At 36.5% G+C, this 144,179-nt stretch overlaps 3 protein-coding genes and 1 long non-coding RNA gene across 5 annotated transcripts in view; 3 read left to right on the top strand and 1 right to left on the bottom strand.

Moving 5' to 3' along the window:
- Positions 1–3,166, top strand: part of LOC121429930 — a 13,363-nt gene extending 10,197 nt beyond the window's left edge. Inside the window, exons 3-4 of the long non-coding RNA XR_005971981.1 lie at positions 1,362–1,518; positions 3,128–3,166. This is a non-coding gene — a long non-coding RNA (uncharacterized LOC121429930). The remainder of the gene's footprint in view (positions 1–1,361; positions 1,519–3,127) is intronic.
- A 27,444-nt stretch (positions 3,167–30,610) lies between these two features.
- LOC121430261 lies at positions 30,611–32,134 on the bottom strand. Its single transcript, XM_041627537.1, has one exon. The coding sequence runs from the start codon at positions 32,132–32,134 to the stop codon at positions 30,611–30,613; it is 1,524 nt and encodes a 507-aa protein (XP_041483471.1).
- A 283-nt stretch (positions 32,135–32,417) lies between these two features.
- LOC121430263 lies at positions 32,418–34,658 on the top strand. The gene has a single exon (XM_041627540.1). The coding sequence runs from the start codon at positions 32,418–32,420 to the stop codon at positions 34,656–34,658; it is 2,241 nt and encodes a 746-aa protein (XP_041483474.1).
- A 10,084-nt stretch (positions 34,659–44,742) lies between these two features.
- LOC121429770 (mucin-5AC-like) lies at positions 44,743–87,473 on the top strand. Of its 2 annotated transcripts, none has more exons than XM_041626986.1 (7): positions 44,743–45,135; positions 58,887–59,007; positions 64,984–65,123; positions 78,783–78,935; positions 80,199–80,356; positions 83,029–83,185; positions 85,021–87,473. In XM_041626986.1, the coding sequence occupies exons 2-7, from the start codon at positions 58,953–58,955 to the stop codon at positions 86,302–86,304; spliced, it is 1,947 nt and encodes a 648-aa protein (XP_041482920.1). In that variant the 5' UTR covers positions 44,743–45,135; positions 58,887–58,952; the 3' UTR covers positions 86,305–87,473. The 2 variants fall into 2 exon arrangements, with proteins under 2 accessions (XP_041482920.1, XP_041482921.1); XM_041626987.1 differs by lacking the exon at positions 44,743–45,135 and adding an exon at positions 57,661–57,833.
- The last annotated feature ends 56,706 nt before the right edge of the window (positions 87,474–144,179 follow it).

A 144,179-nucleotide genomic window follows, 5' to 3' on the forward strand; every position in this document is an offset into this window, starting at 1 on the left:
ATATTTTCTTTAAATCTTCGGAATTATGATAATGGGTAATGCAACTGGGCATACCATTCACCATTAACACTAATGGCATTCATTAGGCAAACACCACTAAGCCACTATGGCTTTACAATTATCCAACATGATTATATAGGCACATACTACTAAGACACCATATTGGGTATATGGTATACCATTGATACCAATCATACCATTATAGAGGCACATACTACTGAGACACCATTGGGTATATGGTATACCATGCAGTCATACCATTAGAGGCACATACTACTCAGACACCATTTGACACCACTGAGACACCATTGGGTAATGGTATACCATTCACCATACTAATCATACCATTATACATGTTATAGAGGCACATACTACTGAGACACCATTGAATACCACTGAGACACAATTTGGTATATGGTATACCATTCATCATACCAGTCATACCATTATAGAGACACATACTACTGAGACACCATTGAATACCACTGAGACACCATTGTATACCACTGAGACACCATTGGTGTATGGTATACCATTCATTATACCAGTCATACCATTAGAGGCATATACTACTGAGACACTATTGAATACCACTGATACTCCATTGTATACCAGTGAGACACCATTGGTGTACGGTATACCATTGATCATACCAATCATACCATTACAGGCACATACTACTGAGACACCATTGAATACCACTGAGACACCATTGTATACCACTGAGACACCATTGGTGTATGGTAGACCATTCATTATACCAGTCATACCATTAGAGGCATATACTACTGAGACACTATTGAATACCACTGAGACACCATTGTATACCACTGAGACACCATTGGTGTATGGTATACCATTGATCATACCAATCATACCATTACAGGCACATACTACTGAGGCACCATTGAATACCACTGAGACACCATTGTATACCACTGAGACACCATTGGTGTATGGTATACCATTGATCATACCAGTCATACCATTACAAGCACATACCACTGAGACACCATTGAATACCACTGAGACACCATTGGGTAATTCGTCATACCAATCATATCATTAGTCACATACCGCTGAGACACCATTGGGTATATGGTATACCATTTACCATTAAATAAACTACCAATTACCATTAAGAACTTACCATTGAAACACCACTTAAATACCATTCGCGTACCATTTACCATTCAGATCACCATTCAACTACCATTCGGCACCATTCAAATACCATTGGCGATTTTTATAAGGGTAGCATGACTTTAATTACAATGTACCGGTAATGTATGAAAACATGGTATTGCTGGTAATTGTATTATGTGTTATACAGCTTATATAAATACTTATTTCATTTTCAGATTGATCAAGACTTTGATTTAACAATTGATGCAGCTCCTGGTGCCCTTTTCACAATGTGGCCAAAGTTGTCCAGGCAGACTTTGGAATTTGCGGAGAAGATTAATCCAGGGTATAGAAAGATCCTAGGGGCTGGAGTGGACCAGAAAATGACGCAGAGTAAGTTTTAGTCTTATAGTTATACTCAATTCAAACTTACAGTAGCAGTGCGAAGACTTTTACAAAGCTGCATCAATTAGCATTTAAACTGCAAAAGAGGATATTTCCTCTCCAGGTGTGTAAGAATAACAATGCTTACAATTTAAAGTGAAATCAGTGTTCTTATGTACACCGAATCCTGTCCAACATAATTAGTATAGTTAATGGACCTCATCGAAACAAGCAAGTGATGTTCTACAGTAACATACACCAATTCAGAGTAATGATTTCTGAAGAGGAAGTAACACAGACCCTTTTTTTTTTACTATCGTGTTGCACAAGCCATTAAAGAGAGATAATTGACTCTCAACATAATACCAGCTGAACACTGCGCACAGCATTATCAGCATTATTCACCATTATTGCATTATTGTGTAGGGGGGGGGGCACTCAGTATATAATGCATAGTGGGTATGTGCAGCGGAGGGGACCCCCATTTTTACACTCAAATTTCCGTTCCAAGGCATAGCATTTTTAGCCTATTAAGAAAAAGAACAAAGAAAGCCACTCCAAGGCATATTATTTTCTTCTCGTGAAAAAGGAATCCGCTCCAAAGCTTCGCATATTTTCTGTTATGCCGTTCCGATCGATCTGCTACAATGAGTCGTAATTTTGAAAAAGCAGCCGCTGCAATGAACGCTGTCTGACCATTGCCTCTGTGCTAGCGCACCCGCCGCCCATGCTGCCGGTCTAGCTGCATGCACGTATGCCCGTTCCATAGGGATGCATGAAGGCACTCACATGCAGGCGACTCGTTCCAAGGACCCCCGATTTCACAAACATTTGTAGTTCTGAAGCCCGTTCCGAGGACCCTCCTTTTTACAATTAGCCCACTCCAAGGCCCTTGTTTTTTGTCTCGCCCGCGGCACACCCCCACCAATTTTTGGGTCGAGTGCCCCCCCCCCCCCCCCCCGGATTGTGTAGCAGTAATGCATTGCAGGAATTTCAAATGGGAACACTGACAAAACTTGAATAACTTTGTACTCAAGGCTTTTAATCAAACTTGGAGAGAAGCATGGTTATATGCAAATTTATTTCAATTTTACCAAACATGAGGGTCACCTCATGGGTCAGGCTGATGATGAGCATGGGTCAAAGTTAAGCCTATTAGGGCAAGTTTTGTATTACAGCTCATAACGTTTGATCCATGTACAGTGTATGCCCATTTTTTTACCAAACTTGGATGGTAGATTGTTACCAATCTAAGAGAGATGATGTTCTTCAGAGATTTGAAGGTCACCTCCAGTTCCAAGGTCACAGGCAGGGGTCAACAAGCCTTTTGAATATAAAATGATTTTGTTGTATATTAATGGGTGATACACATTTTGGCTGAAATCACCATGGTGAATCCCTTTATTACCTTCAATCCTTATAATATCTCAATTATATACTTGTACCCATTCCACTTGTAAGATTGAATCTCACTTGCAGGCAAACACATTTAGTTTGAAAATGCTGATATCTCCTCACCTTCATCTTTCTTTCCTATTTTCTTTGCTCCCATTCTTATTTTGTTTTCCCTTCCTTCACCGGTCACTTCTTTGCTCAAACCGTATTTTCATTTATACAGGTCAACAATGAAGAAAATTTGGCTTTCAGTACTTCCATGGATTTTGATCGGCAGAACAAAAGGGGAATGAGGCAAATTAAATGTGCCGTACTTCAAAGTCTTGAATCTTTCATCAATCTCCAATTAGTAAGTATTGATTATCATCTTACTTTTTCAAAGTTTTTATTTATTTATATATTTATTTATTTTTTGGCCAATTTAGGTTAAAGCTCTGATTTTCCTGAACAATATTAGAACGTTACTGTTGGCAATCTTTGAGAGCACTTAGGTTTGACTGTAGCGCATGCTCACTTGACCAAGGCAAGTGAAAATATCAAAGTGCTTAAGTTGCTTACCCAAAAAGGTAAAAAAAAAAAAAATTTAATGTGGGCAAGTAAAATTTTGACCCCAACATTGAAATCTGTTCAGGGCAGCTATCTGACTGTATTTGTTCTATCTAATAATCCTGATACTAAATTAAGTATCTCAATTCTGTAGCGCAAATCATAACAACGGAATAAGTTCACACAATGACTTAGTCAATACCTATTCTGCATGTATGTCATGGTTGTTGGATGTCTATGCAAAACTGCACATCTTGCGAAGACTTGAAATCTCCTTAAATGCAGTTCTCTAAACTCAGAAAAATACCTCCTATGGTTTTACCTCAATAATGTAATGAGATCAACGCTGATTCATGTTATTTATTTTGTGGGGGGAGCAATAGAAGTCCTTCTTAAAGGGATGGTCCGGGCTGAAAATATTTATAGAGTAGAATTCACTGAGCAAACTGCCAAAAATTTCATCAAATTGGATAACAAAGTTATTGAATTTTAAAGTTTAGCAATATTTTGTGAAAATAGTCGTCATGAATATTCATTAAGTGGGCTAATGACGTCACATCTCCACTTGTTCTTTTGTATTTTATTGTATGAAAATAGGTTTATTCAATTTTTTTCCTCCAAGAACTAGAAAAATTGGATTGACATTTCATTTAGTGCATTAGATATTGATTGCTGCAACTTATTTCATTATAAAGGAGACATACATTGTATTATTCACACAAGTATGAAATAATGAAAAAATATGGTTTTATGTAATAACATAAGAAAACAGAAAGTGGAGATGTGACATCATCAGCCCACCTAATGAATATTCATGACGACTGTTTTCACAAAATATTGCTAAACTTCAATAACTTTATTATTTGTTATCCGATTTTGATGAAATTTTCGGCATTTTGTTCAGTGAATTCTATTTTATGTATTTAAGACATGAATATTTTCAGCTTTTGACCATCCCTTTGAAGATATTGGCTAACAATACCACAATTAAAGAATCTGAGCCGCATGATTTCCCATGCTGAATATCGTAAGTTGACGAGATTCACTTGCCCATTTCATTTCATTATACATGATGGCCCAAAAAGAATAGAACAATTTAGATCTTTAATTTCAGTGATATAGCCAAAGTGTCATTGTATTGGATATTTCCTTTTTTTTGGTAGAATGATGTAATTGTCATGTTTTGTGAACCTTTGTCATGATTTTCGAAATATCATGTATTTCCCACTCCTGTATTACCAACCCTGCTCTTAGTATGTAAGGTATAATACAGATTATCCAACTAGATGTCTGTGTGATTGGTCTTCTACCCCCTTCGATTCTTTGTTTTGCACTTTATTTAGGAAGGAGCATGAAGAAAAAGAAGATGAACAGGAATTGACAATGGCGCGTTCCATACCTGGGAGTGATTGCACAGTGGCACCCTTGGACCTAATTTCACCCTGACATCAAGTTGGTTTTAAGGAGAACCATGAGAGAAATTAATAAATTAAAGTTTGCCGAATATCAAAGAATAACAGAGTTATGAGGCTTCAAAGTTTTAAATTTGTGACATGACATGCGAGCAGCTCCCAATATGTCAATCATGTAATATAAATTCCATAAATTGCCATTTTTTAATGGTTTTCATGATAATTAAATGGGTTTTTATCAGAAGCTTGTATGAAATGTTTCTGATAACATTGAATCCACAGGTAAAATCATTTTCCAATTTCCCTAGAAAAGGCACTTGTATAGAATTGATATCACATAAAATATGGGGAGCTGCTCGCATGTGAAGTCACAAATTTAAAACTTCATAACTCTTATTCTTGGTGGATTTTCACCAACTAACATGCAATGTCAGGATGAACCTTGCCTTTAAACCTTATATTGGCAGCCTTTCATTGACATTTACATACAGTATTTTAGGTTTTGTGAGCAAGTATATGAAAAAGGTGCTAATTAACACCTACTTCCCCTTAACCCTAAACAGGCCGGGGGGGGGGGGGGGGGTTAAAACAACCTTCCCCCAACATTATCTGCGATCATTCCTCCGCGGGAGATTTGTTGACCCTGCCACTCTCAGAGTTTATACTAAGTCTCGCGCATCTTTTGAGACCAAATTTACGATGCCCAGGTACTTTGTCCCGAAATTATGCAACATTTCGTAAGTTCATGTCTGACCAAAAATTGTTCCAAAACGTGATTTCGTCCACAAAGTCAATGCAAATTGAGTTTTCTCATCTTATTCATAAAGCTATGATTTTTACTTTAAACAGCAGAAGTCAATTGATTTTAGCATAATTATATGCTTCAAACAGGCTGTGCTATAATATAAATCTGGTGAAATAAGGTTGAAAAACAAAGAAATTCCTAAAACAATAAAATACATAAGAAATTGTTTTCCAAACTGAAGTTTTTTTCAATTGTGATTGTTAAGAATGCTACAAAGAATATTTTTACCAATAAATTAGCATTCTGGGAGCTTTATGGTATGAAGTGAATTAGAGCAAAAAAATATGATTTACCCATAAATTAATTCATATAAAATAATATCATTATTTGGAAAATTTTACCATACAGCCTTGTAGATTACATCGCACACTACCAGCGTGCAAATTGCTCGCGTGATCGGCAGGGGGGGGGGGCACTTCCATTCACGAGTGGATACCATGCGCGACCATGGGGTCTCGAAAAGCACCCTAAACACGTAATTTCCATATTCGGAACATGCACCCCTTAACAAGTATTGGCGTGTGAAACCCTACCCTTAACAACTATTGGAAACAAAACGATACTCTTGGCAAATATTCCCTGAAATGAACCCCTAAACAAGTACAGGAATGTTTTATTGTTACGGGTCCTTCGGTTGTCTGCTTTATCTTATTTGGTTTGGTACGACCCCATCTTCTACTCTACACGCAAATCGGACTCTAAACACGAATTGCTAGGGCAAAAAGGACATCCTTTATGAAACATTTTTATTTTGTTTTATCGTCCCCGCAAATTTGACCCTAAACACGTGATTTTCCTAGCGAAATAGATACCCTTTTTTCATAATATTTGTGCTTTTTACACCATTATCACGTTCTGTACGCAACGTGCCATGTCGTTAAAAAGACATCCTTTTTACCTGTTTTTTAGGTCGCGCATGGTATCCACTCGTCAATGTAAGTGGCTCCCGGGGCACCCCCCCCCACAGAGCAGCCAAAAAAGCCTGGTCTAGTTGGGGTTAAGAGGAGTGCTCATTTGTTATTCTATTGATCACATGTAAATATTTTTAGGTCAAATGGCATTTTTTATGACGGTTGGCTAATTTAAAGAGTTGTTTGAATAATTTCACCTTTTGGTGCAGAAGAACAGTTCTTGTTATCTTTGTTGTAAGAACTTTAAGTCCAGTACACATCATCTTTCCAGATTTCATGCAAATACAAGAAAGAATCTTCTAAGGCATGTCTGAAACATTTAGATGACAATCTTTATTCCAACTTGTTGTGCCAGGATAAATTTGACTCATTTCGATACTTTCTCAATGCTAATTATAATGTTACATCGTTGAATTTATTTAAAGGTCAAGTCCACCTCAGAAAAATGTTGATTTGAATCAATAAAGAAAAATCAGACAAGCACAATGCTGAAAATTTCATCAAAATCAGATGTAAAATAGGAAAATTATGACACTTCAAAGTTTCGCTTATTTTCAACAAAATAGTTATATGAACGAGCCAGTAAAATCCAAATGAGAGAGTCGATGATGTCACTCACTATTTCTTTTGTTTTTATTGTTTGAATTATACAATATGTCAATTTTTACGAATTTGGCAATTAGGACCTCCTTGCCTGAAGCACAAAATGTTAAAATAATGGAATTCCACGTGTTCAGGGAGGAATGAAACTTCATTTCACATGACAATGATGAGAAAATGAAATATTTCATATAATAAAATACAAAAGAAATAGTGAGTGAGTGATGTCATCAACTCATTTGGATGCAACTAGCTCGTTCATATAACTATTTTGTTGAAACTTTAAAATGCCATAACTTTCTTATTCATCAGATTTTGTTGAAATTTTCAGTGTTATGCTTTTTGAATTTTTCTCTTTTTATTCAAATCAAGTTTTTGTTGGGGTGGACTTGTCCTTTAAATATTCAGCAACTGAACATTTGCTCAATGCATTAAAACCGAAGGATCTTTTGTACCATAATTGGATACCACCCTCTAATTTTTCATCCATTGCACACTTATTTCACTTTGGCCTGCAGTAATGCTGAGCTTGGGTCTGTAATAGGACATATATTTCATATTTGCTTTGCTCACATAGTATTCAGTGGCTACACCCTAAATAGACTGGGCTATTTCGACGCTTAAGAAGACGGGGAGGGGGGGGGCTAATTCAGCCCCCCCCCTACGATCTCCGCCGTGGATGGCGCGATCGAGACGAAAATTGGCACACGTGTTACCCATGGCATTATCACAAAACTATAACATCAAATTCTGCAAAAAATTGCATGTCTAATAAAATAATGCCCCTGAATTGCTAATTTTTGTTTCACATACTCTAGATAGGCATCTGATCAAATTTATTTTTAAAAAATTTCAACATCACATTTATTTTCTTATGTGTTCTATTGTTTTCTAAATTTCTTTTGTTTTTCTTTGTTTATCTACTTTTTTTCAATGGAAATTGTCGGAGACTTTTGACCATAAAAAAGATAAAATTAATAGGTTTTAAGCAGTAAAAGGAAAAATATTGATACATTTATGAATTTTGGCTAAAAACACTATTTGCATTGGATTTGTACACAAATTCACGTTTTTGATTAATTTTGGGTCTGCATGCACTTACGAAATGTTGCGTAATTTCGGAACGGCGTACCCGGGGTCACAATTTTGGTCTCAAGAGTTGCGCCAGACTTGAAAGTAAAAAGTTAGTGAGCGACATGGTCAAAAAATTTTGAGGGGAGCTGAATCGGTCCCCCCCCCTCGACATTTTTTTCGTAATAAAGCTGCCGTGTAAAGTTTTTTGACCGCATCGCTCACCGACTCTTTACATTCAAGTCTCGCGCAACTTTTGAGACCAAATTTCCGACCCCCGGATACGCGGTTCCGAAATAACGCATTTCGTAAGTGCTTGCAGACCCAAAATTTAACAAAAATGTGAATTTGTGTACAAATCCAATGCAAATAGAGTTTTTAGGCAAATGTATCATTATTTTTCCTTTTACTGATTGAAATTTATTAATTCCATCTTATTTATGGTCCAAATAAGTCCCCGACAATTTCCATTGAAAAACAATAAAAAATTGAGAAATACATAAGAAATTTAGAAAACAATAAAATACATAAAAAAAATTAAATGTGATTTTGAATTTTTTTTTGTACATTTGATCAGATTCATATAAAGTGTCTGTGTACCCCAAATTTGCATTTTAGGGGCATTATTTAGTTAGTTAAAGCAAAATTTTGATTCTACGCATAAATTAGCATAATTAATTAGCAATGAGCTTGTTCGCAGAAAATGATCTTGTAGTTTTGTAGATTATGCGACGGGTAACACTCGTACCAAGTTTTGTTGCGATCGAGATCATAAGAGGGGCTGTATCAGACTATCAGCCCCCCCCCCCTCCCAGTCTTAGGCATCGAAATAGGTTGAAATAGATGTAATATTTATGAGTCTTGTTATTTGCAATGTTTCATGAAATTGTAATGACATTTTTGTCTAAAGTTATCATGCCAATATTCAATGTAATTTTCATTAATTTATGTATCAAATAGCTATTTGAAATATGAAAAAATTTGAATTCTTCACTGTTGCAAGTTAGTTTATCAGAGTACTTCTTAGATATAATGCCTGGATTGAGATTTTCTGCATACTTAAGATCACTACAAGGATCCCCATCTTTTTAGGATAATGTTAATCTTTCGCATTTGTGAAAGCACACAGGTGTCTGATTTTCTTGTAAAAAAAGCGGGGGGGGGGGGGGGAATAAAATAAATTACTGTTACTGAAACAAGTAATAAGAAAATTTCTGCTTTTTAAAAATATATATTGATAACAAGAGGGCAGCAAATACGTCAATGATAAGTTATGGACATTTCTTCATATTTTGTACACATTTCAAAATTTTCTACCTTTCCCTGTGCAGGATTGAATCTACTCGTCCGTGTTCCGATATAGTATGTCAGAGTCTTCCACAGTGTTACATAGTGTTTTAAGTGATACCTTGTAAAAAAAAGTTTTGGGAGTATTGCCTCCTATGTATGTAATGTAAAACATGCATACTTTACTGTGCAGGTGTGAAATGCAAGAATAAATATCTTGAATGAAACTGAAAGCATAAAAGTTTCTCCTTTGCCTTCTTCTTTGCCTCCTTCTTTTATACAACCATTTTTGAACAGTTTTTTTTTATACAACCATAGTTTATACAGTTGCACAAAATTTAATCAGTATTGCATAAAAATCTTTCTACAACCCGCTGTATAAAACCAAGTTTTAAACATAATTTGTATAAAAAATTTATACAACCTGCTGTTTAAATTTTGAACAACCGAGGGTTGTATAATTTTCAAACAACAGTTGTAAGGTTCATATAGTAAACAGCGGTTGTATAAAATTTTATACAGGTTGTATCCTCAAACGACGCACGCAATTTTGTTTTTTCTGGATAACTGCGCCATCTCGAGTCCACAACTACTCATGCTTGGCCAGTTTCCTGACCCATAATGCTAGTGTAGTCTAGTAATTTAGACCAATTTAAATGATGGTCATGTTAATTAACTACTCAATACATTTTTAACACAATTATCATGTTACCAAATAGCAAAAACAATTACTTTCTTCTCAAAACATTTTAGTTTCTCTGTACAAATACCATTATAGGTCAATTTATTCTTTGTAGTATTGGTAGATATCTGAAAATGTATATTCTAAGACTATGGATTTATGACACACAGTCAATGATAGACCACATATTCATTCATTCATTCATTTATTTCCATTTTCAACAATTACAGTTTCTTCTGTACATGTTGACATATATAAATAACAAAACATATTTCAAATATTCCTGTACAAAAAAATATATTCAAGATTATTACAAATCAGGTTGGAAATGGAGGAGGCTGCTAAAAAGCGGAGCTTTTAGAGTGCAGCCTCCTAATAAATATTCTTGCAGTTGTTTAGCATATAAAAAAAATAATTAACAACTTGAGCATGACCAGTTGAATTAAAAGGAAAAATGGGAAATAAAAATAGAAAAGGAAATAAGAAAAAGAGAGATTAAAGGTCTCCAGAATCCAGCCCCAGCACTCACAGACGGACCTCGCCGATCAACAGGGAAACGAAAGAGATGTAAAAGTGTACGTGACATGATAAACATGTTTGATTAAAAAAATACAAGAGTTTGAGTGATGAAGTGTTAAATTCAATGGTTACCTTGAAGAAATTTTTTGAACTTATATTTGAAAGAATTAAGGCTTGGAGATTCTTTGATGTTACTATTAATAGTTCCCCAGAGTCTAGGGCCTTCAAAAGTAAAAATTGATTTTGCAAGGATGGTCCGGGGTGCGTATTTTTTTTTTACACCACTGCTCCGCCAAAATTCCCGGAAATACGACAGAAACGACTCGCGGGCAAGTCTAATCTGTGCGCTCTTGAGAGCAAAGCTGGGCGTGACATGTGAACCCGGTGTGAATGAATTATCCAAAACCACCTGAAATCATCCCGATACCACATTATTTTCTTAGGGTTATTGTTGATATTACGGAAAAGGGTTCTAAAAATGATTTTAGTTTGTAACTGAGCTGATTTTGTATTGAAAATGAAGATGTAAAAGATATTGTCTATTTAAAGTCTAGTGGCGAATTGAATTTGCTGAAAGAAAGTGTGCATGCATGAGGGCACTTTATAGTATTTTTCCTACAGTATATAGGCCTCACTAGCGTCCCTACGGGGGGGGGGAGGGGGCAGGGGGGCAATCTGCCCCCCCCCCCTGACGAATCACAACCCATGCATCCGTATCCGTGCCCCCCCCCCCCCTGATGAGCTTAAAGCCCTTTTTTGGCTTATCTTTTTTTTCTGGTACGAAATTCTATATTTGTGGTTGAAGACCTTTTTATTTTTTTATTTTTGCTTGTCAAATTTTAGGGCGGACGAATTTGCCCCCCCCCCCGTGAAAAATCCTAGGTACGCAACTGATATAGGCCTTCTAGTATTGACTTGTTCTAAGGTTTTCCCAACCTTAAATACTTTTCAGAATCACGTACAGAGTATACATTTGCAGCAATTTGTACGTAGTGCACCTGTTGGACAAAGTTCAGTAGTAACTGTGATCTGAGAAAGATGAAAAGAGCCCGAAAAGAGAAGAGAAACTATAGGGGTGGGGGTGTGAAGGAAAAAGGGTGAGAGCTAGGAGATACAAGGAGATTGATTTGGAAAAAACATATTGTGAAAAAAAAATCAAAACGGAAATGGGCCTTAAGCAAGAGGGGTGGGAGAATAAAGAAGAGTCTACCCAAGCAGAAAAATCAGATGAACAAAAACGTTCATTAAATAATTTATGAAATTTTATGAAAATATGGGGAAATCACATGACAAATTGCCGATTTCATGAAGTCATGGATGCACCACTAACCATTCATTTTGTTTACAAATGTATTAATACTGCAAAAAATCATTATTTGACCAATCACATGATTTTTTTTTCAGAACTCGAATCAAGCCTTACATAAATTGTTATGTAGGCCTTCTTAAGATATAATGAACTCAAAATATTGAGCTTGACTATATATTTTTATACCTTTAATCACTCAATTATTATAAATATTGAATCATAAAATCATATTTTCAAGGTTGTTAAATAGAACTATAAAGTTTGTAATAATGGAAACATGAAAAGCAAATATCCTGGAAAAAGTTTTGAGGAAATCAAACTTCGGAAAAAAATTAAATAATGAACTATGGTTAGTCGTGCACCTATGATGTCAGCAAGTTGGTAATCGCCTAGTGATATTCATTTCATTAAAAATTCATAACATTCTTATTAGTTGTCCGATTTCCCTCCGACTTTTTAGCCTCTTCTGTCAATCTGATTTTTCTTGTCCGATTGAAAAAAAAAGGTTATTTTGGCGTAGGTCTCTTTCCTTTAAAAAAAATTGAGAAAGAAAGAATTAATATAGAGGTAGAGAGAAGATCTTATCTGCCAAACAATAATAATAATGATAATGATCATAATATGAATAATATAAAATCATATTTCTAGAGCGCATATCACTGCAGAAGCAGTCTATATGTGCTTTGTAATTAACTAGAGAAAAGCAAAGGTATCAAGGTGTACTTATCAATAAATACAGACCAAATTCATCGACAAAATGATTGTGCCTAATTCAATGACAACAAAATAAAGGTTTTTTGTATTGGGCAAAAAGCAAGAGGGCAATGCAGAGACCACTGTCGCCCAAATACAGAACGGAGAATGCTGGAGAGAGAGAGGGTGAGTGCTGAAGATCAGAGAGGTGAAAATTTTAGTCGACGAAGAAAAGAAATCTAGTCTATCTGCAGCTAAGAACCCTCGCTAGTTCTTTGTTTCATGCATCTGAATGTCTGGAGGTGCCATAACTGCGATTAGGTCCCTACAAACTAAACGCTTTTAAAAAGCTATATATATCTATATTGAAATCATAAGGTTTGTTTTGTATGACTATTGAACGAAATCAAGATGTGCACGACGAAACGTGTGTGGTCAACGTGTTAGACTCTAGCGCGAGCCGTTTCTGTGGGGTTTTTCAATATTTTGGCGGAGCAGTGGTGTAAAAAAAATACGCGTCCGGGGCGTAGTGGTAAATGAAATTCATCGGATTGACGTGTGGGATATTTGTGAAGGGTTTTGTTTTTGTTAAATGAAGAATTAAATATGGGTGGTAACATATTATTGTTTAACTGATACATGAAATGACCTAAATTATATTGGTACAGTGCTTTTATTTTTAGATGTTATTGTTTAAAAACAACTCATCTGTATGAGATCTCCAGGACAAGTTGAAAATAACACGCAATGCCTTCTTTTGTAAAAGCAATATTCTATCTAGGTAGGTTGAGTGTTTGTTTCCCCAAACGATTGCTCCATAATTTAGATATGGTAAAATTAATGTTGAATAAAGCATTTTTAGGGAGGAAGTTAATGGAAGAAAAAACTTAACTTTGTTGATAACACCAATATTGCGTGAAATTGTACGACATATAGAGTCAATATGCGATTTCCAAGATAATTTGTTGTCTATTATGAGGCCTAAAAAATTTGTTCACTCCCCCTTATAGATTAAAAAATAATCAGGGGAGGTGGGAATTGATAATTACATCCGGAGTCTGGTAATGATGAGACTACGTACTTGCCAACAAGCGCAGATTAGTTAATTAAGGACAGTAATATTCGACCAATAGCGACGTAACAATTTCTTTGTCTAACTTCCCCTTTAGCTTTTGAGAGCGCTGATTGGTCGCCAAGTGATAATGTCTGGAGATACCGATGTCACGTGGTTTTGTTTTCTTCGCACAGCTGATCGACAAACAATAACAAGAAAAGCTCGCGTGTCGCATGTGCGTATCGCATGCATGCCACTCGTGTGGTTAGTTCTTTCTTTGTCGTTTGCGAAATAACGGGACCTAATCCGGACCAAATTACTCGCCTGCACTCGGTTTTCCGATTTTCACACAAAAAGAACAGTTTAGGACAGCGCTTGTAAGGTTGATTGTATTGTTGTTGGTCTTTTTGTGGAGACTCTTTCCGTGATTACTCTTCAAAATCCAGTCAAAATCAAGTGCGAAGTGTTGCCTTCACGATCGAGGGACAATTTCCAACCAGCCCTTGATCTTTTCTAGGCCAGCTGACGCGGCTGCATTGCAAGGCAGGCAAGACCAAACGATCGTGAGTCATCTCCACTACTCAGTTTACGTACATGAACAGGAACCAAAAATAACCACTCTTGTCAGGAAAGAGACAGAGAAACATTTTCATATTATCTATTCTGAACTTGGTCGGGCATAATATTAGACAGCTGGCAGCCGTCTGTTTCGAGGAGTTTTTTAACATTTTTTTTTTATTTCTCGTGAGTGAAGCCAACGAAGTTCAGCTGAACAACCAACAAAACAGAGACCGAAGCTTTTGGTCTAGCATAATATGTGAGTATGAGTAGTTGATATTTCTCTTTGTTCATTCATGATTAAATAATCTTATATTCATGATATTTGATGTCTCTGTGGGCCTAACTTCGAATTCTTCATCTGATTCTGAATGCCTGGACTCCTTCAGCAGAGCTGAAGTACAGTATTCAATAAGGATGAAAAGTGCTCTATAAAAATTCTGTTAGAATCTAAGATATTACTCATTACTTAAATATGACTAGGCCTACACATTATACAGTGCGTATCAAAAAAAAGTTTACACTTTGAAAAAGCCCTGGGAATTAAAAAATATACAACATGTGGGTAATTTTTTCACATATAATCTTGGGTTTGGGTCTCATCTATCCAATGAGAGTAAAAGTTTTGACAGAATGTTACACTTGAGTGAGCACTGTCCATTTTTGTAAAGCTCGCAGAAATCTGTTTGCGCAGAATTGCTTGTTTTCACACTGTGTCAAGGGGAAAGGGCGAAATCAAACTTGCCCTGTGAAACATTTCTCATACATTTCCCATTGCACTTTTTGTCAATTGTAATAAATGGATACATTCAAGCATTTTGTGACAATTTTGCCACCCAAAGTGAAATTTCAATACTTAGTAAGCACAACCTTTACCATTTTTGTGCCAGCTGGATAAGTGAGCACATAACTAAGTCTGAACAAAAGTTTATATCAGACATCTCCAGCATTTTTTCACTAAGTTTTTATCATTTAAAGTGGGTTTACATTTCATTTGTCATTTAATAATTCTTCACACTTTTTCCAAGCTTGACAATGATTAACAAAATGAAAATCAAGACTGAGCCATTTCATGTAAATCACAGCTCAGTGTAAATCAAATATCGTCGATGGCCTCTGTGTGTGGGGGAGTGGGGTGGGGCGCAATGCACTCTTCGAAGTCTTTTGGGCAAGGAAACAAGTTAAAAAGGTAAAAGATATCTTCAAATCAATTTTACTAGCTAAATTCAACATGTTCTTCATGATTAAGGTCTACTTTTATTCGCATAACTATTTCAAAGTTCTGCGCAAATCATTTTTCACTTACTTTTCAAAAGTAAGTGTTACCCACTCAAGCGGAAATATTTTTCGACAGTTATATCGTCATTTGCTTAAATGGATCTGTACCAAAGTTAAAATGTGGAAAAATCTTCAGGATATTACAAATGTATAATTTTACAGGACTTTTTCTAAGTGTAAACTTTTTTTGATACGCACTGTATACTCCTTTTCCATGCCTCGGTGCATGACTAAGATGATGATTGTGATGACGACGATGCTGATGATGATGATGCTGCTGCTGATGCTGATGACGATGAGTATGACGATGACTTTGATGATGATGATGAATGTGATGAGTTCCAATTATGTTTTCTGACCCTTAATACTGATGTGAAAAAAATCCACATGTGAACTTGTTAAAGAGAAATTTCAGTAGTTGCAGTAAACACTGATTTCATGAGAAAGTCTGTAAAACAAGGCTTAATTGTCAGTATATCATCGAGGATCTAGATCTGGTACAGTTACATTAACTGAACTTTGTGAAATCTTGAAATCTACGCTGAAAAATGTTCACACCGAAGATCCCCAACACAGATAAGCGCACGTGGGACAATGTATAATTATTGCTTAGAGCGTCGGGCCCGACGCCCTACCCGAATCCTGTGCTTATTTGCTGATTTCTCAGCAATTACACAATTTCTTCCAGAATCCTTTGGCACATGCGTTTTATTAATACAAACAGACACTTTGGTGGTCATTTCATTGGATTCTGTACGAACTCATTTTGATATCGTTACCAAAACTAGCATTTAACTTTAAGCATTTTGTAGAAACATTTTGTCCTCTCCAGATAATTACATTGATTTTATGTTACAATTTCCAAATTCACACATTCATATTAGCAATTTCCATCTTATATTTTTTTTCTCATTGAAATGATTTTAAGGAAATTCCTTAATCCTTCAGGAATTTATTCGGTTGAACGTTTCTGCGAGTTTGACGTTTGGTTGCTGGTAGCGACGCCATTCTGAGACACCATATCCTGTCTTTGTTTTCTGTTGTATAGGCTAGGAAACTAACCATTTCCTTAATCACAAAATGGGTATTCAGGATTTTCCCTCTCATTGTCCCCACAATTGATTCCGACTAATACTCGATATGGATTAAGATTCCCAATTAAAGGTATTGTTTGACTTTGTGAGCAGCCGATTTAAAAAATTATCAAACCAAGATGAAACATGTGTACAAGTGCATGTATTAGAACTAATAAACCCTGAAAACAACCATTATTGAGAATGAAAAGCTAAAACTACAAGGCAAACCCTGATTTTGTAAATTATAGACACCTAAATAGTACACATAAGTGTATGGGATGAAATTAAGATGGTGTTTCCGGTCACTTTATATTTCAATTTTTGAAGCACTAAATAATCATTTTCTGGGCTTCATTTTTGTAACATATCACAGACACAGGTGACAAGTGTGACCTTCTAGCTCAGATTTTTTAAAAGTCAAACCAATGTTAACCAATCACCTTAAGACAGCTCACACATAGGACAGAGAGAGAGAGGGAGATAGAGAATCGGGGGGGGTGGGGAAAGAGGGCAACATATGTGACTCGGCATACCGAAATGAGAGACAAGTCGGAATTTTTCAAATCCAACTTTTTTAGAGATTATTATTCCCCGTTTCTTTACCTTTAATTTGATATATCACTCGACCCTTAGGAGTAAATATTAGTGGAGATATTAGCTTTAGAATGGAGGAAGAATTGGGCTCTTGAAAATAAAAATCAAGAGAAAAACGCCTTCGAAGTTTGACTTCCGTTTTGACCCTGCTCCATGAAAAAATATATTTTGCCACCGCCGAGCTAACCGAAAGGCCCTAGTAACCGCGTGCCAAAAAGGCGAAACGATTAACCAATGAGGAGGCTGCATTGAGAACAATAGTCAACTTGTTAGTCACGCGCGACTGCAAGACGAAACAACGTTCCACGTCAATCAATTATCGTCTACGTACACATCATTGGTTAAACCGGGGTTTTATAATAATCTTCGTGAAAGAAAAAAAGAATGCCATGATCTCCCTTATAAATGAAATAAAAGGCGGGGTTAAAAAGTTGGACCTAAAACCATGGAGGAGGGATTGTGCCATCGGCTTGTTTGAATGTCGATGGCGTTTACTCTTACCCGGACTCGTGACATGTAGTCTATCAAGCGTGTCATTATGACCTGAACTTTAACCGCGTGTTCTAAAAAAAATATCCCTTGTAAAATGGTAAGATGGGCCTTCAAAATAATTCGTACCTCACCTTTACTTATGTGCTCATGTTTTATTAATATTTAAGTTAGATTGAGACAGTGTGAGTAAAAACGCGAATAATTTGTTCAATAAATGGGTTCAATATCAGTTGTCGAAGTTCTGAAATTTATTTCTTTCTCTATCGTTCATTCAAACATGATAAAAAATTGAAGGCAAAAATAGTTGGAAATAATAAAGCCCACAAAGCTTTCATGATGAACTTTTTTTCTTTTGTTAATGATATACTGCAGATCAATTAACCCACATTCGCGAACATACAACACTTTTATGTATTTTAAACCCTTTATTTTGAAATTAGAGTTTTCTCATCGAAACATCCCGATCACTTGCAAATAATAAAGAGAATCTTCAACATGTCCATGTTATGTTTTATGAAATTAATCCTCGCCAACAAACCGTGTTATATAAACACTTTGCGTTTACGCATGACCTTTTTCGCGAGACAAGCTAGCTATACACTCTAAATCAGGTAGGCCTATCAATCTATCGCTATAACGCCCCCGCCTAGTACCAACTACCATTATTACAAAAAATAGCCCTTTAGAAGTTGAATCCCGTTTGTTAACTTTCAGAAGCCCCCTTTTCAATTTCAGAATACCTATTGAAAGCGATGCTTTTGATCTTTCTTTTGAGGCTCATTGAACCGATCGATCGAGCGGACGGTCGGCGGACGCCGCCAGCTGTACTTGAGTTTAAATGAATAGCCAATCAACAATGGCGTTACGTTGCTAGGGGCGGAGCTTAGTATGAAGCGAAATTCGATGAAATCGAGCGTGCCGAGTATCAAAAAATTTCGAACTGACCGAAAAAAAAACACTCGCAGAAAAACTGTTTTTTTATCACTTTCCCGTCATCAAATTCACTCATTTTTTTCACACAGTAATTATGAAACATGGAAGAATCTAAAAATGAAAAAAAAAAAATCTTCAAAATTTTGACTTTTTTTATTAGTTTGTCGAATTTCTAGGAATTTTCATTTGCGACTTGTCTCTCATTTCGGTATGCCGAGTCACATATGGCCATTTCACACCTTATTGAAATTTCTTCATCCTTTTGTCGTTGCTTCTTAAACTAAAGGAGATTTCAAACCTGTGATCAGGCAGCTCTTTAAAGGTAAATGCTAGTTTTGGTAACGATATCAAAATGAGTTCGTACAGAATCCAATGAAATGACCACTAAAGTGTCTGTTTGTATAAATAAAACGCATGTGCCAAAGGATTCTGGAAGAAATTGTGTAATTGCTGAGAAATCAGCAAATAAGAACGGGATTCGGGTAGGGCGTCGGGCCCGACGCCCTGAGCAATAATTATACATTGTCCCACGTGCGCTTATCTGTGTTGGGGATTTTCGGTGTGAACATTTTTCAGCGTAGATTTCAAGATTTCACAAAGTCCAGTAAATGTAACTGTACCAGATCTAGATCCTCGATGATATGCTGGCAATTAGGCCTTGTTCACAGACTTTCTGATGAAATCAGAGTTAACTGCAACTACTGGAATTTCTCTTTAAATGTATTTAAAATGTAATACTCTTCAACACCTCAAAGAGAGATAATATTTTTAAAGTAGTATACTAAATGATATTTATTTCAAAAAAGTGCTTTCAAAAGAACAGATGGGAGTAGAGTCGATGTAAATGCAGAGTTGGTTTAATTTATTAATTCTCATATTGAAGTCGAGGGATAGATCACAAGAGAAAGACGAGGAAAGACAGGAATAAGCAGCACCAGGAATTTTTTAAGGGGGGTGGGGTGAGTCAAGGGCAAAAGAAAATATTGGAGACAAGGATGGAAGTTCTGCAGTTGTTTTTCATCATAATTATTTTAAAATTTGCGTTGCTTATTCACATTTTCAATGTAGATATCGGAAATAAAAATCATTCATATTTTGGTCTCTTTCTTAAAATGTAAATGCATTCTTTGTGAGTTAAAAATCAGTGTGTACGTTAGGCATTTAAGAGAAAATGAGGAAAGACACAGCCGTATTTTGAATCGAACTCATGATAAAAGCCTGATATGGGCCTGAAAATGGAAAACATGAACGAACCGGTAAACTCCATCTGTAGAATCAGGATCAAACCATTTGTCTTTGTGTAGTTATAATGCTGAATAGACATTTACTTGAACCCCATATGTTTTTTTTTTGCAATGAGTAATCAATACACATCAATAAATTCTGTACCAGTCAAAACAAAAGGTGATTAGCACAATGGGACCTTGTGCAGGAAACGTTTTGTCAGCAAAATAATTAAGGACACAATTGCAACAGAACACTGCACACATAGTACATGTAATATGCATGTGGAGGTGATAGGGGAGGGTATGCATAAGCAGCGCGCAACGCTGGCACTGGTCCGACATGACCAGTAAAAATATATCTGATATTTTTTCCTATTTTGTAAATAATGAAAATGACTCTGATATCTTAAAAAAATGGCTGTCCAAAATTGAGAAATGGCTTTCGTGAATTATGTTGTGAGTACTTTTTTTTTTGGGGGGGGGCAATATAAGCAATAAAAGACAGCAAAATGAACTCAAGATTTAAACAAAAATTTTGGGGGGGCCATTAAATAGGTTTGGACCAGTAAAGAAATGGAAAACTGGGTATCTACTGGTCCAACATAAACAGGTTGGACCAGTAGAAAAAAAGGGTTTGTGTGGAGCCCTGGCATAGGGCTAATGGAATTGTCTGTTGAGTTCATTCCAAATGAATATAAACTAGCCCCCGCCCCACCACCATACTCTACATAAATTTGTTATTTTAGCCTATGTGTTGTGGACTTGTGACTATGAGTAACAATAGGGTGCTGGTTCAAATCCGAAGCTCAGGGGATCAACCAAAAGTTCTGAACCTTTGCCTGGTCAGTGTTGGCTTTCTGTCTACTTATACTACAAATAAAAAATGTCTTTCTTAGCCTGAATCCTCCCTTTTTGCTGGGCAGAGAAGGTGAATCAGGGCCCCGTCTTACAAAGAGTTATGATTGATCAAATCAATTATAACTCTATGGTGATCCATCAGTGTCATAATTTTTTCTACAGGGAGTTCGCGCAATCTCCTTAGAACGAAGAGAATCACACTGAATCTTCAAGAGAACGATAAATGTATGAATCGATGCACGTCCTATCTAGAAAATATTTGCATTTTTAGATGTTGGCCATCCATAGATGTGATTGAAAGGATCGATTTTAACTCTTTGTGAGACGGGCCCAGATTTGCCTTATGGGAAAACTTGCAAGCTGGAGTTATGTGTAAATGTGGCAATGGGCAATTTTGATGAAGCCAAAGTAATATTGAATTGTGAAATAATCTCTTTCATTACTTTGGAGTGCCAGGGGTGTATTTAGCTGAAAGACTATTAGCAGGACGTGTTTTTACCTGGAAACCTTGTGTACATAAAATATGTAAATAAATAGATCAAATCCACAAATCGGCTCCCAGCTGATGGAATTGAACAATCGAGTAGTCGATATACCAGCATAAAAGTGAAGGATCTTCACAGTTTCCTCTACTCTTACTTTCTCAATAATATACTTTATACCTGTATGTAGATGACATTGAGCCCCTGTTTTTTCTACCATGAACTTTCCTTCAGGATTGTTGTAACTTGATCACTCACTCTGTATGGCAAACTTGATTGCATGGTTGTTAAGAAATTCATCTTGAGGACTCTTCCACCTCATAAAGACCAATCGATTATGCAGATTATACGTTCTACAAGGTAGTAGAGGCAAAGCCGATTTGACCATGTTGTCAGTATATTTACCGGTACTGGACACGTTTCCTTTAAACCATCCCCTACAGAATTTAAGCGTGCCGCTTGCTTGTAACTAGCATGGCGCTCGCTTAATAAGGGAGTGCATGCTAGCGAACAGTCCCTGCTCGCTAAAAGATCGCTTAACTATTACTCTGCACGCATATTACACGCTTATCAAGCTAGCCGCATGCTAGTTACTAGCATGCTGCAAGCTTGCGCAAGCTAGTCGCACGCTTGCCGCAAGCTTGAAAATTTCTGTAGGGGATGGACCTAGGTTCATGGTTAAACCAGTTTAGGAAACCAGGATTCAAGATCGCTTTGCTACTGTCTTCGTCACCATCTCCTGAACCGGTTTTCAGAACTGCTTCATGTAAAGTGGTCTTGTTGCTACGGGACCACTCTCAGTGGGGTCCCATGTTTTTCATGCAAAATTTGAAACCGCAGCGTAGGAATTATACACAGTGTGTAGGAGTAGTGTGCCAGACATGTCCGAAGATCGCTTACCAAAAAACGAATGGTGTTCTCACCTACATTTAAACTAGTTAAACGATGCAAAGCATCCTTTAAAACTATATATATATATATATATATATGTAGTGTGACAGAAATGGATGAAGAGAACACTTGTCACACAATATTTAAGTAAAAAGAGGCAAAGCTGTAGTACGTGTATAACTTCATAACTTCACACACATATATATATTATGTTTGCAGGGGGGTTCATTAGTAGTACACCATTTTCTTTAACAGGGAGAGCTTCAATTTTCTCTGTCTTTTACTTTACTTAATAAAACACAAACACTTTCTGATATCTAAGATAATAAAGAATATGTCAGTACAGTTTCCCGAAGCAGCTCTCATTTTTTTCCTGACACCCCACCCCCCAGAATTATCACAATTTTATCGGGGGGGGGGGGGGGGGTCAATATATGGTCAATATAAATTTCTATAATAAGCCCTATCATTAGTATCATAAGCATCATTGTCTTGATTGTAGTATCATCTATATTCAAATTCAAAGACCACATTGATGTTATCACATTATGTATACAGTGCGTAAACAAAACTTTTCCATCAGATCCATTACCAGGCTCTTCAAGTCCATGTAGAGACAGTTCATGTTGTCATGCAGTTATTATTTTTAATTCATGAGTCAGAGGAGTTAGGTTTTATATTTGCAGACAGTTGATGTTGGTTTTTGTGGTTTGTTATGTCATAACAAATATTTAATTGGATGTCATTTCATATGAAGTTAGTATTAGATAACAAATTCTAATTTGATATTCAAAGCCTTTTATGTTAGTTATTATTATTCAGTCAGTGCAGAATATTGTTTCTGTTCGGTGTTAATTTTGTTAATGAATTCTATGTTGGATTTAATGAACCTGAACTTTCATGTTCATGGATGAAATAAATGAAATACTCATTGTTCTTATATTTTTCTGTGTATCCCTTTTTTTTATTCATCCTTCAAATTGAATTTTCTTAATATTTTGTTAATTTATGTGCCGGGGACAACTCAGATGAAAGAGTACATGAAAATGTGTGTTATTTTGAAATCAAATAACTTCTATTTGTTTTCATTTTCTGTTTGATTTCTGTATATTGTCTGGACAATATTTCATTCATTTGTAGTTGCTGTTTTTTTACTCATTGAATTATTTTGATGTTTGGCGATGAAAACCGATTAACCCACTACACCTTAGATAAACTGAGACTTGGGTCAACAGAAAATATCCTGAAATAAGTTTGTGTTCAGCGAGTTAATGAACTTTAATTTATTGCAAAATGAATGATTGCAGCTAAATTTTTCATGTTAATAGTGTTTTTTTTTCTAAGAGAGGCAAAGAAAAAAAAAGAAAAGCAAAAATAACTTGATGGAAAGAAGAATTGGGTCAAAAAGAGGAGAGGGAGATAAAGAGTTTGAGAGGGGGGAGGGTGTAGAATGTTCAGAAAAACCATATGAGCGTGTTACCTTCATTCTGTTTCTGCAAAGAAAAAATATATCAAGAATACTTGTTGAAATCTGATTCCTTTTCTCTAAAACACAGCCCATTTTTGCTTTGTTTCTGATTTTGTTATGGGAGATAATTAATGTTTTATATCATAGGACAAAGGGGACATTTGCCTACATTTATGCTGGTATTGTGTTTGACAGAGAAAAACAAACAGTGCACTCACAAACACCTCAATATAAACACGAGAATAATGATCCGATGATCTAGTTCACAAACAAAATGTTGATGTATATCTATATGCGCTCTGCTCTTTGTTGTGGTTGGACAAAGAAATCGTGGAAAACCATTGGAAATTATGGAAAATTTAGGAGAGGGAGATACTCCCAGCATGCTTTGGAATTCACAATGTCTCCTTTAGAAATATTTTCTTTGTCCAAGTTGGTGGATTCTCGCTGAGAAATGGATGGCAGGTTTCCAAAAATGGGACTCTCCAGCCAGCCTCAGTTTGAAGTTGAACAATGCATTGTAGAGATGATATATCTTGCTGCCCCCCCCCCATCCTGAACACTCTCATCCTAGGCCTACTCCTCGTTTTATCCTCTCACTCATATTCTCTCTCTCTCTCTCTCTCTCTCTTTCCCTCTTTCTTTGCCAACATTCTTTCTGTTGCCATTTTTCTGTCCCTTTGTTGTTGTTTTTACTGACCACTGCCTGTCTGTATCTGTCTCCCTCTATTCCTCCTTTCTTTAACAATACTTTTTTTATCATTTTATTGCTAGCATAGTTATGATCATGTCTTTTATCGTTAAGATTGTATAGATTACTCGTGTACACTCATATCTTTCTATTTATTTTTTGTTGTTTGCTTTTAAATATAACAGTTCTAATTAGCTTCTTTTCTGGACCCCAAGGGAAGACCAGCAGTGTCGTGCCTGTCACAGCTGAATATGGGTTATCCAGCCGATTCCATTTTGTTGTTTCTCTCACTCTTATATATGTATGTATTTGTCTTTTTTAATGTATTCTGGATCGGAAAAATAAATACTATACTATTCTCTCTTCCTCCTTTCTCTCTTTCTTCTCTTCCCTTTTTCTACATCGCATACACCTGTACACTCCCAGTTTCTCTTTCTCTTCCTCTTTACCACTTTCTTTTGGTTTATCTTTCTCTCTTTCACCCATCTTTATCCTATTTTTTTTTTGTGAATATGACTAGGCTTTTCCTCTTCATGCTACCTCCATCTTCACAGTCTGTTACAGTCACACTGACCCCAAACCGACCGATTGTCCATAATTGGTAATAATGTGGGGGTGTTGTGGTCTAATGGGCATGACTCTCGTCTTTCAATCTGAGGGACATGGGTTCACTACCCAGCCATGGCGTATTTTCTTTCAGCGAGAAATTTACCAATATTGTGCTGCACTCAACCCAGGTGAGGTAAATCGTCGCACGCACCACGAACCGTCCTCTCTGCGCACTTCGATACGAAAATTAGTTTAGCAGAAAACGCATTTAAAGAAAAGCTTTTTTAAAACCAGCAATAAGTGCACCTACAAGAAAAGCAAATTATTTGCCGGAGTCTTCGTTCGAAAATTGGTTCTAAAGTTTCATCCCGTATCTTTATATTTTCTTGAAGTGGATTATTTACGCCAAAGTGGAGAATGTAACAGAGAGGACGGTTCGTGGTAAAATCGCGAGGCGCGATAGCGCACTGTATCTATTCCTCGAGGACGGTTCGTGGTGCGTGCGACGAAATGTATACCAGCAGGAATTATTCCTCAAGAAGCACCGAGCAAGGTGGATACGTGGGCTATACAAATCCTTTATTATTCATTTATTTATTGTCACAAAATATTAGCATTAAGGGTGAGGGCAAGGGTGGATGAAAATTTCTTAAGAAACGCAAATAACTTTAAATACAATTTTTCCTTGACACTTTTGAAAGAAAGAATATCCCCATCCATTGAAGAATGTTTTTAGTTGGAATACATGTAGTAGCCCTAGTATAACCTGCAAATACCAACAAAGGACCATAAAGAGTATATTTTGTATAAAAACGACATTGCACTGTACAGAACTCTTTGTTGGAAGGCAAGGATGAAGCCTGGTATTTCTTTGTGCCTGAGGAGTGTTATTGGTTTGTTTACAAGTCAATATGCTGTACATTTGTTGTAACTCTGTCTGTACACATTGTAAGAGGCCGGAGAAAGGAATAACGATTGCCAAGAATCGTAACCATAGCACTGATATTTGGCATTGTCTCTCTTTTAGTCTCTTATACGACTTTCCAGATACATTATACATGTGACATTGATATGGGTTTATAAAATATGCATTGCATATATTGTTAGTATATGACATTGTTGATGTGTTTTGAATGTAGATGATTCATGACTGTATTGTTCAAAAGTTATTTGCTTTTTTTGTGGGGGGGGGGCTTATGTGTTCATCATAGTACAAAATGATAAAATAAAATATTTTTTTGGTGAAAGTACACCAAAGTTATTTTGGTATCACGCATGACATGTCCGGTTGGATATAAATTCCACCCCCCTCCCCCGGGCATTTAGTTCACTTGAAACAGTAACAAAACAGTTGATATTGAGCATGATTTGACTTGATTTAGCAAGAATAGACATGTTCCATTCAGATATTTTGTGGAACCATTATCCACCATTGCTGTTGCAGTTGAGGTAAAGTAGGAATACAATGGAAAAAGTATTGTAAACAAAGCCATTATGATGATTGTTCATGAGCTTTTGGTTGATGAGTTGATTTGAATGGAAGTGTTTATTTATTTATTCATTGCAAACGCATCATTTTGGTAATTGATATTATGAAATGGATATACATACAGTATAAATAGCACAGTCAACATCAAGTTCATAAAATAGAAAATGTATTACAATGGATGTCCTTGTTTATTTATTCTTTGCAACCAGTTTGATTGTTCATAATATAGCATAGATATGCCTACTGTATTATCAAAATAGAAAAATCCATTTCAATTCAATTTCACTTCAATTTATTTTTCATTCTTCAACATAATACAAATAAGTACAAGATAAATTACATGTAATTTAATTTGAATAAAATCATGAACAGAATTCAACATTGAATAAATGATATACATATTCAGTAAGTGATTCCAATATAAATTAACATGCATGTCAAATTTAAATCAATATAGTCGATTTAATGTAATATAATTGTATATCATGAGAAGAATGGAGGGGTCCACTGAAATCCAGAGAAGACAGAAAATCCATTTGGCATAAATACAAAATATATATGAACTATACATTATAGAGGAAATAAGATTTTTGATAGATCTAAATTTATCAAAAACATGAGTCAGCAAAAATGTATATCTGCACCCTTGTATTAAAAAATCTAGTGCAGAATGACTGCAGAAGTTTTGTTTGGTTATATTTTTCTTTTCTTTCGTTCTGTTTGGGGGGAGGTATTTATTCATTCATTTGAACAGACTCCTTTAAATCAGAGGCACTCCCAAATATGGAGCGTTCATACAGATAAAAAGAAAAAAATACATGTACAATCAATAAAAACAAGAAATTAAAACAGCTTAAAAAAACTAAATATCAACCGCTTTACACCAAATTTAACACTGTTCAGACAGGGCTCGGACAGAGAAGGGGGTACATGTATGTATTTGCAGTTATGTCATCATGCAGTGGATGATACAATAGAACCTGTTCCCAGTTATATGCAAATTTATAAGCTCTTGGGGATATAAAAGCACTAATCCCTCCCTAATCCCTTTCCAGCAGACTACCAAGGAAGCCATTTATGTATTATCCATTGTCTGTGGCTTCTTTAATAGAGCAGACATCTGTTCATTGGGAGTACAATTTGCATAATCACTCAGTAATCTATTCATGGATTTTAGCTTTGATACAAAAGGAAATACTCGAAGCTGCTTGTTGTATTTAAAGCTCTGGACAAGTCCACCCCAACAAAAACTTGATTTGAATAAAAAGAGAAAAATTCAACAAGCATAACACTGAAAATTTCATCAAAATCGGATGTAAAATAAGAAAGTTATGGCATTTTAAATTTTCGCTTATTTTCAACAAAATAGTTATATGAACGAGCCAGTTACATCCAAATGAGGGAACTGATGACATCACTCACTCACTATTTCTTTTGTATTTTATTATATGAAATATGAAATATTTTTATTTTCTCGTCATTGTCATGTGAAATGAAGTTTCATTCCTCCCTGAACACGTGGAATTCCATTATTTTAACATTTTGTGCTTCAGGCAAGGAGGTCCTAGTCGTCAAATTCGTAAAAATTGAAATATTGTATAATTCAAACAATAAAAAACAAAAGAAATAGTGAGTGAGTGACATCATCGACTCTCTCATTTGGATGTAACTGGCTCGTTCATATAACTATTTTGTTGAAAATAAGCAAAACTTTGAAATGTCATAACTTTCTTATTTTACATCCGATTTTGATGAAATTTTCAGCATTGTGCTTGTCTGATTTTTCTATTGATTCAAATCAACATTTTTCTGAGATGGACTTGACCTTTAAGAACAATGATGATAGCATAGACTACATACTCTAGAATTTACATACCAATTTACACACCTTTTCTATTTTCATTTTTCCCTATTTTTTAATTTAACTGGTGAATGCCCAAGTTGTCATTTTGATTTTTTTTTTATATAGGCCAAGCTATGTATGTACAAGAATATTTGTTATTAGGAGGCTGCACTCTACAAACCCTGCTTTTTAGCAGCCTCCTCCATTTACAACATGTTCATGTAATAATCTTGTGTATGATTTTTGTATGTGGATATTTGAAATATGTTTTCTTAGTCAAAATTTACAAAACATATTGTAATAGGAGATGGAAATAAACAAAATAAAATGAAACAAATTTTGGGTCCCCAAATCAATCACTTTGTTTTGCAATCAATTGCATATTTGGAATTGAATGCTTATCTTTTTTTTAAGAAAGATTTTAAACTGGCTTCTAAATTGATTTATTAATCTGTAGAATTGCAACAGAAATGTGGAATTGATTGTGTTGTCTTTATGATTTGAATGGGAAAATAGGTATGCTGGCAGGCATATAATTACAGCCTTGTCATTTCCAACATCATTAATCGTTGTAATGCTCCTATTGATTTTTCTGTGAAATTTTCTATGAAAAAGGATGGACAGAAATCATTGAGATAACCTTGAATAGAGACTATTAATAACCTATGAGTCAGTCTAGAATATACCCTGGGGTAGGCTGGCTTTAGGTTGGGCAGTTTGAAAAAAAAAATGTAAGAAGTGAATTTAAAACAAATTTGTACAAGGGAAAGTCCATCCCACAAAAAATTTGATTTGAATGAAAAGGGGAAACAGCAAGTATAACACTGGAAATTCATCAGAATCAGACGTATAATAAAAAAAGTTATGACATTTCAAAACACAGTGATAAGAAAATGTGGGAATTTATGTCACCCACTCACTATTTATTTTGTATATCATTGTACAAATTTTTACAATATTCAATTTTTGAAGATTTGTCAGGAAGAATCTTTATGGAATCCCAATAGGTTGCAACAATATGGTAATTCCACATTGTATATCAAACTATCTTAGTTTAACATTAAGTTAATTGTATATCAAACTATCTTAGTTTAACATTAAGTTAATTGTATATCAAACTATCTTAGTTTAACATTAAGTTAATTGTATATCAAACTATCTTAGTTTAACATTAAATTAATTGTATATCAAACTATCTTAGTTTAACATTAAGTTAATTGTATATCAAACTATCTTAGTTTAACATTAAGTTAATTGTATATCAAACTATCTTAGTTTAACATTAAGTTAATTGTATATCAAACTATCTTAGTTTAACATTAAGTTAATTGTATATCAAACCATCTTAGTTTAACATTAAGTTAATTGTATGTCAAACTATCTTAGTTTAACATTAAGTTAATTGTATATCAAACTATCTTAGTTTAACATTAAATTAATTGTATATCAAACTATCTTAGTTTAACATTAAGTTAATTGTATATCAAACTATCTTAGTTTAACATTAAATTAATTGTATATCAAACTATCTTAGTTTAACATTAAGTTAATTGTATATCAAACTATCTTAGTTTAACATTAAGTTAATTGTATATCAAACTATCTTAGTTTAACATTAAGTTAATTGTATATCAAACTATCTTAGTTTAACATTAAGTTACATGTAGTTGTATATCAAAATATCTTAGTTTAACATTAAGTTAATTGTATATCAAACTATCTTAGTTTAACATTAAGTTAATTGTATATCAAACTATCTTAGTTTAACATTAAGTTAATTGTATACCAAACTATCTTAGTTTAACATTAAGTTAATTGTATATCAAACTATCTTAGTTTAACATTAAGTTAATTGTATATCAAACTATCTTAGTTTAACATTAAGTTAATTGTATATCAAACTATCTTAGTTTAACATTAAGTTAATTGTATATCAAACTATCTTAGTTTAACATTAAGTTAATTGTATATCAAACTATCTTAGTTTAACATTAAGTTAATTGTATATCAAACTATCTTAGTTTAACATTAAATTAATTGTATATCAAACTATCTTAGTTTAACATTAAGTTAATTGTATATCAAACTATCTTAGTTTAACATTAAGTTAATTGTATATCAAACTATCTTAGTTTAACATTAAGTTAATTGTATATCAAACTATCTTAGTTTAACATTAAGTTAATTGTATATCAAACTATCTTAGTTTAACATTAAGTTAATTGTATATCAAACTATCTTAGTTTAACATTAAGTTAATTGTATATCAAACTATCTTAATAGTACGGAAGATGTTGATCATCGTGGTAGCTGAATCTGAGTAAGGAAATAAATAATCTGTTGTCTCACGATGCGGCAAACTGAAATTGCGACGTTTCGACTGCTCCTGCTAGTCTTCGTCAGGCAATGAAGTGGACACTCGCTGCGCGCGCCTTTTATACCGTAGGCTACGGGCCGTCGGTGCCGGAACCGCCGTGGTGTGATTGGTCGGCGCAACCGACCAATCAGAAGCCGCGGACGGTGCGATCGCCGTGGGGCTTGCGGACGTCGGGGAAAACCCGTCGGCTGCAGTCGGCGTAGAAAGCGGGCAATTTGCGGACGTCGAGGAGTGAACCGCGGTAGCTGTGCAAAAACTAATGGGGTTGGATGCGGACGTCGGAGGGCGGTCAACCGGTGAACTACGGGCGGTCGTAGGGGGCGCATGTCGGCGAATGGTCGGAAGCCATTCTTCAGGGATGTCAATGCCGTTATCCCTGTTCACATTATTGGGATGAAGACGAATTTGGATAGCCTCTTTAACACGCCGTGTGTACCAGTGCTTATCCCGCGCTATACAGCTAACCTCGTCCCAATTGGGAGGGTGATCTGCATTCCAAGCATGCTCTGCAACTGCCGAACTATCTATGCGTCGGTGCTTGACATCTCTGCGATGTTCTAGCATTCGCTCGTTAACGGGTCTGCCCGTTTCCCCGATGTAAACCTTGTCACAAGCCCCACATGGTATCTTGTAAACAACGCCATCGAGTCTGCCGGGCAGCGCGGGGTCTTTGGGGCGCACTAACTGTTTACGGATAGTAGTGTCGGACTTGAAAACCGCGCGTATGCTGTACTTCTCTAAGTGCCGGCGTAGTTGGCGGGAAATAGAATCGACAAACGGAAGTACGACGGTAGACTTGCAGCGCACAATGTCTTCTTCAGCGACGTTCTTTCTCTTAGTTACACGGTTGAGAAAGGAGCGCGGGTAACCATTGGAAACGAGTGCAGAAGCAATGCGTTGCTTCTCAGCGGCGGTGCATTGTGGTTTCGATACAATGCGTGATGCTCGGTCATAAAGGCATTTGACTACCCCGCGTTTGACGGACTGGGGGTGATGCGAATCGTACGCTAAATATTGATCTGTATGCGTAGGCTTTCTGTACACTGTAGTGGTGAGGCGGCCCTCATCATCCCGGTGTACAAGAGTGTCAAGGAAGGCAATGCGGTTATTGTCTTCTCTCTCCATAGTGAAACGGATAGACGGTTGCTGCGCGTTCACGTAATTCAATAGGCAATCGGTTGTAGACCTGTCGGTAACAATGAAAGTATCATCAACATAGCGCTTCCAAATTCTCGGACTGAATTCGGGTGGGCAAGCGTGAAGCGCATCCTCCTCAAAGGATTCCATGTAAAGGTTAGCAATAACAGCAGAAACAGGGCTACCCATGGCCGCGCCTTCTTGCTGTTCATAGAAGCGTCCATCGTACATGAAATACGTGGACTTCAACACGAAACGAAGAAGTTCAGTGACCTGGGTAGGAGAAAGATCGGTACGGTCGGGTAAGCTAGCGTCGGCCTCCAGGCGCTGGAGGGCGACATCACATGCTGCTTCAACGGGTACATTGGTAAACAAAGATACCACGTCGAAAGAGACCATGACTTCATGCTCAAGTACGGTCTGATTGCGCAAGAAATCCACAAAAGAAGCGGAGTTACGGACGGCATGTTGATTATTACCAACAAGCGGCGCGAGTATGTCGGCTAGTAATTTAGAAGTGTTGTAAGCGAAAGAGCTTATGCATGAAACAATCGGGCGTAACGGAACATCGGGTTTGTGAATTTTCGGTAAGCCATAAATCCTAGGAGGCTGTTTTTGCGTGGGTCTAAGTACCCTGTAGGTCGCATCGTCGATATCACCATTCTTGTGTAAATCGCGGAGAATGGTTTCCGACACTAGAGTAGTCAACTTGTCCTCGCGTGTGTTGACTGCTGACGAGACCGCGCTGCTTAGCAAAGGGCTCAACTTTGCTATAGCTCCCAAGCGCATACCGGCTGTTGAGATTATCGCTAAGATCGAATCATCCGTCCGTTGCCGTGATGCCGAAACCATCGGCTCAGTTCGCAGAGAGGTCAACGCGATCCTCGCCTCCGCCAAACCACCGAAATCCAATGTTACACCCGGCATGCACAAAGCCTTGAAAGCGCTCAAGGAAGATAGCACCATTATGATTCTGCCAGCCGACAAAGGCCGCGCTAGCGTGGTAATGGATACCAGTACTTACCGTGATAAGATTTCCGAACTTATTAGCTCGGGTCCTTACCGCGCCTTACGAAAGGATCCTACCGATTGTCTTGCTCGCAAGCTTGCAACCATTCTCCGCGATTTACACAAGAATGGTGATATCGACGATGCGACCTACAGGGTACTTAGACCCACGCAAAAACAGCCTCCTAGGATTTATGGCTTACCGAAAATTCACAAACCCGATGTTCCGTTACGCCCGATTGTTTCATGCATAAGCTCTTTCGCTTACAACACTTCTAAATTACTAGCCGACATACTCGCGCCGCTTGTTGGTAATAATCAACATGCCGTCCGTAACTCCGCTTCTTTTGTGGATTTCTTGCGCAATCAGACCGTACTTGAGCATGAAGTCATGGTCTCTTTCGACGTGGTATCTTTGTTTACCAATGTACCCGTTGAAGCAGCATGTGATGTCGCCCTCCAGCGCCTGGAGGCCGACGCTAGCTTACCCGACCGTACCGATCTTTCTCCTACCCAGGTCACTGAACTTCTTCGTTTCGTGTTGAAGTCCACGTATTTCATGTACGATGGACGCTTCTATGAACAGCAAGAAGGCGCGGCCATGGGTAGCCCTGTTTCTGCTGTTATTGCTAACCTTTACATGGAATCCTTTGAGGAGGATGCGCTTCACGCTTGCCCACCCGAATTCAGTCCGAGAATTTGGAAGCGCTATGTTGATGATACTTTCATTGTTACCGACAGGTCTACAACCGATTGCCTATTGAATTACGTGAACGCGCAGCAACCGTCTATCCGTTTCACTATGGAGAGAGAAGACAATAACCGCATTGCCTTCCTTGACACTCTTGTACACCGGGATGATGAGGGCCGCCTCACCACTACAGTGTACAGAAAGCCTACGCATACAGATCAATATTTAGCGTACGATTCGCATCACCCCCAGTCCGTCAAACGCGGGGTAGTCAAATGCCTTTATGACCGAGCATCACGCATTGTATCGAAACCACAATGCACCGCCGCTGAGAAGCAACGCATTGCTTCTGCACTCGTTTCCAATGGTTACCCGCGCTCCTTTCTCAACCGTGTAACTAAGAGAAAGAACGTCGCTGAAGAAGACATTGTGCGCTGCAAGTCTACCGTCGTACTTCCGTTTGTCGATTCTATTTCCCGCCAACTACGCCGGCACTTAGAGAAGTACAGCATACGCGCGGTTTTCAAGTCCGACACTACTATCCGTAAACAGTTAGTGCGCCCCAAAGACCCCGCGCTGCCCGGCAGACTCGATGGCGTTGTTTACAAGATACCATGTGGGGCTTGTGACAAGGTTTACATCGGGGAAACGGGCAGACCCGTTAACGAGCGAATGCTAGAACATCGCAGAGATGTCAAGCACCGACGCATAGATAGTTCGGCAGTTGCAGAGCATGCTTGGAATGCAGATCACCCTCCCAATTGGGACGAGGTTAGCTGTATAGCGCGGGATAAGCACTGGTACACACGGCGTGTTAAAGAGGCTATCCAAATTCGTCTTCATCCCAATAATGTGAACAGGGATAACGGCATTGACATCCCTGAAGAATGGCTTCCGACCATTCGCCGACATGCGCCCCCTACGACCGCCCGTAGTTCACCGGTTGACCGCCCTCCGACGTCCGCATCCAACCCCATTAGTTTTTGCACAGCTACCGCGGTTCACTCCTCGACGTCCGCAAATTGCCCGCTTTCTACGCCGACTGCAGCCGACGGGTTTTCCCCGACGTCCGCAAGCCCCACGGCGATCGCACCGTCCGCGGCTTCTGATTGGTCGGTTGCGCCGACCAATCACACCACGGCGGTTCCGGCACCGACGGCCCGTAGCCTACGGTATAAAAGGCGCGCGCAGCGAGTGTCCACTTCATTGCCTGACGAAGACTAGCAGGAGCAGTCGAAACGTCGCAATTTCAGTTTGCCGCATCGTGAGACAACAGATTATTTATTTCCTTACTCAAACTATCTTAGTTTAACATTAAGTTAATTGTATATCAAACTATCTTAGTTTAACATTAAGTTAATTGTATATCAAACTATCTTAGTTTAACATTAAGTTAGGGATGAATATACCATATTTTATGTTTCAATCTAGTCTTTGCCTGCAAATTAGAGTTAGAGAATAAACAATACTTGACTTATGCTTGTAGAGACCTTGAATATTGGAGTCTAGCAAATAGACTACTCTTTGTTGTTTTGATCATATCATTGTAGACTTTTGAGCAGGCAGACATAAAGCTTGATTATTCACATAAGACAAAACTAGTTCATCTATTTGACCTCAGATCAGATCATAATTGGGTCATTCCAATCTTGACCTGAATGACCATAGCAATTAAGTCTTATTGTCTAGTAAATGTATGATACTAATATGTTTAAGTTGGTAGGATATTCTTGTGCAGCCAGTATTATCACAAACAATCTGTTTTTAAGACAATTATGAAAATAATAATTGATCTAATATTTTTGAGTCAGCATGAAAGCCTAAATTTGGCACTAACATTTATTAATAAATTAGATATGGAATTTCTTTGTACACTGTACATTGCTGTACTGTACAATATTGTTTGTATTTGCAAACAATTATCATGCTTGCTTCATCTATTAGTTTTATTGTTCATAGTATTTCAGGGCCCTCTTTAATGGAAAGATAATAATAATTGTTACAATTTATTTTTTTGTAAATTTTTTGCCATGGAAAGTTTCATTGTATAATTGCATCTTTTATTTTACAGTGGACAGAAATTTGCAAAATAAATATCCAAAGAATCAGTATTCTGTTTTAACCGCATAGGATGTTTATTGACAAAATACTTATTTCAGCAATCATGAATAAAGGTATTTTCTGCATTTTCACAATGCAAACTCAGTTTTAGCAAGACAAACAAACAAACAAGAAGCAAAAAATATTGATGGCTGACAAACCGACAAAGCTAAACACACAGCCTACCTGCAATTTGTTTAATGAATCATAAACAAAATTGATAATGTCATGTTTTTGAGCTTTGGTCAAAGTTTGCGTGCATAATTAACAGTATTTGTAATAACATATATATCTTACGTTAAACCAAACAACAGAAATAACTGATATGATGCCAGATGAATGAAGAATTCATAAATAATAAAATGAATGATACAGTATGTAATTGAATACAAACATATATGAAGAGGCTATTTGCCTTTGGTATGTATGTTTGGTTAAAGTACAGTTTTCTATTGTTATAATATTGTATTTTCATTTCTCACAGGGCAACCATTTATTTCTCTGAAGATGTCGCAGAGTTGTAGACCAAAGTCGTGTGACTTGGACTTATGTCGCTATTTTGCTGACTTGCAACTTGATTTGTTATAATGCCCAAATGACTTGGGAGTTTTGACTTATGTACTTGCAACAAACGACCTAGAACTCAATTTGGACTTGCAAGAAGATGACTTGCATACAGCTCAGAGAATATTGGGTAAGGGTTAAGTTTTTAATTAGTATTGAAGTTCTGGTTTATGCTCAGTAGGATCAGTTGTTGCAGAAGCAACAGGGTCCTGGGAATGATTTCTTGGCTGGGATACTGAAGTAAATTTGACGTTTTTCACTACAAAATGATGATCTTTTGGTCAGGCAAAAAAAAAAAGGATTTCAACACAAATTGTTCGTCATTTTCCATACATTTCTCCAATTTGACACACCTACCAGAATTCCAGGGGGTGCTGCGTATAAAAAAAATACATGCAGCACCCCTTTGGAAAAGTTTGGGGGTGCTTCAGCACACCCACCTCCCCTGCTGCCGCAGGGGGGGCACTCGACCAAAAAAGTGGTGGGGGTGTGCCGCAGGCGAGACAAAAAACAGGGGCCTTGGAGCGGGCTTATTGTAAAAAGGAGGGTCCTCGGAACGGGCTTCGGAACGACAAATGTTTGTGAAAACGGGGGTCCTTGGAACGGATCGCCAGCGTGTGAGCGCGTATGCATCCCTACGGAACGGTCATGCGTGCATGATGCAGCTAGCGCGGCCTCCGCCGGGGAGCTCTGCGGCCGCTTTTCACCAAAATTGCAGCTCATTCAACGCGATCGGAGCGGCGTAACAGAAAAATATGCGAAGCTTTGGAGCGGAATTCTCTCTTCTTTTTTCTCGATAAGAAGAAAATGCTATGCCTTGGAGCGGCTTTCTTTGTTCTTTTTCTCAACAAGGCAACAATGCTATGCCTTGGAACGGAAATTTGAGTGTAAAAATGGGGGTCCCCTCCGCGGCACATACCCACTATGCATTATATACAGAGTGCCCCCCCCCCGCCTGCTGCCCAGGGCCATGAGAAGCAATTGTCATGAAACCATATTTGAAAGTCATTTCAAGGTAAATTTCTACATGTACATGTATACATATTTGCCTGCATTCATGTCCAATGGAATGATCATGAATCTTTCGATTGCCCCGGCAATGACCTCTCCATTTTAAACTTGTATCACCCTGGGTGATTGAAGTTTCAACTCTCCCATTAGGGTGACCAAACAACTCCACAATCTCTTCCTCAGATAGGATATAAGATCAAAAGATTGATCTCTGATTAAGGATCACATTTCTTCATGTTCTGGGCTATGTAGCACAAAACTTAGCAATTGATTATAAACCAACTATTCACCATTGATTGCATGAAGTCCTACAATGTACAATTGCTTGTAAAATCAAGCATATGATCAATAGCTAAGCTTTGTGATAATGGCCCTAGTGCCATTTCTGTTATTGAAGTTTAGTTCACATGACAGTTAAAGGTAAAAGACAGTTGTTGCAGCAAACGATTATTTTATAAGAAAGTCTTTCATATCAAGGTTAATTGTCAAAATATTATCTTACGTAGTTACATTGTACATCAAGATCTGGTACATTAATATAAACTTATCTTTGTAAAATCATACTATTTTAGCTCAAAATCGATAATTATGATGATTACTAACATAGAAAAGCATATGTGGGTATTAATATTGCTTTGGAAAATATATATTTGATGGAAGTCTGTGCTTAATTTGTCAATTTCTCAGCAATTACACATTTTCTTCCAGAGCTATGTATTTCGCACATATTTTGTATACAAACACTTTGAGGTAATTTCATTGGATTCTGTTCGAACTCATTTTGAGATCATTACCACAACTGGTATTTATCTTTAATATTTTTAACCTCAAGGTTATCATGCAATTTATGCTACAGGCCATGCATTGGCTCCTGTTGGAAATAATGGACCCAAAGAAATGCTATTAAAGAAAAGCCAAGTTTAATTGATATTCACAGTAAATCTTCCAATATTCTTTAAAAAATAGAGCTCTCCATAACATGTATAAAATTAAGTATTCTCTATTTCATAAAACAATATTAAAAAAAATCAACAAAAGATAGTGAGTGAATATGACATCATCAGTTCTCTCATTTTTCATATCACTGGAGTTGTTTATTGCGAAAATAAGCAAAACTGAAATTTAGTAAATTGCTGATCTTGATGAAATTTTTTCTTTTCTGCGTACATGCTCATACACCAGATATGTTTGATATGCCAACAATATGAATTTCCATTTGTTCATCTGCAAAGCAGACAATAAAATGAATCTGATTCTTGAGCTGAATATGAAGTTTCATCTTAGCAGTTTGAAGATTTTTTTCAATAAAACATATATATTTCTTTTGAAAATGGTGTTTTGGATTTTTAATATCACTGAATAGCAACACTTCACCATGTTTTTTTTGTTATATTCTCCAATATTCAATTTAAACCATATTATGTACTTATTATAAATGTTTGTGGTTTCTGTTAATCATGCATTGTGTTTTGAATTTGCTTATCATTTTAGGTGTATGTTATGTCTGTTTTTAGTTGGTTTTCTTCATGTTTGTTCTTATCTTTGAGCTGGATTATGGAAATAAATGAAATGGATTGAAATAAAATAACTTTATTTTTAGCTCAAATGGGATTAAATTTTGAATGAGGTCACACAGCCACCCCTTCTGGTTTTGTTGGTTCGAGGAAGATGACCATCAACCGTTAAAAGAGGGGAAAGGCGGAGTCTACTTGAATTACCTTCTCACCAAATGTAATTAATGAAGCCATGGAGATATAAGGCTAGTCTTCATTGGTGCAGACCTGACTTCTTGATTGATATGGGACAGCCCCTAATTTGGGGGGAAAGGAAAGATAAATTTTCACCACTTATCGAGAAAGTTTTCTCTTGTGTCTTGGGATGATAAACATTTCTAGCAAAGATACATTTTCGAAAGAATGAGAATCAGGATTTCTGTGGTTTCATAATTGAAAACAATTATGTATTAATTTCTACTTCCAAGTCTGTCTTCTAAGGAAAAATGACAAAAACATAAATGGAGAAAAAACAAAACTGGAGAAAGACAGGTATACCAAAAAATAAATATAAAATACAAGATACCAGTTCAGTTTATGAATATGTAACGGGGGCGAGGAAGAGAGGAGTAGTATGATTGAGGGCAGTATTTTTAAAAATCTCCCATAGGGGCACTTTCCGTTCTGTTGATGAAAAGCAGAGGGGGAGATGACAAGTAGATGCCCCACCCCTCCTGTGTGTACCACGAACTACGCTGGAATTAATAATTTTGTGACTAGTGATGGACATGAGCCAGTGGGAGGTTCATTGATGGAGTGGTACCACTCCCTGCATGTTTGTCTATCCAATTATTTATGCCAGTGTGGTTCAGCATTCTTAGTAATAATCGTTATTAAAGGTTAGAATTAGACACAAATCTGTATTTTATTTGATCTTTAGCATAGAGGGGTAAAAAAAATCATGTGAATAATATATAAAATTTTGAAGATTTTTTGCATGAATTGATTTCATTTTGGATTGAGATATTATCAACAAGATATTTCAAGACTGATTTTGTTGAAAGTAATGTGATTCCTGTTAATATTTATAAACTTGAAAAGCTTAAATAAGTTACTTTTTTTCTGATTGAGAGTGAAATTTTGTTTAGCAAACTACAAATTCTCATTTCCTAAATAATGAAGTATGACCAATTCATGAAAATGAGACTTTTTAAGACTGATTGGATCTTAGTGTATGGGATATGTTGTACCAGATAGGCCACTCAGTTATTCCTAAAAAATACTGAAAATTATATCATGATTTAAAATAATCATACATGAAATAATTAGACATATTTGTATTTATGACTTGATTCACTTGAGTATTATATGATTATGTCAACAGCATAAACATAAATCAGTAACTTTTAAACAATAAAACAATACAACTTCAATATACATGTAACACCATGTCACAACTGGATGAAACTCCTGCCATGTTTTACAGTGATGTTTTAGTGTACTTCTCTGTTTCTACTGAATAAGTTATTTTATTTTTGGAAAAATCATCAAGAAGGGCTACATCTTCATATTTTTGTCTAAAACACATTGCTTTAAAAAAAAGAATTGGAATATTTATGAAATTACTTACTATAAATAATCAGTTACTAAAAAGAAATAAGAATGATTCCTCCCTTGGACCTGTGTTCCTATATACCCACATCAATACATTAAAACTACCTTTGGTGATGGATATATTACAGGTTAAATTGACTTTTTAACTTTTCCAAACATCTGTTTGATTAACAAACTTAAAATAGTATAATATTTCCTTCAAAATACTGTCTAGACTTCAAAAAACCCACTGGGTTGTTTTGATGTACATCATTAGGTGGTTTCAGACCGCCTCGAAGTTCGTCAGTTCCAGGTATTCTCTGATCGGGAAATTTACCCCGATCAGAAAATACCAGGTATTTTGGTAATGTGAAAGCAAACTACGCGTAGTTTCCCTGAAAGAAAATACCCGCTAAATAATAGGTACTTGGCGAAATTACGAGAACTTTCGCGGGGATTTTTCCAAGGTCGCAGGTATTTTGGCAATGTGAAAGCAAATTACGGGAACCTTTAGGCCAGCGTGCCGTTGGGCGCGGCGGCGTGGGTGGCTGCTTGGCTAGTGATTTTGAATCTCGCGCCTTGCCTGCTTATACTGCACATGCTCGTAACTTCGGGAACTTATCCCGAAGGATGTGTTTCGGGGCGGTGTGAATGCAGGAATAATTAACGGGTATTTTTTAGCCTTAAAAAGTTCTCGTAATTTAACGGGGATTCTTGTGATCGAGGCGGTTTGAAACCACCTATTGGTACTTCTGGCAGGAAGTTTATATTAAAATCTAGAAAAGACGTTCATATATCACATATGAATTCACCTGGTGCATTTTAACCTGTTTCAAAGAGAAGGAAGTCAAAATGAGCTTAGCTCTGGACTGAGAAAGTTGTTGAGGATGTTTTTGAAGTCAATTAATTAGTGGCAAACATATCTCAGGTTCAAATCTTTCAGGTGCAACTTGGTTTCTCTCCCTCTTTTTCAGGTATTATACCCTGCTAGAAATAAACACAGTGTGTCCATACATAAGATGTGATTAAATGTAAGAGTGTTGCTGCCTTTGGAGACAAATCCACAGTGTGTACATCTCTGCAGTGTGATTATTCACAGTGTCCACTTTGTGGACTTTGTGAAGATGCAATTCACACTGTTAGAAATCGTCGAATTCATCAGTGTGAACATGATTACACACTGTTGACACTTCTACAGTGTGATTATTATTTATTCACAGTGTGTTTACTGAGTGGATTGTTAAAATGCAATCCACAATGTAAGCATGGCAAAATAACAAGTTTGAATATAATGCCACATCATCTGCTGTGTGGTTATTCACAGTGTGTTCACTTAACGTAGTGGACTGTGTTTAGGTGATTCACACTGTTAAAATGCTTAAATTGAAATGTGTAAAGAAAATTTCATACTGTGGTCATGTCTGCAGTGTGATCATTTACAGTTCACTTCATAGTGGAGTACATGTATGTGGTGATTTTACATTGTGTTTCACACTGTGAACATGCTGTAAGACACACTGAACACACATTGGATACAATGTGAACACACTGTTGGATACAATGTGAACACATTATTAAACACAATGTGAATACGCTGTTGGATACAATGTGGACACACTGTGAGCACTATATTCAACACATTGTGAACACACTTGTGTTCAATGTAAACACATTATTCAACACAGTATGAACACACTGTTGGATACAATATGAACACACTGTGAATACACTGTTGGATACAATGTGAACACACTATGAACACATTCAACTCACTATGAACACACTTGGATACAATGTGAACACACCATTAGACACACTGTGAACACACTGCAAACACTGAACACTGTTGGACCCATGGTTGGACACACTGAACACACTGTGAATACAATGAACACACTGTGGGATGTTGTTCTCTCCAGCAGGGAATACACGTACATGTACCCCACCCTGGAATGACATGAAAGGAATTAGTAAAGAAACTGGACTCCTCAGGAATGTTTCATCAACATTTTCATCCGACAAGTTGTCAGATCTGACACCTTTCTCTGATGTTGATTGGCTGAGAGGTACTGTTACTATGGTAACTGTCGGATAAAATGGAACTTGTCGGATAAAACGTTCGACAAGTCCTTTCATGAAACGCCCCCCTGGAAAGTGGGAGAATACTGACTTTATCATCCATGAATCTTATTCATATGACATTTCCATTAATCTTAACATTAAGTTATTATTTCAAGTATTTGTTAAAAGTAATCATTCATATATGAACAGCATTATTCACTTTACAATCTCTCTCCATCTTTTGATTTATCACGATGACAGTCAATACATGTAAATCAAAGTTAATATCAAAGCTTATGAATGACATGTAGATGAAGTCAGAGATTACAGAGACTCAGTAGCCAGGGAAGTGTTTCATAAAACATCTTGTCTCAGCAAATTTCATTTAAACATTTTCTCTAAGCCAATCAGGTGCAAGGATTTCAGTAGCTTGTAACAAATATTCAGTGAAAAGCAATGACTATTTGTTGTATGAAATGCTCCCCCTGATCTGCTTGTCATTACCCTTTCAAGAGGATTGAAAAAGATTTAGATTCCTCATTGATGTCTTTAAATGCTTTCACCATTAACTTGATGACATTTCAGGGTATATCATAGAGTCATTAATCATCATTACTCATCTTGTTTGACACTTTGATATATGTATTTGTGTGGTGTAGACAGTTGAACGTGTTGGCACGTTTAAAACAGGATATCAACTGTCTAAATGTCTGTTTTATATAGCACATGAAAGATATTAATTTTAGACCACATTTTGAAAAAAAAATCTTGGGGGGGGGGGTTAAATTGTATCTCTGCTAAGCGTTTAATGAATTTCTAAATTTTCTATTCGATTCTTAATTCTCTATTCATGACCACTTTACAAAGCAGAAATGCGAGTTGGCTCTTTATAAGCCCATTATTTATCATTATTGTAGTAGGTTTTCAATTTTTGGAAATAGTATTGCATATATTCATGCATTAAAAAAGAAGCAAAAACTTGATTTAAAAAAATCATATATGTTAATGTAGAAACAGACACACTAGCTATTCTTAAATAGTAAAATCATGTATCACTCTTGCACAGTGCCTTACTTCATTCCCTTGCATGTAAAGGCAGTTATCCAGTTGCAAATCCATGAGGGACTCGTATCTCAGGGTTTGCACCCCCAATTATTATTTTCTTAGGGGGTAAATTCTTATACTATTCTATAAAAATGCTTTTAAAATGTGAATTCTACTTTACAAAGTATTGGTCTAGTAACCAATCAATCAAGAACATAACATTACCAGAACATGCATGTGGATCAATAGGTGTATGAATTCTGTCAATCTTAGTCAAAATTTAGCAGATCACCATTCCTAGAGGGCCGTTGAGATTTATGGGGAATAAGTACCAAAATTTTTGTTTTATGCCAACAAAACTGTCTAGTTTGGCTTTGAATCAATTTCCTCTGTCAAATCCAATAACCACATAAATTAGAACTATGGACTATAGGTACACTTTCATATAGACAAGCATTACCAGTTGCTGATATGCTGTCAGACTTTTCAATATGCAACATTTTGTCATCAACTCTTCTATACATTGCAATGTAAATTTTCAATGCATGCACTCAAGAAAGATGTAATGCATGGATTGCAATTGTGCATGCTAGTGAGAAAGTGAATAGGTAGGCCTACTGTTGTATTGTAAAAGTGAGATAGGATTTTAAAAAAGAAAGATTTATTTCAAATGTCTATACAGTATAGAATGAAAGAATTTTCAAAACATATATTTATCTTTCTATTAGCCCTTGGATAACTTTGCTTTGTAATGGAGGTGAGGCAAATTTTGCATACATGACAGGCGTAGATTATTCACCCCCTTTTTTTCAAATGAAACCTTGTTGCTTGCACCTACACAATATTCTTCGACAGGTAATGATATATTCCCTAAGAACATTTTTGTGTGTTTTTATTGATTTTTTGTGTCATAGGGCATGTTTATGCTTCCGATTTCCAGGCAAGAATCAGCGTTTCGATACATGATTAGTCCATGTTGCGTCCATGCATGCTTACTTTCATTTAAATGACGTTTCAGAACTCCGATCGTAAACTCACAAAAAAGTATATTTTAAAATGTTGTTTGACCAGAATAAGGGTTTCTGGTGAAGTATAAACCTTAGTAACTTTAGTCAATTTAAGTTCACAAGTTCATTTCAAGATGTCATGAATTTCTCTGCCTTTACATGAAGAAAAAACATTAATATTGCTCTTAACAAATCTTACACTAAACATCGATGTGTAATTCAGATCACATGACCTCTCTGTCAAGTGTATGAAATTCTCTTCATTCAGGAAGCTAAACGCAATTGGAAGTTACGCACCTGCCCCCACTGCCCATTCTGTCAGCGTAACGAGCCCCGAGACAAAGTCCCGTCCAGCTTCCTACGACAACGGAAGCAGTGAACTTATCTCTTTTTAACCTTTTTAACTCAGCTCACATAGAGAAGGAATCGAGGGAGAGTTAGACAGTGTGTGTGCGATTAGTCCCAAATGCAAAACAGGATTTAGGAGGGAGGCTAGTGATATAAACATCACTCCTAAAATGACTTCTAATTAGTACGTTCATGTTGGAGGCATATTCACTGATAGAGTGGAATATTGGATTATGGGACGTGATGATGGAGAGAGAAAACATGACTTTGTTTTGCGATTGAGTCACTTTGCTTGACCAAAAGTTTTATTGGAAGGATAGCTGGTGAAGAGCGATCACAAGACTTCATTTACTTTGGAGTTTGTCTCTGGTTGGCAATTGACTCTTTTCTTCTGTTATTTTGCTTCCATTGCAGCATTTGCTGATTGTGAAAGAAGATTCAACTTATATTGGAGAAGTACTGTAGACCTCTATACTTTTGGTGAGTTATTGTGTCAGGTTTTGTAATGTGATTTATATATTTGATAGAATGTCATCATTCAATCTTAAATTTGTTAAAATACTAAATCTGTTAAGCTGATGATTTACTTGATCGTGTAAATTTGTTTCTTAACACCCCCCCCACCAACCCAACAGTGCTATGAGAGGCATAATTTGCATTATTTACTTTAAAATTTCTGAAAAAAGTTACAGGTCTATCCCCGTCACTAAAATACAATCCTTATTTAATTGTTTCATCTATGTTGCAGATAAATCATGTATATTTATTTTTCTGCAAATGAATATAGATATTTTTCATTTTTAAATGATACTGCATGTATGATCATTTCTGAAGATTACAGGTGGTTTTATTTATGAAATTTAATGTGCTTTGTATGTTTTTTCAGCGTTCACATTATTTGCTTTGATATTTATGAAAAAATGTTTCAACAGCTGATCGGGTGATGTTCAGTGAGGTGATTTATTTTGTATTGTGAATTTATATTTCAAATGCTAGGTATATTTTCAGCATAAGTAATAATCTGAAATTTAAATGCAGAATATCTGAATTCTCTTATTCATTAGTTATATACAAAACTTCTACATAATCATTCATTTTGCAAATCTGATCAATTTTACCTTCATTGGAATTTTATAGATCAAAAAGATTCTCTGATGATTTAGACCAGTTGTTGGAGCATCAATCAAACTCCCAAGTCAAAAAGTGTGAAATATTGATATGCATGTAATCTTTTTAGATTCTCTCCCTGAATCCTATGCAATCTTTGTTGTCATAACAGTACTCACTTCTTCCTTATCAGCTTCATTCATATCACCCTTTTGATCCAGTCGGAATCCCTTCTTCTAATCCCAGGGAAGGATTTAAGATTAAATCATGTTCATGCGTTCCCTCCCATTTTCTGATTCATAATTTGTTCCTAAACTCTGGCCTGAGGTGTCAGTAAGGAAAGAAACTGCAAATAGGTGATATGCAACTGTCAAATTGATGTGTTGCATAAAAATGAAAGGCTTAAAGTAAGAAAAGTGATTAGGCTTGCTTAAACCAAGTCACCTTGATTTTACCTTTTGACAACCGAATTCCGGGATTTCCATAGTTTTGTATGGGTTTGCATTAAAATAAAAGGCTCAAATTAAGAAAAGGTAGCTTTAACCAAGTCAGAACTTACAAAGTTCTAACTTGTGAGTCACCTTGATTTTACCTTTTTGATGACTGAAATCTGTGATTTCCATAGTTTTGTATGTGTTTGCATTAAAATAAAAGGCTGAAAGTAAGAAAAGTGGTTAGGCTTGCTTAAACCAAGTCAGAGCTTATGAAGTTCATGAAGTTCTAACTTATGAGTCAATTTGATTTTACCTGTTGACAACTAAATTGTGTGATTTCCATAGTTATGTATGGGTTTGCATTAAAATAAAAGGCTCAAATTAAGAAAAGGTATGCTTTAACCAAGTCAGAACTTATGAAGTTTTAACTTCTAAGTCACCTTGATTTTACCTTGTGACAACCGAATTCTTTGATTTCCATAGTTATGTGGGGAGTTTTGTATGGCTTGCATTAAAATAAATGGCTCAAAGTACCGTAAGAAAAGTGGTAAGGATTGCTTTAAACCAAGTTACCTTGATTTTACCTTTTGATAACCGAACTATGTTATTTCCATAGTTTTGTATGGGTTTGCCTTGTAATAAAAGGCTCAAAGTAAGAAAAGTGGTTAGGCATGCTTAAACCAAGTCAGAACTGATGAATTTTTAACTTCTAAGTCACTTTGATTTTACCTTTTGACAAATGAACTCTGTGATTTCCGTAGTTTTGTACATGTATGGGGACCATTCAGCTCCAGTTGTGAGTTTCTCAAAGGCATATTATTCACTCTGATTGATTCAATTGCTCTTTAATTGCTTTGAATGAAGAACTAACACCCTTGGTTGATAAGTCGTCTGACATAACATTGATTGCATGACAGAGACCGGATTAGAATACAAGGAAACCGGAATCCGGTAAAGCCAAGGTTTTTTTAGTTATCTGGTTCTATGAGGAAACATTGGTATGGTTATTCACAGGTCGCCGGGTCAAGCCGGCAAGTCAACAGTTGTCATTTCCCACACGTCTGCATGACTTCAATATAATATGGAGGATTTTTTTCCTATTCTTTTTATCAGATAGATAATATTTTCAGTTTTCTATTCTTACTGAATTCAAAGGTGCAGCATTCTGTCTCCTTGACAAAAAAGTAAGTTTAATTTCATAGACACGGATATAGGAGGTCTGAGCTGGATCAAACCACACAAACCTTTTTTACCTGTTAAAAAAATTGCAGGGGGAAATGGTCCCCATTTATGAAAAAACTTCTGTTTGCAAATATCCATAAGCTGTATAAATTTTTCACCCCCATACTTTTGTATGATAACTTTATTATGGGTAGAATGGTCTCAGAGAGAAGACACTTAGTAAGCCTAATGATTTCTGACTTTCAATGGCCATTGACCCTCTAAATTCAGTATATCCCCTTGCTTTTAGAAATTCAAACAGGCGTTAAAAGTCCAGTCTTCTACTTATGCCGCGTTTTGCCAATGACCCCTTTGCAGAAAGTAGGTTCCCTATAAAAACTGCTGCGTTATAACTGACACCAGTTGGTGTCCTTAGACGAACGCACCCCAAGCGGTGTCAGACTTACACCCTAGATATTGAACATAACACCAAGAGCGTAAAACTAGGGTGTTGTAATGTGGGTGTTGAACTAACACCAAAATCACACCAATCAACAAGAGTTTTTTGATTGTTTAAGCCAATATGTATGCGGGGGGGGGGGTCTTTCTATGATTTCTATCTTTGAATTCAATCTTATTTCTTGATAAATGTTACAATTTGTTATTGACCCAAATTATTTCTTGATGTTATAAAGAATATGAATTCTATGAACTGTGAATTCTAGTTAAAATGAATTCTAAACAATATGAATTCTATAGGATCAAATGATTTACAAAGGTTGAACATGTTGAACATCAGCAAAGGCTAGTTAAAAACGTCCAGATAAAAACATTACCTCTAACCCGCATGGCTGTAGACACCATGGAATTAGTTATTCAGATAAGTGACAAATTAGAGATCTTGCCTGGAAATGAGTTAAAAAGTGCAAGAGAGTCTCATGTTTTTGTTTACTTTTCTTACCTTCCCAATTATCAAAAGTTCGGTCACCTTAATTGACTCTTCCTGATAGTTCATTGACCTCTTGGTGGTTGAAGGAAAGACCCTTTTTGCCTGAGTAGGTCAGGGAAGGGGGATGGGTTTGTTTCATGAATGTTTCAGCATTGATTTTCACCAACAGATGTTATAAGCTATGAGAGATCCTTGCCTCTGATTGGCTGATAGCAGATTAGTCTATGAAAATCTCTGACAAAACTTGTCGTGAAACACTCCCCAAGGAGTGCATACTTGTATACTGATTTTACATCAACAACACAGAATTTTATGCTTGTTAAAGGGAAAGTTCATGTTCGTGTGTGTATTTGAGTTATGTCAGACGTATATCAATCAGATATGATTATTTACGTCTGGGACCGACCTTTAACGTCACCATCCGAAAGACATGACTAGGGCTCGAACTCATCTGGGATAAGCTGGCTTGAATTAAAGCCTAAAAATGAAAAAAAAATATTGGTGAAGATATTATTTATTCATTCATTCACTCATTCACTCACTCATTCATTCATTCCTTTTTTTTGGGGGGGGTGACATTACAGATGAGTGACTTGTCCATATATGCCTTGTGATTTAAATGCCAAAATGCATTTTTTTCTAAAATTTTAAAGTGAATTTATTGAGGGGTTATGTCATTGGACACATCATTTTAAACCCCTATTTATAAAGTCCCTTTAAAAGAAAAAATATTTTATTTACCATGTGCCCTTATTAAGCAATTTGAATTTATTAAAATTGTATTGTATGATATATTGAAAGCTGCTTGCATAATGGTGTCACAATTTAAAAAAACACAACCCTCTTATTCTTTGATGGATTTTCATCAAACCTTCAATGTTTTTCTCTAATTTTTCTGCTTGTATAAAAACAAACAAATTTATTGTCAGGGTGAACTTCCACTTTAATTCACAGGAGTTTGTGATTTCCATCCTCTCAGCTGTTTTTATTCTTCATGTAATTAGCCTGAGCATCATTCATGATTTATAACCCCGGGTTCAGGACACTGTCCAGCCTCAGAGTTTAGTCACAGGTTTGATGTTTTTCCAAAATGGTTGCGTTTTTTGTTTTTCTCAAAACTGTCTCTCTCTGTGTTTCATGATTGAAAATCCACCCCAGAAAAATGTTGATTTCAATAAATAGAGAAAAATCAAACTAGCATAACACTGAAAATTTCATCAAAATCGGATGTAAGAAAGTTATGGCATTATAAAGTTTTGCTTATTTTTCACAAAACAATGATATGCACAACTAAGTGACGTGCAAATGAGTCAGCCGATGATGCCTATCACTCCCTTTTTCTTTTGTTTTTTATTGTTTGAATCGAACAATATTTAATTTTTTACTCATTTGACAATATGGGCCAACTTGGCTGAACCATATAATATTAAGCAATGCTAATTCCACGTGTTCAGGGAGGAATTATTTGTTGTTTTACTTGACAATGATGAGAAAATTAGAATTTCATATTTCATACAATAAAATACAAAAGAAATAGTGAGTGGATGACGTGAAATAAAGCGAAACTTTAAAATGTCATAACTTTCTTATTTTACATCAGATTTTATGAAATTTTCAGAGGTAAGCTTGTTGGATCTTTCTCTTTTTATTCAAATAAACTTTTTGTTGGTGTGTACTTGTCCTTTAATAGCTCCATGATGATACACTATTGAATAATGTGATATCAATCTTCTCAATGCTTTCATTGATATTTGTGTTTTCCTTCCAGCCAGATCAGGAACATGAATCAAAAGTATTCAATACTTATTTTTGAATTTGTTTATTTAGATCTAACCATCTCTCCATCAATCCATCCATCCACCCACCCACCCATCCATCCATCCATCAATCCACTCACCCACCCACCCACATATCCATCCATCCATCCATCCATGATCCACCCACCCATCCATCCATCCATTCATCATCCGTCCATCCCCCCACCCTTCCGTCCATCCATCCACTCACCAATCCATCCGTCCATCCATCCACCCATCCATCCACACATCCATCCATCCATCCATCCATCCATCCATGATCCACCCACCCATCCATCCATTCATCATCCGTCCATCCCCCCACCCTTCCGTCCATCCATCCACTCACCAATCCATCCGTCCATCCATCCACCCATCCATCCACACATCCATCCACCCACCCATCCATCCATCCATGATCCACCCACCCATCCATTCATCATCCATCCATCCCCCACCCTTCCGTCCATCCATCCACTCACCCATCCATCCACCCATCCGTCCATCCACCCATCCATCCATCCATCCACCAATTCATCCGTCCACCCATCCATCCATCCATCCATGATCCACCCACCCATCCATCCATTCATCATCCGTCAATCCCCCCACCCTTCCGTCCATCCATCCACTCACCCACCCATCCATCCACCCACCCTTCCACCCACCCATCCATCCACCCATCCATCCATCCACACTCACCACCCACCCATCCATCCTTCCATTCATCCTGCCAGCCACCCACCCATCCATTCTTCCATCCATCCTTCCATCCACCCACCCACACTTCCATCCGTCCATCCATCCATCCTTCCATCCATCCACCCATCCACTCTTCCATCCATCCACCCATCCATCCGTCCGTCCATTTGTCCGTCTGTCTGTCCGTCCATCCATCCATCCACCCTTCCATCCATCTGGTGTGTAGACCTGAAATAACAGGAAATTTCATATAATTTGTGAATAGCTAATCTCATTTTTGTTTGAATAGAATAAATCTCAAGAGACACATGTAGAGTAGCATATAAGACCCATAGTTGCAATAGCAAAGGCAGTTTTGAGGAATATTTCCTTTTTATGTCTCATGCAAGACAGTCCAATAATTTCAGGAAAAGATCACACAATTTGAGTCAAACTCCAATCGACATCAAATAAGCGCACTCATGTAGACATTTGCTGTAGTAGATCCAGGATTTTGAAATAGAGGGGGCGCAAAGGGCAGTTATGAAAATTTATACAGGAGGTGTATGCCAGGGGTGTATTTAACAATTTTCTTGGATTTTATGTATGTTCAATGGGTAATTCTCTGGTTATATAGAAGGGGGAGCAAGCATCCTTCCCCCCAGATCTGCCACTGATTTGGAGATCAGATCCTTCCACTCTTGCCCTTTTAGAAAAAAAGATACTTGTCTATTCAGCTTTGAGCCTACTAATACCCTTTTCATAAACCTATCCTCCAATTAGCCGCCTAAGAGTAATGCGGATAATTCAATAAAATTTGCGTTCACAAACTCCAAAATAAGCCGCATTATTTTTACGAGCGCCGTCCTGAAAAAGGCGGATAATCGTCATGACAACTGGACACGCCCCTCCGATGCAGTTGTGTTGGAAATGGGTGACCTTGTGACCGCACCATGGCAATTATCCGCATTGTTTGGAAATGCGTTCATAAACTTAAAATCTTGTCCCGATGCTGATATTATGCGGATAATAGCAGCATCAAAATAATGCGGATAACTCTGGTCCTCCTCCAATTTTACAACCAAATTATGCTGCTATTAGCCGCATAATTGGGCTTATGAAAGGGGTATAAAAGTCACTTTTTGGAGCATTTGCTGTCACCCGTCAGCTGTTGATATCATTTTACAGACAATAATCTTGTCCTTGTAATGATTCTTTGGGAGAGGTTTATGAGATGATCTCTTCACTGGGATGAGTTCCCACAAGACCTGAGATTTCCTAGCCCAGTTTAGATGACAGAGCTCGTTGTTACAGTAAGCATAACCATGCATGTATCAGATTACTATCTCTTGTTCTTTGGAACAAGCTTGTATGAAACAAGGGTGAATCCAGACTTGACCTGTTTCTACTTTCATGGACGAAGTAGGATCATCTGCCCATTGCATTTAGGCTTAAAGGTCAAGTCCACCTCAGAACAACATAGATTTTAATCAGTAGAGAAAATTAGAGAAGCATTATGCTGAAAATTTCATCAAAAACGGATGTAAAATAAGAAAGTTATGACATCTTTAATTTTCACTTAAAGGGGAAGTTCACCCTGACAAAAAGTTTATTGTAAAAATAGCAGAAAAAATAATAAAAAATATTGCCGAAGGTTTGAGAAAAATTCATCAAATAATTAAAAAGTTATTAGAATTTCAATTATTTGATTTGTGACGTCATATGCGAGCAGCATTCCTACATAGCGAATGGTAAAAAAATCAATGAAATGTCATTTTCTCAGAGAATTGAAAATGGTTTTCACTGTAACTTTTGTATATCAATAGACAAATCATTTCACACCCGATCATGAAAAGAAAACAAAATTAAGTCATCAGGAACCATACAAAATATGAAATTCATACATTTTATATTATATAACACATGGGGCAGCTGCTCGTTATGACGTCACAAATCCAAAATTTTGAACTCTAATAACTTTCTTACTCTTTAACGGATTTGTGAATTCAGGCCATTATGTCTAAGATTTAGCATTAGGGATAGGGTTGGATTATAGCAAAGTATAGGGTTAAAGTTAAGTCATTCAATTAGTGTGTGGAATTTGTAGAAGAGTAATTGTTTTTATTCATGAGTCCACTCTTCAAACAGAGGACTCATGAATAAAATTGCGTATCTTACCATGGTAAGAGGCGTCAATTTGGCGCACTGTGACAAAAGCGTGCATCAGCATTGGACATTTTTTATACACGCACCCGATACGCGCTAAATTAAGGAACTGCATAAACCATGGATTCAACCGTGGGTTTTAAAAACCACCTTTGTGAATTCGAGCCGATAAATCTTGGGGCTATTGAAGCAGAAGGAAATCCTGTGTCACAGAATTAAATCTACAAATGTTCACTATCATTTGTTACAGTTGGCTTTAAGTAAAAATCAGCGGAACATTGTGATAAAACTATATTAATTATAAAGGGCGTACTCATACAGTAATTATTATTGCATACAGTTGTAATAATAAACAAAGGTGTCTTTTAGGATCAGTGTATGGAGGTGTTTTAAGGTCATTGACTCATCTGTTTTGGATAAAGAAGAAAAATTAGCTCTTGTGTCTTGGTAGGAAACAGACTAGGAGTGGTCTCAGAGCTGTAGAATCGGTTACTTCCTAACCGCCTCCTTCCTCCCATCTATTGTACTTGAATTAAGTTTTATTGTATTCAAGCATTGGCTCTTCCTCCCTTGTGACTCCATAGGACCCTGTTTCATAAAACCTGTCATAACAATTAATTCCAATGCAGTTAAAAGCTACTGAAATCTTCAGATTGATTTGCTGATAGTGAACTTGCTGTAGAATTTGTGGATTTCTGATAATAATAAATTATTTTCATGAAATGAGACACCTTCTCATCGCCCCCCCTCCCAGGGGGAGGGGCACTTCCATTGATGAGTGGATACCATGTGTGACCCCCCAAAACATGTAAAAATGACATCTTTTTCAAGATAGGGCACGTTACGTATGTAAAGTAATAAGGGTGTCAAAAACACTAAAAATAGTGTGTATATTTCACTATCCACTATATTTTACTGTCCAATTTGCGAGGGTATAGAACAGACAAATACTACATGTGTAGGGTACGATTTGAGCGAGACGGTGTGTTGGGGGTGGTGCTTAACCCAATGAAAGTAAAGGTAAAGCCGACGTCTGTGATATAACAATTAAGATATCGTTGTACTTGTTTAGGGGGTCAATTCATGTTTTCAATACTTGTTAAGGGTAGGGTTTAACATGCCAATGCTTGTTTAGGGAAGCATTTTCAGAACATGGAAAATACTTGTTTAGGGTGCTTTTCAAAACCCCATGGTCACGCATGGTATCCAGTATCCACTTGTCAATGGAAGTGGCCCCCGGGCGCCTCTCTTCCTCCGATTCCCTCACTTGTTTTTTCTTTATTTCCCTCTCTCTCTCTTTCTCTCCCCCTCTCTCCCCTCCCTATTCTCTCATTTTCTCTATTCTCTTTTCATTTCCTCTCTGTTCCTTGTTATCTCCATCTCTCTATCTTGCCATGATCTTACCATTGTACATGTAGGATGCTTATTTTGTCATTTTCCTATTTTGTTTATTTCCTTTGGCTTGTGTTTTCTTCAGCTAGTTTACATTTCTATTCTGTCTAGACTTGAATTCATTTGCATTACTTTTCAGTACTGCCCTTGCAGTCTGAACTTAGGTTATTTGAGTTTAATGATATTCATTGTCATTCATTCATTCTACTCTGAATGCCTTTCCTCTTATTCTCTTTTGTCATCTTCATTCCTTCTCTATTCTCTATTCATGTGTTCCACTCATTCCATCCCTCACCTGACTCCTTAGTTTCTACTTCCATTATTACATAATCACCAGACATCTTTGTCATCTTCATCTCATTCCTTATTGGTTTATCTTATGAATTGGGTTCTTGCATTTTAGTTCGATCCTTCCATTTTTTTTTTCATTTTGATTGGTTGACTCTACCTAATTTAAATATTTATGTAAATTATACAATGATTTGAGTTTAGCTGAGGCAATTAAACAGTGCACCACCAGGCTCCCTCGTTTCCAGTTCCCTTTATTTGCTTCTCAGTTCCACTTATTTCCCATTTGGTTTGATGTTTGAGTTTGCTGATTTAGACCGTCATTTATTTTCTACTCTAGACATAATTTTTTCAACCCTACACCATCTCTCTCTGGTGACACGACTTTTGCTCCTGCGACAATTGCTCCGGGCTTCATTTCATCAAAGATGTAGGTTTAGGGTTGCAAGTGTTTTATGTTTAGGGTAGTAGGGTATAGTGTTAAACCCAACATAGAAGCTGATCATTTGATTAGTGTGTAGAATTTAGAGTGTAGAATTTAGTGTGTAGAATGTAGAGCGGAGCAGTTGTCACCGAGCAAACATAGAAGCTGATCATTTCATTAGTGTAATACGGGGTTCTTATAATTTCACATTTCCAGTGCTCTTAATACAGAACTTACTGGCCAACCCCCAGTTTTTGTCTCACCTGCGAAGCAGAGTGAGACTATAGGCGCCGCTTTTCCGACGGCGACGGCGGCGGCGGCAGCGGCGTCAACATCAAATCTTAACCTGAGGTTAAGTTTTTGAAATGACGTCATAACTTAGAAAGTATATGGACCTAGTTAATAAAACTTGGCCATAAGGTTATTCAAGTATTACTGAACATCCTATTAGAGTTTCATGTCACATGACCAAGGTCAAAGGTCATTTAGGGTCAATGAACTTAGACCATGTTGGAGGGATCAACATCGAAATCTTAACCTGAGGTAAAGTTTTTGAAATGTCATCATAACTTAGAAAATATATGGACCTAGTTCATGAAACTTGGACATAAGGTTAATCAAGTATAGCTGAACATCCTGCATGAGTTTCACATCACATGTCCAAGGTCAAAGGTCATTTAGGGTCAATGAACTTTGGCCGAATTGCGGATTTCTGTTGAATTCCCATCATAACTTTGAAAGTTTATGGATCTGATTCATGAAACTTGGACATAATAGTAATCAAGCATCACTGAACATTTTGTGCAAGTTTCAGGTCTCATGATTAAGGTCAAAGGTCATTTAGGGTCAATGAACTTTGGCCGAATTGGGGTATCTGTTGAATTACCATCATAACTTTGAAAGTTTATTGGTCTAGTTCATTAAACTTGGATATTATAGTAATCAAGTATCTCTGAACATCCTGTGCGCATTTCAGGTCACATGACCAAGGTCAAAGGTCAATGAACTTTGGCCGAACTGGGTGTATCTGTTGAATTACCATCATAACTTTGAAAGTTTATGGATCTGATTCATGAAACTTGTACATAAGAGTAATCAAGTATCACTGAACATCCTGTGCGAGTTTCAGGTCACATGATCAAGGTCACAGGTCATGTAAGGTCAATGAATTTTGGCCATGTTGGGGTTTTTTGTTGAATAACCATCATATCTCCGTAAGTTTATTGGTCTAGTTCATAAAAAGTGGACATAAGAGTAACCATGTATCACTGAACATCTTGTGCGAGTTAGAGTAGTATTCAAAGTCAGCACTGCTGCTATATTGAACCGCGTGGTGCAGGTGAGACGGCCAGAGGCATTCCACTTGTTAATGAGTTAACACCTCATGGCATTCTTGAAAACATTCCATGCAAATTATTCAAGGCAAATCAATATTCATATAAATGTAAATCAATGGAACAAAGTATAACTGAATATTCAAATATACAAACAAAGGATATATTGACTATTCAAACTATATGCAAATTATCCTAAAAGCTTGAGTGCATCAACTTAACATTATAACCAATCAGGAGAGAGGTGGAAGGAGAGGGAGAGTGAGAGAGAGAGAGGAGTGTACAGCAGTTAGTGTATAAGAGAGTGCTGTACATAAAGAATAGAAAGTTAGGATGAAAAGGGTGAATATAAATGAGGGGTGTTCTATTAGAAAAAGGGGACGATTCATGAATAAGAGTGGAAAAAAATAAAAGTACAAAATCAATCCCTACATTATGTTTAGGGTAGGGTACAGTGTTAAACCCAACATAGAAGCTGATCATTTGATTAGTGTGTAGAATTTAGAGCGGAGCAGTTGTCGCCGGAGCAAATGCTACGGAACCCTCTCTCTCCCTCTCTGTTAACGATATTTTCATCAGTGTGATAAAGAATGCCCTTAGAGCAATAGAACATAGTTCATGTGCAGTATGTGTGTTTCATTTTAGCAACATCATATCTCTAAATTTGGCCAAGGTTAAGTTACACATAAGATGATGTTTCCACTGGTTAAAAATATCTGAATATGAGCCAAGAAAGAGATCTTTTAGTCTACAAGTTCAGACATGTGAGGACTAAAATCATATAAATAGGTATTTATAAGTTATTTTATCATAGCCTTTTCCTTTTTCAGCTTGAACTTTGAGCCAGTGGGAACACAACTCATCCCTTGAATATAGTCTGCAGGCACAGACTAAAATTTTAAATTTTGAACAAAATTAAACTATGCCTAAGGTGTAGACTATGACTCCTTACCCTGTGTGTTATAACAGGAAGAGAGAGGCAGAGGCAGCCACAGAATGTCTAGTCTCTCACTTCAGACTCTGTATTATGCTCATTGGGCAAACAAAAGGTCTGTGCGTGCAGACTACTACCCCTTGGGTATGTGGTGGAAGTGAATTAGTTATTTCCTTTATATTGCTCTAACACTGACAGCTCATAAACAAAAACAAAGAATTTTAAAGGGAGAGGGCTTAAAGTGGTCCATTAATTGATAGAGGTGGAAATGGTCCTCTTCCTATCACCTCCACCTATAGGCTTATAGACCATTGTAATAGACTACCTGTCATCTGGATCTTCATGCATACACTATGCCGTTCTGGGTTAAAACAGGCCAAGATGTGTTGGCCAGTACTTTAAAACAAGGATGTTCTTGTGGGGATATAAACGTACAGAAATATTTGATTTTTGAGTGAAGCGCATGAATATTTTTCCTGGACCATTTGCTGATTTTGCGAGATTAATAGCAGGTATTTATGGTTGATTATTGTAAAATACGTGTAGAGTCACTGTCAAACTATGGCATATTAGCAATGTTGTGTATGCAGATGTGCTCTATGTGTTTTCTATACTTGAATCCCATGTTAAGGGGGTGTTGCAAGAAGATATTTGCGATCAATTGCAAATTTCAAAAGCACATTTAGGAGTAATGGATCAATTTTAACTAAAGCAAATAAATATTTGATGCAAGAAGCAGGCCATCAATCAATCACAAATTTGCAATGAAATGCACAAATTTTAATTGATTTTTGGACCTAAAATTTACTTGCGATCAATTGCAAGTTTCTTGCAACGCCCCATAACTATTCCATTCTTAGTATTAAGAATTACAACACAAAGCATCAAACGTCAAAACATTCAAATTCTTAATATGAATAAATCATTTGTGTTTTTAGCAAAAGTAATTCCAAAATGGCCTGTCACTGTTATCATCTTCAGTGTCATCATTATCATCTATAATATTACTTTTTATAATGTTAAGGAGAATCTCTCTTTAAATTCAAAATTTTTATGAAGTCTTTCTATGGCTATTCATAAATTCATTTTTTGTCCAAGAATGATAGAAAATTGATTGTGCATTTGATATGATTTCTGTATGGTATCTTGCTAAATTTATTGAGATATTGTTAGATCATAACCAAGCTAGATTCACTGAGATGAAGAAGATCCTTCATCCAAACTGGCAAGAAATAATTCGAGGATTAAATTGACTCAGCATTGTGTCCAAAGATATTTGCTATACTGTACTATCACACCACTAAGTTACATATGTGGTCATGCTTATATCTATCTGAGCTGAGCAATATATCTATCTGAGCAATGAACTTGAATAGCGTGTATCTATAGGCTTGGCGATTCACCATGCAGCTACTTGTTGCAGCCATGGCCTGCACGATCTCACCCCTGTGCCAAAACTGTCAACACGTATGACTATACCGCCCTCGTGAGTGTGCTGTTATTCAGTTAGCCACCCGTCAGTCTTCATTACGATCCTGTTCTCTTTCTCTCTCTTCTCGCTGTAGATGCCGCCAGCTCTTCGAGCAGGTCCGTGAGCCTGAAGCGATTCTCTGGTGATCACCACCACCGCCATGGCCGGTGACAGCAAGACTTCACCTGCACAGAAGCACAGTATCCTTCAGAAAGGTAAGCCAACTGATTTTGTTTCCTAATGAGTGATGTCCATAGAGTAGAATGGCCAAATGTTCCCAAGATACACCTCGCAAAACAGTCGTAAACAAGCAAACTCAAATCATATTGTGAGGTTGAAAATGATATGTTTAAAGGTAGAAAATCATATGAAGTTCTAAATCAGCATACTCAATCATCATCAAACCAAAATGGGAATTAAGTGAAACTAAAGTAGAGATGCAAGAAGACTGGTACTGCACTGCTTTAATCTCTGGGCTACTTTGCCTCAGTAAACTTGGGATCACATTTTAATATACATCAATATTCAAATCAAGTATAGTCAACCAATCAAAATATTAAAATAAATGGAAGGATCAAACTAATATGCAAGAACCCAATTCATAAGATAAACCAATAAGGAATGAGATGAAGATGACAAAGATGTCTGGTGATTATGTAATAATGGAAGTAGAAACTAAGGAGTCAGGTGAGGGATTTGACTTGAAAGAGTTTATGGAAGTGTAGAGAAACCATAAATGTGGCAAAGATTTTCAAAAATGGCTGTTGTAGCGTACTATAGTGCAGGAAAGTCTGCCACTCCTATCCCTGATTGAGTCCAAGTAGAAGTACTGCCACCATGTCAATACTCTGGTTGGAACTGTTTTGTGGTAATCTCAACCCTAGTACATGTGTGCATATGTACAGCTTTGATTTGATTTGATTTGATTTATTGATATCCGTTTTACAAGAAGTATATAGTAATTATGAAAAACATAACATCACAAGGTCAAATACTACAAGACATAATATATATATATATATAAAACATAATCATAGATTTAAGGAACACAATTCAACGATAAAGTTATCTCAGATGACATTTGTATTTAAAAGTAAAACGGGGGTCTTGCCGAAAAAAACAAAGCTTGTACAAGAGGCAAGCCCCTAACTTCGTTACATTACAAAATTACAACAAAGAAATATTGGGTCGTAATTGTATAAAGAAATTTTGTTAATATAAAAAATAAATACAAACAAAAAAACGTAACTGATGGATCGTGTGAGAAAATATTATGTTTTACAATTTTAAAAGAGAGAGTGAGTGAAGGGAGAAGACAGGAGGGACAGAAGAGTGCAGTGTACACTAAGTCAAAAGAAAGAAGGCTGGCAGCAGGAGCAGGTACTTCGGCTAATTGCAATTTTGATAAGAAAAAATAAAGAAAAACAAATAATATACATGTCTATGTGTATGATATTAGCGCATCATCACGTCACATATACACAGAAGTCAAGTGTAATTAAAATAATCATTCAGCTTGACCTGTTTGCAACGTTCTTAGTACACTGCACTAGTACATTCACTGACATCCCTGCATTATAATAGTTGTACATACACATGAGTGATTTGAAATACAATGACCAAGGGAGTGTTCACACTGTGTACTTGCCTGGCATAACACCATATCATTACAGATAACATTTCAGATAACATCACTATTTTTAACATTAATTGATAAAGCAGAAAAATATGAAATTAATAATCAATGAATGTAGTTGCTTTAGCTGCAATCCGTCTGGATCATAATCCAGAGACGCCAAGTTAAAAAATATGTTATGCATGAGATATTCATGACTCGCCGTCTCTGCGTGCGCGGCTAGTACTTACACTTGTAGGTTTCGAACAGGCGCGCGCACGTTGGGCTACATCATGATATCAATCCATACTATGAAACCAAGCGATGCACGCATGCGATTCATCGTATCATGTTCTAGCTGTGCATTGACTGCACTCTCGATTCGTCTCGTGTGCCGGGGTAGACGCGACGGCGTGTGAAGGCGGTCGGCCAGTGCGTATCATCTAGCGAATAGTGCTACTTTTTCTCTTTTTTTTCTGTCGGGTCCCGATGCGTGAGAAAAATGGGTGCCATGAGTGAGATTGTGAGACGGACCCTGGATGCGTGAGTCTCACACACAATGCGTGAGACGTGGTAGCTCTGCATAATCTCATATGACTTGGCTGAAATAAACCACATAAAATATTCACTCAGGCTATTCTTTCGATATGTTTAGCAAACTACCCAGTTCATTTCAGGTAAATCACAAAAAAAATCTAGCTTGGCCACACTCAACAGTCTGCGACTATGATCAGCTAATTGACAAGACACCTGTAACATATGGATACCATTAAAGTACCTTGACTTTAGGGGGAGATTCAAATTTAGAGAGTGCACCTGCGGGCAATTTTGTTCTAATCACAAAATTAGAGAAAAATTAAGGTGATAATAGAGTAATCTCTATCGGATGGATGAGTATATAGGGGTGATAGATATGAGACAGGTTATGAGGTGTATCCCAGCAATAGCTTTTGTCATATATAGTCGTGTATCATATATCATATTCATCATTGTACTAGTTGGTACTCTCTCATTCTTTTGTACATGAGTTTAAACATGTTATAATGTCGAAGTTTGTTAAAGATGAAAAAAAAATCCTTTTTTTTCATTTCATTTATTTGACCATTTAAAATCAACATAGTACATGAACATCATAAAATAAGTATCATAGAAATCAACCATTGACAAACAAGATAACAATTTTAAAATGGCCAGGACCCAAAATCTGTTTTATGAACTGGGCCCTACATAAAAATACATGTAAAATATTAAAAAATAGTCTGTACACATACACACACACACCCACCCACGCATACACTCACGTACATACCCATCCTAATACATGTACATCCACACGTTAATCCATTCACAGCAAACACATAGCTCGAGATCATAGAGAAAATAAAAGAGGAAAGAGAGTGACACAATCAAGTAAAAAAAAAAATTTAGAAGATGAAATGAATAAGTATCCTATTCAGCCAACTTTTGATATGTATTTGATGTAGAATTGTACAGGTGTCAACTATTGTTTTTCTAAACACGTTTTGATGTTTACAAAATAATTTACAATTTACATTATAGTTAAAATAGGGGAAAAACTTTGATAAGGTGTATTGTAGGATAAAATATATATCATGGGCCCATTTGATTATAAAGATATTTTCTATGTTTTACCAAAACCTTGGGATACCTTTAATACATTGTACAAATATACTTGCATTGTTTAATGAATTTTTCATTTGACTACTATTTGGAAATTAAGAGTAAATTTGATGATTTCTTAGATTGTAATTTTAAACATCCTATATATATTTAGCATTTTAATAATTGTTAGCTGTAGTTAAATTAAGGGCTTTTTTATGTGATGAATTTGACAAGCAAATAAATGGGGTGCGCATATAACAAAGGCATTCTGTGTGGTTCTCTATTATATTTTCAAATTTTACGGGGGTTTGCCTGCACCTTCCACCCCCCCCCCCCCCCCCGATATGTGCCAGATGATTTAGCATTTCAGTTATTAGAGTGTTTATATCTTTTAAGATATAATTGGCATATTCAATAATACAATGTACTGTATTATTGGAGGATTTCAGTCTTGTTTCAATCTTCCATTGAAAAATATTTTCAAAATCTTCGGAGGACTTAAAATTCCCAAGTCATCCAAAGAGAGATGAAAAATGTAGAAACTAAATTGGATACTCCATGTATTCATCTTGTCAAAACGTTCACCTTTCCTCTCCTGGGATACAGTCCTTGATATGGAGGGCGTGTTATCAAACAGTGACTTTCAGTGAAAACTGTTATAAGCTACTAAAATCCTTGAATCCGATTGGCTGAGAGCAGTGAGAATCACTGATTATTTGTTTCGTGAAATACTCTCCAGGTGTTATGTTTCATTTATCAGAAAACAGCATCACAAAAATGAAAAAAAAAAGAAATATTGCTCTTGGCAGAAATTGTCACGATTTCATTTCATTAATGACCAACCATCCGTCCCTCCAAGATTGCAAATGTGTTTGGGCTGATATCCATTTCCCAGGGATGTTTTGGAGCCGCCGGTGATATCCAAACGTATTTTACTCCCAGTTTAAAGGGATAGAGTGTTTGCAAACTTTGGATACAGAAAATGACTGAGTGCAAGTGTATTCAACTCTAAATAAAAACAACCATTCTGAAAACCAGCGTTAAGAAAATGATTGTAATATTCTTCCTTCTTCGATGTAGCGCATTAGAATTTCATATGATTAATATTATGATATGTTATTATCATTAGGAAACATGTATGACTCTTAGCAACATATTGAAACTTTCTTCGAAAAGAATTTAAACATTTAAAGGTGTCTGTAAATTACTTTATATCAGAATAAAAACAACCATTCTGAACAACAGTGTTAAGAAAATTATTGTAATATTCTTCTTTCTTAGCGATGTAGCGCATTAGAATTTTATATGATTAATATTATGATCTATTATTATCATTAAGAAACTTGTACAACTCTTAGCAACATATTCTAACTTTCATAGAAAAGGATTAAAAGGATTTATTAAAAGGTGTCTGTAAATTACTTTTTATCAGATGTGAAGAAGTTGCCAATTGAAAAGATAATTTTATTGATAGGATGCCAAGGAGTATTAGTCATTAGTTAAAGAAGGAAGGAGGAAATTTTTTGGTACATGTTTTTACATGATTTTAGGTGGTATAGGGAATACCCCTATAAAGAATGACCAAAGTTACACATAATTTTCAATACATATTAAGAGTTTTCTTGATGTATGGACCTACCCATATGTAATACTGGACAAACCTCAAATTATAAAACTTTAAAACTTAATATAACTTGTAAATATTAAGTACTGCCTACATGCAATTTTAAGTTATACTTTTGTTTACTTACAAAGAAATTATGCTCGCAACTCTATACTTTAAATATAAATGTACACTCAGATGTATTTAAAAGATCAGTAAATGATATAAAAATATTACTCCTTCACAAAATATTACATTGTAACTGTATTGCATATATTTTTTTTTCAAAAGCATCAACCCCTGTAGGTGTAGCATCAATAAATATGCTTAATATTTACAGCGATTGTATTTTTTGTAAATGGATTGCTATAGACCTATATTTACAATTGATCATATATTTTTATGATACAAGTCCCTGATGGGTGTTTCATAAAGCTGTTCACACTCTAAATTCCATCAATTTATTTTAAATCTTAAGGATTAAGTTTTAAATCTCAAAAGATGTAAATTCAAATCTGTTAGATTTATATTTAAATCAACAAGGTTTAAATCTAAATATGATATTCAGCTGGTCACTATCCACAGCTGATCTGGATTTATTTTAAATCCTTGGAATTTTTGAGTGCATACAGTAACTTCCAAATAAGCCAGTTCGTAGTTCCTTTCTGCGCATGATCAAAAGATTCTACGCATGATCAGAAGAAGGTCATTTGTACTAAAGTGACATGGTGCTTTAAAATCTAATGAGATAAGCACCAACTTTGATGTCTTGATTATTCATATATTCTTTTGAATTGTCGTTTTCATTTACATCCACAAGAAACAACAATGCTTCCACTAACGACTGGTATTTCACAGTTTGTCAAGTACATTGTGCAACATGCTAAGATATGCATTCAAAGTAGGAATGCAACAAATACCTTCATTAAGTGTTCATTGATGTGCTATTCTAGTCACCTGGTGTCCTGGTCTATTCAATTTCTTCATCCTGCTATGTAAGGCAAGCTTATGTAATATCTTGCTTTGAAATCTGCCTATCATGATGAAAGAAATGAAAGGTCATTTGAACAAAATTGCCCATGAAGTAACTACGAACTGGTCTATTATGTTAGGCTAGACCGGTGACCATTTCTTGTGCTACGTGATATACTGTATCTTTATACAGTATCTTTATACAGCATCTTTACTAAGCACCTGAAAATGTTTTTCAGTCATGTATATAAAGTCATGCATGAAATTACAAACAGCTTTATGAAACACCATCCTAGAAGTTGAGAGAGTTATCTTAATTACCTTAATTGCTAAATTATCTTAATTTTAACTCCTTTGATTTAATATTTTTTGTTGCAGTTTCCAGAAGAAAGTTGGTGCTTGCTGTTCTGGTTCTGTTAGGAGAGGTTGTTATATGTATCTCACAGATTGTTTTAGGAGTATGGGTTCATATAACCATAGAGAATATAGGCGCAGGCGCCTTTTGGGCCCCAGTTCTGGTGAGTAACAGACTTTATTTCATTTTCCAAGGAATATACTTACTTTCTAAGTTTACTTACAGTAGAATGACACAATAGATACATAGGTACTAGCATGTTCTATATTTGTTTTGTAAAGCACTTTTAATGTGTTAATATTTTCATTTGTTAATCCATTCATTACCCAAGGGCAACCTGAAAGCTTGGCCTGACATAGCAGACTGGATACCATAAGCGGAAGCGCTGTGGTGTAGCGGTTCTGACTCTCGCCTTGTAATCAGAGGGTCGTGTGTTCGATTCCCACTATGGTCGAGCGTCCTTTGGCAAGGCGTCAATCCACAATTTGCCACTCTCAACCCAGGTTAAATGGGTATCTGGTAGGATGCAAAAGCCTATGTCTAGTATGTCTAGCAATTGAGTCTTGGAACTCTTGTTGGAACGCTCCCCAAGGAGGTCCTACATGGCAAACACAATCAATCAATACTCTGTAGCAATACCCCAGTACTCTCCCACTATCGGAACCTTGTCACATTTGGTACTATGATAAACTGGTCGTTTGACCTCTTTTTGGTATCTGTCAGCAGTCAAATGTCCATGCAATAGTTTCCCATCCAGATCCCTTGTTTCATGAAACTTTTTTTTAGTTCACCAAATACTTCATTTCAATTTCAAACCTCTCAGCCAACTTGAACAGACTTTAACATCTTTTAACATTCAACTGATTTTGTTATTCATTTGAACCCCTTTGTTTCTTAATTTTTGTTATTAGGAACAAAGGCTATGCTTGTACAACAAATTTGCTCCGAACCAATCAAATTAAAGTATTTCAGTAGCTTTTAACAGCTTGTAACCTACTACTGGTAATGCTATCAGTTTTATTCACAATAGCGCTTCAACAAAATGGTTTCAGCAATTCAAGTGGCAGGAATAATTGAATACAAGTCCTGAGTGACCCTAATCCACGATAGTTCGTTCTGAGTAAATCAAGAAGATTGATCACATTTTGGTCTGTTTTTTCAATAATTCTAGGCACTTTAAGTTGGAATTTCACAATACACATACAAACTGGATGGGTTCATGTATACGATTTCCCACATTTAATTCCATTTAGCCAAGAGATGGACTTGGGTTGTTCATATAACCAGTTGTTTAACTTGCCTAACCCATATAGGTAGAAAGAAACAGTTTTATGAAACCAGGTACATAGTCCAATGAAAGGTCATGAAAAGAAAAGACATCACTGATAGGTGCGCTTCCTTCCTTTACACAGGTGTACTTACTGTCCCTACTTCCATAGCAAAGCACACACCGGATGCCTTTGTCAAAACAGTCCTACTTTTTATGACATATGTATACATTTAAATTAAAGGTACTACTGTATACCCCCATAAATTAAAAAATTCCAGGGCCCCGTCGAACAAAGAGTTACGATTGATCCAATCAGTCGTAACTCTATGGAAATCCATTAGTGTCATCATTTTTTCTACTGGAGATTTGTTAATTGTCCCTTGTAAACAAAGGAGATCACACCAAATTGTCAAGAAATCAATGAATTTATGATATACATTCTTATCTAGACTTTTAAAAAAAGTAAACATGCATTTTAAATGTTGACTTTGCTGGCTTTCCATAGTTGTGATTGATTGGATCGATCGCAGCTCTTTCTAATAAGGGGCCCTGGTGTGTCTATGAGATGTGGTACTTTTAAAGCCCATCTTAAAATTTGAAAGTTGATGAAGGGCCAATAATGTAAAGTACACTGCAGTATCATTTAACATTTTTATCATGAATAAGTGCATTGGTCATTGATTGTTTATTTAGCTGTTCAAATTCAACTTTGCTATTATCAAGCCCCCTCTATTTGGAATGTCTTAAAGTTTTAAAAGAGACCTTTGAGCACTTATCTTATAAATTCAGAAATTGGATATTAGAACACTAAGGACAGAGATTATATCATGACATTTTGAGCTTGTTTCATGCTTGAGAATGGTATTTATATAAAAAAGAGAAAATATAGTCAAATATTTGATTTTGATTGTCACCCAATCAAATTCAAGTTTCATTCAAAATCACAAGAAACCTCCAGTAATCTTAAGTTCTATTTATCTTGCATCTATCTTTTACGTTTTTTTACTCTTGATTGACTGTATACTATTCTATTGGACCAATCACAGTGATGTCTGCAGACTAGGAAACATAAATCTGAATAAAATAATAAAATAACTTTCCTTGCTATATATCTTCAGCTCTGTCTCTCATTTTCTTGACAAGTATCTTGTTTTCTCCTGTGTTCCTTATACCGTGTTTACACAGTGACACGGCTCGGGGGTTCGACACGCGAGCCGTGCTCAACACGGCAATTTTATGCTGTGTAAACGCGATCAGTGTGATCCGCGAGCCGTGTCGAACACGGCTTTTTCGATCCGCCAAAATCGTAGGTTTCAACCTGCGAGCCGAGTCAGACTCGGCAATTTTTTCGTGTGTAAACAGAAAGCCGTGTCGAACTCTCTTGACCTAGGTCACTGCGCGCGCTTTCACTTTTGGCATTGTTGTTGTTCGCACGGACAAGATTCGATTCCGGCGGTGAATTTCCCGCCTTTAATTTGCGATGTCATAATTCTTCTTCCGTTCGAGATCCGCGAGCCGTGTTGAACTCGCCTTTTTATATGTACGTATAAACGCGATCTCTGATCCCTTCTTCGCAGTGTTCAACCCGGCTCGCGGATTCAACACGCGAGCCGAGTCAATGTGTAAACACGGTATTAGAATCATTGTTTACTCTCTTGTAGTATACATCATCCTGTATATCAGCCATGATTGATGGCCTCTGTAATGTAATACCATTTGATCTGGTTCTTGTCCTTAACTTGGGGGATCTTCTTACAAGAAGGGATAACCCTAGACTTGTCACAAATCACGTTTCTTTCTGCTAGTCATACTTACGTCATATAGGGCAATTCACTCCTGTAGCATGATTCTCCTTCCACTAACTACTTTCACACTCTGAAAAATTCTGAACTGCATTGAATTAATTTCTCTCTTACTCTAACATTTAATTCTATCTAGCATACTTCTTTAATTGATATGTTATTCTGATTTTTATTTACAACAGTGCTCCCTTAAATGAATTTGTGAAATATATGTTTATTTCATTATTCATGATATTTCATGATTGTATTATATTCGAGCAGATAGGTTTCATATACTCTTAAATACTGTTTTTTTTTAATTGTATTAGTTCACAAAATATATTTCATTTAGAGAAACACAGATGTTCACTTGAATATCAATGCTCTGCCTGGTGTAGGAGAACCTGTCCTATCATATCTCATGTGAAAAGACCTATCCTATCATGTCTCGTGTGAAAAGACCTATCCTATCATGTCTTGTGTGAAAGGACCTACCCTATCATGTCTCGTGTGAAAAGACCTATCCTATCATGTCTTGTGTGAAAGGACCTATCCTATCATGTCTGGTATGAAAAGACCTATCATGCCTCGTGTGAAAGGACCTATCCTATCATGACTCGTATGAAAAGACCTATCACGGCTTGTGTGAAAAGACCTATCTTACCATATCTCGTGTGAAAGGACCTATCCTATCATGTCTCATGTGAAAGGACCTATCATGTCTTGTGTGAAAAGACCTATCTTATCACGTCTCTATTGTGATGATAGATCAGTTTATCATACAGGCAATGAAGTCCTGTCATTGCCAGTCTCGGCTCTAAAATCAAGAAGTACGATGAGGCGAGCGTTTCATGAGTCATAATTATATTACATTAGATGGTTGAGAATGGAATATTTCTGGTATTCCATGAAATAAGGCCATCCAATTAATAATTATTATCTATCCCACCCCTGGCCCAGACCAGTGGACTTGGTGTGGAACCCAGGGGGGGGCACTTATATTGACGAGTGGATACCACGCGCGACCAAAAAAATATGTAAAAAGGATGTCTTTTTCAAGATGGGGCACGTTACATATGTAAGGGTGTCAAAAGCACTAAAATAATGAGAAAAGGGTATCTATTTCGCTAGGATAGACTAAAATGTTTTATAAAGGATGTACTTTCTGCCCCAACAGTCAACATTGTGTTTTTAGAGTCAGATTTGTGGGGGATGGGGCCATACTAAACCCAATGATGTAGGTGAACATAAAATCTGTGCCGTATAAACAAGTAAAATATCGTTTTACTTGTTTAGGGGTTCAATTCAGGGAATACTTGCCAAGGGTATTGTTTCATTTCCTATACTTGTTAAGGGTAGGGTTTCACACGGTTCTCCACCTTTCATGAATTGAAATAAATGATGTCCGATCCGCATCCATGAATTCATGAAAACCGGTATAGCTGTCATCATTTCATCTGTTTAATGTAAGAAGGGCAGTAACTCCTCCACCTCAAAGCTCAATCACAGTCCCTTTTGGCACTGAACACACCAATGTGGTTTCAGTGACGTCTTTTAATTGGCATAGATATCTTATTGGATGGTTCATGGTGAATCACTTAATCCCAAATCTGTGGATAAGGAGGGCTTAGATGGGATTAAGGATGCACTTTAAATCACTAAACTGCTACAGATCTGATCTAGAGGGGAAGCAGGATGTCACAAGCATGCTGTTGTGTCTGACATTTAAAAAAAATGTATTCTTTAGGGTTAATATTGTCACTTTGCCCTCACCCACTTTGCTTACTTGCCATTTGGTCTAGTCCCACATGATCTAATCTTCATCTACAATAAATTTGCATTCTACGCGCACATTCACATTGCTGAGATTTAAAATTAATCCAGGTGGACTGGAGACTGAGTTAGGGACCAACTGAATTCAGGAATTAGTTTTAATATTAAAGATTCATTTTCAAATCTCAAAGGATGTAAATTCACATCCCTCTAGACTTAAGAATATTTTTTTAGGATTAAAATGAAATCCAGAATCTGATTCTGATTGGTCCTTAACTACAGTTAACCTGAATATATCCCTGCAATTTTGAGCGTAACCATTTGGACTCATTGCCATTTACCACTTACACCAGTTTGCATTATAATCTTCAGTTAGTCAATACACATTTCTTTTAGTTTTCTCTTATTCTAACACCACATGGCCTACATATATATGATTAGATGTAATCTTGATGAACTGAGTGTTTTGATGAGTATATACTAAGTGGAAATGTGATGGCATTACAGTAAAAGACAGTTTGACTAAGTTGGGCTTACACAAAAATGGAAAGTAGACCAAATTGGTTTTTATAGTCTATGTGCTATAAGACTGTGAAAAGAAGACCAACTTCCTACAGTTAAAGTGAATATAAACACTTAGTATTATGTATTTCCTTTATATATATATTTTTTATGAAAAATCAAGCATGCTAAAATAGGAAGGTGCATATAAAATATATATAGCTTTAATTATAAAATTATGTCATAAAATTTGTTTTAAAAATATTACATTAATTTTTTACCATTAAAATCAAATTCATATTTTTTCAAACTCAGGAAAGATCCTTTCTTTTATGCTTTTAAAAGATTTATACCCATTCTCCTGCGGTTGAGATTCTAAACTTAGAATCAAAACTGAAGTAAAAAGAAAGGGGGGCAAATTCAAAATGTTTGACGGTTGACATATATCTTAAAACTAGTTTCAGATCATAGGGCCTATTCATCTAAAAGAAAAAATTGGTTACACTTCACCATGTTTTATTATTTTATAAATTCTGAAGGAAAGGAAATATGTAAAGGATATTAATAAAGCATGTTTACATGTTTTCTAAAGACTGGACTGTACTATTAAGAGTTGAGATTGCCGACTGCAAGTCTGTCCTGTGCGTTGGAAATCTTGAGATCTTAGTTTGGTAAACTTATCACTTTTCCTGCCATATTTCCTGGGCCGAAATTTTATCTGAGGGCGTGTTAGATTTTCTATTGAAAAGTCACCTTCGGAGGTAGCTATCTGACTGCATTCTCTACTTTTAGTTTTTGAAAGGCAAACGTCATTGTACATTCACCTTGTAGCAAGAATTTATTAAGAATTTTAGGCCCTTAATCTCAAAAGATACCATGGTACAAAACCATGGACTATGCATATTTATTCATTAAAGGGCTTCAGCGTAAGCGCACTTTGCTGTGCATTTAATTGGATTTAAGTTTGTGTACGCGATGAAGAAAGTGTAAGTGTAAAAATCTGCATAGTCCGTGGTTTTGTACCATGGTACAATTGAAACCTCTTTTGAGTACACGGGCCACTATCGCAGGATTTCACTTCTTTTACCAGTTACAGCAGGGCATAACCATGTAATTTTACTTTGTCAAAATTAAAGTGGTTTATTAAAGCAGAAACATTTTTGTCTCGCCTGCGAAGCAAAGTGAGACTATAGGCGCCGCTTTTTCCGACGGCGGCGGCGTCAACATCAAATCTTAACCTGAGGTTAAGTTTTTGAAATGATGTCATAACTTAGAAAGTATATGGACCTAGTTAATAAAACTTGGCCATAAGGTTAATCAAGTATTACTGAACGTCCTATTAGAGTTTCATGTCACATGACCAAGGTCAAAGGTCATTTAGGGTCAATGAACTTAGACCATGTTGGAGGAATCAACATCGAAATCTTAACCTGAGGTTAAGTTTTGAAATGTCATCATAACTTAGAAAATATATGGACCTAGTTCATAAAACTTGGACATAAGGTTAATCAAGTATCACTGAACATCCTGCATGAGTTTCACGTCACATGACCAAGGTCAAAGGTCATTTAGGGTCAATGAACTTTGGCCGAATTGGGGATATCTGTTGAATTCCCATCTTAACTTTGAAGGTTTATGGATCTGATAAATGAAACTTGGACATAATAGTAATCAAGCATCACTGGAAATTTTGTGCAAGTTTCAGGTCTCATGATTAAGGTCAAAGGTCATTTAGGGTCAATGAACTTTGGCCGAATCGGGGGTATCTGTTGAATTACCATCATAACTTTGAAAGTTTATTGGTCTAGTTCATTATACTTGGACATTAGAGTAATCAAGTATCACTGAACATCCTGTGCGCGTTTCAGGTCACATGACAAAGGTCAAAGGTCAATGAACTTTGGCCAAATTGGGTGTATCTGTTGAATTACCATCATAACTTTAAAAGTTTATGGATCTGATTCATGAAACTTGTACATAAGAGTAATCAAGTATCACTGAACATCCTGTTCGAGTTTCAGGTCACATGATCAAGGTCAAAGGTCATGTAAGGTCAATGAACTTTGGCCATGTTGGGGTTTTTTGTTGAATAACCATCATATCTCTGTAAGTTTATTGGTCTAGTTCATAAAAAGTGGACATAAGGGTAACCATGTATCACTGAACATCTTGTGCGAGTTAGAGTAGTATTCAAAGTCAAGCACTGCTGCTATATTGAACCGTGTGATGCAGGTGAGACGGCCAGAGGCATTCCACTTGTTAGATAAAACAACCAAGATAATGATTTTCTTTGGAGGTTTTTATAGGTTGAATTTAATTATTAAGTCTCTTAGAAAAGTAACTAAACAAGAAAAGTAATTAAACAAATCTCAGGTGTTTCATTTTCTCTGCCAATTTACAGCATAACTGAAATTTTTATATTTGTAGAAAATCAAACTTTTGGTTAAAACAATTTTTTTTTTTATAAAAAACAAAGATGAAAATTAACTTCTATGTTATAACTTTTTAATGGTTGAAGATAATGCTTCACAGTAAAGTAGATAAAATGTTAGCATGAAGTACTCCTGACATACTGTCATTTGAATCCTGCCACAAGCTTTTGTTTGGTTACACTTCGTAATTCCGAAGGTTCTTTATTCCGAAGGTTCGTAATTCCAAAACACGTAAATTGCCTATACCTCGATGTTCATTAATCCAAAAACGTAAAAGGGTTCGCTAATCCGAACATTTGTGGTGTTATTCCATAGGTTCGATAATCCGAAAACGAAATAAGGTTCGATGTTCCGAAGGTTCGTTAGTCCGAAAACGAAATAAGGTTAGTTAATCATTTAGTTTTCGGACTAACGAACCTTTGGAATTACGAACCTCATTTCTTTTTTGGATTAACGAACCATCGGAATTACAAACCTCACTTCGTTTTCGGACTAACGAACCTTCGGAATTACGAACCTTCCGAAATACAAACCTTCGGAATAACTAACCTTCGGAATAACGAAGTTTCGGAATTATGAATGTATGCGCTTTTGTTTACCATTATATTCTTTATGATAAAGAATATAAAAAACTAGAAATTTGTGTAATGGAAATGAAAATCACATTTACTTGTAGATCAATGACCACATGTATACATGTAGTTTGACATTATCTTCACCTACTTCATTTCAGCCTAACCTGACTCACTTTTATCATATCTTGCAGATTCCAAATAAATCTTGGCACAAGTTTTTGTTCCTTATCTAATTTGTTGAAATGCTTATAGGTATTCATTTACTTACTTACTGAGGACTTTAATTATTCCTGAACGTATGTCAAATACAATGTATGCCACTGCCAGGTGCGCAGTCTGTCAATTTGTAAACAGCTTTTAAATACACTTTTAGCAATTGTTCATTTGTGCAAAATCTGCAATTATCAATAATATGGACATCAATATAGATTGGTTGCAGAGTGTAAAATGGAATAAATCATTGAAAGCAAAATTCTTTATAGATTGGAGATAAGGTTTCTCTTATCCTGTCTGTGTCACGTTAGGTATCCTTCAAGGGGAAGAGAGTATCGGGTTGCCTAGCAACAGGCCAGAAAAAGATTTTATTCCGCTTTGAATACAATTTATGCTAACCAAGTTATTTGGACTTCTGGCGGTTGGTACAATGTTGATTGAAGCTCTATTGTTGAGGGGACTGTTATTTTAAAAAATGTTCTGTGTTCCATAAAATCGACAAGCAATTAAAGTCAAGATTGCTTAGTTTGTACAACTTTCTTTTATTAATATTTTCCTTCCTTTTCTGTGTTTGATTTCTCAAGAATTTAAAGAGGGTTTAATTGATATTATAATTTATTCATAAAAATTTATTAAGTGTTTCTAATTAAAACAAACAATATTTTGGTATCATATCAATTTATTTTGATTTGATTTGATTTATTGTTTTCTTCAGCATTCGTAACAAATGCATAAAACAATTTTTATTACATAAACAAGCATGATATATTGGTTACTTTGTTTTAGGGGTAGAGAAAACACAATGGACTAAATAAAATATCATTCTAAAAGGTCAAGTCTACCTCAGAAAAATGTTGATTTGAATCAATACAGAAAAATCAGACAAGCACAATGCTGAAAATTTCATCAAAATCGGATGTAAAATAAGAAAGTTATGACATTTCAAAGTTTCGCTAATTTTCAAGAAAATAGTTATATGAACGAGCCAGTTACATCCAAATGAGAGAATCGATGATGTCACTCACTCACTATTTCTTTTGTTTTTTATTGTTTGAATTATACAATATTTCAATTTTTACGAATTTGACGATTAGGACCTCCTTGCCTGAAGCACAAAATGTTATAATAATGGAATTCCACATGTTCAGGGAGGAATGAAACTTCATTTCACATGACAATGACGAGAATATAAAAATATTTCATATTTCATATAATAAAATACAAAAGAAATAGTGAGTGAGTGATGTCATCAACTCTCTCATTTGGATGTAACTGGCTCGTTCATATAACTATTTTGTTGAAAATAAGCGAAATTTTAAAATGCCATAACTTTCTTATTTTACATCCGATTTTGATGAAATTTTCAGTGTTATGCTTGTTGAATTTTTCTCTTTTTATTCAAATCAAGTTTTTGTTGGGGTGGACTTGTCCTTTAAATATGATCTACTTCCAAATGATCTTCACATTTACAATTTGCTGGAGAATGATTGTCATAAGCAGATTGCTTGAACAAATGAAAACTCAGATTAAAACTCATTGAATTATTTCATAAAGCAAAATAGTGATATTTTCAAATACTAGTATACCATCAGCTGGGTGAATTGTGTGTAACTTATACCTTGGTCACATTTGTTCTTCGGCGGCCGTATGGCGAGTCAGAAACTAACATTTCTAACATTTTTGTCCCAGCTATTATAGGTGGTTTGAATAAAAATGAACAAAAAGACTTTTTTTTGACTGGCTATACAGCCACTGTTGAGCAAATGTGACCCAGGTTTTTTCTGTGGTAGCCGGCACCTTTGAATGTTTTTTAACTGATACATGGCAATCTGCAAAATAAGGCTGTTTATCATCATCATAAAAATATATTTTCTGAAAGTTTTAGTTAAGATGTCTGTGAGAGTAGCCTTCTCATATCACCAGTGAAGAGATTGAACATTCATATTTCTCATACTGAGAGAATTTCAAAGCAAAACAACCTCAATTAGATTATCAATTTGATAACTAGGTCAGATCAGAGTAGATATATATATTAGCGTAAAGTAGGATAGAAGTCATCAGACAAGGTCATATTAATGCTGGAATTAGGACTCTACAACTAATGTCATAGGATTATACGATGCTCATAATGATTAAGTTATAAGATAATGCAAATCTGTATTGATGTTTATGAGGTCATTATTACTTGTTAGTTTTAATTTCTTTTTTGTAGTCTTTTCAAATTAGACTCAATATGGCAAATCCACCATTTTTTTAAACAATATTTAGTGGTCAATTGCTTTATAAATTGATTATTGTCTCAAACAATATTTTTTTACTTTAATACAAAAACAAAGACAAGAATTGCACCAAGTAATTAATGAAAAACACAATGTTCTTTTCTGGGTGTCGGGTGATACATTTCTGAAACTGAAAAGAACACTGTGATTCGTGAAAATAAAATTACAAAACAAAATGTAGCCTTTGGATGACTTAATAAGGTTTAGTTATTCATGAAAAACTCATGAATATTTAATGAAGTGCATGAGTGCAAGGTTGTTAATTGTGATTTTGAGTATTTATTCTCACTCACCGTAAGACAAACAAATAAAAATAGGTGGCAGATTAAAGAACTAATTGTTACGTAAAGTTTTCAAATATTAGTCCATTAGGTCCAGATCTTCACCACAGGTTTTTTGTATATTCTTTGACTATAGTTTTATATCAATTCAAGAAATAAATACTGATTCTTTTTAAAATCTATTGTGAGTCATTGTGAATAGGGGAAGTTCGAACAAAATGATCTTGTTTTCAAGTATTAAATAATATTTGCACTACTTGTACTTGCAAAGTGACAACTTTCTTTAAACTATTCTCAGCCATTAGAAAACACATTTTTTAAAGGTAACATTAAAACCAATCACTTTAACTCATACTCAAACTTTTACCAACAAACTTCAAGCACTATTGGAAATGATTTGAACGACCATCAAGATCATTAACTTGTCAGTAACAAGATAAGAATAAACAAGCTTCCTCGTTCCTCTACGCATGGGATTTACCCCAAAGTTGCGGTTCCCGGAATTTGGAAAATTGGCTTCCATGGATGTGCCAGTGATGTATTTTAGTTGGCGAGGATCCGACCCCGCTAGGCCAGAATGTATTTTAGAACATTATACTCACCCCTCCAGGATGTATTTGTCTGATTAGTTGCCATGGCAACAAGCATGATACTTCATCCTTCCCCGCAGTAGATTTGTCTTCTGCCCAGTATTAAGAGACCCGCTTGGCCAAATCAGGATTTCTTGTTGTCAATGTTTCTCTTGCCAAATATGGATTTTGTGTTCTTGGTCATGTGTGTTTGATTATGATCTAACATTCAAAGGATGGTTAAGTTTGGAATTTAAAGGATTACTTAAAAATAGCATGACAGAGCAGGAATGCTTGTTTTTATTAAAAAAGAGAGGATTATTAAAAGCAGAAAGACCTTGATCTCACTCTCCTTTCTGCCTTTCCCCCTTTCTTTTCTCTCTGTCTGACACCGTTCTCATTACGCTTTCTAAAACTAGTTTACTGGAAACCACTTTTGAAGATCGCTTTGCTAGCGTTCCCACTTGATCTCACGAAAGTGGTTTTCAAAATCACTTCATGTAAAGCAATGTTGTTGCTATGGAAATGTTCTCAGTGATGTGACACAAAATTCGAAACCGCAGCGTTGGCATTCTACACCTGCAAAAACGGTTGTGTCTTCACTCTAAAACCAGTTTAACAAGGCAAAGCGACCTTGAAAACTACATCGGGAGGTGGTTTTCTGAACTGGTTTGGAAGATCACTTCACCTGTTCTTACTACACTTTAAACTAGTATCCAGTAAACTAGTTTTAGGAAGGTAGTGAGAACGGTGTCTCTGATACACTCAATCATGGGGGGGGTAAAGATTGTAAAGTTTAAAGTACTTTTATTTAGATCCATGATTTTCTATGATGTCACATGAGAGTTTAAAAAGTAACATCAAAACGCTGTTTGTAATAATAAGAAGACAAAATTTTGCTTTGCTTTGAAATTATTCTTTGATTAAACTGCTCCATATTTCAAGTCATTTTTTTTCTGGCAGTACTGAAGGTTTTCATATTCAACTGTATATTTTAGTACCGGTATGATTTTCGACTAGTACTTTTAACCCAATTGTGTATTTGAATGAATATATTTGATTGTTCATTAATTTATTTGATTGGTCTGTCTGTTTTACTGTGATCCCCTTCTATCCATATATGATTTTTTCAACCCCCCAGCATTTATTTACTCTCCTCTTTTTTTCTGTCAATAAACTTAATCAATATTTAATTATTCAAATTGTATTTCTGTACATTGTATGATTTTCACTTTTTATCGCCAAATACACTTTAAAAATGATCTGTTGGTACAACCTACACTGAGAAATGATCAGTATCAACAAGAATTCTGGTAGATTAACTAATGAATTGCTAACTTCCGACCATGTTTATCAGTCAGGTTTTGCTTATTTTGAATTCCTTGATTTTATTTAGAAAAATAGCTTAAAAAACGGATTTACTGAAGCTTTTCGACATGCACTCAAAAAATCGCACAAATGACTAAAACGCTAGAGCAAAACATTATATAACTGAACCCAACTAGACAATGGATGCTAAATGGCAAGCTGTGATTGGCTGTCAAGCAAACAAGTTAGGCTTGGTACCAGCTGGACATTGAAGCGAAGCAATTAAAACAACGCAAGGGTTCTTACGAACTCCTGGGGCCCGTTGCATAAAACTTTGTACCTGAGAAAACTCGGGTTGTTTTTACCGGAGTTTTTGCTGTGTGTTAAAGTCAATGGCAGAAATCAGACTAACCCTAGTTTTCAATCTTTACCAGAGTTTTCTCAGGTAAAAAGTTTTATGCAACAGGCCCCTGGTGGCACAGATTTGGGTCTGTAAGTTGGATATACGCTGCCTCGAGCAGGTGCAAATGAGTGACACTCCTTGCTCGACTGACTTCAGACCACGATTTTATTTCATTCTTCACAAAAACAGAAGTGGACAAAAAATATGAAGTTTTACCCCTCATTCAGCATAAATTGTTTTGATTTTCTCTTATTTTAAGTTATTATCTTTAATGCTATAATTTTATACAACCATGTATTCATATGTTAATCTTTTTCTTTACTTGTATGTATTGACTTGTATATGTGTTTTAATGAAGAATGAAATAAATTATTTTTCACCAATCTTTTGTTAAGATTGTAGATGATAATAACCATTAATATTTCATTTCACCCCAGCTTCTTATAGGAGCCCTAGTCTCATTGGAGGGTATGCTGTTCCCATTTGGTCGTCAGAAGATGCTGGCGATGGGTATAATGCTGCAGATCTTGGGTATCTTCATGGCACTCATAGGCGCTTTCTTGGAGAGTGTTGTAGCATCATTAATACATGTAAGTCCTATTCTTCTTCCAAATATGATATCATCACTCATGAAAATTGAAACATAATAGGATTTTTATTTTTTATACCTCACTCTCTATAAATGCAAAGGATCCAATCTGATCTCTAATTGTGGGTGCGTCGTGGTCTGGTGGTTCTGACTCTTGCCTTTCATACAGAGGGTCGTGGGTTCCAATCCCAGCCATGGCGTGTTTTCCTTCAGCAAGAAATTTATCCACACTTTGCTGCACTCGATCCAGGTGAGGTGAATGGGTGCCTGGCAGGATTGTTTCCTTGAATGGTAGGTCGAGCTATAGCCAGGGTAACAATAGCAGTGCTTTGTATCCTCAGGCAAAAAGCGCTATATAAATCCAGCTATTATTATTAATCACTCTCCCCTCAGAGTGAGATGAGGGACCAGTCCAGATGGAATGAGATTTCAAAATTTCAAGAGTGAATTTTTACCTTTTTTTGAGTGAAAGTGTAAAAAAGATGCACATTTCACTCGAAGAGAGTTTTCGGACTTGGGTCCCGTAACACAAAGGTTAGCGATTGATCATACGCTTGATTTTCACGATTGATTGTACATTGTAGTCAATGAAATCAATCGTAGAAAAATGTTCTATGATCATTGCTAAGCTTTGTGTTACGGGCCTCAGATCAGCTCCTTTGCATTGAGAGAGTAATTTTTTTTTGTGGGGGAGGGGGAAATCAAGATGTTTATGTGTTCATCACTTCAAAATTGTGAATAAAAATATGTTCTTGAAGTATCATGATAACGCTTAAATTTACCAACCGGGCCAGTAACACAAAGCTTAGCAATGATCGTAGAAGATTTTTCTATGATTGATTCCATTGACTACAATGTACAATCAATCTTGAAAATCAAGCGTACGATCAATCACTAACCTCTGTGTTACGAGACCCTGATATGCTATCAGTAATATACTAGTAGTACATGTAGATCTACAATTGACAGGAAGTCCTGTCTTTATACAACAAAGTTATACCATTAAATTATTACCCTCAAATATTGTTTTCATCCCATGATCGTCAGAATCATAAATTCCCTCTTTCTTTCTTTCTTTCTTTCGTTCTTTCTTTCGTTCTTTCTTCCGTTCGTTCGTTCTTTCTTTCGTTCTTTCTTTCTTTCTTTCGTTCTTTCTTTCGTTCTTTCTTTCTTTTTTTCTTTCCAATTAAACATTTTTCTTTTAATGTTCAGCAATTTTAAATGTTATTTTATGATATATCTCTTCTATCTGTCTTTGCCTCAGCACGTTGATTTTAGTCAGTGTTCCTATTCAAGTTCGGGTTTAGCAAACTGTACTGCAGAGCTTTCATGTGAGGCCGTCCAACTTAGCTTTCCAAAGAGCTGTTACTGCTGCTATCTTACTAAAGAGAGGTTTAGCCCATGCTATTTCAGAGCTGTAAGGTAAGGGAAACAATTTTAGTATGAAATGAAATTTTTAAAAATTATAATTCTGAAGGAATTTGAGGAATATGTGACCTGTGAGATAAGAGAAATGAATGAAAGTACATTTATTTCCAACGATAAAAGCATTAATATATTTTGAAGGACTTGAACAAAACAACGGGGTAGCAACTCAGAAAGCACAGCTTGTGATGAGTGTACCATGACATAAGTAAATAATACATGAAAAATAATTAAGGGGAAAACAAATTGAAATGGAAATATATATATCAATTGAAATAAATCATATATCAGTAAATAAATCATCAAACCAATCATCCAACAACTAAAACTATGAAGACGGACAGTCAACCTGTCCCAAACGTCGAGTCTCTCTACTACTCATTATCTCTACTCGCCCACTCAAGCCAGCATATCCTCATCAGCTCTACTACTCAAGCTGTTTTCACTCAACATTCCTTCTGGTTTACAGTCCTTTTCAGGACTGCTTTCAAGAAAGAATACTCTACTCTCAAATCTCCACTTTCTCGCCTTTCCATATCTTCTCCTATCCACTGTTTCTATAACACTCCACATGGTGTACCGTAAACCACATCAGCAATTACAACTGTAAAGTAAATCATAACATTAAGGCACCAGATGTAAGTTTTGTCTTAAATAATGTCAATATGATGTGAAATTTACAAAAAGAATTAATGAAGGAAATTGAGGAATGTGAGACCAGCCGTCAAAGAACACCATAAGAAATTCTTTGTACATAGCCAAAATAATAATTTGGTCTTCAAAAGGTAAAAAAAGAAAAAGAATTATCTGAAAGAGTTATTCCTCATCTGTTCTTCTTCATACTGTCAAAATTTGAAGTTATAAAATCATATAGATAATGAGATACAAGATTTCATTTGACACCATTTTTCTGGACTGTTTGGAAGTTTGCACATCTCATGCATGCATGAGTAAATCCCCAAACCCTTTTTTCTCCCTATTTCCTTAAGTTTTCACTTAATTGCTTCTAGATTCTATCAAGTACTCGAGTGGGTTATTGGTAATCAGTTTTGACAGTATCATTCTCAAGCTAAGGGTGTGGTTTTTGAAGCTCAATAAAAACCCCTCTATTAATTTGTTTGACTTATTGTAGATTTTATGGTGGCAGTTCACATTAAAAAATATCAAATATTTGATAAAATATTTGATATTGATTTTAAAAGAATCACATATAACACTTTGAATAAACTGTTCAGTAATACTATGATTGATATATTTAACATAATGAGTTCATTATTGAAGCAGTAATATTCTAATGATTTGTAAACTTAAATTTCATGCCATATTGTAAAACCGAGAGAAGTTTCAAAAGAGGAGCAATATAAACTTTCATTGAACAAACAAGCTTTGATATGAAAGTTTTAATTCCTTATGATCCCATTGTATTGATTATTCACTTTCTTGTATGACATTGAACTTATTTATAGTAACTTTTGCCTCATGAAACTAGCTCTGAAAATCCCTGTGATTAAATGATTTTTGCATTATATGTGTCTTACTTCTCCGTTTCAATTCATTTCTTTTTTCTCCACTGTCTGAAATTTCGTTTGATTTTTACAAGGGTAACCGAGGCTCTGATTGAACAGATTAAATTAAAAAGAATAAATTATAAAACAAAAACATAAGAAAATTATCTGAATTGGATGAGGAATAATAAAGTTATAAAGTTTGGGATTATTTTTGTGAAATAATGTAGTCTTATACCAGTGTCACACCGTTGTGTTGGCTCAGTTGGTAGAGCGTCTGTCTCACATCCGGGAGGTCGGGGGTTCAGATCCCGGACACGTCAGACTAAATGACGTTAAAAGATGGGAGTTGCTGCTACCCTGTTTGGCATTCAATAATTAAAGGGATAGAGCCTCGTCAATCTGGCGCTGCACAGTAGCTGCCGGGCCCACGATCAATTGGGCAAAACAAATTTTCAGAGTATTTTCGGTGTCTATTTCGAACAACAAAATATGGATTTAAGTTTAGTTTTTTTTAAGTCTTCATGAATTAGCAATGAAGAAGCCAATGGTGTGATCACTCAATCTATTAATTTCTTTATTCAGTATATGAAATTATGTTAATTTTAAACTTTATACTTCAAGAAAGTAAAGTGGGATTGATTTCTGATATAATGTATAAGATAATCTTTGCTAAAAACCTCTTTTCTTGTATAAAATATGAAATCTCTTATTTCAATATAAGAAAAAGGAAAGTAGGGATATGATCTCATTAGCCCACCTGTAGCCCTGTCTTACAAAGAGATACGATTGATCCAGTCAGTCGTAACTCTGGAAATCTATCAGTGTCATAATTTTTTCTACAGGAAATTTGCAAAATGTCCTTTGTAAACAAAGGAAAACACACCAATTTGTCAAGAAATCAATGACTTTATGGATATACATTCATATCTAGAAAAACTTTTGAACAAACATGCATTTCATATGTTGACTTTGCTGGCTTTCCATAGTTGCGATTGATCAGATCAATTGCAAATCTTTGTAAGAGAAGCCCCTGGTATGATAGGAAGATTCACATATTGGCATGGTGATTAGTTCCTTAATAATTACATGTATTGGCTTTAACATCGTTAATTGATTACTTCATTGATCATCTGTTAATAACTTTTTTTGTCTTTCTTACAGTCTGTTTGAGGCTCCTAGTATGTATGCTGGTGTAGACTCCTGTAGCCAGGTGCCCGGTGAATATCTCACCCTTCTTTGGACCTCTATCTGTTTCTGTGCTGTCTGTTGTTTCTTTGGGATCATTGCTGCAATTACTACATACTCCTACAGAAAAGCAGTGAGTACTCCTACATAATATATGGTGGCAGCGGTGGGATGTACCAATGTACCAATGCAATTTGTGTGTTACATAGCATAATACAAGTGTTCGTAAGATACGCCCTTCTGGTGGACTCCGTGACTTGCTCCAGCGACAATTGCTCTGATGGAAAATATGCACGTTCAGCCAAACATAAAACGTAACCCCCCAAACAAAATAGACCCTAATTCTAATTTTTACATTACTCTGAACCAAAAACTCTTATTACAATCCTGACTCTAACCCCATGCCCTCTGGGATATCGATACCGGAGCAAATGTCGCAGGAGCATATGTTGTGTCACCTTTTTGTGACGTTATTCCTTAGAGATTGGTCGGCAACGCGAGTGGGGTCAAATGAAAGCTGGCTGCTCCTCTACTTCAACGTCTCACCCAGGTTTGTGAGCGTGAGTGATAATTGATGGCCAAACTACCCTTTATCACACACATGACTGACCTTTGACCAATCCTATAGCAAGATTCTTAGTACGTGCATTATAATACTGAATAGTGATTCTTACATTGGTCCTGACTTTTCGTATTTACTTCGGGGACACTCTCTACAACGCACCAAATCCTTTGAAAATGCAAGTCAAATCACAATGGAGAGCTGAGAGGCTTTTGTCAAAAGTTGGTAACCCGGGACAGAATCAGAATCTCTTGACGTGGGACAATAACGACCTACTTAGGCCATCATAAAGTGCTTAGAGACGTTGTTCCGATGTATTAAGCGCTATATGAATGCGGAATATTATTATTACTTGCAATTGTTTGTACAGTGCAAATCTTCTGATGATCTGCTGTACCGGTCCACCATCTTTTAACAAAAGCCTCTCAACTCTCCATTGTGATTTTAATTGCATTTTCCAAGGAATCGGTGTGTTGTAGAGAGTGTTTCCGTAGTAAATGCGAAAACTCTCTATTTGTTCTACGACAGCAGTGGGATGTATCTATTTCATCCATGACTTGCTCATTACTGCCATATTGTGGTAGAGTTGGGTTAGTGTATGCTCCTGAAAATGACAGAAGACTGGCCCATATTCTTAAGTCAGGTTTTACTTAGACCATGGTCTCACTCTGTGCTAAAATTATTGGAAGCCAAAAGTGTCAATTTTTTTTATTAAGTTGTATGTTTCTTTTTGTTTACACTGGTCTTTCCTGATTCATCCATGGTGAAGATAATCATCTATTTATACTTCCTAGACAATAATGAATGATTTGAGAGCCAAATGAGCTGAAATGTGATATCTCTATCATTAGGGATTTATGTAACAATATTATTGGCTATCCATACTAAAACCACAACTTTAAACCTTAGTTTAGGTTAAACCCGACTTCAGAATATGGGCCTGTATGAATAAAACTGGGAGTGTTTCATGAAGACTTTTGTCAGTGCTTTACACTGAGAGATGTTATAAGCTACTAAAAATCCTTGCTTCTGATTGGCTGACAACAAGTTAGTCAGTGAAAACTGACAAAACTCCTTGATAATCGTCTGAACTTTGATAAAAGAATGAGAAGGCTGATTAGTTTCTTATGAAGTGTTTATTTTTATATTGAAATTACACCAAAAATGACAGTAAATCATTATAATGATTTATCATTATTTCTGTAAATTCTATATGAATCATTCATAAATTATTATCTAATGTAGTTCCTATCCACTGATGGATTGATAATAACTCTTTAATGATTGTGTTTTTTGCAACTCCTCTCTCTTAAGAATTTGATAGAATTCGCATATTCGGCGTGATGGAATTAAAACCTTGCATTTTCGTTTAAATGCCAATTTTCATCATCTCTTTTTTCTTGCAGATCAAAACACCAAGTATAGCAATATCAACAACACTCACATCTCCTATGTTACCCCAACAAGCTCGTCAAGAAGGCTTCGTCAAATCATCCTCTTCTTCTTCATCTTCAAGTCCAGGTGGCTCACGGAGCCTTGATACACCTGTACCTGCACCAAGGAACTCCCTTGTACGTTCCTCAAGTAATACAGTAGTTGGTGCTACCCCTGCAGCCACACCTGCAGCAACACAAGTGAAATCCTCAACCCTTCCAAAAAGAAAAAAGAGACGTGCCCCAGGTATACCAACCTCACAGAGCTCAGGAGCTTCTGAAGCTTCCCCCTCAAGCTCAGCTGTAGTTGTTGTGAGACCAAAAAGGAACAGTGCCGCATTGTTTACACAGTCAACAGAAAATAGGGTGTCAAGTCATGGTCAAAGACCTACTTCTGCAGAGCGTCCTAGGTCAGTCGATGGTAGGCAGATCATGCGGGTTTCCCGTTCCACAGAGAATATACTGCGGGAAACCCGTCCTGAAAGACCAAGATCTGCAACTGGTGGTTCCAGACCGGCGGACAGCCCACAGAGAAGGCCGGATTCACAGAGATCCTCGAGAACACCAACCGGAAGTCCATTAAGGACACCATCGTCTTCAGGAACACCAAATACAAGTACATCAAGGACACAGGAATCTTCGAGAACCCCAACTGCAAGTCCATCAAGGACACCTGCAAATGTTCCAGAAAATCAAGAGGAGTGTCAGGTGTCATCTGTTGATGAGGTTGCTTCTTCCACTCCATCAGCAACTACAAGTTCCTCAAATGATAGTGCTGGCGCTTCAGCAAGTCCTTCAACAAGTGCTTCTACTGACAATAACACAACACCAAAGAATGAGACTACATCAAAGACTCCTGTTAAGAAGAAGAAATCGCACAAGAAATGCCCCGCACCTCTGACTCCACCACAGTTACAACAGCTGCAACAAGAACAACTTCAACAGCATCAGCAGCAACAGCAACAAGTACTTGCCGAACAGCAGCCGGCTCCTGCGATGTTCTTGCCAAGAAATGAGCCAATCCCCAACTCACCGCCTCCCCCTTTTGTACCTGACCGTCCCCCCTCTCCACCTCCTTTTACCCCCTCTGCCTCGATCCATTACCCCCACCACACCCCTCACCACCCCCATCAACCTGTTACAAACATTCATCTCACATTGCACACCACACCAATGGGAGCCAACGTGCAGATGCCGGTGACTAGTCAAAGTGGGTATCTCTATCACAACCAACCGACAGCGCCTTTATATTTATGAATGAAACCAAGTGCACTTGTGGTTGATCAAAGTGCCTGATGAACATTGCCTTTGATTGGTACGTCACGACTGGAAGATTTTGAAGACTATTTATAATGTATTTATAGGAGCTTTACACCTTACCCACTTACATGATATTTTAAGTTTATGATCAATTGGAGAATGGACATACAGGGATACCTTTGCCTTTTACGAAGAGAATTGTTTATCAGGGTAACATTTCTCAAATCTTGAAGAATCACTGTTGATTGATCTCTCTGAACATGAATTCTATCTGTGTTTGGACAAAAAGAATCTGCATGGATCAAAGATTTTCTGCCATTGTTTCACGGCACATGCTCAATACTATCACTGCCAGTATTGCCTCGTAATTTTGAACTAGATCTCCATATTGAATTAATGAAATGGATTGGCTTGTATATCAAGAAATCAATGTCATATCTTTTTTTTACAATATCTGTACTTAATAAACCTTGTTTAGGGTTATCAATTATTTTTTTGGAGGTCAAGCTAGCTTGTTAATCTTCACCATTTTGGGGGGTTATGAGTAATTAAGTGTGTTCCCTCTGGCAAGGCATAACAAGCCAAGAGATGTTGGACAAAAATCTATCTGTAAGCCATTGGCAATTTTGATGGTAATTTTCAAGTTAAAACAAAACAATTTTCACTTGTCTATTGCAAGATCTTTGACTGATTTTATTTTATCTCTCAACAGCTTTGTGTTACAGGCGCCTGATTGTATTTGATTAGTTCTATCTTTCTTTCATATTCTTGAAGTTGATGAGTGTCCCGTAACACAAAGGTTATTGATTAATCATACACTCGATTCATGATTGATTGTACATTATAGTCAATGCAATCAATGGTAGAAAAAATGTTCCACGAACATTGCTAAGCTTTGTGTCACAGGTCCCTGATTGTATTTGATTAGTTCTATCTTTCTTTCATATTCTTGAAGTTAATGAGGGATGTTGCTTATGGTCTACGCCCACTTTCGGTTTGGTCTCCTCCCATTAGGTCTAATCCTAGTTCGTCCACAACTGCGTTGTCTATGAACCACATAACCATTTACCAGAAATATTGATCTGATCAATTGCAACTATGGAAAGCCAGCAACATTAACATCTAACACGCATGTTTGTTCAAAATATTTTCTAGAAATGACGTATATTCATACATTCACTGTTTTGTTGACAAATCAGTATGCTTCTCTTTGTTTTCAATGGACATTGAGCGAATTTCCTAAAGAAGAAATTATGACACTGATGGATTTCCATATATATATATGAGATTGATTGGATCAATTCGTAACTCTTTGTAAGATGGGGCCAAGGTCTATTACCCAGTGAGCTATATCCATTTTGCTTAATATCGACTTGGTCTAGCACCTCCGGGCAGCGTCATACCAAAAAGATGTTCAAAGATGGGAGTTGCTGCTACCCTGTTTGGCGTTCAACAATTAAAGGGATAGAGCCTCTTTGATCTGGAGCTGCACAGCCACTGCCAGGCCCACGATCAATTGGGCAAAGCAAATTTTCAGAGTATTTCATTTCATGTCTACTTCAAACAATAAAATATGGATTTAGTCGATAGGATTTTAGATGAACTGTTGGAATAAAATTACATTTTAAACACAAAGTGCAGAATAATTAGCAGATGGAGTGGAAATTAAACTTGAATTAGACTAAGCTGGTGTTGGACCAAACGACAAGTGATGGTAGAATGAATGGCCGAATTCACGAAGGTGGTTTGAAAACAGTTGATCCCATGGTTTATGCTAATTTTACAGTGTACTTAAAAAAAATGACCGATACTATTGCTGTGGTCATCCATGCTATTTGTTCAAAAGAGTGGACTCATAAATGAAATAGTTTACTCAACCATTGCGACAGGCGTCATTTTGGCATACTGTAACAAAAGCGCGCAGCAGCATTGGTAATTTTTCTTTTTTATGATATGCGGTATTTAAGCATAATATATACAGTATATCTGCATAAATTGTGGGATCAAGCAATGGTTTTCGAAACCACCTTTGTGAATTTAGGCCTATTGATTTATCCCATGTGGTATATGACTGGGTGAGAAAGATATACCTTGAGATTGACATGACCTCTTATTTCAAAAGTAATATTTTTCCATCAATAACTTATTGTTTAATTAATTGTTAATTAAGTCTTTTGTAGTCTAAGGATGTATTTATGGATGAGGATCTTTTTTTCTAAATTTGATTTGATGCAAGGTAGATTGAATACTTTGGTAGGCATGTATACATGTAGGTTGGCAGGAAGAAAAGAGGAAGTTAGAAAAAGGAAATGATTTGTGGAAAAGTGTAGATGCCTTGTTTAATTTGCATTTCACAATTATGTAGAGATTTGGTGCCTCTTGTCTGCAACTTGGTAAACCAGTGCTTCGTGAAACCATTGGTGAATGTACCCGTTTCGGATTGGTTGAGATTCAAGTTAATTTGATCGCACATATTTATGCATTGGGAACAGCATACAAAACACACGAGGGCGACGGGCAAGTTGCCCCTGAGATTCCACAAAATGAATGGTTTGGGGCAACCGTCTATTCTAGTTACCCCAAGATCTGACACATGCAATATTCAAGATATTTAGAAATCAATGTTCTACATACAGCAGAATAATGATATTGGCATTTACCACTTAATTGCTTGTTGCAATAGAAAGTATCCCTAGATGAGAATGATTCCTACCATGTTGGGAATGTGATTAGTAATGTCTGGATTGTCTGAGGTCCAATCTTAACATTATTGTGAAAGCCAACAAGGAGAGCATTTCATGAAATTGATGAGCTGCTGAATCCTTGCATCTGATTGGCTAGAGCTAATTTGTGAGTAAAAAAATCACTGACAAAACCCTCACTCTGCGTGTTTCTACAGAGAATCGTTAAAAACGGTTCTTTAAATCGATAATCTGTATCACCGTTAAACCAACCTGTTTCCACCGAGCGAATAATCCAATTAACTCACATTCCGTGTCGCAAATAAACGGATCTCCCAGAGGTGGTTATGAGAAACCGTATTTTGCACAATGCGTTTTATCAATAAACCGCATTGCGTCTGTTACTACAGGAAAGTTTTCCGGAATTCTAGATACTTGTGTGTGTAATAACATTTAACAATTCTCTGTAGAAACACGCTGAATGAAATGCTCCTTATGATTTTGATTAAGCCAGTTTATTGATGAAATCGTGCTGATGACCAACTTATCCCTTTGGGTCAAAATGCATTTAAGAGAAGAAATTGTACAAGAACAGTTTATGCAATGAGGTAAAAACAGCTGAAATAAATGTATTTGAAGGATTGAAAAGGAAAAGTGCAATGAAGCAAGGTGATTGATTTGAATTTGAGATGTGGAAGTTTATTGTAAGACTTTGAATGTGATATTTTATGTGTGTGCTTTACTGCCTTTGGAAGATGGAAATTGATTTGCAATATTACTGATGATCGTTGATAACATTACAAAAGTTGAAGATGCTTTAAGTATATATTTTGATTATGTAAGGTAATGTAACTCATGGAGAAAGAAAGCTGCAATATTTCTTGTCATTTTGATATTAATTTCTATACAGGTATATGCAAATTGATTGGCTGAGCGTAAATCAAAATATTTTCAGATATTTTGTGAGGTTGTGAATTTTAATTGGTTCCCCGACATTTCCACTGTGTTTGAAAGAGGACAACTATATCGTATATGGTTTTACATTATTGTATGAATTGTAAACGTAATAATAATAATAGCAGGGCCCACTGGGCAAACAGTTTCAATTCAATTCTTTTATTTCAGAATTCAGAGTTTCGGAATTGAAGTGGCTAACCTGGGTAAATATGCCATTATTATTATTGATATTATTATTAACATGCACATTCCTATGATCCTAAAAATTCTGCTTTACAATATTTCTTTAATTCGTTTGATTTCTTTTAAGTTTCCATTTCTACTTGGTTAGTTTCATTTTTTTCTTTCCATCCTTGTTTTATTCCACTTCATATTTCTGTTATTCACCGAGAACGTTTCCTTGTTCCATCTCTCTCTTCCCCTCTCTCTTCCTCTCTCTTCCCCTCCCTTTTATCTTCTCTGTCACTGTCCTTTACTCTTTCGATCCTTCTCTCACCCCCTCTCCCTTTCTCTGTTTTTCTCTCTCACATCGCTCCTCTTGTTCTTTATTGCCCTGTTTTATTGTGAACCCCCTTACCGTTGACTTTTGCTAAACATTTTCTGCTAAATTATGTGGGTAACGACGACTACCTTCTCCAATCTTTTTATCGCTTGTAGACATTATTGTTAGTTGTACATCTACCAGATTGCTTTATAGATGTCTACTTGAAATATACAGCCCAGTAGTACAAATTCCAGTTCTGGTAACAATCTCAAAATGACTTTTTACAGAATCTAAGATAAGGACCACCGAAGTGTCTGTTTGTATGAATAAAAAATATGTGCCAAAGGATTCTGGAAGAAATTTTGTAATTGCTGAGAAATAAGCAAAATAAGCGCGGATTCGGTAACTTCCGTCTGGTCTTTATTCCAGCAATAATAATACACTGTCCCACGAGTGCCTATCTGTGTTGGCGATCTTCAGTGTGATCGTATTTCAGCTTAGATTTTATGATTTCACAAAGTTCAGTTTATGTAACTGTACCAGATCTGGATTTACGATGATATAGTCATACTTAAAGCCTGTGTATAGCTTTGGTAAAGGGTCAATAATGTGATTGATAATCGAATATCATCTAATATGACAGTCTTACTGAAGCGTAGAGACCGTTAGATATTTTTCCAACTGCACTTCTCAGTGAAAATTTCAAATATTCAAATCTTGGATATATAGCGCCCTCTCTCGGCGATGCTTGTTTTAAATTTAAAAAATGGGCATTCAAGCACTTATAAATTTAGTGATTAGATATCCAAAAGTTACAAAGAACATATCTTGAAAGTTTCAGCCCATTCCATGATTTGGAATAGGATTTAATTGAAAGACAAAAACACACAGATATTTTAATTTGATCGGGTGACCCTATCAAGTTAAATTTCCATGTAAAATCGCGAAATTTATCCTAACACATTTTAATTTCATATCCTCCACATCATAACTGTTATAGGGCATATCCATTCATATTAGCTAGCAATGAATTGGAATAGTGATAGGTGCATTTTGGTGGATTTACCAAAACTATACACAAGCTTTAACCTTGGTTTTACAGACTTTCTCACAAAATTGATGTTTTACCGCAACTACTATCATTTAGCTTTAACTTTAAATGAAATTCAGAGTAATAATATTGAACTGATATTGAAAATAATTACTGTCCTAAATGTGTATCATAACTAATCAAATGTTCAATTTTGATTAAAAACTGATATGGTAACTCTACTGATGATAATGTCAATTAAAAAGTACTGAACAACAACCACATAATACGATATGAAATACAGACTTTTTTTTGACCAATGTTATGAATATGTTCAGCCTACCTTATACGATATCACGCTTTAATATGCAAATATTTTGTTATAGATATTTGTGATTTTTCATGTGTATATATTTTGCCTTGTACCCATAGTCTTTTCCCAGACTCAATAAGTTAATTGTTATTAAATGTTTTGTATCAGGTTTTCATATGGTGTTAGCTTTTTTATATATATGTTTTTTTTTATACCTACACTGTTTTGTATTATATCACCTTATTTATAATCAGATCATGTCATGTATAATGTGAATATGTAGTTGTCATTTTTATACATATTTCATGATAATTTTGTACATTTCTCTTAATATAATCATATGCAGTGGCAGGATCTCTTTTTGCACTTATATCGAATTGAAAAAAAACAGAAGAGATCAGACAGATTTTTTTCTACCTAAATGCATATATCTCCAAGCATTTTCTTCTGCCATACACGCAATTGGATATAATGTTTATACTTAAATTATTTTAAAGGGATGGTCTGGGCTGAAGGTATTTATAGTTCAATAAATAGGGTAGAATTCACTGAGCAAAATGCACAAAATTTCATCAAAATTAGATTACAAATAATAAAGTTATTGAAGTTTAAAGTTAAGCAATATTTTGTGAAAACAGTCGTCATAATATTCATTAGTTTTGCTGATGATGTCACATCCCCACTTTCCGTTTTCTTATGTTATTACATAAAATCATAGTTTTTTTTTATTATTTCATACTTGTGTGAATAATATGTCTCCTTATAATGAAATAAGTTGCAGCAATAAATACATGTATCTAATGCACTAAATCAGTTGTCAATCCAAATATTCTAATTCTTGGAGGAAAAAATTGAATAAACCTAATTTCATATAATAAAATACAAAAGAACAAGTGGGGATGTGACATCACCCCACCTAATGAATATTCATGACGACTGTTTTCACAAAATATCGCTAAACTTTCAGCTTCAATAACTTAATTATTTAATATCCGATTTTGATGAAATTTTCTGCATTTTGCTCAGTGAATTCTACTCTATGTATGAAGCTATAAATACTTTCAGCCCAGACCATCCCTTTAAATTCAATGAAACTTGATAATTGACTAACCTTTGAAAGTAATCTGTGTGACTTCATTTACCCTTTCTTGTCATTTTGTCCTGTAGAATGAACAATCACATTATCAGTTATACATCTAATAACAAGCTGTATTGCAGTTCAGAGTGGCACAGTAGATGCACTGCAAAAACTCCGGTGTTGATTTAACACCAGCCGGAATCTGTATATGTCCACACCAGAGAAGTGTTCAACACCAATCAGTATTAAAACAGCATCGGTTTGATTCCAAACTGGTGTTGTTTCAATACTTCTCTGGTGTGGACATATATAGATTCTGGGCTGGTGTTAAATCAACACCAGAGTTCTTGCAGTGTGGGAGAAGGCAGGGGAGGGGGGACCACACCCCACTGATACTTAAATGTTAAAAAAATTGAGATAAAAAGGAAAACAGATGGCACTGAAATGATATGCTGGATCATGTAAATACCATCTATGATCATCATCATCATCGACATGAGTTTGGTATATACTGGAACAAGAAACAAAACAGAAAAATACTATGAAAGAATGGAAAAGCTAGTACATACATAAGTACAAAAAGCAGGATACAATTATAATAATTAGAAACAAAGTTGGACATTGGATCAGTTACTTATTAAACATCATAATAACCTTTTTCATGAAGAAAAGAGTCATCTGTCTCCATTTAGACTATTGAAATACCCTGTAGCCACTCCTGCCTGGATTGTAATGCAAAATTTTATCCTAAATTTATTTCCTTGTAACATTTCAATGTTCGAATCTACCTGTTTTGCTAATGTTAATTTGAGATCATTTCTCCTCCAGATCTTGCCATAAAATCCAATGCAATAATCATGAAATAGACAATTAACAATAACTTACTCAATGTACATCAATCATAGATTTTAATTGCACTAATTACCACACCTAAACATCTCTTTTTGAAATAGACACTGAGGCTTTATTAAATTTAGTTTTACTTTATCTTTTAATGTTTTGTCTTGTTTCAATGAGCCATGAAATGTAGTATCATACTTTTTCAGTGTAATATATGTGCAGTATGATGTATGTCATTGTTATTGTGTTTATCTTTGTTGATGAAATGTCAACGTCAACTACTGTGTATTATTATCAAGTCCTTGTTTCATGTCCTATACAAAACGTAACCTTTCATTTTATGCATTTTATAAGTAATTCTTTCCAGAAACTTGTTATTTAACAAATCTATCCTGTGTCTGTAACAATGTTTCAATCAATTTCACTTCTTGATAATGAAGTTTCATGTTGTACAATTATCATTACATTAAACAATGTATAATTCTTTTTATGTCTATGACACATGTTTATAATAGCCAATTCAATTTGATGTTGCTGGTAAACAAGAAAATTTGAAGAAAATAAAATGTGATGGTTGAAACGAAAATTGACAGCAGATATGAAATCAATAAAAGTATTGACAAGTTACACTTTTGAGTCACTTCATTCTGTATCATGTGTTAGTAGTATGTTATGATTATATGATATATCCATGTCTTGTCATTCCTTCTCTCTGCTTTTTTTTCTGTCTAGTACGCAATATATTCTGAGCGAAGACCTCTTTGTGTGACTAGCTTTACATTTGGTCAGTAATTGTGTTTACATCAATCTGACTTTGACCTTTTTTTTGTTCCTTCTCTTTTTTCTTTCCTGTATATATTTATATATACGCATATATGAATAAGTCGACAATATAGTTTGTTTTCATTCCTAACAGGGATCCACACTTTACAAGCTTTGCTTTTAGTGACCCCCCCCCCCCCCATTTCCATTTGTGCTCAATTTCATACTTTTTTTTACAAAGTAAGAATGCTCGCCTGTAAAATTGTCTTTGTATTACGTTTTAAATGGAAATGGAATAAAGATTTGAATTAAATATATTGATTGTGCATAGCTGAAGGGAGGAAGCAGTGCGGAAGAATTAATCGCATACATTCGTAATTCCGAAGCTTCGTTATTCTGTAGGTTTGGATATTCCGAAGGTTCGTTATTCCGAAGGTTCGTTTTTCCGAAGGTTCGTAATTCTGAAGGTTCGTTAGTCCGAAAACGAAATGAGGTTTGTAATTCCGTAGGTTCGTTAGTCCGAAAACGAAATGAAGGTTCGTTATTCCGAAGGTTCGTAATTGTGAAGGTTCGTTAGTCCGAAAACGAAAAAAGGTTTGTAATTCCGAAAGGTTCGTTAGTCCGAAAATCAAGTGAGGTTCTTAATTCCAAAGGTTTGTTAATCCAGAAACAAAATGAGGTTCGTTCGTCCGAAAACAAAATGATTAACAAACCTTATTTCGTTTTCGGACTAACGAACCTTCGGGACAACGAACCTTATTTAGTTTTCGGATTATCAAATCTTCGGAATAACGAACCTTCTGAATAACGCACCAAATGTTCGGATTAACGAACCCTTTTACGTTTTCGAATTAACGAACATCGAGGTATAGGCAATTTACGTGTTTCGGAATTACGAACCTTCGGAATTACAAAGTGTAACCGAATTAATATTGCTTGCGTGTTGCATATTTCCACCAAAAAAAATATTGAGGTGTGCTCCCGATGTCATTTCATACAGAGTTATTGCAATGGAAATAGGGCACAGCAACCATTCACAACCATTGTTTCCATGGTAATTAAAAAAAAAAGATTTTGGAACAGGACCTGCATCTACCAAATTAAAATGACTCCCCCGCAATAAATAAATAAATGCTTTCATCACCTTGGAATATAGATTTTCTTGATAGTATAAGTTATTTTTAACATTTCCCCGAAAAAAAATACTGAAAAGTAAAACTATATAATCAGGGGCAGTGCCAGTATACTTTGATAGGGGAGGGGGTCTAAAAATTACATGATTTTATTATAGGCTGATGCAGCAAAAGCTTTTTTATACTCTTCTGCGATTCTAGGACATCTACCCCCTGGACATCTACCCCCCGGACATCCACCCCCTGGACATCTACCCCCCGGACATCCACCCCCTTAAGACAAGTACCCCCTAGGACAAGTACCCTCTAGGACATCTACCCCCTCATCTTTAAATTGATTTTGAATTGATAAGATATATATTTTTGCTCGTCTGTGAGCGATCATAACGAACGAGCAATTTGACAAAAAAATGACAGGGGGTAGATGTCCAGGGGGTGGATGTCTGGGGGGTAGATGTCCGGGGGGAAGATGTCCGGGGGGTAGATGTAGGGGGGTGGATGTCCGGAGGGTAGATGTCCGGGGGGTGGATGTCCGGAGGGTAGATGTCCGGGGGTGGGATGTCCGGGGGTGGATGTCCGGGGGTAGATGTCCGGGGGTGGATGTCCGGGGGGTAGATGTCCGGGGGGTGGATGTCCGGGGGGTAGATGTCCGGGGGTAGATATCCGGGGGGTAGATGTCCAGGGGTAGATGTCCGGGGGTAGATGTCCTAGAGGGTACTTGTCCTAGGGGGTACTTGTCCAAAGGGGGTGGATGTCCGGGGGGTGGAAGTCGGGGGGTGGATGTCCAGGAGGTAGATGTCCGGATACGCTCTTCTGCATGTATTTATTTTCTTCAATTTTCTTCCCTCTTTTTCTTTTACTACTTAAAATCTAAGGGGAATTGGAGGGGGGGGGGTGAAATTATAGGTTAGACAATATACCTAATAACACTACTGGAGTGCAGTATTAATCTCCAAAACAATAAAACTTTGTGAAATGAAAAGTGAATTCAAGAAAGAAAAAGGATGGAAGTGAAGGAGAGAGAGAGGGAGGGGGTGTCTTATTAGTCTCGTGAAAATATCTTCCAATCTTAATTGATTTGATTTTTTTAATTCTAACTTTCAAGACAGACTGGCAACTCTTTGAGAGTGTAGAAATGCCTTAAAGGACGTCGACAAAAATAATGCACACATCAAGTAAAAATATTTTTTGATATAAGATTGTCACATTTGGGGGGACTAACCCCTCCTTAATTTACGCCGCGGGGAAAACGTGGATAACTATTTTTATTCCCACTCCCATAGAGGCGAAAGCTGGATCCACCTCTGCACCAACTGACTATTTAACTGTTTTTTCTCTCACGTTCTTTTTAATAAAATCTACTTCTCTCCCCCCCTCTCAACCAATCGTTCTCTTTTTCTTTGTCCCTTTCTTCCTTCCTCTGCTTTTCCTTTTCTCTCCAGTCATATCCTCCTTTTATGCTATTCCCCGTTCAACCTTGTTATCTTTTCGAATTAAGTCACCACTCCATTTTCCTTTTATTTTTTCTCCTTTGCTTTGACTTTTCTTTTTATACTTCAGCCTATAAATTGCACGAAATATTGATGAAACATTTAACACTTATCACGCCTAGCAATGAAAGCACATGCTTTCATTCGTACTATTTCATAATTTTCTAACAGCAATAACATAAAGATGTGAGAAGAAAACGTATATAATTTCTAGATAGTTTTATTTGCAAGATAGTGATTGAATATTTTGGAAGTTCACTATTTCGAGTTCAGTTCGGAAGCGACCCCGGCCATTATTTCATTAAGAAAGGTAGTTGCAAGGTTGAAAGGTAGATCACTGTTGTCGTCATCGAAGAGTTCACCATCAAAGTCTGTCAGATCACTAACAGTTGTGAACGTGTCGACATCGTATTCATCATCGCTAGCGATGCTTGACACATCCGTAAGGCTGTCATTATCCATTTCATCCATAAACCTAAGCAGACTAGATGTAGAATCCGATAGGAACGATTCGCTATCACCTTCAATCGGCACACCAGATTGATGAGAGTCGTCGACGTTGTCGTCTTCGATTTCGACTCGCTTTAAGGTGTTCACCGGATAGTACAAGGTACTTTGTAAGCCGTCTTCCAAACTCCATTGGGATGTTGTGTCGCTGTAATCATCACTGATATTTGTTGAGTGGAACTGTGGTTCAATAGATAAGATTATCTAATATTAAAATCAACAGAAACGGCCCTGCAACGTAAATTAAGTGATTCAAAATTCGGCGAGAGATCTTAAAGGAGACAAATTTTAGAGCCAGAATAAGCCATACCTTTAAAGAAAAGGAAGTTTTTAAACTTTTTCAGAGTCTGGTTGTCATGCATTACAGAGAATAGAATCCAAATGTTTTTTTTTTCTCCTGCACTGCATGGCTTACCATTTTGAGGGCCTCTGTTGTGAGAGCATTCTTTCGAAAGACATCGCTGTCATCCTCGATAACTGTAATCAAAGATAGATTATAATTGATCAATCCTTGAATAAGAAATTATTGTAAAGCACAAATATTAAAATTGAAGTAGTTTATCAGTAGTACCAGAAAAATTACGTTTCTTTTACTAAATATGAATTGAATCGAATAGTTTAGAAATTAGCTTTAAATTGAGTTGACACTATTTTTTTCATGTCATGTGTGTGAGGTGGGACTTTGATGAAGAATATCGCCCATACCTTGGAGGAAACAGCACAATTTTGTCAAATTCTTTCCCATGCTCTTTCGAAGTCGGGAGAAATATCTTCGCACACGTGAAGATGGTCGAGCCATTCTCTTTGAGAGATCTAAAGACAGGAGCAAAGCAAACGTCTTGATCGCAATGAGAATTCATAAAGAATGAATTGTTTAAGTTGCGTTGCTAATGTCAACAGAAACTTGCAACTTTCTTTGTTACGTATGATTTTTAATAAGCGATGTTAGTATCTCGCTCCTGATTGGTCCAAAGTTTATGTTGTTGCGCAGTCTTGTTGTAAGGATATTGCTCCGTAAGTCAGTGCGCACAGAGATTTTCAAAAGGTTTTGTGATTGGATGACTGGCAGGTCTCTGTGACCTCACAATGTTTTACTTTCATTGGGATTGTGAATAGACTGGCGCCACTTTGAGAATGTAAAAGCGCAAAAATGTTGATAAGACAAAAAAATTGCTATTGGATTATCGCATTACTTGATAAGTAAAATGCGTTTCCTCTTCATGAATTCCCATAAACCCAAACCGCAATTGAAACGTCCCCTTTTTATGTCAGAGTATCAAATATTTTCAGCTGGCGCTTTTGACTCAGGTTCGTAATTCTGAAGGTGCGTTAGTCCGAAAACGAAATGAGGTTCGTAATTCTGAAAGGTTCGTTAGTCCGAAAACGAAGTGAGGTTCGTTAGTCCGAAAACGAAATGAGGTTCGTAATTCTGAAAGGTTTGTTAGTCCGAAAAAGAAGTGAGGTTCGTAATTCCGAAGGTTCGTTAGTCCGAAAACGAAATGATTAACGAACCTTATTTCGTTTTCGGACTAACGAACCTTCGGGACAACGAACCTAATTTCGTTTTCGGATTAACGAACCTTCGGAACATCGAACCTTATTGCGTTTCCGGATTATCGAACCTTCGGAATAACGAACCTTCTGAATAACGCCACAAATGTTCGGATTAACGAACCCTTTTACGTTTTCGAATTAATGAACATCGAGTGTAGGTAATTTACGCGTTTCGGAAGTACGAACCTTCGGAAGAAAGAACCTTCGGAATTACTACCTGCATCTACCAAATTAAAATGCCTCCCCCCAAAAAAAAATATTAAAAAAAATGCTTTCATCACCTTGGAATATAGATTTTCTTTATTGTATAAGTTATATTTAACATTTCCCCGAAAAAAAAATACGTAAAACTATATAATCAGGGGCAGTGCCAGTATACTTTGAAAGGGGAGGGGGTCTAAAAATTACGTGATTTTATTATAGGCTGATGCAGCACAAGCTTTTTTATACTCTTCTGCATGTATTTATTTTCTTCAATTTTCTTCCCTCTTTTTCTTTTACTACTTAAAATCTCAGGGGAATTGGAGGGGAGGTGAAATTATAGGTTAGACAATATACCTAATAACACTACTAAAGTGCAGTATTAATTTCCAAAACAATAAAACTTTGTAAAATGAAAAGTGATTTCAAGAAAGAAAAAGGATGGAAGTGAAGGAGAGACAGAGGGAGGGGGTGTCTTATTAGTCTCGTGAAAATATCTTCGAATCTTAACTGATTTGATTTTTTTATTTCTAACTTTCAAGACAGACTGGCAACTCTTTGAGAGAGTAGAAATACCTTAAAGGACGTCGACAAAAATAATGCACACATTAAGAAAAGATATTTTTATATAAGATTGTTACATTTGGAGGGACTAACCCTTCCTTAAATTACGCCGCGGGGAAAACGTGGAAAATTATTTTTTCCCACTCCCATAGAGGCGAAAGCTGGATCCACCTCTGCACCAACTGAATATTTATCTGTTTTTTTTCTCTCACATTCTTTTTAATAAAATCTACTTCTCTCCCTCCCCCTCTCAACCATTCGTTCTCTTTTTCTTTATCATTTTCTTCCTTCCTCTGCATTTCCTTTTCTTTTCTCTCAAGTCATATCCTCATTTTATGCTATTCCCCGTTCACCCTTTTTATCTTTTCGAATTAAGTCGCCACTCCCTTATCCTTGTATTTTCCCTCCTTTACTTTTACTTTTCTTTTTATACCTCAGCCTATAAATTTCACGAAATATTGATGAAACACTTATCACGCCTAGCAATGAAAGCACATGCTTTCATTCGTACTATTTCATAATTTTCTAACAGCAATAACATAAAGATGTGAGAAGAAAACGTATATAATTTCTAGATAGTTTTATTTGCAAGATAGTGATTTAATATTTTGGAAGTTCACTATTTCGAGTTCAGTTCGGAAGCGACCCCGGCCAGTATTTCATTAAGAAAGGTAGTTGCAAGGTTGAAAGGTAGTTCACTGTTGTCGTCATCGAAGAGTTCACCATCAAAGTCTGTCAGATCACTAACAGTTGTGAACGTGTCGACATCGTATTCATCATCGCTAGCGATGCTTGACACATCCGTAAGGCTGTCATTATCCATTTCATCCATAAACCTTAGCAGACTAGATGTAGAATCCGATAGGAACGATTCGCTATCACCTTCAATCGACACACCAGATTGATGAGAGTCGTCGACGTTGTCGTCTTCGATTTCGACTCGCTTTAAGGTGTTCACCGGATAGTACAAGGTACTTTGTAAGCCGTCTTCCAAACTCCATTCGGATGTTGTGTCGCTGTAATCATCACTGATATTTGTAGAGTGGAACTGTGGTTCAATAGATAAGATAAGATTATCTAATATTAAAATCAACAGAAACGGCCCTGCAAAGTAAATTAAGTAATTCAAAATTCGGCGAGAGATCTTAAAGGAGAAAAATTTTCAGAGCCAGAATAGGCCATACATTTAAAGAAAAGGAAGTTTTTAAAACTTTGTCAGAGTCTGGTTGTCATGCATTACAGAGAATAGAATCCAAATGTTTTTTTTCTCCTGCACTGCATGGCTTACCATTTTGAGGGCCTCTGTTGTTAGAGCATTCTTTCGAAAGCCATCGCTGTCATCCTCGGTAACTGTAATCAAAGATAGATTATAATTGATCAATCTTGAATAAGAAATTATTGTAAAGCACAAATATTAAAATTGAAGTAGTTTATCAGTAGTACCAGAAAAATTACGTTTCTTTACTAAATATGAATTGAATCGAATAGTTTGGAAATTAGCTTTCAATTGAGTTGACACTATTTTTTCATGTCATGTGTGTGAGGTGGGACTTTGATGAAGAATATCGCCCATACCTTGGAGGAAACAGCACAATTTTGTCAAATTCTTTCCCATGCTCTTTCGAAGTCGGGAGAAATATCTTCGCACACGTGAAGATGGTCGAGCCATTCTCTTTGAGAGATCTAAAGACAGGAGCAAAGCAAAAGTCTTGATCGCAATGAGAATTCATAAAGAATGACTTGTTTAAGTTGCGTTGCTAATGTCAACAGAAACTTGCAACTTTCTTTGTTACGTATGATTTTTAATAAGCGATGTTAGTATCTCGCTCCTGATTGGTCCAAAGTTTATGTTGTTGCGCAGTCTTGTTGTATGGATATTGTTACGTAAGTCAGTGCGCACAGAGATTTTCAAAAGGTTTTGTGATTGGATGACTGGCAGGTCTCTGTGACCTCACAATGTTTTACTTTCATTGGGATTGTGAATAGACTGGCGCCACTTTGAGAATGTAAAAGCGCAAAAATGTTGATAAGACAAAAAAATTGCTATTGGATTATCGCATTACTTGATAAGTAAAATGCGTTTCCTCTTCATGAATTCCCATAAACCCAAACCGCAATTGAAACGTCCCCTTTTTATTTCAGAGTATCAAATATTTTCAGCTGGCGCTTTTGACTCAGGTTCGTAATTCTGAAGGTGCGTTAGTCCGAAAACGAAATGAGGTTCGTAATTCTGAAAGGTTCGTTAGTCCGAAAACGAAGTGAGGTTCGTTAGTCCGAAAACGAAATGAGGTTCGTAATTCTGAAAGGTTTGTTAGTCCGAAAAAGAAGTGAGGTTCGTAATTCCGAAGGTTCGTTAGTCCGAAAACGAAATGATTAACGAACCTTATTTCGTTTTCGGACTAACGAACCTTCGGGACAACGAACCTAATTTCGTTTTCGGATTAACGAACCTTCGGAACATCGAACCTTATTGCGTTTCCGGATTATCGAACCTTCGGAATAACGAACCTTCTGAATAACGCCACAAATGTTCGGATTAACGAACCCTTTTACGTTTTCGAATTAATGAACATCGAGTGTAGGTAATTTACGCGTTTCGGAAGTACGAACCTTCGGAATAAAGAACTTCGGAATTACTACTGCATCTACCAAATTAAAATGCCTCCCCCTAAAAAAAATATTTTAAAAAAATGCTTTCATCACCTTGGAATATAGATTTTCTTTATTGTATAAGTTATATTTAACATTTCCCCGAAAAAAAATACTGAAAAGTAAAACTATATAATCAGGGGCAGTGCCAGTATACTTTGAAAGGGGAGGGGGTCTAGAAATTACGTGATTTTATTATAGGCTGATGCAGCACAAGCTTTTTTGTACTCTTCTGCATGTATTTATTTTCTTCAATTTTCTTCCCTCTTTTTCTTTTACTACTTAAAATCTCAGGGGAATTGGAGGGGGAGGTGAAATTATAGGTTAGACAATATACCTAATAACACTACTGAAGTGCAGTATTAATCTCCAAAACAATAAAACTTTGTAAAATGAAAAGTGATTTCAAGAAAGAAAAAGGATGGAAGTGAAGGAGAGACAGAGGGAGGGGTGTCTTATTAGTCTCGTGAAAATATCTTCGAATCTTAACTGATTTGATTTTTTTATTTCTAACTTTCAAGACAGACTGGCAACTCTTTGAGAGTGTAGAAATGCCTTAAAGGACGTCGACAAAAATAATGCACACATTAAGAAAAGATATTTTTATATAAGATTGTTACATTTGGAGGGACTAACCCTTCCTTAAATTACGCCGCGGGGAAAACGTGGATAATTATTTTTTTCCCACTCCCATAGAGGCGAAAGCTGGATCCACGTCTGCACCAACTGACTATTTATCTGTTTTTTTTCTCTCACATTCTTTTTAATAAAATCTACTTCTCTCCCTCCCCCTCTCAACCATTCGTTCTCTTTTTCTTTATCATTTTCTTCCTTCCTCTGCATTTCCTTTTCTTTTCTCTCAAGTCATATCCTCATTTTATGCTATTCCCCGTTCACCCTTTTTATCTTTTCGAATTAAGTCGCCACTCCTTATCCTTGTATTTTCCCTCCTTTACTTTTACTTTTCTTTTTATACCTCAGCCTATAAATTTCACGAAATATTGATGAAACACTTATCACGCCTAGCAATGAAAGCACATGCTTTCATTCATACTATTTCATAATTTTCTAACAGCAATAACATAAAGATGTGAGAAGAAAACGTATATAATTTCTAGATAGTTTTATTTGCAAGATAGTGATTTAATATTTTGGAAGTTCACTATTTCGAGTTCAGTTCGGAAGCGACCCCGGCCAGTATTTCATTAAGAAAGGTAGTTGCAAGGTTGAAAGGTAGTTCACTGTTGTCGTCATCGAAGAGTTCACCATCAAAGTCTGTCAGATCACTAACAGTTGTGAACGTGTCGACATCGTATTCATCATCGCTAGCGATGCTTGACACATCCGTAAGGCTGTCATTATCCATTTCATCCATAAACCTTAGCAGACTAGATGTAGAATCCGATAGGAACGATTCGCTATCACCTTCAATCGACACATTATGACCAGATTGATGAGAGTCGTCGACGTTGTCGTCTTCGATTTCGACTCGCTTTAAGGTGTTCACCGGATAGTACAAGGTACTTTGTAAGCCGTCTTCCAAACTCCATTCGGATGTTGTGTCGCTGTAATCATCACTGATATTTGTAGAGTGGAACTGTGGTTCAATAGATAAGATAAGATTATCTAATATTAAAATCAACAGAAACGGCCCTGCAAAGTAAATTAAGTAATTCAAAATTCGGCGAGAGATCTTAAAGGAGAAAATTTTAGAGCCAGAATAAGCCTTACATTTAAAGAAAAGGAAGTTTTTAAAACTTTGTCAGAGTCTGGTTGTCATGCATTACAGAGAATAGAATCCAAATGTTTTTTTTCTCCTGCACTGCATGGCTTACCATTTTGAGGGCCTCTGTTGTTAGAGCATTCTTTCGAAAGCCATCGCTGTCATCCTCGGTAACTGTAATCAAAGATAGATTATAATTGATCAATCTTGAATAAGAAATTATTGTAAAGCACAAATATTAAAATTGAAGTAGTTTATCAGTAGTACCAGAAAAATTACGTTTCTTTACTAAATATGAATTGAATCGAATAGTTTGGAAATTAGCTTTAAATTGAGTTGACACTATTTTTTCATGTCATGTGTGTGAGGTGGGACTTTGATGAAGAATATCGCCCATACCTTGGAGGAAACAGCACAATTTTGTCAAATTCTTTCCCATGCTCTTTCGAAGTCGGGAGAAATATCTTCGCACACGTGAAGATGGTCGAGCCATTCTCTTTGAGAGATCTAAAGACAGGAGCAAAGCAAACGTCTTGATCGCAATGAGAATTCATAAAGAATGAATTGTTTAAGTTGCGTTGCTAATGTCAACAGAAACTTGCAACTTTCTTTGTTACGTATGATTTTTAATAAGCGATGTTAGTATCTCGCTCTGATTGGTCCAAAGTTTATGTTGTTGCGCAGTCTTGTTGTATGGATATTGTTACGTAAGTCAGTGCGCACAGAGATTTTCAAAAGGTTTTGTGATTGGATGACTGGCAGGTCTCTGTGACCTCACAATGTTTTACTTTCATTGGGATTGTGAATAGACTGGCGCCGCTTTGAGAGTGTAAAAGCGCAAAAATGTTGATAAGACAAAAAAATTGCTATTGGATTATCGCATTACTTGATAAGTAAAATGCGTTTCCTCTTCATGAATTCCATAAACCCAAACCGCAATTGAAACGTCCCTTTTTATTTCAGAGTATCAAATATTTTCAGCTGGCGCTTTTGACTCATAATTTAGTAAGACATACTTCTTGTTCATGATTACAAAAAGTGCCTATATACTATCCCGATTTTAGGTTTCAATCGCAAGAAAGAAAAAAAGAAATATCTTGGCTCTCGTATCGTGCTCACCACATGCGTTAAATAAGATTCAAATTCCATATTATTTTTTCAGAATTCAGAATTTTCAGAAGGTTCGTAATTCTGAAGGTTCGTTAGTCCGAAAACGAAATGAGGTTCGTAATTCTGAAAGGTTCGTTAGTCCGAAAACGAAGTGAGGTTCGTAATTCCGAAGGTTCGTTAGTCCGAAAACGAAATGAGGTTCGTAATTCTGAAAGGTTTGTTAGTCCGAAAAAGAAGTGAGGTTCGTAATTCCGAAGGTTCGTTAGTCCGAAAACGAAATGATTAACGAACCTTATTTCGTTTTCGGACTAACGAACCTTCGGGACAACGAACCTTATTTCGTTTTCGGATTAACGAACCTTCGGAACATCGAACCTTATTTCGTTTCCGGATTATCGAACCTTCGGAATAACGAACCTTCTGAATAACGCCACAAATGTTCGGATTAACGAACCCTTTTACGTTTTCGAATTAATGAACATCGAGGTATAGGCAATTTACGTGTTTCGGAATTACGACCCTTCGGAATAAAGAACCTTCGGAATTACTACCTGCATCTACCAAACTAAAATGCCTCCCCTAAAAAAAAAAAAAATTTAAAAAATATGCTTTCATCACCTTGGAATATAGATTTTCTTTATTGTATATGTTATATTTAACATTTCCCAGAAAAAAAAATACGTAAAACTATATAATCAGGGGCAGTGCCAGTATACTTTGAAAGGGGAGGGGGTCTAAAAATTACGTGATTTTATTATAGGCTGATGCAGCACAAGCTTTTTTATACTCTTCTGCATGTATTTATTTTCTTCAATTTTCTTCCCTCTTTTTCTTTTACTACTTAAAATCTCAGGGGAATTGGAGGGGGAGGTGAAATTATAGGTTAGACAATATACCTAATAACACTACTGAAGTGCAGTATTAATCTCCAAAACAATAAAACTTTGTGAAATGAAAAGTGAATTCAAGAAAGGAAAAGGATGGAAGTGAAGGAGAGAGAGAGGGAGGGGGTGTCTTATTAGTCTCGTGAAAATATCTTCGAATCTTAACTGATTTGATTTTTTTTCTTTCTAACTTTCAAGACAGACTGGCAACTCTTTGAGAGTGTAGAAATACCTTAAAGGACGTCGACAAAAATAATGCACACATTAAGAAAATATTTTTTTATATAAGATTGTCACATTTGGAGGGACTAACCCTTCCTTAAATTACGCCGCGGGGAAAACGTGGAAAATTATTTTTTTCCCACTCCCATAGAGGCGAAAGCTGGATCCACCTCTGCACCAACTGAATATTTATCTGTTTTTTTCTCTCACATTCTTTTTAATAAAATCTACTTCTCTCCCTCCCCCTCTCAACCAATCGTTCTCTTTTTCTTTATCATTTTCTTCCTTCCTCTGCATTTCCTTTTCTTTTCTCTCAAGTCATATCCTCATTTTATGCTATTCCCCGTTCACCCTTTTTATCTTTTCGAATTAAGTCGCCACTCCCTTATCCTTGTATTTTCCCTCCTTTACTTTTACTTTTCTTTTTATACTCAGCCTATAAATTTCACGAAATATTGATGAAACACTTATCACGCCTAGCAATGAAAGCACATGCTTTCATTCGTACTATTTCATAATTTTCTAACAGCAATAACATAAAGATGTGAGAAGAAAACGTATATAATTTCTAGATAGTTTTATTTGCAAGATAGTGATTTAATATTTTGGAAGTTCACTATTTCGAGTTCAGTTCGGAAGCGACCCCGGCCAGTATTTCATTAAGAAAGGTAGTTGCAAGGTTGAAAGGTAGTTCACTGTTGTCGTCATCGAAGAGTTCACCATCAAAGTCTGTCAGATCACTAACAGTTGTGAACGTGTCGACATCGTATTCATCATCGCTAGCGATGCTTGACACATCCGTAAGGCTGTCATTATCCATTTCATCCATAAACCTTAGCAGACTAGATGTAGAATCCGATAGGAACGATTCGCTATCACCTTCAATCGACACATTATGACCAGATTGATGAGAGTCGTCGACGTTGTCGTCTTCGATTTCGACTCGCTTTAAGGTGTTCACCGGATAGTACAAGGTACTTTGTAAGCCGTCTTCCAAACTCCATTCGGATGTTGTGTCGCTGTAATCATCACTGATATTTGTAGAGTGGAACTGTGGTTCAATAGATAAGATAAGATTATCTAATATTAAAATCAACAGAAACGGCCCTGCAAAGTAAATTAAGTAATTCAAAATTCGGCGAGAGATCTTAAAGGAGAAAAATTTTAGAGCCAGAATAGGCCATACATTTAAAGAAAAGGAAGTTTTTAAAACTTTGTCAGAGTCTGGTTGTCATGCATTACAGAGAATAGAATCCAAATGTGTTTTTTTCTCCTGCACTGCATGGCTTACCATTTTGAGGGCCTCTGTTGTTAGAGCATTCTTTCGAAAGCCATCGCTGTCATCCTCGGTAACTGTAATCAAAGATAGATTATAATTGATCAATCTTGAATAAGAAATTATTGTAAAGCACAAATATTAAAATTGAAGTAGTTTATCAGTAGTACCAGAAAAATTACGTTTCTTTACTAAATATGAATTGAATCGAATAGTTTGGAAATTAGCTTTAAATTGAGTTGACACTATTTTTTTCATGTCATGTGTGTGAGGTGGGACTTTGATGAAGAATATCGCCCATACCTTGGAGGAAACAGCACAATTTTGTCAAATTCTTTCCCATGCTCTTTCGAAGTCGGGAGAAATATCTTCGCACACGTGAAGATGGTCGAGCCATTCTCTTTGAGAGATCTAAAGACAGGAGCAAAGCAAACGTCTTGATCGCAATGAGAATTCATAAAGAATGAATTGTTTAAGTTGCGTTGCTAATGTCAACAGAAACTTGCAACTTTCTTTGTTACGTATGATTTTTAATAAGCGATGTTAGTATCTCGCTCCTGATTGGTCCAAAGTTTATGTTGTTGCGCAGTCTTGTTGTATGGGTATTGTTACGTAAGTCAGTGCGCACAGAGATTTTTAAAAGGTTTTGCGATTGGATGACTGGCAGGTCTCTGTGACCTCACAATGTTTTACTTTCATTGGGATTGTGAATAGACTGGCGCCGCTTTGATAGTGTAAAAGCGCCAAAATGTTGATAAGACAAAAAAATTGCTATTTGATTATCGCATTACTTGATAAGTAAAATGCGTTTCCTCTTAATGAATTCCCATAAACCCAAACCGCAATTGAAACGTCCCTTTTTATTTCAGAGTATCAAATATTTTCAGCTGGCGCTTTTGACTCATAATTTAGTAAGACATACTTCTTGTTCATGATTACAAAAAGTGCCTATATACTATCCCGATTTTAGGTTTCAATCGCAAGAAAGAAAAAAAAGAAATATCTTAGCTCTCATATCGTGGCCACCTCATGCGTTAAATAAGATTCAAATTCAATATTATTTTTTTTTTCAGAATTCAGAATTTTCAGAAGGTTCGTAATTCTGAAGGTGCGTTAGTCCGAAAACGAAATGAGGTTCGTAATTCTGAAAGGTTCGTTAGTCCGAAAACGAAGTGAGGTTCGTAATTCCGAAGGTTCGTTAGTCCGAAAACGAAATGAGGTTCGTAATTCTGAAAGGTTCGTTAGTCCGAAAACGAAGTGAGGTTCGTAATTCCGAAGGTTCGTTAGTCCGAAAACGAAATGATTAACGAACCTTATTTCGTTTTCGGACTAACGAACCTTCGGGACAACGAACCTAATTTCGTTTTCGGATTAACGAACCTTCGGAACATCGAACCTTATTTCGTTTCCGGATTATCGAACCTTCGGAATAACGAACCTTCTGAATAACGCCACAAATGTTCGGATTAACGAACCCTTTTACGTTTTCGAATTAATGAACATCGAGGTATAGGCAATTTACGCGTTTCGGAAGTACGAACCTTCGGAATAAAGAACCTTCGGAATTACTACCTGCATCTACCAAACTAAAATGCCTCCCCCTAAAAAAAAAAAAAAATTTAAAAAATATGCTTTCATCACCTTGGAATATAGATTTTCTTTTTGTATATGTTATATTTAACATTTCCCCGAAAAAAAAATACGTAAAACTATATAATCAGGGGCAGTGCCAGTATACTTTGAAAGGGACGGGTCTAAAAATTACATGATTTTATTATAGGCTGATGCAGCACAAGCTTTTTTATACTCTTCTGCATGTATTTATTTTCTTCAATTTTCTTCCTCTTTTTCTTTTACTACTTAAAATCTCAGGGGAATTGGAGGGGGAGGTGAAATTATAGGTTAGACAATATACCTAATAACACTACTGAAGTGCAGTATTAATCTCCAAAACAATAAAACTTTGTGAAATGAAAAGTGATTTCAAGAAAGAAAAAGGATGGAAGTGAAGGAGAGACAGAGGGAGGGGTGTCTTATTAGTCTCGTGAAAATATCTTCGAATCTTAACTGATTTGATTTTTTTTTTCTAACTTTCAAGACAGACTGGCAACTCTTTGAGAGTGTAGAAATGCCTTAAAGGACGTCGACAAAAATAATGCACACATTAAGAAAATATATTTTTATATAAGATTGTCACATTTGGAGGGACTAACCCCTCCTTAAATTACGCCGCGGGGAAAACGTGGATAATTATTTTTTTCCCACTCCCATAGAGGCGAAAGCTGGATCCACCTCTGCACCAACTGACTATTTATCTGTTTTTTTCTCTCACATTCTTTTTAATAAAATCTACTTCTCTCCCTCCCCCTCAACCAATCGTTCTCTTTTTCTTTATCATTTTCTTCCTTCCTCTGCATTTCCTTTTCTTTTCTCTCAAGTCATATCCTCATTTTATGCTATTCCCCGTTCACCCTTTTTATCTTTTCGAATTAAGTCGCCACTCCCTTATCCTTGTATTTTCCCTCCTTTACTTTTACTTTTCTTTTTATACCTCAGCCTATAAATTTCACGAAATATTGATGAAACACTTATCACGCCTAGCAATGAAAGCACATGCTTTCATTCGTACTATTTCATAATTTTCTAACAGCAATAACATAAAGATGTGAGAAGAAAACGTATATAATTTCTAGATAGTTTTATTTGCAAGATAGTGATTTAATATTTTGGAAGTTCACTATTTCGAGTTCAGTTCGGAAGCGACCCCGGCCAGTATTTCATTAAGAAAGGTAGTTGCAAGGTTGAAAGGTATTTCACTGTTGTCGTCATCGAAGAGTTCACCATCAAAGTCTGTCAGATCACTAACAGTTGTGAACGTGTCGACATCGTATTCATCATCGCTAGCGATGCTTGACACATCCGTAAGGCTGTCATTATCCATTTCATCCATAAACCTTAGCAGACTAGATGTAGAATCCGATAGGAACGATTCGCTATCACCTTCAATCGACACACCAGATTGATGAGAGTCGTCGACCTTGTCGTCTTCGATTTCGACTCGCTTTAAGGTGTTCACCGGATAGTACAAGGTACTTTGTAAGCCGTCTTCCAAACTCCATTCGGATGTTGTGTCGCTGTAATCATCACTGATATTTGTAGAGTGGAACTGTGGTTCAATAGATAAGATAAGATTATCTAATATTAAAATCAACAGAAACGGCCCTGCAAAGTAAATTAAGTAATTCAAAATTCGGCGAGAGATCTTAAAGGAGAAAAATTTTCAGAGCCAGAATAGGCCATACATTTAAAGAAAAGGAAGTTTTTAAAACTTTGTCAGAGTCTGGATGTCATGCATTACAGAGAAAAGAATCCAAATGTTTTGTTTTTCCTACACTGCATGGCTTACCATTTTGAGGGCCTCTGTTGTTAGGGCATTCTTTCGAAAGCCATCGCTGTCATCCTCGGTAACTGTAATCAAAGATAGATTATAATTGATCAATCTTGAATAAGAAATTATTGTAAAGCACAAATATTAAAATTGAAGTAGTTTATCAGTAGTACCAGAAAAATTACGTTTCTTTACTAAATATGAATTGAATCGAATAGTTTGGAAATTAGCTTTCAATTGAGTTGAGCACTATTTTTTCATGTCATGTGTGTGAGGTGGGACTTTGATGAAGAATATCGCCCATACCTTGGAGGAAACAGCACAATTTTGTCAAATTCTTTCCCATGCTCTTTCGAAGTCGGGAGAAATATCTTCGCACACGTGAAGATGGTCGAGCCATTCTCTTTGAGAGATCTAAAGACAGGAGCAAAGCAAACGTCTTGATCGCAATGAGAATTCATAAAGAATGAATTGTTTAAGTTGCGTTGCTAATGTCAACAGAAACTTGCAACTTTCTTTGTTACGTATGATTTTTAATAAGCGATGTTAGTATCTCGCTCCTGATTGGTCCAAAGTTTATGTTGTTGCGCAGTCTTGTTGTATGGATATTGTTACGTAAGTCAGTGCGCACAGAGATTTTCAAAAGGTTTTGTGATTGGATGACTGGCAGGTCTCTGTGACCTCACAATGTTTTACTTTCATTGGGATTGTGAATAGACTGGCGCCACTTTGAGAATGTAAAAGCGCAAAAATGTTGATAAGACAAAAAAATTGCTATTGGATTATCGCATTACTTGATAAGTAAAATGCGTTTCCTCTTCATGAATTCCCATAAACCCAAACCGCAATTGAAACGTCCCCTTTTTATGTCAGAGTATCAAATATTTTCAGCTGGCGCTTTTGACTCATAATTTAGTAAGACATACTTCTTGTTCATGATTACAAAAAGTGCCTATATACTATCCCGATTTTAGGTTTCAATCGCAAGAAAGAAAAAAAAAGAAATATCTTGGCTCTCGTATCGTGCTCACCACATGCGTTAAATAAGATTCAAATTCAATATTATTTTTTTCAGAATTCAAAATTTTCAGAAGGTTCGTAATTCTGAAGGTGCGTTAGTCCGAAAACGAAATGAGGTTCGTAATTCTGAAAGGTTCGTTAGTCCGAAAACGAAGTGAGGTTCGTAATTCCGAAGGTTCGTTAGTCCGAAAACGAAATGAGGTTCGTAATTCTGAAAGGTTCGTTAGTCCGAAAACGAAGTGAGGTTCGTAATTCCGAAGGTTCGTTAGTCCGAAAACGAAATGATTAACGAACCTTATTTCGTTTTCGGACTAACGAACCTTCGGGACAACGAACCTTATTTCGTTTTCGGATTAACGAACCTTCGGAACATCGAACCTTATTTCGTTTCCGGATTATCGAACCTTCGGAATAACGAACCTTCTGAATAACGCCACAAATGTTCGGATTAACGAACCCTTTTACGTTTTCGAATTAATGAACATCGAGGTATAGGCAATTTACGTGTTTCGGAATTACGAACCTTCGGAATAAAGAACCTTCGGAATTACTACCTGCATCTACCAAACTAAAATGCCTCCCCCTAAAAAAAAAAAAATTTAAAAAATATGCTTTCATCACCTTGGAATATAGATTTTCTTTATTGTATATGTTATATTTAACATTTCCCCGAAAAAAAAATACGTAAAACTATATAATCAGGGGCAGTGCCAGTATACTTTGAAAGGGGAGGGGGTCTAAAAATTACATGATTTTATTATAGGCTGATGCAGCACAAGCTTTTTTATACTCTTCTGCATGTATTTATTTTCTTCAATTTTCTTCCCTCTTTTTCTTTTACTACTTAAAATCTCAGGGGAATTGGAGGGGGAGGTGAAATTATAGGTTAGACAATATACCTAATAACACTACTGAAGTGCAGTATTAATCTCCAAAACAATAAAACTTTGTGAAATGAAAAGTGAATTCAAGAAAGAAAAAGGATGGAAGTGAAGGAGAGACAGAGGGAGGGGGTGTCTTATTAGTCTCGTGAAAATATCTTCGAATCTTAACTGATTTGATTTTTTTTTTCTAACTTTCAAGACAGACTGGCAACTCTTTGAGAGTGTAGAAATGCCTTAAAGGACGTCGACAAAAATAATGCACACATTAAGAAAATATATTTTTATATAAGATTGTCACATTTGGAGGGACTAACCCTTCCTTAAATTACGCCGCGGGGAAAACGTGGAAAATTATTTTTTTCCCACTCCCATAGAGGCGAAAGCTGGATCCACCTCTGCACCAACTGACTATTTATCTGTTTTTTTCTCTCACATTCTTTTTAATAAAATCTACTTCTCTCCCTCCCCCTCTCAACCAATCGTTCTCTTTTTCTTTATCATTTTCTTCCTTCCTCTGCATTTCCTTTTCTTTTCTCTCAAGTCATATCCTCATTTTATGCTATTCCCCGTTCACCTTTTTATCTTTTCGAATTAAGTCGCCACTCCCTTATCCTTGTATTTTCCCTCCTTTACTTTTACTTTTCTTTTTATACTTCAGCCTATAAATTTCACGAAATATTGATGAAACATTTAACACTTATCACGCCTAGCAATGAAAGCACATGCTTTCATTCGTACTATTTCATAATTTTCTAACAGCAATAACATAAAGATGTGAGAAGAAAACGTATATAATTTCTAGATAGTTTTATTTGCAAGATAGTGATTTAATATTTTGGAAGTTCACTATTTCGAGTTCAGTTCGGAAGCGACCCCGGCCATTATTTCATTAAGAAAGGTAGTTGCAAGGTTGAAAGGTAGTTCACTGTTGTCGTCATCGAAGAGTTCACCATCAAAGTCTGTCAGATCACTAACAGTTGTGAACGTGTCGACATCGTATTCATCATCGCTAGCGATGCTTGACACATCCGTAAGGCTGTCATTATCCATTTCATCCATAAACCTTAGCAGACTAGATGTAGAATCCGATAGGAACGATTCGCTATCACCTTCAATTGACACATTATGACCAGATTGATGAGAGTCGTCGACGTTGTCGTCTTCGATTTCGACTCGCTTTAAGGTGTTCACCGGATAGTACAAGGTACTTTGTAAGCCGTCTTCCAAACTCCATTCGGATGTTGTGTCGCTGTAATCATCACTGATATTTGTTGAGTGGAACTGTGGTTCAATAGATAAGATAAGATTATCTAATATTAAAATCAACAGAAACGGCCCTGCAAAGTAAATTAAGTAATTCAAAATTCGGCGAGAGATCTTAAAGGAGAAAAATTTTAGAGCCAGAATAAGCCATACCTTTAAAGAAAAGGAAGTTTTTAAAACTTTGTCAGAGTCTGGTTGTCATGCATTAAAGAGAATAGAATCCAAATGTTTTTTTTTCTCCTGCACTGCATGGCTTACCATTTTGAGGGCCTCTGTTGTTAGAGCATTCTTTCGAAAGCCATCGCTGTCATCCTCGGTAACTGTAATCAAAGATAGATTATAATTGATCAATCTTGAATAAGAAATTATTGTAAAGCACAAATATTAAAATTGAAGTAGTTTATCAGTAGTACCAGAAAAATTACGTTTCTTTTACTAAATATGAATTGAATCGAATAGTTTAGAAATTAGCTTTAAATTGAGTTGACACTATTTTTTTCATGTCATGTGTGTGAGGTGGGACTTTGATGAAGAATATCGCCCATACCTTGGAGGAAACAGCACAATTTTGTCAAATTCTTTCCCATGCTCTTTCGAAGTCGGGAGAAATATCTTCGCACACGTGAAGATGGTCGAGCCATTCTCTTTGAGAGATCTAAAGACAGGAGCAAAGCAAACGTCTTGATCGCAATGAGAATTCATAAAGAATGAATTGTTTAAGTTGCGTTGCTAATGTCAACAGAAACTTGCAACTTTCTTTGTTACGTATGATTTTTAATAAGCGATGTTAGTATCTCGCTCCTGATTGGTCCAAAGTTTATGTTGTTGCGCAGTCTTGTTGTATGGGTATTGTTACGTAAGTCAGTGCGCACAGAGATTTTCAAAAGGTTTTGTGATTGGATGACTGGCAGGTCTCTGTGACCTCACAATGTTTTACTTTCATTGGGATTGTGAATAGACTGGCGCCGCTTTGAGAGTGTAAAAGCGCAAAAATGTTGATAAGACAAAAAAATTGCTATTGGATTATCGCATTACTTGATAAGTAAAATGCGTTTCCTCTTCATGAATTCCCATAAACCCAAACCGCAATTGAAACGTCCCCTTTTTATGTCAGAGTATCAAATATTTTCAGCTGGCGCTTTTGACTCATAATTTAGTAAGACATACTTCTTGTTCATGATTACAAAAAGTGCCTATATACTATCCCGATTTTAGGTTTCAATCGCAAGAAAGAAAAAAAAAGAAATATCTTAGCTCTCGTATCGTGCTCACCTCATGCGTTAAATAAGATTCAAATTCAATATTTTTTTTTTTTTCAGAATTCAAAATTTTCAGAAGGTTCGTAATTCTGAAGGTGCGTTAGTCCGAAAACGAAATGAGGTTCGTAATTCTGAAAGGTTCGTTAGTCCGAAAACGAAGTGAGGTTCGTAATTCCGAAGGTTCGTTAGTCCGAAAACGAAATAATTAACGAACCTTATTTCGTTTTCGGACTAACGAACCTTCGGGACAACCAACCTTATTTCGTTTTTCGGATTAACGAACCTTCGGGACAACGAACCTAATTTCGTTTCCGGATTATCGAACCTTCGGAATAACGAACCTTCTGAATAACGCCACAAATGTTCGGATTAACGAACCCTTTTACGTTTTCGAATTAAGGAACATCGAGGTATAGGCAATTTACATGTTTCGTAATTACTACATGCATCTACCAAATTAAAATGCCCCCCCCCCGAAAAAAAAAAAATAAAAAAAATACTTTTATCACCTTGGAATATAGATTTTCTTGATTGTATAAGTTATTTTTAACATTTCCCCGAACAAAAATACTGAAAAGTAAAACTATATAATCAGGGGCAGTGCCAGTATACTTTGAAAGGGGAGGGGGTCTAAAAATTACGTGATTTTATTATAGGCTGATGCAGCACAAGCTTTTTTGTACTCTTCTGCATGTATTTATTTTCTTCAATTTTCTTCCCTTTTTTTTTTCTTTTACTACTTAAAATCTCAGGGGAATTGGAGGGGGAGGTGAAATTATAGGTTAGACAATATACCTAATAACACTACTGAAGTGCAGTATTAATCTCCAAAACAATAAAATTTTGTGAAATGAAAAGTGATTTCAAGAAAGAAAAAGGATGGAAGTGAAGGAGAAACAGAGGGTGGGGTGTCTTATTATAGTCTCGTGAAAATATCTTCGAATCTTAACTGATGTCACAGGCCCAGTGCAAAAGCAAAGGACAAAAATACTCTAGAGAAAAGATAATTGCCTATGTACTGTTTACACAACAAATCACGAAAAAGAAAATGGATTGGGATTACAAATCAAATGAAATATCTTTAATTATAATTAAATTCAACACGTTCACATCTGTGAGTAATATGGCATAGCATCAATGAATAAATTAATAATGAAAGTTCAATATTCGAATAACATAAAGTCCTTAGCTGTTATCATTTCGGTGGGGCCCATTGAAGAAAACTGTGTATCGCGGTCAGTGGAGATTCCGAACGTCGATGACTCATCACTAAGACGTCACACCGGAGGGCGATTCCCGAGACTTCTGTCCCGTCCGGAGTTCCCGTACGCACCCTCAGTACTCACTGCTGATACGGCTCTGCCTTAGTATCTCGGTACTAAAAACCCACGTATGTGGGTTAAGAAATACACCATAGAAATTATCTAAAACTCCTTCCTGACATAGCAGCATAAAGATCGTCGATAAGACAAATCCATATTATGTGTCTGCTAAAATTATAGCAAAATGTATAAAAACGATGAAGTTGATATTGCCCCTAAGGCAAAAACAAATCGAGATAAATCATGTCAGCTCCATTCAAACCAATAAAACGTAATGACCAAAATTAATAGGCCTACAGTACACGACGCCTTCAGATCGGGTTTTAGGGCGTAGTTCATTTGCCTAACAAAAGTTTTACTAGTATTTTGCATATACGTATGCGCTTCGCCTAGACGTGATGTCCAGTCTTTAAGAAAAGCTCTAAATTAGTAAGATTCATACACTTAACCTTGACAAATAACCGCCAACCCAAAATGATATTACTGCTTTAGAGATTTTCAATGCTATCAAATTATAAAAGTTAGTCCACTGAATTTTGTGAACCATTCAATCTTCGGGACATCTACTGAGAAAATCTGCTCCCACATTATCAGATCCCTTGATAACCTCAACATGGAAATTATAGGACTGTAATGCCAACGCCCACCGTAAAACTCTGGGATTTTTCAATCTCGCTTGCGACAAGTATGCCAAAGGAAAGTGGTCCGTCTGCAACGTGAACTTCCTCCCATGTAAGAAGTAGGCGAACTTCTTAACAGCCCACGCTAAGGCAAGACACTCGCGCTCCACTATCGGATACAAGCGTTCGCGATCAAGTAACTTACGACTGGCAAAACAAATGGGAAACAATTTCTCTTCATGAGTTTGCATCAACACGGCGCCGATGCCGACATCAGATGCATCCGTGCGCACAACGAACTCGCTATCGATGTCCGGTAATCTAAGTACAGGAAAATGACTCAGCCTGCTCTTAAGTGTTTGGAAAGCGTGTTCATGCGCTTCCTCCCACTTTACTTTTGTAGCACTATTTTTCTTCGTGAGATCGGATAGAGGGGTAGCAATGGTGGCCATATTTGGAATAAATTTCCGGTAGTACCCCACTAGACCAAGAAATGACCTTACCTCCTTTTTTGTTGTCGGTCGGGATGACGACAACACTTGCTTGATCTTCTCTGGTGTAGGTTTCACTTCACCTTGTCCCACGATGTGTCCAAGAAATTCTACTGAGCTACATGCAGCATGACACTTGCTCGGTCGAGCAGTGAGATGACTTTCCCTTAATCGTGATAGGACTCTCCTTACATCTTCCAGATGCTCTTCCCATGACGAACTATAGATGAGGATGTCATCTATATAATGAAGGACGTGAGGGAGTTCATCTAACACCTTCCTCATCATTCTGGTAAACACAGCAGGGGCGTTAACCATGCCGAAGGGAAGTACCAAGAACTCGTACTGGCCATCAGGAGTTACAAACGCCGTTTTCCCACGGTCCTCCTCGACAACAGGTATCTGCCAATATCCTTTTGACAAGTCAATTTTAGTGAAGTACTTGGCATCTCCGATATCTGCGATCAACTGATCTATGTTGGGAATTGGTTCGTTGTCGATGACTGTTTTAGCGTTGATCTTCCTATAGTCAACGCAGAATCTATTCTTCCCGTCCTTTTTCTTGACGATTACCACAGGTGACGCATAGGGCGATGTAGACCTTTCGATTACTCCCATCCTAAGCATCGTCTCTACTTCCTCTTTAATCGTCTGTCGTAGTGCTTGAGGTACTGGGTAGGGGCGTGATCTGATGTGTTCGGCCGAAGTCAACTCCACCGAATGACTAATGATGTCTGTCTTCCCAGGGACATCGGTCATGACGTCTGTGAATTCCCGGAAGAGCGCCTGCATCTGAGTTCGCATGTCGACGGGTACGTCGTCGCCAAACTCCACGTCATCGATGCTTTCGGTCTGCTCAACTGCTGGGAATATAATCCTCGCAGAACCATCACTCTCGTCACCCTCATCCACAATATGGATAGCAGCAACTTGATCAGCTGGGGCTGAAACTTCTTGACTACCATCTTCATGCTCCCTCTCGACATACCTCTTCAGTAGGTTGGCGTGATAAGTCTTCTCTTTTCCATTCACCATCAACTTGTAGTTGTTCCTAGCAATCCTCTTCACGACCTCATAAGGACCTCTCCAATGCATGAGTAGCTTATTGCTGCTAGTTGGTAGAAGTAGAAGAACTTGATCACCACACTCAAATCTCCTCTCCTTCGCCTTAACGTCGAAGTGTGTCTTGTACTTCGTTGAAGCCTTCGTAAGCTCCTTCCTAGCGAGCTCACAAGTCGACTCTAGTCGTTCCTGCAAATCAATGACATACTGATAAATTGATTTGACTTCTTCTTCTGGGACTTCTGTAGACCATAACTCCTTGAGAATAGTCATGGGTCCCCTAACAGTTCTCCCATACATTAATTCAAATGGAGAGTATCCAAGACTCTCATGTGGAACCTCACGATACGCAAACAGAAGCGCGGGTAAGTATCTATCCCAATCTTTAGGACATTCCTGACACATCCTACGCAACATTTGCTTTAGGGTCCCATTGAACCGTTCACATGCTCCATTGGCCATTGGATGGTAAGGAGTAGTGTGAAACTGGCTAACTCCTAACAATCGGGCAGCTTCTTTCATAACTCCCGAAACAAACTGAGTACCATTATCAGACAATATTTGATTAGGTACACCTAAGCGTGAAAATATTTCAACTAGGGCCTCTGCCACACGCTCAGCTTCAATTCGAGGTAGGGCTACTGCCTCAGGGTAGCGAGTAGCTAGATCAACCACAGTCAAGATATACCTATTCCCTCTATCAGTAATGGGATCTAGGGGTCCTATCAAATCTACTGCAATTCGTTTGAAACAAGTATCTATCAAAGGGGGAATTACAAGTGGCACCTTACCAATCCGTCCTTTAGGCATTGTACGTTGACATGCGTCGCAGGAAGCACAATAACGCTTGACATCGGATTGTAGTCCAGGCCAGAAGAATTGCGTCAGGATCCTGTCAATCGTCTTCCTTGTCTTCAGATGTCCAGCTAATGCAGAGTCATGAGCTAGTCGAAGAACTTGAGATCTGAACGGCTTGGGTACCAACAGTTGAGTAAACGTCTTCCCCTGGGTGTTACCTAGTGACCTGTATTCACGGAATAGAAGACCATTCTTGAAGTAAAATCTTACTTCGCTATTCTTCCCTACAAGCTTTGACTCACCCTTTTCTGCTAAATCTCTTAGTTTCTTTAGCGTTGCATCTGCCTTCTGTGCTGCAATAACATATTCACGGGTAGCGGTACACTCCTGCTGCTTCGCCGACCCAAGACTCATAAATGGCCGATCCTTTCGTCTCTTCGTCCCTCGAGTCTCCACTCCTGCTCCTTGTTCCATCTCCTCATGGATAGTTGACTCACTCATCAACTCACTTGGTTCCTCCTGAATGATGACATCATCCTGGCTGTGTGGCTGGGATACATCATTCAGTATCTTTTCGTCTGGTACTTGAGTAACGCCTGACAGATCATCTTCTGTGGTCTCCGACGATGAGGGCGTACTCTGCTCTCTTACAGGTGTCTCCTTTATGTCATCAGGATCACTGTCACAGGGAGATCTATCCTCCTTGATGGATGACTCGCCGTCACTCGCCTCAGTGTAGATCCAGTTCTGATCCTCATCTCCAGGTTTCCTGGCACCTGTAATATTTCCGATGACTAAATCATACAACGGGTTATCAACACATAATGCTGTCACATTACCTTGGAAATATGGGGTACTAATATACAGCCTTGCCTCTAGCATCCGTCTAATTGTTCGGTCAATTAGCATACATAGCTTTGTTTTTCCTGTAAACTGAGCCTTCTCCACTAAATCCGTACGAACAATCACGCAACTACAACCTGAATCGCGCAAAACTCTTATTTTCTTGCCATTTATAATGCCATCACAAGTGGGCATATCTGATTCTACTGTGCAAGCCGTATAAAGCAACGGAATTTCATGACCACACTGCAGCTTTACCGTAGCTGAATCGGGACCAACATCTTGCGTTTGCGGTGTTGACGTATCCGGACATACGCCGACTACGCATGCGTTCACAGATTGCTTACGCGAATCCGAGCTTAACTTGCCTGACCCGTCTCTCGAATTACTGCCCTTTTTGTTTGGACACCTAGCCATAAAATGACCTGATTTACCGCAAGTATAGCAAGCTTTTGGATTAGGACTTTTGTCACTCCAGTCCTTACTTTTACCATCTCTCAATTTGCGAGCATTTTCTTCACGGCGTGCGCGTCTACCGAAGTCAGTTGTAGCTGACACATGCGCACTCCTATATTGCTCAGCTAGCAAAATTAGCTCTGGAATGTTTTCAGGATTTCTCTCCCGCATAAATACAGACAATGAACGCTCCGATGTCTCGTAAATGTGTTCACGAACTACTACATCCAACAACGCATCAAATGTCTTTTCTTTGCCGCTCAAATCAATGCAGCGCGTGACGTAACGAATCAAACGGTTAGCATATTGGTAATAAGATTCTTCTCCGCCTTTCTTCGCTTCGCGAAAGCGTTTCCAATTTCCTTCACTCGTAAGAGCAAAGTATTGCAATAGCATATTCTTAAGGAGATCGTAATCGGTTGCCTCCTCTGCGCTTATTGAACAATATACATCTAGGGCGGGACCTGTCAACAAGTTGCCTAGAGCAGACGCCCAACAATCCTTTGGCCATTTACTCAAAGTTGCATGCCGTTCAAAACGGTCTATGTACGCATCTAGTTCATCCGTTTTTTCTCGGAACGCTGGCATACAGGGGATTTTACTAAGACCCTCAGACGATGTCCCAATAACTTTCCTACTTTCATTTATCTTCAAATCTAACTCTTTTTGTTTCGTTACCTCTTCTAACCTTCTTTGATCATCTTCCCTCCTAAGTCTTCGTTCATCTCTTTCTATCTGTTCGTTTCTACGCTTTTCTTCGAGAACCTTGTCACGTTCTTTACAAGCAAATTCTAATAATTCTTTACCCGCTAGTCCACACATTTTACCGAATTCAATAAACTTTTCCAAATCCATTCTTTAAATTCTATTTGTTATGAACAGTACTGCAATTAATTATTTTTTCTCATCCCAAGGACATGCCCCCATTTGTCACAGGCCCAGTGCAAAAGCAAAGGACAAAAATACTCTAGAGAAAAGATAATTGCCTATGTACTGTTTACACAACAAATCACGAAAAAGAAAATGGATTGGGATTACAAATCAAATGAAATATCTTTAATTATAATTAAATTCAACACGTTCACATCTGTGAGTAATATGGCATAGCATCAAAGAATAAATTAATAATGAAAGTTCAATATTCGAATAACATAAAGTCCTTAGCTGTTATCATTTCGTTGGGGCCCATTGAAGAAAACTGTGTATCGCGGTCAGTGGAGATTCCGAACGTCGATGACTCATCACTATGACGTCACACCGGAGGGCGATTCCCGAGACTTCTGTCCCGTCCGGAGTTCCCGTACGCACCCTCAGTACTCACTGCTGATACGGCTCTGCCTTAGTATCTCGGTACTAAAAACCCACGTATGTGGGTTAAGAAATACACCATAGAAATCATCTAAAACTCCTTCCTGACATAGCAGCATAAAATACGATTAGCTCGTCGATATGACAAATCCATATTATGTGTCTGCTAAAATTATAGCAAAATGTATAAAAACGATGAAGTTGATATTGCCCCTAAGGCAAAAACAAATCGAGATAAATCATGTCAGCTCCATTCAAACCAATAAAACGTAATGACCAAAATTAATAGGCCTACAGTACACGACGCCTTCAGATCGGGTTTTAGGGCGTAGTTCATTTGCCTAACAAAAGTTTTACTAGTATTTTGCATATACGTATGCGCTTCGCCTAGACGTGATGTCCAGTCTTTAAGAAAAGCTCTAAATTAGTAAGATTCATACACTTAACCTTGACAGCTGAATTGATTTTTTTATTTCTAACTTTCAAGACAGACTGGCAACTCTTTGACAGTGTAGAAATGCCTTAAAGGACGTCGACAAAAATAATGCACACATTAAGTAAAGATATTTTTTGATATAAGATTGTCACATTTGGATGGACTAACCCCTCCTTAAATTACGCCGCGGGGAAAACGTGGATAATTATTTTTTTCCCACTCCCATAGAGGCGAAAGCTGGATCCACCTCTGCACCAACTGACTATTTATCTGTTTTTTTCTCTCACATTCTTTTTAATAAAATCTACTTCTCTCCCTCCCCCTCTCAACCAATCGTTCTCTTTTTCTTTTTCCCTTTCTTCCTTCCTCTGCTTTTCCTTTTCCTTTTCTATCCAGTCATATCCTCTTTTTATGCTATTCCCCGTTCAACCTTTTTATCTTTTCGAATTAAGTTACCACTCCATTTTCCTTGTATTTTCTCTCCTTTGTTTTTACTTTTCTTTTTATACTTTAGCCTATAAATTTCACGAAAAATCAATGAAACATTTAACACTTATCACGCCTAGCAATGAAAGCACATGCTTTCATTCGTACTATTTCATAATTTTCTAACAGCAATAACATAAAGATGTGAGAAGAAAACGTATATAATTTCTAGATAGTTTTATTTGCAAGATAGTGATTGAATATTTTGGAAGTTCACTATTTCGAGTTCAGTTCGGAAGCGACCCCGGCCATTATTTCATTAAGAAAGGTAGTTGCAAGGTTGAAAGGTAGATCACTGTTGTCGTCATCGAAGAGTTCACCATCAAAGTCTGTCAGATCACTAACAGTTGTGAACGTGTCGACATCGTATTCATCATCGCTAGCGATGCTTGACACATCCGTAAGGCTGTCATTATCCATTTCATCCATAAACCTTAGCAGACTAGATGTAGAATCCGATAGGAACGATTCGCTATCACCTTCAATCGGCACACCAGATTGATGAGAGTCGTCGACGTTGTCGTCTTCGATTTCGACTCGCTTTAAGGTGTTCACCGGATAGTACAAGGTACTTTGTAAGCCGTCTTCCAAACTCCATTCGGATGTTGTGTCGCTGTAATCATCACTGATATTTGTTGAGTGGAACTGTGGTTCAATAGATAAGATTATCTAATATTAAAATCAACAGAAACGGCCCTGCAAAGTAAATTAAGTAATTCAAAATTCGGCGAGAGATCTTAAAGGAGACAAATTTTAGAGCCAGAATAAGCCATACCTTTAAAGAAAAGGAAGTTTTTAAAACTTTGTCAGAGTCTGGTTGTCATGCATTACAGAGAATAGAATCCAAATGTTTTTTTTTCTCCTGCACTGCATGGCTTACCATTTTGAGGGCCTCTGTTGTTAGAGCATTCTTTCGAAAGACATCGCTGTCATCCTCGGTAACTGTAATCAAAGATAGATTATAATTGATCAATCTTGAATAAGAAATTATTGTAAAGCACAAATATTAAAATTGAAGTAGTTTATCAGTAGTACCAGAAAAATTACGTTTCTTTTACTAAATATGAATTGAATCGAATAGTTTAGAAATTAGCTTTAAATTGAGTTGACACTATTTTTTTCATGTCATGTGTGTGAGGTGGGACTTTGATGAAGAATATCGCCCATACCTTGGAGGAAACAGCACAATTTTGTCAAATTCTTTCCCATGCTCTTTCGAAGTCGGGAGAAATATCTTCGCACACGTGAAGATCGTCGAGCCATTCTCTTTGAGAGATCTAAAGACAGGAGCAAAGCAAACGTCTTGATCGCAATGAGAATTCATAAAGAATGAATTGTTTAAGTTGCGTTGCTAATGTCAACAGAAACTTGCAACTTTCTTTGTTACGTATGATTTTTAATAAGCGATGTTAGTATCTCGCTCCTGATTGGTCCAAAGTTTATGTTGTTGCGCAGTCTTGTTGTATGGGTATTGTTACGTAAGTCAGTGCGCACAGAGATTTTCAAAAGGTTTTGTGATTGGATGACTGGCAGGTCTCTGTGACCTCACAATGTTTTACTTTCATTGGGATTGTGAATAGACTGGCGCCGCTTTGAGAGTGTAAAAGCGCAAAAATGTTGATAAGACAAAAAAATTGCTATTGGATTATCGCATTACTTGATAAGTAAAATGCGTTTCCTCTTCATGAATTCCCATAAACCCAAACCGCAATTGAAACGTCCCCTTTTTATGTCAGAGTATCAAATATTTTCAGCTGGCGCTTTTGACTCATAATTTAGTAAGACATACTTCTTGTTCATGATTACAAAAAGTGCCTATATACTATCCCGATTTTAGGTTTCAATCGCAAGAAAGAAAAAAAAAAGAAATGTCTTGGCTCTCATATCGTGCCCACCACATGCGTTAAATAAGATTCAAATTCAATATTTTTTTTTTTTCAGAATTCAAAATTTTCAGAAGGTTCGTAATTCTGAAGGTGCGTTAGTCCGAAAACGAAATGAGGTTCGTAATTCTGAAAGGTTCGTTAGTCCGAAAACGAAGTGAGGTTCGTAATTTCGACGGTTCGTTAGTCCGAAAACGAAATGATTAACGAACCTTATTTCGTTTTCGGACTAACGAACCTTCGGGACAACGAACCTTATTTCGTTTTCGGATTAACGAACCTTCGGGACAACGAACCTTATTTCGTTTCCGGATTATCGAACCTTCGGAATAACGAACCTTCTGAATAACGCCACAAATGTTCGGATTAACGAACCCTTTTACGTTTTCGAATTAATGAACATCGAGGTATAGGCAATTTACGTGTTTCGGAATTACGAACCTTCGGAATTACTACCTGCATCTACCAAATTAAAATGCCCCCCCGAAAAAAAAATAAATTAAAAAAATGCTTTCATCACCTTGGAATATAGATTTTCTTGATTGTATAAGTTATTTTTAACATTTCCCCGAAAAAAAATACTGAAAAGTAAAACTATATAATCAGGGGCAGTGCCAGTATACTTTGAAAGGGGAGGGGGTCTAAAAATTACATGATTTTATTATAGGCTGATGCAGCACAAGCTTTTTTGTACTCTTCTGCATGTATTTATTTTCTTCAATTTTCTTCCCTTTTTTTTTCTTTTACTACTTAAAATCTCAGGGGAATTGGAGGGGAGGTGAAATTATAGGTTAGACAATATACCTAATAACACTACTGAAGTGCAGTATTAATCTCCAAAACAATAAAACTTTGTGAAATGAAAAGTGATTTCAAGAAAGAAAAAGGATGGAAGTGAAGGAGAGACAGAGGGGGGGGTGTCTTATTAGTCTCGTGAAAATATCTTCGAATCTTAACTGATTTGATTTTTTTATTTCTAACTTTCAAGACAGACTGGCAACTCTTTGAGAGTGTAGAAATGCCTTAAAGGACGTCGACAAAAATAATGCACACATTAAGTAAAGATATTTTTTGATATAAGATTGTCACATTTGGAGGGACTAACCCCTCCTTAAATTACGCCGCGGGGAAAACGTGGATAATTATTTTTTTCCCACTCCCATAGAGGCGAAAGCTGGATCCACCTCTGCACCAACTGACTATTTATCTGTTTTTTTCTCTCACATTCTTTTTAATAAAATCTACATCTCTCCCTCCCCCTCTCAACCAATCGTTCTCTTTTTCTTTGTCCCTTTCTTCCTTCCTCTGCTTTTCCTTTTCCTTTTCTATCCAGTCATATCCTCTTTTTATGCTATTCCCCGTTCAACCTTTTTATCTTTTCGAATTAAGTTACCACTCCATTTTCCTTGTATTTTCTCTCCTTTGTTTTTCCTTTTCTTTTTATACTTTAGCCTATAAATTTCACGAAAAATCAATGAAACATTTAACACTTATCACGCCTAGCAATGAAAGCACATGCTTTCATTCGTACTATTTCATAATTTTCTAACAGCAATAACATAAAGATGTGAGAAGAAAACGTATATAATTTCTAGATAGTTTTATTTGCAAGATAGTGATTGAATATTTTGGAAGTTCACTATTTCGAGTTCAGTTCGGAAGCGACCCCGGCCATTATTTCATTAAGAAAGGTAGTTGCAAGGTTGAAAGGTAGATCACTGTTGTCGTCATCGAAGAGTTCACCATCAAAGTCTGTCAGATCACTAACAGTTGTGAACGTGTCGACATCGTATTCATCATCGCTAGCGATGCTTGACACATCCGTAAGGCTGTCATTATCCATTTCATCCATAAACCTTAGCAGACTAGATGTAGAATCCGATAGGAACGATTCGCTATCACCTTCAATCGACACATTATGACCAGATTGATGAGAGTCGTCGACGTTGTCGTCTTCGATTTCGACTCGCTTTAAGGTGTTCACCGGATAGTACAAGGTACTTTGTAAGCCGTCTTCCAAACTCCATTCGGATGTTGTGTCGCTGTAATCATCACTGATATTTGTAGAGTGGAACTGTGGTTCAATAGATAAGATAAGATTATCTAATATTAAAATCAACAGAAACGGCCCTGCAAAGTAAATTAAGTAATTCAAAATTCGGCGAGAGATCTTAAAGGAGACAAATTTTAGAGCCAGAATAAGCCATACCTTTAAAGAAAAGGAAGTTTTTAAAACTTTGTCAGAGTCTGGTTGTCATGCATTACAGAGAATAGAATCCAAATGTTTTTTTTTCTCCTGCACTGCATGGCTTACCATTTTGAGGGCCTCTGTTGTTAGAGCATTCTTTCGAAAACCATCGCTGTCATCCTCCGTAACTGTAATCAAAGATAGATTATAATTGATCAATCTTGAATAAGAAATTATTGTAAAGCACAAATATTAAAATTGAAGTAGTTTATCAGTAGTACCAGAAAAATTACGTTTCTTTTACTAAATATGAATTGAATCGAATAGTTTAGAAATTAGCTTTAAATTGAGTTGACACTATTTTTTTCATGTCATGTGTGTGAGGTGGGACTTTGATGAAGAATATCGCCCATACCTTGGAGGAAACAGCACAATTTTGTCAAATTCTTTCCCATGCTCTTTCGAAGTCGGGAGAAATATCTTCGCACACGTGAAGATGGTCGAGCCATTCTCTTTGAGAGATCTAAAGACAGGAGCAAAGCAAACGTCTTGATCGCAATGAGAATTCATAAAGAATGAATTGTTTAAGTTGCGTTGCTAATGTCAACAGAAACTTGCAACTTTCTTTGTTACGTATGATTTTTAATAAGCGATGTTAGTATCTCGCTCCTGATTGGTCCAAAGTTTATGTTGTTGCGCAGTCTTGTTGTATGGGTATTGTTACGTAAGTCAGTGCGCACAGAGATTTTCAAAAGGTTTTGTGATTGGATGACTGGCAGGTCTCTGTGACCTCACAATGTTTTACTTTCATTGGGATTGTGAATAGACTGGCGCCGCTTTGAGAGTGTAAAAGCGCAAAAATGTTGATAAGACAAAAAAATTGCTATTGGATTATCGCATTACTTGATAAGTAAAATGCGTTTCCTCTTCATGAATTCCCATAAACCCAAACCGCAATTGAAACGTCCCCTTTTTATGTCAGAGTATCAAATATTTTCAGCTGGCGCTTTTGACTCATAATTTAGTAAGACATACTTCTTGTTCATGATTACAAAAAGTGCCTATATACTATCCCGATTTTAGGTTTCAATCGCAAGAAAGAAAAAAAAAAGAAATGTCTTGGCTCTCGTATCGTGCTCACCACATGCGTTAAATAAGATTCAAATTCAATATTTTTTTTTTCAGAATTCAAAATTTTCAGAAGGTTCGTAATTCTGAAGGTGCGTTAGTCCGAAAACGAAATGAGGTTCGTAATTCTGAAAGGTTCGTTAGTCCGAAAACGAAGTGAGGTTCGTAATTCCGAAGGTTCGTTAGTCCGAAAACGAAATGATTAACGAACCTTATTTCGTTTTCGGACTAACGAACCTTCGGGACAACGAACCTTATTTCGTTTTCGGATTAACGAACCTTCGGAACATCGAACCTTATTTCGTTTCCGGATTATCGAACCTTCGGAATAACGAACCTTCTGAATAACGCCACAAATGTTCGGATTAACGAACCCTTTTACGTTTTCGAATTAATGAACATCGAGGTATAGGCAATTTACGTGTTTCGGAATTACGAACCTTCGGAATTACTACCTGCATCTACCAAATTAAAATGCCTCCCCCAAAAAAAAAAAAATTAAAAAAATGCTTTCATCACCTTGGAATATAGATTTTCTTGATTGTATAAGTTATTTTTAACATTTCCCCGAAAAAAAATACTGAAAAGTAAAACTATATAATCAGGGGCAGTGCCAGTATACTTTGAAAGGGGAGGGGGTCTAAAAATTACATGATTTTATTATAGGCTGATGCAGCACAAGCTTTTTTGTACTCTTCTGCATGTATTTATTTTCTTCAATTTTCTTCCCTCTTTTTCTTTTACTACTTAAAATCTCAGGGGAATTGGAGGGGGAGGTGAAATTATAGGTTAGACAATATACCTAATAACACTACTGAAGTGCAGTATTAATCTCCAAAACAATAAAACTTTGTGAAATGAAAAGTGAATTCAAGAAAGAAAAAGGATGGAAGTGAAGGAGAAAGAGAGGGATGGGGTGTCTTATTAGTCTCGTGAAATATCTTCGAATCTTAACTGATTTGATTTTTTTATTTCTAACTTTCAAGACAGACTGGCAACTCTTTGAGAGTGTAGAAATGCCTTAAAGGACGTCGACAAAAATAATGCACACATTAAGTAAAGATATTTTTTGATATAAGATTGTCACATTTGGAGGGACTAACCCCTCCTTAAATTACGCCGCGGGGAAAACGTGGATAATTTTTTTTTTCCCACTCCCATAGAGGCGAAAGCTGGATCCACCTCTGCACCAACTGACTATTTATCTGTTTTTTTCTCTCACATTCTTTTTAATAAAATCTACATCTCTCCCTCCCCCTCTCAACCAATCGTTCTCTTTTTCTTTGTCCCTTTCTTCCTTCCTCTGCTTTTCCTTTTCCTTTTCTATCCAGTCATATCCTCTTTTTATGCTATTCCCCGTTCAACCTTTTTATCTTTTCGAATTAAGTTACCACTCCATTTTCCTTGTATTTTCTCTCCTTTGTTTTTACTTTTCTTTTTATACTTTAGCCTATAAATTTCACGAAAAATCAATGAAACATTTAACACTTATCACGCCTAGCAATGAAAGCACATGCTTTCATTCGTACTATTTCATAATTTTCTAACAGCAATAACATAAAGATGTGAGAAGAAAACGTATATAATTTCTAGATAGTTTTATTTGCAAGATAGTGATTGAATATTTTGGAAGTTCACTATTTCGAGTTCAGTTCGGAAGCGACCCCGGCCATTATTTCATTAAGAAAGGTAGTTGCAAGGTTGAAAGGTAGATCACTGTTGTCGTCATCGAAGAGTTCACCATCAAAGTCTGTCAGATCACTAACAGTTGTGAACGTGTCGACATCGTATTCATCATCGCTAGCGATGCTTGACACATCCGTAAGGCTGTCATTATCCATTTCATCCATAAACCTTAGCAGACTAGATGTAGAATCCGATAGGAACGATTCGCTATCACCTTCAATCGACACATGACTAGATTGATGAGAGTCGTCGACGTTGTCGTCTTCGATTTCGACTCGCTTTAAGGTGTTCACCGGATAGTACAAGGTACTTTGTAAGCCGTCTTCCAAACTCCATTCGGATGTTGTGTCGCTGTAATCATCACTGATATTTGTAGAGTGGAACTGTGGTTCAATAGATAAGATTATCTAATATTAAAATCAACAGAAACGGCCCTGCAAAGTAAATTAAGTAATTCAAAATTCGGCGAAAGATCTTAAAGGAGACAAATTTTAGAGCCAGAATTAGCCATACCTTTAAAGAAAAGGAAGTTTTTAAAACTTTGTCAGAGTCTGGTTGTCATGCATTACAGAGAATAGAATCCAATTTTTTTTCTCCTGCACTGCATTTCTTACCATTTTGAGGGCCTCTGTTGTTAGAGCATTCTTTCGAAAGCCATCGCTGTCATCCTCGGTAACTGTAATCAAAGATAGATTATAATTGATCAATCTTGAATAAGAAATTATTGTAAAGCACAAATATTAAAATTGAAGTAGTTTATCAGTAGTACCAGAAAAATTACGTTTCTTTTACTAAATATGAATTGAATCGAATAGTTTAGAAATTAGCTTTAAATTGAGTTGACACTATTTTTTTCATGTCATGTGTGTGAGGTGGGACTTTGATGAAGAATATCGCCCATACCTTGGAGGAAACAGCACAATTTTGTCAAATTCTTTCCCATGCTCTTTCGAAGTCGGGAGAAATATCTTCGCACACGTGAAGATGGTCGAGCCATTCTCTTTGAGAGATCTAAAGACAGGAGCAAAGCAAACGTCTTGATCGCAATGAGAATTCATAAAGAATGAATTGTTTAAGTTGCGTTGCTAATGTCAACAGAAACTTGCAACTTTCTTTGTTACGTATGATTTTTAATAAGCGATGTTAGTATCTCGCTCCTGATTGGTCCAAAGTTTATGTTGTTGCGCAGTCTTGTTGTATGGGTATTGTTACGTACGTCAGTGCGCACAGAGATTTTCAAAAGGTTTTGTGATTGGATGACTGGCAGGTCTCTGTGACCTCACAATGTTTTACTTTCATTGGGATTGTGAATAGACTGGCGCCGCTTTGAGAGTGCAAAAGCGCAAATATGTTGATAAGACAAAAAAAAATGCTATTGGATTATCGCATTACTTGATAAGTAAAATGCGTTTCCTCTTCATGAATTCCCATAAACCCAAACCGCAATTGAAACGTCCCCTTTTTATGTCAGAGTATCAAATATTTTCAGCTGGCCCTTTTGACTCATAATTTAGTAAGACATACTTCTTGTTCATGATTACAAAAAGTGCCTATATACTATCCCGATTTTAGGCTTCAATCGCAACAAAGAAAAAAAAAGAAATATCTTGGCTCTCCTATCGTGCTCACCACATGCGTTAAATAAGATTCAAATTCAATATTATTTTTTTCAGAATTCAAAATTTTCAGAAGGTTCGTCATTCTGAAGGTGCGTTAGTCCGAAAACGAAATGAGGTTCGTAATTCGAAAGGTTCGTTAGTCCGAAAACGAAGTGAGGTTCGTAATTCCGAAAGGTTCGTTAATACGAAATGAGGTTCGCAATTCCAAAGGTTCGTTAGTCCGAAAACGAAGTGAGATTGGTAATTCCAAAGGTTCGTTAGTCCGAAAACGAAATGATTAACGAACCTTATTTCGTTTTCGGACTAACGAACCTAACGAACCTTATTTCGTTTTCGGATTAACGAACCTTCGGAACATCGAACCTTATTTCGTTTCCGGATTATCGAACCTTCGGAATAACGAACCTTCTGAATAACGCCACAAATGTTCGGATTAACGAACCCTTTTACGTTTTCGAATAATGAACATCGAGGTATAGGCAATTTACGTGTTTCGGAAGTACGAACCTTCGGAATTACTACCTGCATCTACCAAATTAAAATGCCTCCCCCCAAAAAAAAATAATTAAAAAAATGCTTTCATCACCTTGGAATACAGATTTTCTTGATTGTATAAGTTATATTTAACATTTCCCCGAAAAAAATACTGAAAAGTAAAACTATATAATCAGGGGCAGTGCCAGTATACTTTGAAAGGGGAGGGGGTCTAAAAATTATGTGATTTTATTATAGGCTGATGCAGCACAAGCTTTTTTATACTCTTCTGCATGTATTTATTTTCTTCAATTTTCTTCCCTCTTTTTCTTTTACTACTTAAAATCTCAGGGGAATTGGAGGGGGAGGTGAAATTATAGGTTAGACAATATACCTAATAACACTACTGAAGTGCAGTATTCATCTCCAAAACAATAAAACTTTGTGAAATGAAAAGTGAATTCAAGAAAGAAAAAGGATGGAAGTGAAGGAGAGACAGAGGGAGGGGGTGTCTTATTAGTCTCGTGAAAATATCTTCGAATCTTAACTGATTTGATTTTTTTATTTCTAACTTTCAAGACAGACTGGCAACTCTTTGAGAGTGTAGAAATGCCTTAAAGGACGTCGACAAAAATAATGCACACATTAAATAAAGATATTTTTTGATATAAGATTGTCACATTTGGAGAGACTAACCCCTCCTTAAATTACGCCGCGGGGAAAACGTGGATAATTTTTTTTCCCACTCCCATAGAGGCGAAAGCTGGATCCACCTCTGCACCAACTGACTATTTATCTGTTTTTTCTCTCACATTCTTTTTAATAAAATCTACTTCTCTCCCTCCCCTCTCAACCAATCGTTCTCTTTTTCTTTGTCCCTTTCTTCCTTCCTCTGCTTTTCCTTTTCTCTCCAGTCATATCCTCCTTTTATGCTATTCCCCGTTCAACCTTTTAATCTTTTCGAATTAAGTCACCACTCCATTTTCCTTGTATTTTCTCTCCTTTGTTTTTACTTTTCTTTTTATACTTTAGCCTATAAATTTCACGAAAAATCGATGAAACATTTAACACTTATCACGCCTAGCAATGAAAGCACATGCTTTCATTCGTACTATTTCATAATTTTCTAACAGCAATAACATAAAGATGTGAGAAGAAAACGTATAGAATTTCTAGATAGTTTTATTTGCAAGATAGTGATTGAATATTTTGGAAGTTCACTATTTCGAGTTCAGTTCGGAAGCGACCCCGGCCATTATTTCATTAAGAAAGGTAGTTGCAAGGTTGAAAGGTAGATCACTGTTGTCGTCATCGAAGAGTTCACCATCAACGTCTGTCAGATCACTAACAGTTGTGAACGTGTCGACATCGTATTCATCATCGCTAGCGATGCTTGACACATCCGTAAGGCTGTCATTATCCATTTCATCCATAAACCTTAGCAGACTAGATGTAGAATCCGATAGGAACGATTCGCTATCACCTTCAATCGACACGTTATGACTAGATTGATGAGAGTCGTCGACGTTGTCGTCTTCGATTCCGACTCGCTTTAAGGTGTTCACCGGATAGTACAAGGTACTTTGTAAGCCGTCTTCCAAACTCCATTCGGATGTTGTGTCGCTGTAATCATCACTGATATTTGTAGAGTGGAACTGTGGTTCAATAGATAAGATTATCTAATATTAAAATCAACAGAAACGGCCCTGCAAAGTAAATTAAGTAATTCAAAATTCGGCGAGAGATCTTAAAGGAGAAAATTTTAGAGCCAGAATTAGCCATACCTTTAAAGAAAAGGAAGTTTTTAAAACTTTGTCAGAGTCTGGTTGTCATGCATTACAGAGAATAGAATCCAATTTTTTTTCTCCTGCACTGCATTTCTTACCATTTTGAGGGCCTCTGTTGTTAGAGCATTCTTTCGAAAGCCATCGCTGTCATCCTCGGTAACTGTAATGAAAGATAAATTATAATTGATCAATCTTGAATAAGAAATTATTGTAAAGCACAAATATTAAAATTGAAGTAGTTTATCAGTAGTACCAGAAAAATTACGGTTCTCTTACTAAATATGAATTGAATCGAATAGTTTAGAAATTAGCTTTAAATTGAGTTGACACTATTTTTTTCATGTCATGTGTGTGAGGTGGGACTTTGATGAAGAATATCGCCCATACCTTGGAGGAAACAGCACAATTTTGTCAAATTCTTTCCCATGCTCTTTCGAAGTCGGGAGAAATATCTTCGCACACGTGAAGATGGTCGAGCCATTCTCTTTGAGAGATCTAAAGACAGGAGCAAAGCAAACGTCTTGATCGCAATGAGAATTCATAAAGAATGAATTGTTTAAGTTGCGTTGCTAATGTCAACAGAAACTTGCAACTTTCTTTGTTACGTATGATTTTTAATAAGCGATGTTAGTATCTCGCTCCTGATTGGTCCAAAGTTTATGTTGTTGCGCAGTCTTGTTGTATGGGTATTGTTACGTACGTCAGTGCGCACAGAGATTTTCAAAAGGTTTTGTGATTGGATGACTGGCAGGTCTCTGTGACCTCACAATGTTTTACTTTCATTGGGATTGTGAATAGACTGGCGCCGCTTTGAGAGTGCAAAAGCGCAAATATGTTGATAAGACAAAAAAAAATGCTATTGGATTATCGCATTACTTGATAAGTAAAATGCGTTTCCTCTTCATGAATTCCCATAAACCCAAACCGCAATTGAAACGTCCCCTTTTTATGTCAGAGTATCAAATATTTTCAGCTGGCCCTTTTGACTCATAATTTAGTAAGACATACTTCTTGTTCATGATTACAAAAAGTGCCTATATACTATCCCGATTTTAGGCTTCAATCGCAACAAAGAAAAAAAAGAAATATCTTGGCTCTCCTATCGTGCTCACCACATGCGTTAAATAAGATTCAAATTCAATATTATTTTTTTCAGAATTCAAAATTTTCAGAAGGTTCGTCATTCTGAAGGTGCGTTAGTCCGAAAACGAAGTGAGGTTCGTAATTCCAAAGGTTCGTTAGTCCGAAAACGAAGTGAGGTTCGTAATTCCGAAAGGTTCGTTAATACGAAATGAGGTTCGCAATTCCAAAGGTTCGTTAGTCCGAAAACGAAGTGAGATTGGTAATTCCAAAGGTTCGTTAGTCCGAAAACGAAATGAGGTTCGTAATTCTGAAGGTTCGTTAGTCCGAAAACGAAATGAGGTTCGTAATTCTGAAAGGTTCGTTAGTCCGAAAACGAAGTGAGGTTCGTAATTCCGAAAGGTTCGTTAATACGAAATGAGGTTCGTAATTCCGAAGGTTCGTTAGTCCGAAAACGAAATGATTAACGAACCTTATTTCGTTTTCGGACTAACGAACCTTCGGGACAACGAACCTTATTTCGTTTTCGGATTAACGAACCTTCGGAACATCGAACCTTATTTCGTTTCCGGATTATCGAACCTTCGGAATAACGAACCTTCTGAATAACGCCACAAATGTTCGGATTAACGAACCCTTTTACGTTTTCGAATTAATGAACATCGAGGTATAGGCAATTTACGTGTTTCGGAATTACGAACCTTCGGAATTACTACCTGCATCTACCAAATTAAAATGCCTCCCCCCCAAAAAAAAAAAATTATTGAAAAAATGCTTTCATCACCTTGGAATATAGATTTTCTTGATTGTATAAGTTATATTTAACATTTCCCCGAAAAAAATACTGAAAAGTAAAACTATATAATCAGGGGCAGTGCCAGTATACTTTGAAAGGGGAGGGGGTCTAAAAATTACATGATTTTATTATAGGCTGATGCAGCACAAGCTTTTTTATACTCTTCTGCATGTATTCATTTTCTTCAATTTTCTTCCCTCTTTTTCTTTTACTACTTAAAATCTCAGGGGAATTGGAGGGGGAGGTGAAATTATAGGTTAGACAATATACCTAATAACACTACTGAAGTGCAGTATTCATCTCCAAAACAATAAAACTTTGTGAAATGAAAAGTGAATTCAAGAAAGAAAAAGGATGGAAGTGAAGGAGAGACAGAGGGAGGGGGTGTCTTATTAGTCTCGTGAAAATATCTTCGAATCTTAACTGATTTGATTTTTTTTATTTCTAACTTTCAAGACAGACTGGCAACTCTTTGAGAGTGTAGAAATGCCTTAAAGGACGTCGACAAAAATAATGCACACATTAAGTAAAGATATTTTTTGATATAAGATTGTCACATTTGGGGGGACTAACCCCTCCTTAAATTACGCCGCGGGGAAAACGTGGATAATTATTTTTTTCCCACTCCCATAGAGGCGAAAGCTGGATCCACCTCTGCACCAACTGACTATTTATCTGTTTTTTTCTCTCACATTCTTTTTAATAAAATCTACATCTCTCCCTCCCCCTCTCAACCAATCGTTCTCTTTTTCTTTGTCCCTTTCTTCCTTCCTCTGCTTTTCCTTTTCCTTTTCTCTCCAGTCATATCCTCCTTTTATGCTATTCCCCGTTCAACCTTTTTATCTTTTCGAATTAAGTCACCACTCCATTTTCCTTTTATTTTCTCTCCTTTGCTTTGACTTTTCTTTTTTATACTTCAGCCTATAAATTTCACGAAATATTGATGAAACATTTAACACTTATCACGCCTAGCAATGAAAGCACATGCTTTCATTCATACTATTTCATAATTTTCTAACAGCAATAACATAAAGATGTGAGAAGAAAACGTATAGAATTTCTAGATAGTTTTATTTGCAAGATAGTGATTGAATATTTTGGAAGTTCACTATTTCGAGTTCAGTTCGGAAGCGACCCCGGCCATTATTTCATTAAGAAAGGTAGTTGCAAGGTTGAAAGGTAGATCACTGTTGTCGTCATCGAAGAGTTCACCATCAAAGTCTGTCAGATCACTAACAGTTGTGAACGTGTCGACATCGTATTCATCATCGCTGGCGATGCTTGACACATCCGTAAGGCTGTCATTATCCATTTCATCCATAAACCTTAGCAGACTAGATGTAGAATCCGATAGGAACGATTCGCTATCACCTTCAATCGACACATCATGACCAGATTGATAAGAGTCGTCGACGTTGTCGTCTTCGATTTCGACTCGCTTTAAGGTGTTCACCGGATAGTACAAGGTACTTTGTAAGCCGTCTTCCAAACTCCATTCGGATGTTGTGTCGCTGTAATCATCACTGATATTTGTAGAGTGGAACTGTGGTTCAATAGATAAGATAAGATTATCTAATATTAAAATCAACAGAAACGGCCCTGCAAAGTAAATTAAGTAATTCAAAAATTCGGCGAGAGATCTTAAGGGAGAAAATTTTAGAGCCAGAATAAGCCATACCTTTAAAGAAAAGGAAGTTTTTAAAACTTTGTCAGAGTCTGGTGGTCATGCATTACAGAGAATAGAATCCAAATGTTTTTTTTTTCTCCTGCACTGCATCGCTTACCATTTTGAGGGCCTCTGTTATTAGAGCATTCTTTCGAAAGCCATCGCTGTCACCCTCGGTAACTGTAATCAAAGATAGATTATAATTCATCAATCTTGAATAAGAAATTATTGTAAAGCACAAATATTAAAATTGAAGTAGTTTATCAGTAGTACCAGAAAAATTACGTTTCTTTTACTAACTATGAATTGAATCGAATAGTTTAGAAATTAGCTTTAAATTGAGTTGACACTATTTTTTTTCATGTCATGTGTGTGAGGTGGGACTTTGATGAAGAATATCGCCCATACCTTGGAGGAACAGCACAATTTTGTCAAATTCTTTCCCAAGCTCTTTCGAAGTCGGGAGAAATATCTTCGCACACGTGAAGATCGTCGAGCCATTCTCTTTGAGAGATCTAAAGACAGGAGCAAAGCAAACGTCTTGATCGCAATGAGAATTCATAAAGAATGAATTGTTTAAGTTGCGTTGCTAATGTCAACAGAAACTTGCAACTTTCTTTGTTACGTATGATTTTTAATAAGCGATGTTAGTATCTCGCTCCTGATTGGTCCAAAGTTTATGTTGTTGCGCAGTCTTGTTGTATGGGTATTGTTACGTAAGTCAGTGCGCACAGAGATTTTCAAAAGGTTTTGTGATTGGATGACTGGCAGGTCTCTGTGACCTCACAATGTTTTACTTTCATTGGGATTGTGAATAGACTGGCGCCGCTTTGAGAGTGTAAAAGCGCAAAAATGTTGATAAGACAAAAAAATTGCTATTGGATTATCGCATTACTTGATAAGTAAAATGCGTTTCCTCTTCATGAATTCCCATAAACCCAAACCGCAATTGAAACGTCCCCTTTTTATGTCAGAGTATCAAATATTTTCAGCTGGCGCTTTTGACTCATAATTTAGTAAGACATACTTCTTGTTCATGATTACAAAAAGTGCCTATATACTATCCCGATTTTAGGTTTCAATCGCAAGAAAGAAAAAAAAGAAATATCTTTGCTCTCGTATCGTGCTCACCTCATGCGTTAAATAAGATTCAAATTCTATAATATTTTTTCAGAATTCAGAATTTTCAGAAGGTTCGTAATTCTGAAGGTTCGTTAGTCCGAAAACGAAATGAGGTTCGTAAATCTGAAAGGTTCGTTAGTCCGAAAACGAAGTGAGGTTCGTAATTCCGAAGGTTCGTTAGTCCGAAAACGAAATGAGGTTCGTAATTCTGAAAGGTTCGTTAGTCCGAAAACGAAATGAGGTTCGTAATTCTTAAAGGTTCGTTAGTCCGAAAACGAAGTGAGGTTCGTAATCCCGAAGGTTCGTTAGTCCGAAAACGAAATGATTAACAAACCTTATTTCGTTTTCGGACTAACGAACTTTCGGGACAACGAACCTTATTTCGTTTTCGGATTAACGAACCTTCGGAACATCGAACCTTATTTCGTTTCCGGATTATCGAACCTTCTGAATAACGCCACAAATGTTCGGATTAACGAACCCTTTCACGTTTTCGAATTAATGAACATCGAGGTATAGGCAATTTACGTGTTTCGGAATTACGAACCTTCGGAATAAAGAACCTTCGGAATTACTACCTGCATCTACCAAATTAAAATGCCTCCCCCCACAAAAAAATTAATAAAAAAAAATGCTTTCATCACATTGGAATATAGATTTTCTTGATTGTATAAGTTATTTTTAACATTTCCCCGAGAAAAAATACTGAAAAGTAAAACTATATAATCAGGGGCAGTGCCAGTATACTTTGAAAGGGACGGGTCTAAAAATTACATGATTTTATTAGAGGCTGATGCAGCAAAAGATTTTTTATACTCTTCTGCATGTATTTATTTTCTTCAATTTTCTTCCCTCTTTTTCTTTTACTACTTTAAATCTCAGGGGAATTGGAGGGGGAGGTGAAATTATAGGTTAGACAATACACCTAATAACACTACTGAAGTCCAGTATTATAAGATGGCTAAATAATTTGCAGCTTGCTGATTGGTCAAAGCGTACCACGTGATCATTTGCGAAAAGTGTCTATCCCTGCACGCCCGTGCAAATTTCGCGCACCCAAATTGTCTAACCCACGGTAAGTGCAATTTCAAAATTTTTGATATTTGATTTAGATCTATTTCATTATTTCTTTCTCATATAAGGTGCTTAAAATTGCGATCGAAATTACTTAGCCATCTTATAAAAGGAATAACGCATTTTACCCGTCGTTTTTCAGCGATATGCAGTGCACTCGAGGTTTCTTCTTCGCATGCACACTCCACACTCGCCTCCGGCTCGTGTGGAGTGCGCATGCTCAGAAGAAACCTCTCGTGCACTGCATATTCGCTAAACAACTCCGCGGAATGCGTTATTCCTATATTAATCTCCAAAACGATAAAACTTTGTGAAATGAAAAGTGAATTCAAGAAAGGAAAAGGATGGAAGTGAAGGAGAGACAGAGGGAGGGGGTGTCTTATTAGTCTCGTGAAAATATCTTCGAATCTTAACTGATTTGATTTTTTTATTTCTAACTTTCAAGACAGACTGGCAACTCTTTGAGAGTGTAGAAATGCCTTAAAGGACGTCGACAAAAATAATGCACACATTAAGTAAAGATATTTTTTGATATAAGATTGTCACATTTGGAGGGACTAACCCCTCCTTAAATTACGCCGCGGGGAAAACGTGGATAATTTTTTTTCCCACTCCCATAGAGGCGAAAGCTGGATCCACCTCTGCACCAACTGACTATTTATCTGTTTTTTCTCTCACATTCTTTTTAATAAAATCTACTTCTCTCCCTCCCCCTCTCAACCAATCGTTCTCTTTTTCTTTGTCCCTTTCTTCCTTCCTCTGCTTTTCCTTTTCCTTTTCTCTCCAGTCATATCCTCCTTTTATGCTATTCCCCGTTCAACCTTTTTATCTTTTCAAATTAAGTCACCACTCCATTTTCCTTTTATTTTCTCTCCTTTGCTTTGACTTTTCTTTTTTATACTTCAGCCTATAAATTTCACGAAATATTGATGAAACATTTAACACTTATCACGCCTAGCAATGAAAGCACATGCTTTCATTCGTACTATTTCATAATTTTCTAACAGCAATAACATAAAGATGTGAGAAGAAAACGTATATAATTTCTAGATAGTTTTATTTGCAAGATAGTGATTTAATATTTTGGAAGTTCACTATTTCGAGTTCAGTTCGGAAGCGACCCCGGCCATTATTTCATTAAGAAAGGTAGTTGCAAGGTTGAAAGGTAGTTCACTGTTGTCGTCATCGAAGAGTTCACCATCAAAGTCTGTCAGATCACTAACAGTTGTGAACGTGTCGACATCGTATTCATCATCGCTAGCGATGCTTGACACATCCGTAAGGCTGTCATTATCCATTTCATCCATAAACCTTAGCAGACTAGATGTAGAATCCGATAGGAACGATTCGCTATCACCTTCAATCGACACATTATGACCAGATTGATGAGAGTCGTCGACGTTGTCGTCTTCGATTTCGACTCGCTTTAAGGTGTTCACCGGATAGTACAAGGTACTTTGTAAGCCGTCTTCCAAACTCCATTCGGATGTTGTGTCGCTGTAATCATCACTGATATTTGAGTGGAACTGTGGTTCAATAGATAAGATTATCTAATATTAAAATCAACAGAAACGGCCCTGCAAAGTAAATTAAGTAATTCAAAATTCGGCGAGAGATCTTAAAGGAGAAAAATTTTCAGAGCCAGAATAGGCCATACATTTAAAGAAAAGGAAGTTTTTAAAACTTTGTCAGAGTCTGGATGTCATGCATTACAGAGAAAAGAATCCAAATGTTTTGTTTTTCCTACACTGCATGGCTTACCATTTTGAGGGCCTCTGTTGTTAGGGCATTCTTTCGAAAGCCATCGCTGTCATCCTCGGTAACTGTAATCAAAGATAGATTATAATTGATCAATCTTGAATAAGAAATTATTGTAAAGCACAAATATTAAAATTGAAGTAGTTTATCAGTAGTACCAGAAAAAATACGTTTCTTTTACTACATATGAATTGAATCGAATAGTTTAGAAATTAGCTTTAAATTGAGTTGACACTATTTTTTTCATGTCATGTGTGTGAGGTGGGACTTTGATGAAGAATATCGCCCATACCTTGGAGGAAACAGCACAATTTTGTTAAATTCTTTCCCATGCTCTTTCGAAGTCGGGAGAAATATCTTCGCACACGTGAAGATCGTCGAGCCATTCTCTTTGAGAGATCTAAAGACAGGAGCAAAGCAAACGTCTTGATCGCAATGAGAATTCATAAAGAATGAATTGTTTAAGTTGCGTTGCTAATGTCAACAGAAACTTGCAACTTTCTTTGTTACGTATGATTTTTAATAAGGGATGTTAGTATCTCGCTCCTGATTGGTCCAAAGTTTATGTTGTTGCGCAGTCTTGTTGTATGGGTATTGTTACGTAAGTCAGTGCGCACAGAAATTTTCAAAAGGTTTTGTGATTGGATGACTGGCAGGTCTCTGTGACCTCACAATGTTTTACTTTCATTGGGATTGTGAATAGACTGGCGCCGCTTTGAGAGTGTAAAAGCGCAAAAATGTTGATTAGACAAAAAATGCTATTGGTTTATCGCATTACTTGATAAGTAAAATGCGTTTCCTCTTCATGAATTCCCATAAACCCAAACCGCAATTGCGACGTCCCCTTTTTATGTCAGAGTATCAAATATTTTCAGCTGGCGCTTTTGACTCATAGTTTAGTAAGACATACTTCTTGTTCATGATTACAAAAAGTGCCTATACTCAAGGGCGCCGGAAGCGGGGGGGGGGGGCAGGGGGGCACTTGCCCCCCCAACGAAAATTTTTGGGGGCAAAACGAGATTTTGCCCCCCCCCCCAATGTGCCCCCCTAAAAGTAAAAAAATCATATTATTTAAGGACAAAAGTAAACGATGAAGGCACTTTCCTGCCTAAGAATTGTCATTTCCATTGTCAAAAATGAAAAAATTTCGCCCCTGACGGGGCAATTACACATCATAGTAAGCCTATTATGTCTTTTGACGAATATGTCCCTCTGTGAAACATACCTTTGATAAGCGCCTTTTCCATCTTATTACAGTGTGATAACGTGTAACCTTTTAATGAATACATTTCAGACTAAAACCGAATGGCAAATTGAAAGTGGTTCACCAATGCTGTGTCGGCTAACAAACGCGCGGTCGCCCAGAAACGCTCAGACCGGGGTGGTGTTTCATCAATATTTTCGTCTGACAAATTGTCAGATCTGACAACTTTCGTCTCCTATATTCTAATTGGTTGAGAAGCATTGTTACCATAGCAACTGTCGGATAAAACAGGACTTGGCGGATAAAACGTCCGACAAGTCCTTTCATGAAATGCTCCCGGACCCGATATCACCAACGCGCGTGAACGCTATAGTTACTCGAGCAACATATATATATGGAATCGGAAAATAGCTGTAAAACCGAAAAGTTTAAAGAGTTATATGAGGCTTGAGTAGTTGCTTATTGGATAAATGAGAAGATGCTAGCTTGAGTCGGCGAATGGAGTACTCATCTATCAACTAATCAAGCCTCTTCAAGTCTTCGACCTTTTCTGGTTTACTGTCTTTATCAGGACTACGCTCATTTGAACAAAAATTACTCGACTATCAACTGTCCACTTCCTCCTATCAATTTCATTTCTTCCTCTATCCACTTTTTCGAAAATTCCACTTGGTGTTCCGACAACCATATTCGCTATTGGAATGTAATTGTTTTCTTCTAAATAATGTACATTATTAACTGCCGTAGTTTGTTAATTCATGATTATTTACTAATGAATATTTCCTGGAATTTGATATTCATCATTTCCTAGTTATGGTCACATTTTCCCCAGAAAATATGTAAAGAAAAAAGAAGATTTTGAAGGGGTCGTCCAAAAGTGCTTCCCAGCCATACAAAACATGCCAAAGGAAACACATAAATCGAGTAATGTTATAAATTTTCAGAAAAGTTTAAAATTGTTAGACAATAATTAAGCAGGTCATATTTATTTTTTCCTCCAGTTACAGAATATGAAACGTTTTGCCTATGCATGGATAATCAGGGACTGACTATCTCCAATGCTGAGTTCAGAAATGATTTGCATAAAGTGGGGATATAAGTGCTTATCGACGTCTGCCACGTCAGAACAGTATGACATTTTGAATTTGAAAAGACATTCATTAGAATGTATGTTGTTTCTGTTGTTACGCTTCTTCTGCTTACTACACTCCTTGAAACTTATGATAATTGTGCTCTCTCGCGTCGTCCGTGTATGTAAATGTACATAAATAATATTTCTGAAAGGATAATGCTGAAAAATTTCTGGTATTTTG

Source organism: Lytechinus variegatus, chromosome 16 (assembly GCF_018143015.1).
Source record: "Lytechinus variegatus isolate NC3 chromosome 16, Lvar_3.0, whole genome shotgun sequence".
NCBI classification, from domain to species: domain Eukaryota; kingdom Metazoa; phylum Echinodermata; class Echinoidea; order Temnopleuroida; family Toxopneustidae; genus Lytechinus; species Lytechinus variegatus.

What these genes read in the sequence shown, in the direction of transcription:
- LOC121430263 (XM_041627540.1), top strand. Translation starts at nt 32,418, where the DNA reads ATGGTTTCCGACACTAGAGTAGTCAACTTGTCCTCGCGTGTGTTGACT.
- LOC121430261 (XM_041627537.1), bottom strand. Translation starts at nt 32,134, where the DNA reads ATGGTCTCTTTCGACGTGGTATCTTTGTTTACCAATGTACCCGTTGAA.
- LOC121429770 (XM_041626986.1), top strand. Translation starts at nt 58,953, where the DNA reads ATGGCCGGTGACAGCAAGACTTCACCTGCACAGAAGCACAGTATCCTT. An exon ending in CCTTTTGGGCCCCAGTTCTG is followed by an intron (nt 65,124 to 78,782) that starts GTGAGTAACAGA and finishes ATTTCACCCCAG; the next exon opens with CTTCTTATAGGAGCCCTAGT. An exon ending in TTGTAGCATCATTAATACAT is followed by an intron (nt 78,936 to 80,198) that starts GTAAGTCCTATT and finishes TCTTTGCCTCAG; the next exon opens with CACGTTGATTTTAGTCAGTG.